General features: G+C 42.1%; 3 protein-coding genes and 2 long non-coding RNA genes across 9 annotated transcripts; 1 reads left to right on the plus strand and 4 right to left on the minus strand.

The window, feature by feature from the left end:
* Positions 1-6,640: 6,640 nt before the first annotated feature.
* PCYT1B (phosphate cytidylyltransferase 1, choline, beta) lies at positions 6,641-41,015 on the plus strand. Of its 4 annotated transcripts, none has more exons than XM_030474288.1 (8): positions 6,641-7,184; positions 19,323-19,422; positions 20,795-20,911; positions 24,068-24,219; positions 25,145-25,223; positions 27,851-27,993; positions 30,145-30,333; positions 35,868-41,015. In XM_030474288.1, the coding sequence occupies exons 1-8, from the start codon at positions 7,068-7,070 to the stop codon at positions 36,072-36,074; spliced, it is 1,104 nt and encodes a 367-aa protein (XP_030330148.1). In that variant the 5' UTR covers positions 6,641-7,067; the 3' UTR covers positions 36,075-41,015. The 4 variants fall into 4 exon arrangements, with proteins under 4 accessions (XP_030330148.1, XP_030330156.1, XP_030330163.1 ...); XM_030474296.1 differs by lacking the exon at positions 35,868-41,015 and adding an exon at positions 34,988-35,294 and having other exon boundaries at positions 6,911-7,184; XM_030474303.1 differs by having other exon boundaries at positions 6,912-7,104.
* LOC115602879 lies at positions 26,558-43,112 on the minus strand. The gene is made up of 3 exons (XR_003989726.1): positions 42,649-43,112; positions 35,822-35,826; positions 26,558-26,568 (listed from the first exon to the last, which is right to left on the minus strand). It is a non-coding gene; the product is annotated as an uncharacterized LOC115602879 (long non-coding RNA).
* A 3,754-nt stretch (positions 43,113-46,866) lies between these two features.
* PDK3 (pyruvate dehydrogenase kinase 3) lies at positions 46,867-101,678 on the minus strand. Its single transcript, XM_030474275.1, has 11 exons — positions 101,223-101,678; positions 83,744-83,885; positions 74,813-74,884; positions 66,773-66,957; positions 64,573-64,662; positions 61,033-61,110; positions 58,798-58,874; positions 57,503-57,604; positions 56,786-56,896; positions 51,757-51,870; positions 46,867-50,655 (listed from the first exon to the last, which is right to left on the minus strand). Exons 1-11 carry the CDS (start codon positions 101,326-101,328, stop codon positions 50,512-50,514), a joined length of 1,221 nt encoding a protein of 406 aa, XP_030330135.1. The 5' UTR covers positions 101,329-101,678; the 3' UTR covers positions 46,867-50,511.
* Positions 101,679-113,490: 11,812 nt separating this feature from the next.
* Positions 113,491-119,306, minus strand: LOC115602888. The gene is made up of 3 exons (XR_003989728.1): positions 118,286-119,306; positions 116,516-116,731; positions 113,491-115,339 (listed from the first exon to the last, which is right to left on the minus strand). It is a non-coding gene; the product is annotated as an uncharacterized LOC115602888 (long non-coding RNA).
* Positions 119,307-129,965: 10,659 nt separating this feature from the next.
* On the minus strand, positions 129,966-141,841 carry LOC115602895 (organic solute transporter subunit alpha-like). 2 transcript variants are annotated; one of them, XM_030474345.1, is made up of 8 exons: positions 141,599-141,841; positions 138,698-138,849; positions 138,520-138,593; positions 136,765-136,923; positions 133,800-133,911; positions 132,799-132,945; positions 131,301-131,379; positions 129,966-130,828 (listed from the first exon to the last, which is right to left on the minus strand). In XM_030474345.1, the coding sequence occupies exons 1-8, from the start codon at positions 141,675-141,677 to the stop codon at positions 130,641-130,643; spliced, it is 990 nt and encodes a 329-aa protein (XP_030330205.1). In that variant the 5' UTR covers positions 141,678-141,841; the 3' UTR covers positions 129,966-130,640. The 2 variants fall into 2 exon arrangements, with proteins under 2 accessions (XP_030330205.1, XP_030330196.1); XM_030474336.1 differs by having other exon boundaries at positions 131,301-131,406.
* Positions 141,842-144,179: the final 2,338 nt, after the last annotated feature.

Here is a 144,179-nt window from a genome sequence, read left to right on the forward strand (position 1 = left end):
AAGATCTGTTGAAACTAAGAGGGGTGGTATAAACCAAAATGTGAGTAAACCATGAATTATAGCGAGGTAGCAAATTCACCTGTACTACATCTAACTCAAAGTGCCTAAACATTATTATACTATTGTTAAGTATGGACTACCTTTGAGGAGGATTGTGTGGGTGTGTGCTCGTGCTCAGGATACGAGTGTATATGCTCTATGTGTACATTTCCTACAAACATGGAGTATTTAATTCTCTTAATCCTTGCATTGGTCTGAATTAATGTTATCACTCAACTTACAGTTTTTGTATCTAGTGTGATCCAGCTTTGACTACTGCATTTCAGCAGCTGCTTACTAAACTATGCTATTCACGTGACATTTCAACATGAATTACTTAACTGTATGGGGGACTAAATTCCCAAAGGAGCACAGATAACAAATCAAAACCAAAACATCTCAAATTATTACTTACCAAAAGGTCTTTGTTTTCAGAACTCTTCACAGGTAGTTAACTGATAGAAATATGAAGAAATAGATTCTTCACCATTTGTTTATCAATAAAGATAATGCAGACATTTATGTTCAGAGAGTAGGTTCCTTGCTTAACAGACCTGTAAATGCCTTTTGTTTACGGCACAGCTCTTTTTAATTTCCTGCCTGAGCTGCCTGCCAGCATCAGGATGAAGAGTATGAAGTCACTGTTAGGTTGTTAAGGTTCTTAAATGCAAACGTGAAATAGAAACTAGAACACTACGTTGGTTTTCCCCTCTTCTGACAGAAAAAAAGGTCTGTATAATGAAGATGCTTTAAAAAAAAACCAAAACCCACATGTAAAATTTTGATTAGGATTAAATTACAGCAAGTCCTAGTAACTCGACCAAAATTGGTGGAATTACACTAATCGGAACAGAGAGCACAATTTCATCACTTGCTTGCCTAATACAATGCTCCTATTCAAGCCTAGAAGAAAAGTACAAAATATTATAATGTAAATTAAATAGCGAAGACAAGTGAGAGCAAACTCACAGAGAATGAGCCCTCACATAATTATAATGCCTAGGAATTAAGCCTGATGCCAGTGGTATTCAAGAGCATACAGTTATTGCCACAGCATGAAAGTCTCTGTTTTAACTACTTTCATCACTCTCTCTTTACAATTGCACAAAAATGAACAATTAATGTATAAGCAGAACATTATTGCAGAGAGGCTGTTACATTTCAAGACCTGGCTGAAGATCAAGTGTGCTTCCAGGGGTGAATACTCTCAGCATTCACCATTTCACATCTCTTCAGTAGAGAGGAGGGCAGCATCGTGAGACACTGCAAAGTCTAGTTGTAATCCTGCCAACTCTCTGTTGCTGGATTGGTGCTGGTGAAGGCTCTGCTCACAGTGTGGAAAGCAGCAAGGGCCATCTGCTCCCTGTAGGAGGGGAGCTCATCATGGCAAGGCTGGCAAGACAGTTGGGCTTCATCCCCCAGCCCCTGCAGACTGTGAGCAGGGCAGCCCAGGGACAGGAGACAGGGTCAGCGCAGAACCCAGAGCAGACAAGTGCATGGCGATGAGACAAGTCTGATGTCGAACTAGGAATGCAACTCAGGGTCAGGTCCAGTGGTGGTAACCTGAGTCAGACACAGCCCAGTGATTGCCAGGCAAGTCCATGGTGATAAGACAGGTCTAAGGTCAAGCCACGAAGTCAGCCCATAGGTGGGATCCAGACCTGATGATGGTAACCAGCATCAGACACAACCCAGGGATCACCAGACAAGTCAATAGCGACAAAGAAGGTCCAACATCCAGCTAGGAAGCCAGGGGCATGACTGTGGCTGAGCTGGAGACCAGCACTTACACAGCTCAGCTCTGGCAAGGACCAATGACACAGGCTTGAACCCAAATGGCCCCTGAGCAGAGGGCAGTTGAGGCTGGTCAGTGCCCTGGCAGCAGCTCCCCTTCCCAAAGAGAAGGGGTTTGCTGTAGAGTGATTTAATTGGTGTGGGTCGACATTAGGCTACTTCATGGACACTGATCCAGGGGAGGGACAAGGGCCTGGGAAAGGGCCATGGCAGAGGGGACTTGCAGGTGGCAGGAGCCCTGGAGGCCAGCCCCCAGAAGCTGCTAGGGCTCACTCAGGAGCTGGGGCTGGGCAGGGGGGCATCATGGTGGGGATGCCAAAACCCAGGCTGGTGACTCAGGAGGCATCGCCAGAGAAGACCCCACACAGCCATGGGCCAGGCGCCACTGTGAAGTGACTTATATGCGAACCCAAATTTGCCCCATTTTCATGAAAAGAAAAGACAGCACACCACAATCACAAATGCCAAACCTCCGAACAAGTGCAGAATGATGTGAGGCTCTGTTTCTCTTCGTTATGATGCAGTTTTGAGTCAGAACACTTTTGCAGCTTCTCTCATGCAAAGACCATTTTAAATTTTGCTGTGCTATACAGGTGCTTGAGATCCACTGAAGCGCTTCAGACATTTGGTGATATTCTTTCCAAGGGCTGCAATGCATTCCAGTCCCTGCTTTTACAGAGGACATCAGAATGACAGAGTATCTTTGCTTTAATAAAGCAAATGTTACTGTCCTTAGCCTGGAGACTTCAGTGAGTATTTACAGACTTCTCTGTAGCAGTAAGGTCACTGGGCAAACTGTGAGAAACTAAGCCAAAATACCTTGTTCGCAAGTGGCTTGGATGTCAGTCATTATACTGTGCTGCAGGTATCAGGATTTATCACTGCCTTACTGTTACAAGGATCAGACAGCACTCCTTGTTAAGTAGTTGTGAAAGGCGTGTCATTTCCCTGCACAAGCAGATTGAGGTCTTTAATGGTTTATCCACAATTTCCAAGAAGAGGTTGCTCCTTCTAGGGGTTTTGCCGTAAGGTAAGGATGCAGTTAGTGTACACTAAACAGCATAGCTATGAACCCAGCTGTAGTACGTTTGTTGAAGTAAGCTTCTCGCTTATCTTACTGCATCAAATATAGAGAAGATAATCCCTCTGAGGGAAGGGGATACATTAATTCTTGTTCAGATTTCAGCCATGTTGGCCCACCAGTGCTAACCTGCTATGATCAGTTTAACATGGGTAATATGGTAAAAGCATGACAGAGGATTTATAGGTGCTAGTGTCTACAAGGAATTAAAGTTTGTTTAGTTACAGTTGTGATCACTGATCAGTGCTGCACTAAAATATTTAAAAAATATGGCTAAATAGAAAAAGAAAAAAAAAAGAAAAAAAGAAAAAAAAGGCAAGGAGATACTTAAAAATGAGGGCTTGAAGATATAGAAGAATACACACGGAATATTTGTCTCTGTAATGTTCAGCTGCCCGTGGAGGTCAGAGGAGGATTATACTTTCAGTCTGAGAAAGAAGAGGATTTAAATGTAACACCTAAACATACTGTATTTTTCACACTTTGGGAGTTAATTGTTCCAGTTTGCAAACTGAAATTCCTTGTAGAAAAAAAAAAAAGACAAAACACCACATATCAGACAGAACCTTCCTAAGAGCTAGGATTTTACCCTCTTTGCTGTCAGTTCAGACCCTGGAATTAGTGTTAAGGGGATTGGGATCATGGTTTCCTGGCTTGTTTGTATGTACTGTTAATTTGTGCACTCTGGGACAGGTTTTTTGTGCATCAGATGTCTATTCAAGCCCAAGCAGCTGTTGCCAAGAGCTCAGTCGTTAAAGGCAGTGGCTGTATGTCCCAATTACTTCTGAAGAAATGACAGGAGGGTGGCCAGGAGACCATGCTGAGCCTGGTGCAGGATATTTGGTTACATAAAAGAAATCAGATGCATGAACCTTCCCATCCATAACTCTTGCTCCACTGTTCTTTTAAAAGTTGGCTGACTTGTGAGGATTTACAGGATGCCATCTGCTGAGCTTCTCCAGTCAAACCTATTTTTTATTTATTTATTTGAGAGTAAAGAAGACGCACTCCAGACTTTTGAAAGCCCATTTTGCCCTCACAGCTAGAAGAAGATGCAATTTAGGATAGCTTACTCAAGATATCCAATACATTGACAAAGATCATCAAAGCCAAGGTGGCCTGTGACTAGTTCCAGTTGGTTAGACATGACAGACCCCACAACTTTTCCTCTGCCTCAGTACAAGAAAGACAAGGAGCTACTGGGGAGGGACCAGTAGAGGGCCACAAAGATGATTAGGGGTTTTGAGCATCTTTCTTATGAGGGGAGATTGTGGGAGCTGAGCCTGTTTAGTCTGGAGAAGACGGAGAGGGGATCTTGTTAATGCATATGAATATCTCAAAGGCAGATGCCATGGTGCCAGACTCTTTTCAGTGGTGCTCAGCGACAGGACGAGGAGCAATGGCCATAAACTAAAACAAGAGAAGTTTCCACCTCAGCATGAGAAAGAACTTTCAATGTTGAGGGTGGCAGAGCACTGGAACAGGCTGCCCAGGGGGGTTGTGGAGTCTTCCTCTCTGAAGATATTCAAAACTCACCTGGACACATTCGTGTGTAACCTGCTGTAGGTGGCCCTGCATTGGCAGGGGGGTTGGACTAGATGATCTCCAGAGGTCCCTCCCAACCCTAATGATTCTGTGATTCTGTTATTTCAACTCTCTCTATTGATGAAGTACACATAATTTCTTAATAATGCTGTTCAAACAGAAAGGAAAAATTATGTTTTTCCCAGAGGTAGAAATTAAATAAGCAGAAAGAAAAGTATCCCACTTCCACTTTGAAATTCTTGCACAGCTTAGGTAGGTGATAACACCACTGCAAGAGAGACATCATTCTTTAATGCTACATGTATATGGAAAAACTTGTCTCCATAAAAGGCAAATCAAAATGCAGCCAGAGTCAATAGCAAACTCTAAGCATGAAAGCAAGGACGAAATTCCCCCTTTCATGCTCAAAAGAAATAAAAGGCAAGGGAATTTGCATTCCCAGTTTATTGGCAATCATCCAGATGCAAGACGACCCATTTCCCTTTTGCCTCTATTCCCATGCACCCACCTGGTCAGGGAGGGCTGGACACTGACCCCAGATACATCCGTACTTAGTGCTGCTCCTTCAGCACACTGGCCCTGGTCTCTGCAGAGCTGGTGTACGTGGTTGGGCTTATAAAAGGGCTACCTGCTGTTGCCTCTGGCTGCTCTAGCCCTAACACTGCTAAGCCGTGCTGTCCAAATATTCTTCTAACAGCACAACACTCCTGCAAATATTTTTCCTAAGAAAATGAGCTACAAATTTTGGTCAGAGTGCTGCATTAATCATGGTTTAATCATTTCCATAATGTGTGAGTAGTCCTCACAGAATAACTGATAAGGAACTTGGTTATGACAAAAAGATTCAGCTGTGAGATAGCTCTTAGTATGACTACCTGTTTTCCTTGCTCAGTCACCTCTTCCATTTTACTTGACCGCTGTCTCATTTTTACTTTTCAGGTTCTCTTTCTACTTCTCATCTCCCCTTCTTTGCTTACCTACCCCTTTCCCTTTCACGTAGCTTATGTATCTTTTGTATTGTACTTGGCCTCCTTTGAAGATGTGCAAAAGATAAGACATTTGAAATTAAGTTTTCAAGTAATAGAATAACAGAATCATAGAATGGCTTGAGTTGGAAGGGACCTTAAAGGTCACCTAGTGCCAACCCCCCTGCCATGGGCTGGGACACCTTCAACTAGGCCAGGTTGTTCAAAGCCCCGTCCAACCTGGCCTTGAACACTGCCAGGGATGGGGCAGCCACAGCTTCTCTGGGCAACCTGTGCCAGCACCTCAACACCCTCACAGTGAAGAATTTCTTCCTAAAGACCTAGGGAATGACCCTGAGGCACAATTCTCTTGTAACTCCTCATGGCTTTGGGTGGCCTTAAATGTTTCTGTCCCTTGACGAAGTCTGATTTTTAAAAGCAATGCTCACAGTGCCCACTGCAGCCAAGTACTTCTGGAATCCACTTTCACAAAGCTAGGAAGGATAACAGTAGCCAATGGAGTCTCTCCATTCCAAAAATTTAGATTATCTCAGTCGTACTCTCCTGCTGTTCAAGAGTGAGCAGGTGGGTAGTTCACTTAAGCGGCATAGAAGACATGGCTGCGTAGGGTGAAGCAGCTGCACAGCATGGCTGAAGGTGTAGTTGTGACTCCTGAGCAGGCTTTAGCCAGGATCCTCATGAGGGCCTGGGAGCTCTGTTACAGGTTTGGCTGTGATCAGAACGTTTCGCTGCGTTTAGGCAGAGCTGCTACTGTTGCAACTGTGTCCTTTTATCCATCTCTTGGCAGCAGAGAACGACATTTTAATGGAAACTGTTGGAATTCCTCTTCCTAAACAGCAACTTCCTTTCCTTGCTACCACAGACCTGCAGAAGCATGGCCTAGAAACTCAACCCAAGTTGGAGTGACTATGTATTTCCGAGAGAATCGCACCCCTGCCCCGGGTTCTTTTGGCGCATGGCCATGCCCAGGTGTATCAGCCCTCCCCGGGCAGGCGAAGTGGGCGGCCTCTCCGGGCCCCCCCTCGGAGCCGGTGCCAGTGACCGGGCGGCGCGGGGAACGCTGCAACCGCTGCCCCTGCCGCGCAGCAGGGGGCGGTGCGGGGCGGGCGGCCGGTGGCGGCGGCGCTGCGGGCGGGAGCTGTCCTTTCAGCACCCCCTCCTCCAGCCACTCCTCGTTCCTGCGGGCGGCAGGTTACCATGAGAGAGCTACCGAGGGCGGGAGCGGCGCACGGGTTAGGGGAAGATGCTCCCCCGCGGCTCTCGGTGCCTCCTCACATGGCTCCGGTATCCGGCGTGGCGCTAAGCCGGGCGCACACGGTTCCAGGAGCCCGCAGCAGGCGCCCGGGGTGCTGCCGCCGCCCGGGGAAAGGCCGCCTGGGGGGGCGTCGGTGGCGCGGCGACGCGGCAGCCAACCAGGAGGCCGCATGCAAATGAGCGCGGCGTCCCTCGCGCGGAGGGGGCGGTGGCGCGGCGGCCGCCCGGTTGCCATGGCGACGCGCTGCGGCCGTGCCCCCGGGCGGCTGCCGGGGAGACCCCCCGCGGGGCGGTTCCACGCGTGACGGCGGAGCCCCGCGCCGGGCGGGCCCCGGCGGCGGCGGCGGGCGACGAGGCTGCCGCCGGCCATGCCAGTGCTCGCGGCCGATGCTGAGTCAGAAACAGGTATCCCGAAATCCCCCTCTGAGGCGCGGTGCTCGGAGGCCATGGAGGAGCTAGAGCACACCTGCCCCCAGCCTCGCCTGGTGAGTCGGGCCCGGCCCCGAGTGGGGGCTTGGCCCCACCTCGGCCCGCAGCGCTCGAGCCGCCGGGCGTTGCAGGGCCGCGGGGCGCGGGAGGGAGGGAGAGAGGCCGGTGCCGTGATACGGCCGGTCCCTTTGTGTAGCGCCGCGCCTCCGCGGGGGCAGGAACAGCAAAGGCTGCGGAAGGAGGGGGCTCTGCCCCGCACCGCCGGCTCCGGGCCCGTCCGGGCTGCCCTTGGTCGTGTGGGGAGCAGCGGCAGCCGGGCGGGACTCCTGGTCCCGTCTGGAAAAGCAAACAAGAACGTATCCCCCCTCCGAAGCCCGCGGCGAGCAAGGGTGCGTTCGGGAACCGGTGTGGCGAGCTCTGCCGCATTTGTGAGGGGCTGGCGAGAAACCAGCGGGGCACGGGGCCGCGGCTTCAGCCCGGGTGGCGGGGAGCGTGCAGCTCGCGGAGCCGTGTTACGGTAAAAAAGAAGCGGCATGTGGTTAATAGTGGGCCCCGGGGCGCAGCGCACGCTGGAAGAGGCAGCGGACGGTTCCCCCGCCCTCCCCTCCCGTGGCCCCCCGGCCGGTGTAGGGCACCCGGGAGCAGATCCCGCTTCCCGCAACTTGAGAGCGCGCTTCTGGAGCAGAGCAGCGTCCTATCCCGTTCCGGACGTGTAGGGGAGAGAGTCTTGGAGAGCTGCGGTGTTGGGGGTGCGGGAGGATGGGGAAGAGCCGGGAGTGACAGCCAGAATAAACTGCTTTGATGGTCTTTGGTTAAAGGTGAGGGAAGTTTCCTTCAGATCGTGCAGGTTACTTTACAAGGCTGCTGTACCCCCAGACTTACGGTTCTGAGAGCTGCCCTTTTCCCATGTGCTAATTTAAAATAATTGGAATGTTTACTTGCTTCTTATTTAAGCCTTTTACTATTCCCAAACTCCTTTTCCCGCCATAGTACACACCATTGGCAAGGCAGTAGAAAAATAATAACGATACATACATACACACACAGAAAGGCAGAGACGGTGTTGAGGTGTGAAAGTGCATGGGGGATGCCACACTTTAGTACTGGAAATTAGATCATTTAACACCAGAATTCAGTCCTAATTAAAACATATTTAAACATCAAACTTCGGTAATTAAATTCAACACTGTAGTTGAGACATTGTTCTGATATGACAAGAAATAGCAACAGTCGTTTGAGCTGACCTAAATTAATGTTTTCTACTTGCTAGTATTATAATTAGAATCAACTTTAAAGAAGACTGTTAATTTGTTCATGGGAGACTTTTGGAGCTCTTTTAACAGGGAAAGTTAGCTCACGTTGTTACTGCAGTGTGTTCGTTCAGGCTGTCTTAGATTTCTCTGTCAAAAGCTCAGAAATAACAACCCGTTTGAATATATTACTCCATGTAGTCTGACATTTTAAAAGATTTTAAAGAAAGAACTGACAATATGATGCCAGTATTTACAGTATCATGCATTCCAGTATAATTTCTGTGGAAATTAAGGTGACAGCGAGAGTACACGAATAAAACAGGAATTCATCATGATGTTGTAGAACTTCCTGAGTACCAATAATGGACAATGGAGACATTTTGAATAAATATTTATGGAAAGTGTGTCCTTATAAAGTAGTATCTTATCTGTCAGCAGCTCTAGGTTATCTTCAGGCAAAAAAAATAAATTGCCTGGTGAAGAATAATGCAATACACTGTACTTGCTGGGGCACAAGGAGTGATGCAAGCAAGAGCAGTCAAGTCATGTCTTAAGAGAGAATATTTCAGAGCTGATGACCTGAAGAGTTAAAGTGAATCACCCCTTGACAGATGATCTAGTAACACAGATACCAGCTTCTTACCAGATTTGTTGTAAGATCGTCAGTACTTTCTCTGATCCAACTGCTTTGAAGGCAGCATATGCAGTAGTGAGCCAGTAAACAAGTCACTTCATTAATGAAAGAGGGTGTCTCGGTTGACATTTTAGTATCATTTTATTATCCTGGACCTTAGGATGGCTTTGGGACCTCAGAATGTTGTACCTGGTGGCAAGTAAACTCTGTGATATTTACAGATGACTTCTAATGCTGTTCATTGGTTATTACATGTCCCCAAAATCAATCGTCTGGGTTTTCAAGTTCTTGATGTAAGCTCATTTTTAGGAAGCAATTTTTGTAAAGAAAAGAAATGTAACTTCAAATCAGCTCAAATTTTAGAAGGTGGAAAGAGGGTTAGATTTTTCTGGAACAGCTGTCATCCTTTTCATTGAAATAGTAATTATTTATTTAAAGTCTTAAAACTGTGAATATTTTTAATGGATACCTGCACTAGATTCTCTGGTTTTAGGCTATGGGCCCTGCTAACTTGGCAGTAAGTGTCACAGTAGGACTAAAGAAAACCCCTGTATCCTTCAAAGAGCAGGAAAACAGGGGACATTGAAGGCAATTCTCAGGTAAGTTTCAGTGTGTATTGAAACCTGATGTTTTCCAGTGCCTAATGCTGTTGTGATATAAATTGCCATCATTTTTTTCCCCAAGACACTCTTTGGGTTTTCTTAACCAACTAGAGCATTAATGAGCATTTGTCTTCAGTCAATTCCCCTGGTCCATCTCTCACTTAATCTTTGACTTTTTTACATTCTCAACTTCGACATATCTGAATGCCAGGCAAATCTCTCTCTGAGTGACACACGTACCTTAGTCTCAATGCACAACAGAGCAACAAACCAATTAGAGTCACAGTCTTTATCCATAGCAGTGATTTTAGCAGTTTTGTAGTCAAGTAAAAAAATAAACACAAATAATAGCATTTCTCCAATCCTGGTTTGTATAGTTTTGTGTTTATCCGAGCATTAGGGTTCGGCTGTGTGAGTCTGTACTAAAAAGGCCTGCAAACAAGGCAAGCTCTTAGTTTAACTGGATGGCAGATATACCATAGGAGGGAATACCAAAGAGTGAGTACAAAGCCTTGTGAAATTATTTGCTTATATTTTTGTAATTTATTTATGTCCGTTGGGATCAAGAGTTTGACTTTGGTCCCACATGTGGGTAGCTCCTTGAAGCAGTGGTATGCACATGGAGAATTACCCTGAGTCTTCACCCTGAAAGAAACAAACAGGCATTTCAACACACTTTGCTCAGGAAGACAATTCCAGAGTGTCTTTCATAAAAGGAAACAATGGCAATTTATACGGACAGTGCTGCAGATAAAACAGAACCAAATACACATTGAAACTTACTTAAACTTCAAAACCTATTGCTTGGTCTCATCTTTCCCTTGAACACACTGAGAGCTTCTTTTCCTTGTATTTCACGTCTCTGTCAGCCTACACAGGCGTCAGTGGGAACGTCTGGGGATGTACTGTTGGGACCTGGGTACCAATGTCTTGTTTTCAAAACTGGCTGAAGTCCTTACTAGGTTAGGTCAGCTAAGGGAATCCATGGCAATGAAACGTACATTTCCATCACAGTACTTACCTCGTTGTGCTTTGAGTCTAATGTGAGATTGAGGCCAAATCAACAATACAGGCTCTTCACAGGGAAAGTCAGGCACAACTTAAGGAGACTTAAGAAACCAAATAAGCAGAAATCCACCTGAATTAGCCAAGGTAAGCTACAGGGGACGAGAGGGAGTAGATAGGTAGGTGGTTGTTTTGCCTGTGGTTGCAGGGATGTTGATGGGTAGAGGGCCAGGCAGGAGTTAAGCAGCAGTTTTCATGAATTGAAAGTAAAGTGAATCTATCTGCAAGGTGATGTAAAGAAGCAGATAGGTGCTTTTTGCTGTGTCTGTCCTTGGCAATGTGATCCCAGGAATACTGGGCTGTTCTTCCTGAGATCACTGTTATGTGACATCTGTGCTATCACCAGACACCTTTTCTCAGGCAGCTTGAGCTGTGGCCGGATCCTATTTGCCTGTGCAGGAAATGGCATCAGGGGCCCGTGGGAAGTATAGAATCATAGAATCATAGAATGGTTTGGGTTGGAAAGGACCTTAAGATCATCTAGTTCCAACTTCCCTGCCATGGGCAGGGACACCTCGCACTAATCGATGCCACCCAAGACTCCATCCAACCTGGCCTTCAACACTGCCAAGGATGGAGCATTCACAACTTCCTTGGGCAACTTCCTTGCACCTATTTTTTTCTGCTTAGCATCACCACTGGAAGGACAGAGTAGCTGGAGACCTAGGGCCTATCCATATGGCAGATAAAACTTATTCTGCCAAGGCACTGTAAGCATCAGAGCCATTTGAGGTTCACCCTGGCAATCCCAGTGCTTGCTCCCAAGCCCGGCTTTACTTCTACTGCCTTGACTTGAGATTCAGAGGCTACAGACTTCTACAGTTCAATAGGAAGCAATTATCTTGGGGCCACTGAATCTACAGTACTTTGGAGAATGAGGCTCAGGTACAATTAAAAATCACAGTTCTCACAACATTTTAGGTATCAGCTGCTTTAGCCATTTTGTTTATTGATTCTTCAGAAGAAATGAGGGCACATGAATTAATTCTTTTCAAATTATTTGAGGACATTTGCAACACACTGGGGTTTTTTTCTTTTATTGGACGGTAGAGTTTAGTTTTAGTATTTTCACTTGCTGGAGCTGTATAATGGTTTAAAGGGGCACTAGACTCCTTTAGACAATTTCTTTGTTGCTGCTGTTAAGCAATGAAATGTTAAGCACAAAATTTGAAATAATTGCATGAAAAGTGTGCATGCCTTGGATTCCTATATTTTCATCCCTGAATGCCTTACTCCATATTTGAAAATGAGATTTTGAGAGGGTCTAATGCAACCTCTAGAGTGATTTCAGATATTTTATTTCCATGAGCTTCCACACATCTTCATATTTATCTCTCCTGTATCACTGAAAACTATATGCAATTTTAATCAGAGGAGCTAATGATGAATTTAGGAGGTTTTATTGTGGTTTAAAAGTGTCCCATGCATCTGTTTCTCTCTCACGTGATGTATGACTTAGGGGGTCTGCCATCTGCTTACTTCAACGTGGAACTAAGAATAACTATATATGTAAATAGCCTTACAATTAAGGAACTCCAAATGACTTTATTTGACCAAATATCTTTTTGTTCCTTTACAAGTTTGGGTTTTGCTCTGGGTTAATCTTAATTTCCATAAATGTTGGCTACACATACAAGCACAAACCCATAGAAACATGCCAGATGCAGTTTGCACGTGGGGACATGTAGCAATCTTGCTGCACTTAAAAGAAAAAAAGATAATTGCCCGTAGACACCAAAAATCTGCTGTGATTTCCCTTTACTACATGAAAGGACATGCAACTGGTTTATGTTCTGGAATGTCATAGTCTCTGAAAATACGTATTCATCAGATATGCAGAACTACAGATACTTTTGCAGGATTCACAAATGGCACACAAACACAGGGAGAAAACATTCCATTCTATGTATTGCATTCCTTGCTGGCAAATGCATCTATGAAGTGCTATTTTAGAAGCAGCTTTTATTAGGAGAATATTACCAATTTCTTAAACTGTGCTGTTGTCGTTACTATGAAGGTTTGTGTCATATCTTTAAAAAGGAGCAAGAAAATCAGTGTAAATAGATTCCCTCCACTCCCTCCTCAAAAACACGAACAACATTATAATGTAACGCAGCTATAAAATGTAAAAAGAAACTGAACACATACATGGATACGGAACAGAAGAAATAAAAAATTAGGAGCCAAATACTAACCATCCAGGCAAAAGGTATGTGTAGCACGTAACCACGCATCCAGGATTGTGCATAGACACTCATTGCAGCCAGAACTGTCTATCCCAATATGAGCTTCTACCTTTGTTTCCATGTAATCTGCTTTCCTTTCCTACACACACATAGACAGATGGCATAAGGTGAAAAGCTCCTGTGAAAGGCACTGGATGATTCAGGGATTTGGTAGAGAAGCCCAGTGCACTCCCTGTGGGAAAATACTTCTTCCCAGGGTGCTTCTGCCTGCCAGCTGGGGAACTGCAGAGTACGTGCCTCCTGTGCGCAAGGAAAAATGGTGGGGTTTTTAGCTTCAACACAGCTCTGTTTTGAGAAACAGTTTATACAAAATGCTGTCCTACATCTGACATGAAGTAACTGGTGATAGACGTTAAGTTTCTTTATGTAGAAGCACAAGTAGAGATTGAATACTGGGTCAGATACATGCAGTAGCTTAGCTGTAACTCAGTTGATTTCAGTAGATTAACCCTTGCCTACATTAAAGCTGAAGTTAGGTCCTTTCAACCATACATCAGGTGTGGACAGTAATGTACAAGTAAAAAGAAAAGGGTATTAGAAATCTAAATTGTATGAACTGACATTATCCCCTTTTTCTTGATTGATCAATAGAACACGGAGCAGCATTAGAGCAGTGGTTACGTTTTTGGTCTGTTGACTGTGGCAAGCCCTCAGCGTTGCCTGCGGGCCAGCAAGAACCTGCCGTTCAGCTTTGAATTGCAAATGCACCATGGCCATGCAAACCATGGCCAGTTTGGTTCTGCAGCCCCGCTACAATGTCCTTGTTTTGCCGTGGTGTCGGCAGGCTGCCATTTGGTAACCAGGGCCCTGCTGAAGGAGCCACGTACTTCTTTATCCTGAAATACTGCATATCCCTCCTCAGTGCCGGGACATCTGACAGCTTGGCTAAGTCTCTAGCCATCAGGACAAGAGGACGTCTAGGCTCACAGGCTGCATGCCGCTTTAACTGTAGTTTGTTCTTTCAGTGGGTCCTGCCTGGGTCACTGGTATGCAGCACATACAAGTGCTCCTCCTTCCAGCTGTGGAGGGAGCAGGCTCAGGTGGGTAAGCTGCCAAGGGTCACGGTTCTTTTCCAGCTGGTGTTCATGGAGATTGAGGTGCTTCATCAGCAGTTCTTTCACTTGAGTTCTGCCTGACTTGGGGGCCATCCTACCTCTAGGGTGGATTTTATTTCCAAAATAACACGTTCCAGTTCAGTCAAAAGTCATGGCTGTCACACAGGAATCTTGTCACGAAATTCTTTAGCCTTTTGCAAATATTAGACTAGATTATATAACAGTTGTTCTAGTTTCATAATCTATTAATCTGTACATATATACATCATTGTGCTTCTTGAGAAGGCAGTGGGAGCTGCTTTTCTTGTGTAATATCTTCAATTTGTAGTTGCATCTTGCAGTTAATCGTTACTGACAATACTAACAACAGGCAAAGTATATTTGATTGAAGACAAAGCCCAGAAAGAGCAACTGAGAATAAGGCAATTTGGAATGCTTGCAAACAGGTAATTTTTTTTTTTTTTTTAAGTTATTCTTCTTATTAGGTTAGTTTGCCCTGTTTTTAGTTTACATCCACTTCCCTGAGTCAGCAGAACTGTGGGAGAACAGGCTAGATTTTCTTTTGGTACATGCATTAGTATTGGAAGTGTTTGTGAAAAATTTAGCTGGAAGCACACAGCACTAACATTCAGTTACAACTTAACTGCTCATAAATTTAACTGTTTGGGTCAAGGTTACTAAAGGCAATATATGAGACACCCTGAGTTTCATTTTTCACAATGTTCAGTCCCTGAACCACTGAGAGAAGACCTTGGTAGTCCTTAACACGGTCTTTCCACTTGCAAAGAGTATTCATACTTAAGAAAGTCAGCATGTATTTTTAATTAATTCTCAAAAGTTTTGATAGTGTTTTTCTCTTAAACGTGCCTTAAAGCTGATGTCAGGGTTTCTTGCTCTGTAATTGTTGTTTGCCAACATCAGGAGCAGGTTCCCAAAATAATCTTTCCTTACATGAGTAGATCTTACCCACATGATTTGTTCCAGTAAAATGAGTTATCTGTTTTAAATACTGCCTCTGAGATAAAAGGACATTACAGCATCAGACCTCCCACAGAATTTGTCTGCCAGCTCAATTGTTTTAAAAGCACAGGCCCAGCCCGCTCTACCAAGTTTTGCCTGTGTAGCTGTAGTGGTTCAAGACCTGAAAATTTGTTAGACATTTGTTGATGGCAAAATCTTAGATGACAATTCAATTGTTCTCTATACAAAGAGGACAACTGTTTTGTCAGTGTCATGTGGTGAGGGAGGTAGTGTAGCTGTGTGAATTTAAAAAGAAAAAAAGAGGAGAGGAGAGAAAATAAAAGATTGGCACCTTCCATTAGCACATGGTGCACGCAATTACCCTGCAGGCAGAGTTACAATGGCAGATGGACTATGGCATAGATGGGTCTACATTTGCCCATTTAAAAAACTATTTCTGTCTTCCTTGCTGCTGTGTAAAAAACCCAACCACCAAACGTGGAAAACAAGCAAACAATAACCCAACTAATTATATCCTGTAAACAAAAGGCTGTAAACAAAAGAGAAGGTGTGGAGCTGCTTGTGCTTTTAACCTGTTATTTCAGTGGTATGACTCCGCCACAAATCGCCACTTTCCTTTTAGTTCACTGGAAACATAAGCTATGAATGTTTATTTGTTGACTAGCAGCTGAGTTAAATGGCTTCTATGAAGAATGATAATAACAAGGCAGCATCAAGATATACCTGAAAATAAGCTGCTTCTAGCTGTCATGTAGGGTTTCTTCACAAAGTATTCCACCGCAGAACCAGCTCAGGGCTGCTTACCACACTGTACTCTCCTCTCTGGGCTTCCATTAAATGTAGTGAGGGGTTACAAAGATGGTACTGGGTGCAAATGGAGCTGTGAGGCATTTGCTAGGAAGCCACCCTTTACCTACCTTCCATCTTTTAATGTCCTGAAGTTTATTGAGCATCATTCAGTTATTTTGCGAAGTTGTGAGAATGCAAGTAAGATACTATTTAAACTTGTCATAGAATGAATGGCTTCTGATATGCAAGGGTTATTGGACATGATGAAAGTGAACTAAATGATAATTGAATGCAGCATCTTCATTCCCAGGAAATAGTCCTTGCACTGCAAGAGTTTTTTAACATCTTCTGAAGTATCACTAACGTGTCCTAATATTACAGTGACTCTCCATTTATGACATGTAATAGGCTTTCTCTAGACACTGCATATTAATAATACAGTAATGATGTGGCGTTTGGACTACTTAAACAAAAGTAAGGTCTCCCTGCTGACACCAGGTGTAAGGTGCTTATGTTATCAAAGATAACCGCAAAGTGTGAGCACCATGTAAACGATTTTCTATTCCTATCTATTCAAAGTCTAGAAACCAGACAAATTATCAGTTCAAACACTGTAAAAACCACCTTGCAGTTAACAGAGAAGGGCAACAAAAATAATCAAAGTTGTGGACCAGCTTCCATACAAATAAATGTGGTAAAGCTCTTCAGCCTGGAAAATGTGCCTGAGGGGAGAAGAGATAGAGGTAGGGAATAGGTGACTATGGATGAATTTTCTGAAGCTTCCAGTACAAAAATATCGAATTATACAAGGAGGAGACAGGTGCTGAACAAACAAAATGAGATAATCCATCACTGAACTTGCACTTAGGCTGTAGAGCACCCTGCTACAGGATGATGCAGATCTCAGCAGCTCACCTTGGTCCAAAATACAAGGCTAATTTGACTTGCTTGACTAATTGCAAGATGTAAATGCTTAGAAAATAATGAAGGCACAGATGAAGGGAAAAATCTGCCGGGGAAAGAGAGTACATTTGCATGAAGCCTTTGTCTAACTATCTGATTATTGGCAAAACTACAGCAAACTTCTAAAAGTAATTTAATGGATTAACCAAAATGAAAAAGCTGCTATGTAAATTACTTGCTCTCTTCTCCCAATTCTAGTTAATACTGACAAGAAACTGGAAAGAATACAAGTAATCATATGCAAACTGAAAGAGGTTTGATAAATTATTTCTGGGGTTTAATAATTTCTTGAAATGTTTTGTCTTATGCTCAAATGGTCTCATCTTATTTTACTCATAAGATGTTTTTGTTAAGCTCAGCAACATATTTCCTAAGCCACATAAAATTAAATAGATACTCTTTGGGAAGCTATTGCTGTATTTCCCTTGATCTGTCAGCACATGGTATTTATGCCTTTCTCTATGTGGCTTTGATAAAATATTGCTGATTTTAATCTATTGTATTCAATGTATTTTCATATCCAGTGACTTAGAGGTCGCTGGGTAATGGGAATATTGACAGGTCTGGTTCTAAGCCGTTGGCCACAAAGTGAGCTTTAATGATGAGCGTTTGCAAAAGCTGGACCAATGGGAAGCTTATAGAGGTGGTTCTCCATTACGCAGAGACTGAGGGAAAAATCTTAGTGTGGCAAAGGCATTTACGTGGATTAAAAGCACCACTGTGTTCGCCTGGGGTAGGGGGGAAAGAGATCTTCCTGCCAACCTGGCCTATTTTCTTCAAATAATCTCCAAGGAAACAGCCTGTGCTGAGCTAGGATCTGATTACCAGTTGCAGGCCTCAGACCATAGCCATTATTGTTTTAACATTTCTGCCTTCATCTTTATCCCAGCAGGAACCAAGGCTGTATGGGCTGCTGTGTAACTTGACCTTGCTTGGAGATGAAAAGACAGGTTAGCACACAGCGATCACAAAGCCAGAAGCAAAAAGACAGTATTTAGAAAATAAACGAAGGAGCTGGTGTGGTATGATTATGTGCAATGTTCTACACTGTGCAGCATGGGTGGCCCGATGAACAGTGTCTGTCCATGAAACCCAGACAGAAACCTGGACTTGGTCATAGTTTCTCCATTTTTAACCTTGTCTGTGCAGAGATGCTGTGATTTTCATCATTGAGATAGTAATGATGATGATTTCCTGCAACACTGGAGATTAGAGGAAAAAAAAAGGAAAGAAAAATGGAGGAGGAAAAAAGAAATCTGCATAAAATTTTAGTGCTTTCAGTAAACAAAATTAATACTAAATCAGCACAAAGAGCTGGATATGAATCTTTAAGTCTTTGCTGTTGTTTTACTACTGTCCTCTGAGCTTTCCATGCAATACGCCAGTGAGCCCAGAGTCAGCAGCAATTAGGCATGACATATCTTAAAACATCTCAGGGATGCTAAAGAAAATAAAAGCTCAGTGTTAAGCATTCAGCATCTAAAAGCTGAAAAAAGTGTAAAGGGGAAGAGAGTTTCTGTTATGGTAGACCATGGATACTCAAACTGGTGTGACAATTGTACATCACACAAGTGGTCACTGTCAAAACCCAACCAAACCACAGCTGCAAGGCCACAAGGTCCCAGTTAAATCATGGTGGAGGCAAAGTGAGTGATAGATTTCCTTCAGCTTGTCTCAACCACCACCTCATCTCACAAAAACAAAGCAATCCAAAATTCAGCTATGATTTCGTAAAGATTTCAAGCCAAGAGCAGTAGAAGCACGTTTTTTCATATCAGACCATATGGCAGATAATAAATATCTGGTTCTGATCGCTGATAACGTCCTACATAGGCATGGGCAGAAAATACAGTTTCTGTAATCAAGTTTCCTGACAGATAATGCCACGTCATTCTTCACACGTCCTCACTCCCTCTCTTGTATCTTTAGGCTGTAAGCTCTTCAGAGAAATTACTCTTGTAGTGCTCTGATCACAGAGCATTACAGTATGTGTCAGACCAGAGAAAGGAGTCGCAGCCTGGTTTGCTTTAGTTAGGTGGGGCTTCTGGTTGCATTCTTGCATTTATTTTGAATGGCTCCTCAAAATTATACAAGATTCTGATTAAAATCACAACAAAACAACCTGCAGTCCCACTGATGTCAGTGGAAAGAACTGGTGCTTATGAAGAGGTGGCTCATTTGAAGCTTTCCAAATCCCAGTTATTTTTTCCAGCTGTTATTTACAGGTAGCAGAACAGATTTTGCATCTTGGGCCTTTGGAGTCATTGAGATCAAACCAAGGATTAAGCTGCTTGGACCATCAAACCTGACTTTGTCCTGCAAATAGAAAAAAAAGATGTACCTTCACCCACCTCAAAAATGCTTGCGCTTCTCAACAGAGACAAAGAATTAAGTTTCATGGTGTGTTTGGAAAGCTTTCTTTTCCTCATCGTTTTACCTTGTGTGTATTGTGTATGCTCCAAAAGACGTGACCAGAAAGCAAAAATTCTTAGAGAAGAAACCAGCATTAAGCCAGGTTACAGCATCCTGCCACAGCTAAATGGCTCCTTTTTAACTACTTGATGGAAAAATAAATTTATTTTCTTTGTGTTTTTTCCTCCTTCCAGACTCTGACAACACCTGCTCCATTTGCTGATGAAACAAGCTGCCAGTGCCAAGCCCCCCACGAGAAGCTAACCATCGCACAAGCCCGCCTCGGAACACCAGGTATGTGGAGAGAGCTACATCTGCAGGACCACAGGCACTCCGAAAACACAGGCTCTCCCTTATATTTGTCAATGGCTTCTTGTGCCTTCCACTTGGAAGCAGAAAGGCCAGCCTGGTATCTGGTGCGATCAGGTAATGGAGAAGAAACCAGCAACTACTGGGCCATTATCTTCTGTTAGAGAAAAAACAAGAGAAAACATTTCGAGTTTAATGTTTTCATGGATGTCCACGTGTTGGTCGGAAGGAAGGCTCGCCAGCCCACTCCAGCCAGCCTGAAAATTGTTTTGTGTAGTGGCTACCTCCTGGATTCTCTTCCCCTACTGCCCCTGTATGCTGGAAAACTTATTTCGCTGATGTTGTTGTTGTTCACATCAGACCTTCAGTGGCCTTAAAGGCCATTTGCTCTCTGCAAAGAAACCATGCCCAATTTCTTTATCTGGATATTTGTGATTGGGCTGCGAAAATGGGACAATTTCACATAAAGTCCCAAATACATACTTCAGCTCCCCCCAAATTCCAAGAGACTATTAAAAAAAGAAAAAAAGGCTTTGTTTATTTACTTATTTAAAACAAGTTTTCAAATTGTGTACACTTTCTAAGGGTAAGCCACAGCTTTCCAGTCAGCTCGGCAAGGAACAATGTTCTTCCTTGGATGTCCTGACAGCAGAGGCATCTCTCTGTAGCACTGAAGTACAGTCCATGGAGGTTTGAGCTCTGTTGCTCTCATCTCTACTGTCCTTTTGCTTGGAAATGGCACAGCTGTCAGGTGTGTCATTTGGTAAAGGAAGTCCTTTTTCTGTTTGGAGGCTGCTGCTGAAGATGTTGTACAGAAAGTAAGAGTTAGAAAGGTGATAGCAGGAGGATGGTACGAAAAAGAAATCATAGGCTTGGTGGAAGTATGAAAGAAGGGAAGTGAAAGTTTATGTGGAAGACATAAGCAATACATTTTTACAGCACTAAGCTGTGGAAAAAAGAAAGTCACAGGCAAGATAGGAGGAGAAGGGAGATGATAGGAAAAAATAAGGAAAAAATTGAAAAATCCAGAAGGTAGAACCAACTAGAAAGGCAGAGAGAGAAGAACAAGACATATGGTGGAACCCTGAATGAGGCAGGAAGATGACATTTTTGTTAAATTAGAATATAGGCATGATGGATGATAATAAATAGGCTAAGTCTGAGAGGAAACAGCAGAGAGCACAGAGAAGAACAAGTAATGAGCAGGATTAAACACTCCAAGTTCACTCATGGTGCCTTTGAGCATCAGAACTGGGGTAAATCTCCACAATCATCTGGGAACAAAAACCTGTCCAGTACAATTAAGTGCAACTTGTTCGGGGTCTGAAAAATTACTGTTGTGTTTCTTTCTCCACAGTTGACAGACCTGTCAGAGTGTATGCAGATGGGATATTTGACCTCTTCCACTCTGGCCATGCTAGAGCTCTTATGCAAGCCAAAACTCTATTTCCAAATAGCTACTTATTAGTAGGAGGTAAGATCAGAGTTATTTATTGTGCTGGATTTTTACTTTTGTGCTTCAGTATCAGAGAGTTATTGCCATATCCACACCCCCAGCTGTTTATACACTATGACTTTGAATGTTACTTTCACTCTGGGGGCTTTCTATAGGCCATTTGCCTTGAATTACATCTTACAATTGCATCAATTAAAGTAAAAGTCAAATTCTGCCCTCAGCAGTACAGGCACAATTCCCATTTAGTTAAAGCAGGTGCCTGCGTGACTCTGAGCTTAGAATAGCTCCATATGAATAATTTACCTTTTTCAGTTATTCACTCAAAATTGTTCAAAGATGGAGATGAGTGAATGACATCAACCACTCATTTATTTCTGGCTCCTCAGTCCCTCTGCCAGCCAGGCGCAGCCCACAGCCCCTGCCTGCCGGGTCAGTGTGTGTGCGCAGACCCAGCCTTCCATATCAGCAGGGAAGCTAAATCCGGCCTGTTATCATTGGAGACCCAAATGTAGGTCATGATTTGAATGTAGTTTTCAGCTCACAAGTGTCCCCGGGCAGGTTACTTTCTTATCAGTATTTCTGCTGTGAGTATCTCCTCTTCTTGCTGTGTGGCTGGCTAACAGCTGTTCAGCAGTCGGTACGTGCCCGAGTCATCACCGGAGGGTGGCTCTTTCCTGCCTAGCTCTACTCTCGTGAGGCCTCATAAACATGCATTTCGGTTCCAGTTTCCCTGCACCTTTGGGGCTCAGATATGCCTCGCATAAACATTTCACAGCAACCTTCAGCTGCTCAAATGCTTACAGCAGTGATGATAAAGCAAATGTGAATGCAGCCTTCAGACACTTTTTAAGATGCATTGTTTTGCATCTTTGTCCCAAGTCAGTCGAAAGGGGGGGAAAAAAGACCTAACAGAGAGGAAGAGCAAAATCTTGTAAACACACTTTTTGGGTTTACTCATAAATTTATGAAATGTGGTAATTCCCTCAGAGGGAAAGGAGACATCCCTTTATTATGAAGGAAACATTATGGCTCTTATTTTCTTGCTGAGCCAGATAATTTGCAGAAGAAGCAAGTGGGGGTGCAAGACTGTGAGGTTTAAAAAAAATCCAAGTTACGTAGGTCTTGTTGTTGCTTTTAAAGGAGTAACGGGTGTCCCAGATCAGTGAAGGAGCTCTGGGGCGAAAGCCTAGCTCCTTTGAAATTCATGGCATAGCTTCATTTTGCCCTTATTTTTGGAGTGAAGGACAAAGCAGCCAGCGCTTATCAGCACCTTTTCCCAGCAAGGCACCGTGTCTCAGCATGTTTGAAAAATGGGTGCCTTTCCACACCCACATACAATTTGTGCTGCAAAAGCACTGGTGTCATAAGTCTTTGTGGGCACCACAACCAACCCTTCCATTTCTCATTGTGAAGACAATTATTTGGAGCTACGGTTGTTATTTTTTTAATAGACATTTACGCCTTCCCAAATCAGTCATTAGAGCAGGATGACAGAATCAAAAGGAAATGAAGATATTGTGTCTACACTGTACATGAAAAAAAGTAATTAAAAAAAAATAAATAAAACCCAAACCTTTCTACAGAATTCAAGCAAAAATTACTGGTTTCCAATAATTCTAGTAGACCCTTTTTTCTAGGAGACGGTAGCTTTAAGGTGATGTAAAGTCTGTAAATAAATACAAATACAATCTCAGAAGGGATCTTTCTACTGAAAATGCTTTGATCTCCATTAAAGTTCTTGTCTGCAGGCATCAAAAATGACATAATAGGATAGAGTATCATTCTGCTAGCTGAAATTCATGTGTATTATTATCTGACATCAAATTTTGCATGCACTCCAGAGCCTTCCTGCATTTTTCCTACTTTAAAGGTCCTTAACGACCATCACAGCAAGAACATCCAGTTTAGATCTCAAAAAAAGACAGCATCTTTGACAGCGCCTTGCCTGATAGGTTGATGTTTTCAAATTAGAAAGAAGCAGCAGCTGTAGGGCTGCTCTCACACATCCCTGCAGCACTAATAACATTGCATTTATCATTTATCAAGTACATTTACTGTTTGTCCCAGTGTCACAGACAAGTGAGATCCAAAGGCACAGGTTTGACCTGTGGTGAAGGACCACCACTGTCAACCCAGCTCTAAATGGGTATCACATTATTCCATCTGGAGTGTCAAATGACAATTGTAGCTGTAATATTGGACAGAGTTACAATGGGGACAGTTTACTGTTTTATGCAACATTATGTGAAAGATAGTAAGATAATACCCAACTTTTACAGTCCTCTGGTAACACAGATGTTGCTTCTCCTCATTTTAAAAGCAATGTGACAAAGTATTGGTGCATTCACAGACTTAAGGACACAGGATTTCTGGGCTTTTAAATCTGCACATTCCACTAGGGCATAGGGCTTCTCCCTGTCCTTTCCACGGCGATTCCTTCTGTGATTTCCACAGAAGGCCTTACTTCTCTTTCTGTGAAACCTGCTGAACTCAAAGCTAAATTCAGAGGCAGATTCCTGTAAAATCTGCCATGGCTTGTTTTCCATCAGTGAGAAACTGTTCTGCTGTGATTTAAATCTTCGTTGGCAAATTCATCATTTAGAGTATCATTTACATAAGAACAAAAAGTGGGAATGGGAGGCCCAGAAAGGCTGCGGGGTTTCCATCTTTGGGCACTCAGCTGTATGAGGCCCTGAGCAATCTGCTGTGGTTGACCTTGCTGTAAGGAGGAGGGTTGCGTTAGGTGATGTCCAGTGGTGCTTTCCCACCTCCACCGTTTTGTGATACATGAAGTTTTCAAGCACTTTGTGATTGGCAAAACTGCACTTGTAAACTGTTTCTAAAGCACTGGCCATCGCCACCGAAATTTCACAGCCTGTGAAATCCCCAGTTACAGTGGAATTGAGTTGCCTTAACATGTGCATACTGTACCACCTGAGATGTTCAACAGTATCTCACTGGGGTTTGGCTGCAGCTGCAGAAGGGGAAGGCTCTCTCAGAACTCTATGGTTGTACCTGCCAACCCTGAGCAGAGCTCTTAAATGCCCTGGAGCACCCTAAAGTTAGCTAAGCTAATAACTAGGTGCGTAATGGAATTATCAAGAAATAATCAGCTGCTGGTCATGCTAATTCTACTGAGTGTGGAGCCATTTTGTTGATACTTCCATATTTTAGTTTGCAGTGATGATTTAACTCATAAATTCAAAGGCTTCACTGTGATGAATGAAACTGAGCGATATGAAGCCCTCCGACACTGTCGCTATGTGGATGAGGTCATCAGAGATGCACCCTGGACGCTGACACCTGAGTTCCTTGAAAAACATAAGGTACATTTCTCCCCTTATTCTTCCCTTCCCCTTGGTAGACTGACACTTGAGAAATAACAGCAAGTCTGTGAAATCCTATGAGCTGGAACAAATTATTTAATTCAGTTAATTCCAGTCACTAAAATGAGGTACATGGTGGTTTTTGCCTCCACCTTTGTCAGAAAACGTGTTTGTCTTGCCTTTTTTTTTTTCTCAATACACCAAGGTGATTCCTGTAGTGGGAGTTTTGAATGGCAAAGTAACACTGAAGACTTATTCACAAATTGAGTTTCAGGAAAGGAGATCATAAACCACGAAAGCTGTCATGTAGTGACTAAAGTCCCGAATTAAAGGCACATTTCTTATTAATGTCAACAGATGAAATAATTGGCCAGTATTACATAAAAATGTCATGTGTCCTCTAAAAGACAGGATAGAATTTCTTACATGCTATTGACTGTCTTGAAATGTATATGAATCTTAACGAAGCATAATTAACTGAGATGTATTTTAGTGCCCACATCATTGGGTGGCAAAAAGACAGTACTAGGTATAAACATATGTACACACAGCCCTAAGGAGGCAGAATCAATAATCTTGCCTCCATGGTTTTGAAAGCTTTGCCACTTGACTTTAGCCCTTCCAGTAGCAATAAAGGCAGGAACGGGCGTCTTAGGTTTTCTACAGAATATCACACAGAGCCAGTCAGAATGATGTGTTCATGGCAGTGCTTCTGGAGACAAGCTTTCTGTTCTTTCATACTGATCATATAACACAGCAGTTTTAGGCCTAAATCTAGTGCAATATTCTAGGTGATGGCTTTAGGATGAGAATGTCAAAAGCAAGTCAGCTGAAGTCAAGAAAAGAGATGATCCTCCACAACGACCCCTTACTGAAACAAAATTCAGTGATGGTGGCATGTGATTCTTCTTCTGTTCACTGGCAGATTGACTTTGTAGCCCACGATGACATCCCATACTCCTCCGCTGGCTCGGATGATGTATACAAACACATAAAGGAGGCAGGTAAGGGCAATTTTTCATTTTCAGCACCTTCATTTTCAGCCTCAGCTCAAACTACTTTACTGCCTTTTGACCACAGCTGCTGGGAGAGAAGCAGTAGAGATAATATCACATTCTCTTACACCCTAATAGTAGGTACTGCTGACTCCAGTGGAAAGATTCACTTTGTAAAACCACAGAGAATGTCCTTAGCTGAATTCCTGCCATAACCCCCAGGAAACCATTCAGATCTGTCATGAAACAGTCCCATCTGGGTTTTTAAAACAATTTAAGTGTCCCTGAGTAAAAGCTTTGAGTGGGTGAAAATGAGTTTAGTTCCCACAGCAGCCCAGCCAACTTCAGATGTTTGTTGATAACTGTGAACTGATGACTCCTTGACACAGCCCAGTCCTGAATATGGGCAAGCACAGGCAGCCTTCTGGAGTCATTAGGATCCACTTCTGCTTTGCACTGTGGGTTCTTTTCACTGTTCAAGGAAGCTGAATTAATTCTGAAGAGATAATGTTAACCCACTGTTTGCCAGTGGCAGCTATCCTAACCCAGTGAACAGTGCCAGGGGAGGAACTGATCATACCTTTCTTCTCCTGCTTCCTGGAGATGCGGCTTTGAACTTTGGCAAATCTATCCTTTTCCTGATCTACATGTATACATGTATATATAAAAACATGTATATTGGAGGCTTAAAAAAATTCCAGAGCAAATTTGCCTGATGGTAATTTGTCATGCAAAGTGACCTTCTCAAGCTATACAATGACAGCAGTAGACCACGTATTGACCTGAGCTGAAAGAATAAGCTTTTTATAGCAGCAGTTCTTGATCTTTTTCTACTTGCAAACCTCACTGTGCTGTCCGACTCACAACCCTCCTTTGGGAACTGCTGTCCTACAGTTTCAGAGCCAGCACCAGCTGACTTCTCTAGGCAATGATTACTCCCATTTTTCCACATCAGGTTGTTGGGGAGCACAGAAGCAGATGGGAACTGTGGAGCTCCTTGTGTAGAGTCCTATGGGCTCCCATTTCCCCACTCCCTTCAGTGGGTGGGAGGGCACAGGGATGGTGAGCTGGGTAACTGTGCGCTGACTAAACCTCTGCACATCTGTGAACAGTTAGTTTGGAAAACATGAATCAGTGCAACATGTGAAGCATATAAAAGCAAAATCAGTGACAAAAGGTAATGTTCTCATACATGGGTTTGTGCACCTACTTAAAGAGAATTCTGCTTTTGACTTAGCAAGAGTAGAGTTTGGATTTTGTTCATGTATTCTTGTAGCTCTTATCTATAAAGGCTTCTGGCTCAAAGTGGGTTTCACTGCTTCCAAAAATAGTTTTCTGAGTGACTGCTGCAAGCCTAAAAAGCACGATCAGGGAAACCTCTCTGCGCGTGATTAAAATAATCTATTTTTTAGCAGAGTATTAATTAGAGATCAGAAAGAAAAACTATCACATAGCAGTTAATCACAAGAGACTGCTAAGCTGCTTGATTCCTTCTCCAGATCTTTTTCTAACCCTATGAAATTAGATAGCAATGCCTGCCTACTTCAAGAACATGGGAGGATTAATTTGCCGGTAGCTATAGCACACTTTTAAGACAAAGCACTACTTTTTTTTGCAAAACCATTTCCAGTCTTATCTCACAGCTCCCTCTCATCAGCAGCTTGATGTTGCAATTACCTGTGAGAGAATTTTTTGTAGCCCTAAATAACTACAAAACCAAGGTGTGCTAGCACTCTGCTATTATTGCCTTTGTGACTTGCATTAACAGTTCAAGTGATCCTGTCTTGATGAGGAGCAATTAAAAAGCAATATATACCCCAGCTGTGTTGATGAAAATACAAGCACTATTAATAAGTGGCCATTTTTCTTAGGGACTGATCTGTTGGAGCAGGGAGAGAGGTTATGCAGCTACTGACATGGCCCAGTGGACATGAAATGGGGGCTATGGAGATTAATACCCCTAGTCCCTGTGGTATATCCATGTTTGTTCACACTACCATTATGCTTCACCTTTCTGTTACAAGCTACTGGCACCTCCAGGGTGTTTTCCAGTTCTTGTAAAGCGTCTTTTACCTGAAGGCACTTCCTGGCTTTGGCTAAGGCCAGAGGCTGGTCTGTTTTACTCAGCAGAACAAAGACTGTCAGATGCTGCAGTACAAGAGTGGAGGAGAAAGTGAAAATACGCAGGAGAGCAGCAAATGCCCTATTGACAGCGTGAGTGGAAGCCAACCCCCGGCTCCTTTATGTAACACTAAATAACATTAAATAATACACTTATGGAAAGAACTGCTCAGTGAATTGCCACAGCTGCGAGGTTTAGCCTTCCCAGCTCGGGAGCCCCTGCCAGTCTAATAACTTCCACATCACAGACGACACTGTGAAGAGGGCAAGTTGTAGCCTTTCTAAAGCTTCTCTCTGAAGACTTGAGGGAAAATGAACAGTATAGCAGTTCAGTATCTTCCAGTGCCTTCCCTAAGCTCACACAGGGAAACCAGGAAAGAACTAAGAATAAAACAGGTAGAATTGCAAGTCTCTTACCTTTGGTCAGGCATTTTTGTGTTCGTCCTCAGCCACCTGCCGCAGTGCCTGGTCCTAGCGTGCTTTCTCAGTGGGCTTTCTTTTCCCACTTTGCTCAGGAATGTTTGTACCAACACAGAGAACCGAAGGTATCTCCACGTCTGATATCATCACAAGGATCGTCCGGGACTACGACGTGTATGCCCGGCGCAACCTCCAACGAGGATACACCGCCAAAGAGCTCAATGTTAGTTTTATAAACGTAAGTACACGGACCTGTATTTGCTTCTGAGACACTCTTCCTAGGACCCTGAATGTAGAATAAAGCTTAAGAAAGAATATCTTCCTCCTGCTGCTTTTAAAATAGCTAGGAAGAACTTAATTTAAAAGAAACTGCTAAGCTGAGGGTTGCTTTAATTGCTCCTATTAATTAGCAGCTTCATTTCCATCTTACGCTTTTATGTTTGTAACAAAGCTGCTGCTCCCCCTTCCTCCTTCAGCTGTAGGTGGTTTAATGACAGACTAGGAAGGAGCCCACCCCACCACTGCAGGCTTCTCAACCACTCACCCAAGGCACAATTTCTTTCTTTATTCCCATTATGAGAAGACAGCACAGAAAGCAAATATTGTGATACCCAAACTTTCTCTACATTGCAACAAAAAAATACACCAAACCAACCACTGAGCAGTGTGATTACTAGAGAAAGCTAAAATAGTTTTTAAAGGACAAGGAAGTGTGTTAGGTAGCTGGTACATAAATAATGCTGAAGAAATCAGCAGCTGCAATTGTGGGGCAAGAGCACCATTTGAAAGGATGGCTCAAATTATTCAGCTTCCATATACAGAATTGCACCTTACACTCCAGTGAGGAGTAAACACTTGACAGAAATAAAAGTTTACTTTCCTTCATTTTCTGTTTCAAGTCTTAAGGCCTCGAGATAACCCACATAACTGAAATCTTCCTTGTAATTGGGCTGACTTGCAGCAGGACTTCCCACCTCCTTCCCTGGTCCTGGGAAACCCCTTGTGATGGACTGAATTGTGTCATTTCATAAGGGTTTTGTGTACTGGATTATTGTTTTGAAGTCTGACAGGTAAACAACAGATCACAGGGCACAAATTTTTTATTTCACTGGGCTTTTTTTTTTCAGCCTTCTACACCTCTACAAATCCTGCTTGTAAGTATTCCACCCAGAAGGATCACTATTGCAAATATCCATGAAATTCAGGCATGCTGCACCACTTGGGAGTTCTCAAATTCATCCTTTAGCAGCTCTAAGGTTAAGATACTGTCACATAGAGTATACTTCCCCAGCCTCAGACACTGATGTATCCTGAAGTCCCTCCTGGCAGTTGGTTATTTAGCTTATAGTAATTTAAACACAGAAATAGTAATTTGCACCACAGATTGTGTGCGTTTCAAAGTTAAAACCACAGGATTTCACAAAGGCAGAATAGTGCTGGTTTCCTCACTAAAGGAAGGGTTGATCACCTATTAGGTGTAAAATGAGTTTGATTTCTTTGGACTTTGAGGATTTTCTTTGGCCTTGTGGCCTGCAAAGACAGTTCTTCTAGCGGCTCATGAGCTAGAATAAAACCCACCTCAGCACTAGACATTACTTCTTTTAAAAGTAAATTCAAGGGCCCATTGAATTAAGTTCACAGGACATTAAAAGCTGATAGCGATCTGTGCTGCCACAGAGCCCATTACACCTTCAAGGGCACAGCATTAGCTGTGTATGTTTGTGGAGTACAGAAGCTTTCCGAAAAGACAAAAGCCCTTTAACCCTGAAGTATTTTAGAAGCTTGGCCTGATGAGAGCTCCCTAACATTATCTTCTCTGTCCCTCTCTTTTTCTGCATTACTTGTCAATTAGGAGTTTACTGTCTTTTTTTATGAAGTTTGCTGGCCACAGGGCACTCGCCTACACACATCTTTGTTGCAGCCAGAAGCTCTTGAAGCGAGTTTTCCTTCTGCTCTGCAGAAACCCAACCAAAGAGACATTTTGGTCTAAGTTAACATCCAGGCTGGCAAGTCAGCAGCAGGCTGCATTTGCTAGGAAACCCAGGGAGATTTGCCTTTTGCTTACTGCTAAGTTTGAGCTGTTAATTTCTCACTTGTATCCTTCACAAGATTCATAGAATTTCCAAAGTGCATTCAGTTTGAAAATATGGAAAGAGTCATGCAGTGGATTAAATTCAGTAATCACCCAGCACAGTCTTTTCAATATGTACCTTCTGCACTTCGTTCCACAAATGTTACATTTGCATTTATAAAAATAACATGGGAATAGTTAACCAAGGCCATATGTATTAGGATACATGAGTGCAATTTGTTTCTTCTTCTCAACTGGCAGTGGCTAATTAATTTCCAAGTCCCTATATATTAATCTCTGTCTGCACTTTTAAAACAGGAGAAGAAATACCGCTTTCAAAACCAAGTGGACAAAATGAAAGAAAAAGTCAAGAATGTGGAGGAAAAATCAAAAGAATTTGTTTACAAGGTGGAAGAGAAGAGCCATGACCTCATTCAGAAATGGGAAGAAAAGTCAAGGGAATTTATTGGCAACTTTTTAGAGCTGTTTGGACCCGATGGAGCCTTGGTAGGTATTCTGCCATTCTAGGAAGTCTGGGTGGCTTTTATTTCTCCTCCGTAACACAGATCAAGAGCAGATTCTTTTGCTGCAGTCTTTGTTTTGAAAGCCAACACAGTAGGATAACACCAAACCTGCTTGCTGAATCCAATAATGCGTGCCAATACTGCAGTGGGAGGATATGCCACTTCTGACTGTTGCTTCTTTGGGATAATTTCTATCTTTTGTCAAGGTGTGACGCTGAATGTGGTACTGCATTCAGTAGAGCTGTGTAACATCAACATACAAGCAAACAGACCAATACAGTCTGTTGTCCCCATTAGCACTAAATGGGACCACAGAGACATCAGAGAGGGATCATACACTGGAAGTGGTGAGGGAAACAAGACCATCAAAAGGTTTTTCAAAAGTTCTTTTCATGCTCTGTACTCAGCAGTAGAAAATGACACTTTTCTAACTCGAAAAACTACTGATTTAAATTTCCAAGAAATGATTTTACACATCAAGTGGCCAGGCTCATCTAACTGGCTGCAGGGAAGGCTTAGGAACTGAAGCTCTTTGAAAGCTCTCCTCAGTACATGCTGGCTCCACAGAGCCCATTTACCAAAGGCCCTCAGGTGCCTTGGAAAGGCAGTGGAGGGTCTGCAAGAGCATCCTTCTGGGGAGAAACCCTGGGGCTTCACCTGCTCAAACCAAAGTCATGCACTGAGTGAGCAGTGAGTTGGTGACACTTCAGAGCCCCAAAAGAGTCCTGGCCTCCATCTTTCAGTTCTGATAGCTTGCCAAACCTTGAGAAACTTTGTCTTTTTGTACTACTTCCCCTTACTACATTGAAACCAGTAGCAAAGCTTAATTTATATGTAGAATTTATTTGTTCTTAGGCCTTCCCAGACCTTCCTGTTGGGAGTCAGTCCTTTTCCTGCAAGCTCTCTCTGTGCATCTGTCTGTGTTCTGGTGAAAACCCAGGCCCCAACCAGACCCTCCAGTACAGGCATCATCTCAGATGTGCTGCTCTAGTTGCAAGCTCTAAGCAAAGCTATTGCTCTGTTTAAGGAAATGTGAGCGAGCACAGAGGAGAGCAGCAAGCACTGCAGGGTGAACTGAGGGGAGCAGAGTCAGAGCTAGACAAATAATCCTGCAGAACAGTAGGATGCTTCAGAGGTACATTTTCAGACCGTGGTGCGCAGACAGCCAGGCATCTGCCTCCTCACTTGAAAGCAAACCCTTTGCAGGAGGCTTGCGCAAAAGCTTTCACTGCTCATGGATTACAATCTGAGGCAAAATGTCAATAGCGGCAGCGAGCCAGAAAGAACAGTTTCAGACTAACGAAGCAGATACTATTGGAATATTTTTAAAGAGCAAACACACACATAATGTTCTCTCAAGTCACTCTTATCACTTCATACCTGAACAACTTCCCATCACAAAAGGTAGCTTGTGTTAAAAGGATCTCAGTAGAGGTTTTGTTTAATAACAAACCCTCATGAAGAGTCACAGAGCTCTGGTGAATTAAGTAGCCCACATCGCAGCCGTGTCACAACTCAGTGCCGCTAAAGCACGTAACATAGTACCTGCCTCTTACTGGAGTTCTCATCTTTTCTCTGCTACAACATGCCATATTGATTACCACTCAGTTGAGAAAAGCCTCAAATTAGGCTGTGAAGGCTTCAGAACAGAAACTGCATATCTATAATCTCTTTATAACATCTGTCCCATGCAAAGGCAGGTGCTCTCTGAATAACTTAAGTCCCAGCCATATAACCAAATAGCTTATTTTCCTTGGGGAGGGGAAGAGAGCAACTCTTCTGATGAAGAGCCCAGGTTTACCTGCATTGACCACATCTACTTGAAGCTTCTTCTCTAAGTTATTCTCCATAGAGCTCAGCGAGTGTTCCTCATGTGGGATGGTCCTGTGGCCATAGGTGCTGGATAAATAAAACTAATGCTGACAGAGCACATGAAACTCAGAGGAGGTGAGACAAGTTTGCCTGTGCAGAAAGAGGAAAAGAATTTTAAAGCCTTGATCCCATTCCCTGGCTCTACCCACTCAACTCTGCACGCTGGTGGCATTTTTAGAAACCCTTTGCTGATAAAACATTTTACCAAATTTGATTAGAGAAAAGCTGCTCTGCAACGGTCTCTTAAGAGCTGGGGCTGGCCTCCTGTTTCCCAAGTTAGCATTTGACCACGGAGCGGGAAATCTGTTGCAATCACAGAGACCTTTGCTAAGAACAAGAGGAGTGAAATCTCCTGACAGTGTTATAGGAAAAGCGTCAGTGACAGCGAGCTGAGAGGTGGTGTGGCTTTTTTAAAACCAGTTTGAGCCTCGGCAACAGGAAAGACTTTTAAAATAATGATAACTTGCTATTAGTGTCAAAACTGTTATTAACATTAATTTGCCTTATCACTGTTAGTTAGATGTTGCTTTTAATGTTGACATTAAAAGTACAGGAATCTTTGTGGGCATGCTGGATTCCTAGATCAGTAATTTGCATACCATTAATATGCTATTATTATTTCACAAATAATTATTATAATACACTTTATGCTAGCATCAATTTTCTAAAAGGGCCACGTAGCCCACAGAAAAATGCCCATTTGTGAAAAAGGTCAAAATGTCAGTTTTCAAATGTCAAGATCTCTATAATTCATTGGCAATTCTGCCCACCTGTGCAAGCCCCTGCATGTAGTTTTTCTGCAAGAGAGTCACAGAAGGGTCAGAAACAACAATTAATGTGGCACAAAACTTTCATTCTGGCATGAGAGAGGATGACCACACAGCACAGAGGACGTAATGGCAGAGACGTGGCTCCAGGGAAGTGGAAAGTAGTAGGGTTCATTCCAGCCCCCCTCAGACACACAGGAGCAGGCAGCTGCGCTTAGGTCAGCAGAGAGAAGCTAAGCTCACAGGGCAGGGTTTCCATGCCAGTCTCCCTCAGGAGTGTCCCTTCAAAGGGCCGGCTTCTCTCTATGCAGTGCACAGAGGGAGCTGGGGATGGTTGCAGACAGCTGCATCACCTCAGACATCAGCAAGGGCTCGCAAATCCTGCAGGTTGCAACTAGAACCCAGGGACGGTGTTTAGGCCACACTGTGCATCCACAGCCTGGACCTGAGCACGGCCTTGAAAGAATCGGCCGCTCAAAAGCATGAGTCATGGAACCATAGAATGGTTTGGGTTGGAAGGGACCTTAAGATCATCTAGTTCCAACTCCCTACCATGGGCAGGGACACCTCCAACTAGACCAGGTTGCTCCAAGCCCCATCCAGCCTGGCCTTGAACACTGCAGGGATGGGGCAGCCACAGCTTCTCTGGGCAACCTGTGCCAGGGCCTCATCACCCTCACAGGAAAGAATTTCTCTATAACGCCCAACTGGCACTTGTTCCGTAAACCAAAAGAATATCAACATCCAGGCAGTAAAATTCAGAAATAGGCAAAACATTTTTGCCCAGTAGCAAGTTTGCCAAAAGCAAAGCATTATCTTAGGACTGAGCGGGCACTTACCCTGCTGAAGGTGTGAGTGCACCAGCTTGTTCAAGCAACAAGCTCTTTGCTGAAGCAAGGACTGGGAAGCAGGTGTCCTACAGCCTGGCTGAGGGCCTTAGCAGGAAGGGGAGATTCTCCTTTCCATCCCTTGACCACGTAACCTGAGGTACAGTCAAGTTCCCCCTGCCACATGGCATACCGGCCAAGTTGGGACACCTCAGTCTCCTCCAGCACCGGTAGCACACCACCATGAAACATCACAATGTCACTGAGCTTCCTGAAGAGGCTGACTGATGAGGTGCCAGGGCAGGAGCGTCAAAGTGTTTTGCTTGTCCAGGAAGAAGATATTTCATATCAAACATCTTTTTTTTTGTTGGGGGTTATCTTCAGTGAGACAATGAAACAGACTAAATGAAGCAACAAAACCTCAGTTTCTGTGATCTAGAGAGCAACTTCGCAGTCCTACCACTGAATTTCAAATAGGCTCCAGGGCTTTGCCAGTCCTGGTGACATCCTCACAGCTCTCAGCAGCAGAAGCCCTCCCCCATCCAAATGCTTCCTGGCACCACTTCTCAGGAGCAACCACCATCTGCTAACTATTGAGATTGTAGCAAGCCTTGACTATTCTGGACCTAGCAGTAGCACAGGGGTAGGTTACGTGCCATGGGTCTATGTGTGAGAGCACTGCTAACTGTGGTTCCAGGCAGCAAGTGTCCTATCGTTCTGCACTGCAGCGACATCTAGGCTCTAAAACTTAAGTTAATAAAAGCCAATGTGATAAAGATAAAAACTGTATAAGGGAGCTCACAGAGGAACAGTTAAGTTTTGTAGCTGTGCTCAGTCATTAGCCCCCAGGATTAGCAACACCGGATGGGAAAACCTTGCATCCGCCCCTCTGCTGGCAGGGAATACTGCATTTCAAAGAGTGGGAGGAAGAGCAAGATGGGCAGCCACATGCTCCTTGGCTGGGAGGAAGGTCATCACGGAGCAGAGTCGCTGCAGGGGAAAGGGAGGAGGAACAAAATGGAAACTCAAGCTGAGCAAGCCTGTGGGCTGCAGCTGCCCAAGCAGGCAAAACCAGAGTACATCCTGCACAAGTATTTTGCTCTCAGACCTCAATTTATTTTGCCCTCAGAGCATCAGTTTAACTTTGTCTGGGCTGGCTCTTCCATTCCAGCCGAGCATCGCCTATGAGCCAACCTGCAGTACTGCAGCCGATGCTGAGGCTTCTTGTTCCCCACCCCCAGAAGAAGCAGCGGGGCACTCGCATTTTGCCCATGAAGCCTGCAGCAGCAGCAGCAGCACAGGCCAGACCTCCTGTAACCCAGCCCAGCAAGGCAACGTAGGTGCTACCAAGCAGCAGCCTTTGCCTTAGTGTGGCAGACTGCTTGACTGGAGAGGTGGTCTCCTCCACCCCACCAGCACTGGCAGACCTCCACTCAGCTCCGCAAAGCAAAAACGACAATAAAGAGCCCAAAGCAGAACACAGCCTGCACGTGTTTCTCTTCAACAGGCACCTGAATTCTGAACATTCCCACCCCCAGTTCAGGGTTTGGGTGGTGCCAGCTCCAGGTAGCTGGGAAGTGGCTGCCTCCCCTGCGCAGAGAAGGAGGAAAAAAGGCTGGGCCAGCCAGGAAGCTCAGCGGGAGATGGGTGGTATGTCCCAGCACACTAAAAGGAAAAGGTCCTGGAACAAGGAATGTTTGAAGCTCAGGTAGAAAACTGACTTTTTGAGCCAGTGTGACCAACACGTACAAAGAAATCCAAGGGGAGTTTTTCCTAGCTGGTTTAGGACAATACACACAGTGTTCTCACACTAGGGGTGTCCAGTCTAAAAACCTCTTGTCACATGAACATGGGCATTATCATGAGCACAGCAGAAGAGGCAAAGGCTAAGTGTGGGCTGGACTGGCCATGCTTCAGAGCAGAAGGCTATCCTCTGTCTCTCTGCTCTCCCCCAGGCAAGAGGCAGGGTGCGGCGCAGCCCTTGCCTGCCCCCAGACATAAATACCTTCTCTGCACTACTCAGAGAGCATCTGTTCACTTTGCTTTTGCAGAAGCAGATGTTCCAGGAACGAAGTGGCCGAATGCTCCAGGCTTTTTCTCCCCGGCAGAGCCCCAACAGCAGTCCCACACGAGGCCGCTCACCGTCCCGTTCTCCATCTCCACCCTGGGTCTTCAATAAAGCCTCTCCTCCATCTTCTCCAAAAGCTGCCTCTGCCTCCCTCAGCAGCATGAGCGAGGGAGACGAGGATGAAAAGTAAAATAAAGATATATTTTTTTAACCATGAGACAGAAGAACAAGCCACAAACTCAACCACTGGATGGGGAGAAGCACGAGGAACATCAGGGCTATCTCTGACAGCGGGAAACGTGCTCTGGAAGATGCCGAAAGCAGACTGGAGCACAGCAAGGGAGATCTCAGGAAGAGCTTATCCCATCCCCCCTCCCCCCGGTGCCTGGTGGCCCAGCCAGCAGTGCTTGCCAGACACGGAAGCAGGGTCTGACAGAAAACATACACCTTTGTGCAGGCTCCTGTCCACGTCTCGCTGCCTACAGCTGCTGCGGCCGGGCCAGGGAGCTCTGCACCGAGCAGGGCTGGCGGGGGAGCCCTGCTGGACCCAGCACATAGGCAAGCAACGGCTGCAGCGTGTGGATGGAGAAGATGCAGCCATACCGGACCCTGCTAACCCCGAGCTCTTCTGGCATGTGAAGAAGGAATGGCGCTGCTGCAGCGAGTACATTCAGAAATGGGATGAAACTTTACTTCTTTTTCAGCAAGATCGGGCCCAGACCTCAGACCACGCCAGTGAAATGGAGAGCCCTCCAGCTGAGTTGGTGGGAATCCATTTAGTACGTTGAAGCTACTGAATGCTGCTTGTTGACCAAGCCTCTGTACAGGGTGTATGTAGAGTTGGGCTGTATTTGCTTTATCAAATCGCTCTCCATGTTCCCAGTGCCTGAACAGCCACCTGATAACTTCTGGTTTGCTCCCTGGCTTTGCACTTCGGAGGCAGGAAAGTAAATGAAAACACAGCCCTAGCTGGAGTGTGTTGCAGGAATTACATAGTTTGAAGATGTTGGCAATCTTTACTAGTGAATTCTGAACAACACACAGGAGCCCAAGGCCTCAGGACACAGCCTCCTCGGAAACCCTGCTGCTCCCAGCTACGTGTCACCAAATGACGAGCACAACAGCGCTGCTGTCACCGCATGCTACTCAGATGGTTAAATTTCTTACCAAACTCCTGTTCACAGACACCCTGTCCTGGAGACGGTCCCAAGGCATCCACCCTCATGTGGAGAAAAAGTTAGGGACAAGGAAAGGACAGGTTAGGCATGGGGGTTTTCCTTCTCTGTCCACGACACCCGCACAGCCCCCGGCAGAACCACAGCAAGAGTAGCATGAGTGAAGCTTCCCCCCCCTCAATGCACTAGCCCGTCTCTTCAGCTGTGCAAAGCCAGACCTGCCTGATGCCCGGCTCCACCGTGCAGCCCCTCAGCTGGCGCCTGGCCCCAGAGGCTGCCCTGCCCCGCAGCTCAGAGCACCACAGAAGACATCGTGGTAGGACTGCAAATTATCGGTGCCAGTTTGCCCCTGGGCTTGCCTGGCAAAGCCTGCCTCAGTGCACGGGCACGCTGGAGGCTCTCCAGCCCCGTGCCAGGCCAGGTAAAGGCTGCCACCGCCTGCCTGTCCCACCTCGGGCAGGCTGGGCAGGGGGATGCACCACTGCTGCCTGGAGCTGCAAACCCGCCGGGCACACAGACTGCTGTGGGCAGCACCAGGCAGCACTCCGCTGGTTCCCCCCACAGGCAGCACAGGGAACACTGGGAGAGGGAGGGCTCTGAGCGACACTTGGAAAGAGCTGTAGGAACGAGAAGAAGATGCCTGAGCAGGTGGTAGGACCTGCTAGCAGCAGTTCCCCTTGCAGCCACCATCCTCACCTCCCCCAGTGACCGAGCAGGTAAACTCCTTTCACTCCTTCCCTTTCAGATGCTTTTCCAGGCAGGTAAATTACAGACCCCGGTACCAGGCACCAAATTATCCCCACCTTCTGTTCATTCCTACAGCTTTCATCCCTCCCACACTACAGGGTAACCAGTTTGTCTTTGGGAACATTTTGCCAGACACTTCTGGGACTACCGTAACACTAAGGATGTTCCATCTCATGGCGTGCTTTGTCCTCTGGCGTCCAGTTAGTTCCTTCTTCACAGAGCTGCGAAAAGAGAGGAGCAGGGAATAGGGTGGGAAGTGCAAAGGGAGAGCCAGGGCTAGTTCAGCTGCTGCCAGCTGTGTGCCCAATGGGGCGATGCAATTAAGATTCTCAGCCTTAGGCAACCTGTTACTGTAATTTCATACCTGGGATGCACTTGTTAGTTTTTCTGATCCTTTGCGAGTCCTAAGTCTTCCCATCACAATCCACTCCTCCACCACGGGAACTGTCTGCTCTCCACTGGTGCTGTTTATATGATGAGCCATGGCCAAACGCAATGGAGGTCGGCAGGTTTTTGTTGTTCTTGGCTTTTACCATTTTTATTTTGTTTTAGTTTCACAACTTACTGATTTCATAAACTTACTCCTCAGCAGCCTTTGTTCAGTGGTTTGAGTGGAAGACAGCACCATGACATGTAAATAGGGACAAGACAAAACCTCACCAGTGGCTTCTGCCAAACAGAAACTGTTTCTCAGAGTCACAGGTGGCCACCCAGCAACAAAGCCATACCCTGTACCAGGCGCTCGGTCGCATTTAGGATATCAACAAGCTGAAGCCTTTGCCCTGCTGGTACAGACACCAACCCCCTGTGCTGTCTCCAGCAAACCAGAACCTCATTGCCTCTGCACACACAGAGGGCAGTTTTGCACTTCTGAGTCACGGTTGAGTTTTATTTTTCATGGGTGTTGCTTTAATTCAGTCCTATTTACCAGCCAAGCTCCACAAGAAAAATAAACAGTGTACCACAGATACTGCTGCCTCTCACCCTCATTTTACAGCACCTCTGGCACAAACACACCCCCAGCACAAGCCCCACTGCCAGCACAGTGCTTGTTATCCCCATCCTTTGTACACCCAGGGCTTTACACCCTGCCCAAATGCCATTAGAGCAGCTTCACCAACTGCCCCAAACCCCGCTGCACAAGTTGCTGCTGCTCTCTGCTCTGATGGGATCACCTCACTGCCTTCAACCCCCGTTTCCTGGCTGCAAGGTCAAGGTGGGGAAATGCTGCCTCAGCTGGCACAGTGCAGCATTTAGTCACCAGCAGGTCTAAGACCCCCCTCACCCTCTGCCCCAGCACAGTGGGATCAGGAGCCACTATTCATAAATAGTGGAAGAAGGAGGCAGTGCTTCCACAGCCATCCCGGTTCTGCTTCGAGGACCACCCCCAGCAGCAGCAGTGATGTTCTTGCGTGTGCGAGGTGGTGTGCAGCTGTGCCAGCTTTATGCAAAACTGCTGCAACAAACATTAGCCACAGTGACAAATCCCAACACTGGCCTTTGGACTTGACTCTTCCTCCAGCTAAGTCAGGCTGATGCCTGAATGTTCCTGCTTGGAATGTTCCTGCTTCACTCCTTCCCTTTGTCCTTTCTGTAAGAAGGTAGCTACTGCCGCAGCAGGTCTAGAAAAGGTTGTTTATTTATTGATCAGCCCTGTCTCAGGCAGGGAGAAGCTGAACCAGCAGATGGGAGCTTAGGACTTCCCAGCAAAGATATTTTTAATTACAGAATAAGCAAATTTCAAAGTCACCGAGCATGGCAGAGAAGCTATTTAAAGGCAGAGCCTACACCAGAATGCTCCCTCGTAATAAAAGCTTTATCACTGACAGTGAATGTGGGGCTGGTTTGAGCAGTGTCTTGCATCACTTGGGAGATACACACGGGAGATGTCCTCGTATGCTCCCAGGAGCGGGAAGGGCAGTCCGGCTGCAGTCCTGCTCCTCTTCTGCCGAGCTGCCTCCACAGCGAGGAACCATGCCCGAGGCCTGTCCACCATCCCACCGCCTTGTAGGTGCCAGCTGTGCGTGCACACACACACCCCCACTGCTGCTGGCAGTGCCCTGGGAAGGGGCAACAGGGACCCGTGTTCACTCGGGCTGGATCTGAACCCTGGGACAACGAGAACCATCACTGGGTAAGGCCCTCCCAGGCAAGGTGACACAAAGCAAGAGCTACAGCTCCCTGGGGCAGCCTCTTCCTCTACTGCCAACAAGCACCGTGTTAGATCAGGAATTGACTTTAAATCCAGCAGTATGAACTGCAAAGCATTTCCGATTTTGTAATTGGCGTTTCATTGCACCACAGAAACCCTGAAAACAGCAGCAAAGAGCACAACTGGAGGCGGTCAGAAAGTCCCCCCTGTGAATTCATATGAGCGCATGTGAAACATGTAGGGGAATGTTTGAAATGAACTGTGGCTGAAGCAGCAGGGATGATTTCCTACAGTACAAGGCAGGGTTCTTGTGCCAGCGCTTGTGAAACAACTATAGTATTTCCTTGGTTTTAAATTCTTCCAGGATTTTTACTACTTACAACATTTTACTCCCACCATTTTGGTAGCTCAGCTTTCCATTTACATTTAGGAATCATATAAAAGTCTCATCTCCATAGGCAGGGGTATTCCTTTTGCTGCCCATCAAACTACATTAAATAATCACAGCACAGCAGTAAACACCTGGAAGAGCCCAGTCACACACCTGAGAGGGGAACACCTCAACCTCCTGCCCTGCCTGATACTCTGCCACTAACTGTGACCTCAGCCAGTGCACAGCAAAGAACCTGTCTCCTGTTTTAAAGCAGCCTGAAGCGCCCTGATCAACAGGAGCTCTTGCTTAGGAGCACATCTGCAGGGGCAGGTGAGCTGAGCTGCTTCAGGCCATGTACCACTGCCCTGGGCTGCTCCACCGCCACAGGGAGCCCACAGCCTCGCAGCAGCCCGGCAGCGTTGGCCTCAGCATATGGCTGCTGGTGAGCTTGGTCCTAAGGGAGCAAACGGTGCAGGAAACTAAACCCTGGTGATTGACTTCTCCGGTTTGCAGGAGAGGCGCAAACGAAACCTCTGGCACGGGAAAGCTGGGGACCCAGGAACCTGAACAGGTTTTGGCTTTTTTGTTTTTAGGTGACTGTGGTAAACAGAAGCAAACATACAGCTGCAAGGCACAGATTTCAGTTACAAGACCTAGCAATAAATTGATTTTTTAAATACTTAACTGGACTCATCTGGAAAAACGCCATTCACTATCTCAAAATAATCACTCCCATGCCTGAACAGATGAAGGCAGGAACATTCTAAGGGAAAATCCCACCTGGTGGCACTGACCAGGCTGCACGCGCACGTTGTGTCTCACACTTGAAATACTAGGAACAGCTTTGTTACAATAAATTACAATCTCTGCAACATACCATTATACTTTTCAACCCTATTCTACCATTCCCTAACCATATTTCCTGACAAACCAACCCTGGTTTTCCAAAAAATAAAGTAACTGTGAACCACAAAGCCATGACAGAATCATAGAACAGTTTGGGTTGGAAAGGACCCTAAAGTTCATCCAGTTCCAGCGCCCTGCCACAGGCAGGGACATCTTCCACTAGATCAGGTTGCTCCAAGCCCCCCATCCAACCTTGACCACTGCTAGGGATAGGGCAGCCACAGGTTCTCTGGGCAACCTGCTCCAGTGCCTCAGACCCTCATCAGCCACTTAGGAGAAGTAGATTAATTATAACCTGCTCTTTACAAGTGACTAGCTTTGAACACCAACAGGGTTGTGTTACCTTTATGTACTACATGCCACACAAGTCCCTCTTTTTTCCGTTTCAAAACTTATGCACAGAAACAGTAGGAACCCAGTTACTCTGCTACTGACCCTACTTAAGGTATTCTGTATCATTAATTTAAAAACTAGCTTAATTTTTAACAGTGTCCTGACCTTGAACTGCTACAATACATGGTTAAGGGCTAAATGGCAAGACTAAATATGAAACTATCCTTAAGAGAAAATTACTGTTGTGGTTTCTTTGCTTGGTTGGGGGTTTTTTTGCTGTGTGGGTCCTCCACAGCCCCAAGGACTGTATCAAGCATTCTCTCATCTACAAAGAGATTTACTGACACCAGAATAAAGAGCAAAGTGAAACAGGGAAGTAAGGTGCTTACAGAAAACACACAGGACAAGCCACGCACACCACTGACAGTTCCACATCCCCTGGGATGGCCCCTCCATTTGAACAACTAACACCTCACAACAGTGCAAGCTGGCCCCAGTTTCCATCCCCACAAGCAAATTTTAATGAAGCTGTCCTCTGAAAGCTTTCTAATGCCAAAACACAGCCAACATGTGACCTTGAGAACTGGCAGAACTAAAGCTTTCTTCTGGAAAAAGCCTTCTGAATCAGTTTATTTACCAACATCTGCTCATCTACTGTCTTCAAGAAAAGAATCCACAGTGGCAGATCAAGAAGGAAAATAATCTTACAACTTTCAGATCGTGTCTCCTAGTTGCACACTAGTAGAACCAAAGCAACATGCCTGTTGCCTTTGGATTAGGAGACACAAGAGGGGACATTCTGGGCCAAAGACAGGAAAAATTATCCAAGTCACTAGACTGAGAAGGGTTTTCAGATCGCTGTGACAAGTCTTCTGAATGGCTGATAGTCTTAGACAAAGTACAGCAGCCATTCTTTACTATACTCAGATGTACTAATAGAGGAAATGGTACAAAAGCTTAAAGTAAACACACCCTCAGTGGTAGAGGATGACTATAAACTGGTCTGACAGAAGAATATTTAATTTCTCCTATTGAGCACGCCTGACATGTCTTGTATGCCTGACTTCATCTAAGAAACGTCTACTGCAAGACCTTCCAAAGTAACAAATTTAAGTACTGAGTCTACAACAGCCTAAAAAAAGGCATGGGTTGCATAATGAGAAACTGGTCCCTTATTACCAACTGTTCTCCACATAAGCCTGTGTCCTGGAGCCATAAATCTTCATTATGCTGCTGCTGCTCCAACTAGCTGCTTCGTAATTTACAGGCAGCCGCTGTCAAATATTATGTGGTACATGCCAACAGATTTTGCAATTCTGAGCTGCTTAATGAACCCCTCTGCTCCTGTGAATACCCTGCCATGGCAAATGGCGAGCAGCAGGAAAGTGCAACGCACAGATTTCGTCTTATCTCAAGTTTTAAAATAAATTCTTCATCTGAAAGAAAATTATCTCAGTTCTCGCAAAATTCTGACCATCTGGAGCCTCCTTTATTACTCTGTAAGGAAGTTAATGAGTCAAGCAAGCTGGGTCTCCAGGCATCTCCCTGCTCTGGAATTGCTTGGTAAGAAACTTTGCTTTTTCATTTTCTTGAATAAGTTATTACCCATGTGAAACTATGGAAAGCTGAAGAAATTTCGAGATAGAAGCCTTGGGTATCTATTTTATATCAGATATTTCAGATGTCAAGAATGACCCAGGAAACTTTTAGCTTTAGGGAGATTTATACAGCAGGAAAAACCCAAACCTCAAAAGTGGTTATATGCTTCAAAGAAAATATGGTGACAAACCATGCTGACATGCTCAGAACAATCGGATAGCAGAGTTCCAGAAATCCCCAATAACTCAGTTTTGGCTCTACACCACTGTAGGAGCTTCCTGCTGCTTCCATGTCAGGAAATCAAAACCTGACAGCAGCAAGGATGAACTGCAGGCAGCCCTTAGTAATATTGACCATTAAAGGAAATGTCACACTCCACAGAAATATTAGGAAGTGGCTAAAACCAAAGGCTTCACCTCCATTCACTTCAGAGGAAGCGTCAGCACTGCCAGAAGAGGCAGCTCCATCCCCACCTTCAGCATCTCACCAAGTCCCATAGTTCTGCAAACCAGCAGCCTGAAGTGCTGTGAAGCCACGCGGCTGCTACCACTGCAACAATGGTGATACAAGGGAGTAAATACTCCCTTCTGTTACTTGCATTGATATATTAAACCTTATTGTTATTTATTAAAGGGCTATAAAACCGAAGGAAAAAAACTCCATGCACCTACAACAAAATTGTTAGTGAAACCACCATAGTCCACCTGCATTTTACCAGTTTGAAATTGATGGCACCAAAATTCCAATTCAGCTATATTAGCTATATTATTAGGAATATTACCTATAAAATTCTTAGCTAACACATTTTCTGCTTATAAACCTGTGTGTTACCTCAAAATCAAGACACTGGAGAACAGGAAACAAAGCTCTTTTTTAGATATATTACTTTTTATTTCCAAATGGTCAAGTTCTCACTCATCAAGTAAGTTTAACTTGTATTTGTTTCAACTTAATGCTCTAAAATGTTATAGTTTCTGGATTCTTCTAAGAAAGTGAGAAAAAGGGAATTTGGGGCTCTTGCTAGAGACTTTGTATTTTAGGCATTTATTCAGAAATGATAGTTTCTAGATTAAGAGGCCTGAACATTTCTTACCTCAATGTTCTGAGAAAGGAGCAACAAGCATTAGTTAAGAACAGAGTAAACCACGAGTCAAAGTTAACCCAATTTTCACAGACTACAAAAGAGAAAATTAAGTTTTATCCCAGAATACTTTGGGGTTCATGTTCCCACCTGCACCCCTTTACTTCCCGGCCTCAAGGTACAAGCCTTCAGAAACCAGGGAGCTTATTTGTATAAAGAACAGAGTAATGCAGAAAAAAATACCTGCAGAAGTGATGGACCTCAAGCAACTGCTGTAGCGACTAGTTTTCAGAAAGCCAGTCTCCCACAAATGCTTTTGCAGCTCCATTATTTTGTACAAAGAGATGTGATTAGATTTACAAGCAGCAAAAAAAGAATCTTGTGTTTCAATTCTCCTCTCAAACGAAGTACAATTTTGTTTTCTATATGACTGCTGTCTTGGGTGAATATTCTGAGATCAGGTCCTTGGCATAACACTAAAACCAAGAGTTGTGAAGTTCGCCCATGTTAACACTCAATTTTATCTTTTTTTTTCTTAAAAAAAAAAAAGAATCTTGTGCGACAAGAACCACTGAAAGGTAACTTCAGAGTAAAAACCAGAGCTTCTTGTGAAAATAAGCGTTTCATCTGACAGGAATAAAACATATTTACAGAAGACATTAAAAGTTTTAAAGTCTTAAAATCTACTGGGAAACCTGATACAAACCAGATCAGATTAAATGTACTTGAAAATTCAGAGCAATACAATACAGAAACAATTGCATTTATATACAGTTCTAGAAGCAACAAAAACTACATTATGCTTGAGATATTAATAATAAACCAGGGGGGAGGTGTGGACATGGAAACACTCAGATGTATGTTTCCACAGAAGGTTTGAAACTGCTTTGTGACAAAACAGGCAAGAAAAACACTTTTATCCAAAATTACTCTTGAGCTCCAACTGCAGCTCTCCGAGGGTGTCCCTCTACGGGCATGTGTGCAGTCAACCTCGGGCTGCCAGATCACGAACTAAGCTCCTTTGTGTATGAAACCCCATCAGTCCCTTAATATCATCATGCAGTTTTTATGTATTTTTATTTGTCAGCAATGGAATGAAAAAGGAAAATAAAAGAGTATATGCAAGTTATATAGATGAGTATTGCACTAGAAACAATTCCAGCACAAGTTACAGAAGATTCAAAATTAAATGTGAAACATCAAGTAATGCCATGAAAAATTAGCTTCCCACTCCTCCATTAGAGGTTCAGTTGATTCAAATAATGACACTTCAGAGGAAAGGAAACATGAGACCTCTTTCCCTCCTGGATGCCAGATGCAACACAGGAAGAGTTCTGTTCCATAACCAATGTTGGGAACAAACTGACTTGATTTCCACCTCCAGCAGAAACTCCTATCATCTAACCCAACACAAGTTTAGCACACTGTTAAAAGCTCATCAGAGATGGCAAGCGTGAAACAACTAGCAGGTCCCTCGCGTAAGGGACAACCCTTGCTTAACAGCCGAGAGCCCCGATAGCACATCACTTGGAAACATGCCCTGCCACTGCCTACAGGTCATGATCTACAAAGGGTATGAATTTCAAAGGACTGTCAATCTGACACCTTTTGGCAGTATTCAATTCACAGGAGACTTTAATAAAGCAAATAATACTAGTTTGACAATGTCAGAATTATCACAGGCATCAATCCTACTGATACTACATTAAAAAAAAAATCTCTAGATTTAAGAAACAAACAAGTTCTCTATGCAAATTTCTGAGATCTTTTAAGGCAACATAATGCTGCAATTAAAGCACATGGACTTTAAATTTTCTTATTTATTTTTAATTAGAAAGCCACTTCAGTTACACAAATCTTCACTGTTTCAAATTAATGTCTACAGCTTAAGTCCAGATCCTGAGAACAGATTCATTTAAGTGGGATGACTCTCATACACTGTTCACCTGTGCAAGTATTTGCAAGATTCAGACCTGAAGTCGCTACGTTACTTGTAACTGTGCTCCTCATTTGTGAATAAACTCACCTTTGAACCCAGTAACACGTCATTCTGCCATATGCCATCATATTCTCTTAAGTTCTGCAAAAACATGTTTATATACATTAATTCATAGGCAGGTGAGTTCATCAGGAAGAAGAGATGAAGAGCTATTAGAAACCACAGCATGTAAATGGCAGCCAAGGAAACACGCAAGAGAACATTGTACAGTCACGCATGGTTACCCTCGAGAGATAAACACTAAACATGGAAGCTGTTTTCTACAAAATTTATACCAATCAAGACTATTTTGCACTTTGCAGCACCTAACACATAAGGATCTAGAAGTGCTTATTGAAAGGTGAGGGAGGAAATATCTTCCATGTCAATGAGGTCAAAATTCCACCCTAAATACTAAGTTTGGGCAGAAGTGAACAGGAGATTGCACTACACTGCAAGATCACTCCTGCTCACTTCTTGGAGAAAGTGAACTGCTCTTTCAAAGCAAATTCTACATGCCACTGAAGACAAAGGAAAGTATGTTATCCAGTTGGAGCAGCAAGTGTTGCCTACATAGCCAAGAAGCAGCCTGAGTTTTCCAAGAACACTACAATTAATATCCATATTCTTTAAGCATGTGTCGAGGGACCTGCTTTAAACACTGCCCAAGAGGTAGCACAAACTGCAGCACGACAAAAACTTTCTCAGTACTATCCTAGGTCACCACAGTCAAGTACAGAGGCAAAGACTACATGTAAGTTGCAAAAGAAGCATTTCAGTATCTTCTGAATGTTTCTCATCAAGTGCAGATTCTGAAAGACCCCTTGTCAGCCTCAAAATAAAGCCTAGAAGAGCAGGGAGCACAAACAAGTATATGACTTGAAGATACTTCAGTATCTATTAATGTTAAACTAGGCAGGGGATTATTAAGATTACGCTCAAGACATAACACCAGAAAAATGCACACCGGACAAAAAAGTTGAGCTGTTTGTTACACTACGACATACAGAAGTTGTTTGTAAATTCCCAGGAAGAATCAAGGAGCAAACATCTGTTGCTCAGTTTGTTTCTTTCTATCACTAAACACAACAAATACAAAGCATTTTCACTGAAAACATTTTTTTCCTACTTATGTGTCCTGTAACTCAAGACAAGCAGGTTGCAACGTTAGCAAGTCATACATCTGAAGTCCATAAAAAGAAATATACTTTTATATCATCAGGAAGTTTGGTATTAACAGCCTCAAGATATTAAAACAAATAATTGGAACAAACTCCCATCAAAGATAAAAATAACTGAACAAAGATCAGTATCTGAAGTTAAACCAGCCATATTAAAACCCCATCTGCCTTCATTTTTCAGGAACTCCCACTGAAAAACTCTCTCCCAATCGAAGGTCTGCTGCTGTTGTTTCCCAAGACAGTTTTCAGACTAATACCCCTATGTAGAAACATGGCACAAGGATTATAAACGAAGAACAATTTATGGCATACCTGGGATCTCCACTAAAGCACCGGCTGCCTAAACAAGGTTAGAGAGAAAAGTGGCTTCTCATATTCACCATAATGCACACAAACAGACCTTGGGAAATGGAAAGAAAATGCATTCCTTGTGCTCTACCATCCTGCTTCAAGACGTTAGTACATACTCAGGGTTCTTGGAAATAAGTGCTGTTTTGGGGGACTTCAGTTTTCAAGTACTCGAGCACTTCAGTCCTGAAAGCCAGCCAGTTGTTTTTGTGAACAAAGTGGTGAAATGACTAATATATCGTAGTATCTTCCACAGCATCTTCAGCTTTCATTCACTGGCTTCCGTGGTTTATACTCACTTCATGAAAAGAAGTTCAATATACCTGCATCCTTTCTTTCTGTTCCCTCCCCTCTTCGTGCATAAGGAGACAGCCAAAAAGAAGCGCCAGGTCAGGATTTACTGCTTCAAAATACAACTTCTAACAAAAGTGAAAATTAGCTTTTTACAAAAACTTAGCATATTTTAGGAAATGTTCTAGGAAAAGCTGACCATACACAACTGGGAAAATACTAGTTTCATCACAAATTTCTATTTTTAAGCAAGCCCTCCTCTGTGGTCACTAGAAAACATACACAATTTGAAATTCATTTAAAAAACAGTAAGAAGTTATGGGTGAGGGCACAAGTCAAGTGACTAAATTTTAGTAGCTGTGACTTCCAACTGGTGTTTCGGTCAAACTATTACTCTGATTTCACCCAGCAGCATAGCTGTATCGCTTCAGTAGCAATTTGCCTTCTCTGCAGCAGTGGGAAATTATTGCTCCAGAAGCCACAGGCGTTACACCCTCTCCATGCCATGTAAAGATCCACCAGCCAGGGTCAAATGAGTCTGGTTCAGGAATAGGACAGCCCCATCGGCACGCTTCCTCTTCCCATCTGCTGGCAGAGGGGCCTCAGCAGGGCACAGCTTAGCAGGTAACGAACCTGACGGCCTTCAGCAGCTGTCCCAGTACTTCCACCTCCAAACAGTACGGCAGCACTTCAGAGATGTGTATGAGAGCACATTACAAACAACCTGGTGCTCCAATGTGACTCACCTATACAGTGTAGTGAAGCCCACAGAGCCTTGAGCCCTGCAAACTCACAAACTAATCACATACAAATTCTTCTAACTGACTGCAACAGATAGAAGTTAAGGGTTTGTAAGGTAGGGACTCCAGCTCTTCAGACATGGGGATACGTGAAGTTTATTGCTCAAACCGTGTTGTAATCCTTTGATGAAATGTGCTATTTAAGTGCAAAGTACTATCGTTGAGTCAAACTAAGATTTTCATTTTTACAAAATACCTAGGAATTCCTCAGTATTTCCCTGTTTAATAGATCAGTTCTTTATAAAAATAAATACTGGGAGGACAAAAGGGCCAGTTCCCCCACAGTTTTAGTAAACAAGTTTCATTTTTCCATGCTAAAATCTGCAATATCTTTCAAAAAAATATCAAAACACCTATGAGAAACTGAGGGTGCATCAGAGTTGCTCACAACTCACCTCCTTTATTCCCAACAGCTAGGAGATCACCAGAACTTCTAAACTTCACAAATTTTTCTAGTAGGCCATAGGATCAGAAACATTATTTGGAAAAGACTTGGTGAGGAACAGTTTCCTAATAGTCAGCAATAACCCTTACAATAAATTTAAGGGAAAATACTTAGGGTTTTTCTCTTTGATGTTTTTTGTTCCTTAAATCAGGTACAAGCTATGTTTTGTCCCTCTCATTTCTATGATATCTCCAGTTTCATGTATTTAGACCAATGACACTTTCCAAAAGCTGGTGTACAACATCTTTATATACACTACAAATTCAGGTTACCAGACTATAGTCAGACATTGAATATATAAATAACTTTGCAAACTATTTACAGGTTTTAAACTAATCTGGTTCCAAGCAACCAACACTCTTAAGGCAAATTCATTTGTATGACTGGCTGTCTGGCCTTTCAGCATTTCTTTCCCCTCCCCAACCGACCCAAAATGATAGGCAATAAACATGAAATTGAATTACGCCCTGCCCCTGGATTAACAGAATTTCTTATATGGAGAGATGATCCAACTACTTTCCACAAAACAGGGAAAAACGTATAGAAATGCTTTTCTGTGTTTGTGTGTCAAGAAAATCATGACGGTGCATACCAAGAAGTGGAAAACCCGATGTCTTACAACAACATAATTTTTGTATGCACTTGACAAATGGATTTGGAATTTGGGGAAAGCATCACTTTAAAGCTGCACAACCCTTTTTAGAACTATGCATTTAGAAGCTCATTTGATACAAGATCTGAAGAGCTCAAAGGGATGCTTTTGTAACAGGTGACACCGTGCAATATAAAATGCAGCAGAGTGGATTTTCAAAGCATATGTTTAACTACATTAGAACTTTTATATCATATTGCTGTGCAAGATACTATTCACCATTTAAAGGTATTATGCACATTTGGCCAATCCTTACCTTGGCTATTTCAAATAGTATCTTTTTGTTACAACATTGCATTCTTAAGTGCAATCAGTGCAATCCCTTTTGTCAATGCATGACTGAAGCAACCAAGCATATTCTGGTGAAGTAGACAGGATTCACATACCAAACATGCTTACTGCCTTCCTTTATGTCCCAATCATCACTTTGTTCTTAGTATTTTTCAATGCCCTGATTAGGTCTTTGTTTGGAAGTAATTAGCTACTGTGGTTTGAAGGATTCTGGAACAAAGCAGAGACTTTATACTGAATGCAGAGGTCATCTCTAAGAGACAAAAGGCGGCAAATTATCGATTTGCTTTATATTTAGAAGCATCCCTTGGTTCACTGCTAGGATTGCTCCAGTCATCTGCTTCAGGTGTGGTCTTGTAGTGTCGCCACGCTGACTTATTAAAAACGGGAAGTCTTTCAAATGATTCACTTGAAAGGGCCTATGGAAAAACAAAAGCAATGGTAAGACATCATCACAGACACCAAGAGCAAGATGATACTCTGGGGAGTTCTACAGTTACAAGTTCTGTATTGAACAAGCGTGTCAATTATCCAAGTGTTACATGTCACAACACTGTTTTGAAAATACTTTTAGCTGTGACTAATCGCTCTACTCACAGTCAAAGTACTAGTCATAGTAAAGTTAAAACAAAACAGTAACACTTTCAAATATATTGCTTTTTTCCAATGCGCGAGGTCTACAGAAATAGCAAGAAAAACGTTTTGGTCAAAAACATTTTAGGGAGATTTGTCATTGACATGGGGCAGACAACTACTCTAACATTTCACTTCTCCAGCAAACTTGGACTCTGTGAGCACACTGATCTGTGAGGACTGATCTAGTGCAGTCCATTGGCATGCCTTTTTCCACTGAGAAAGGCCATACCTTTTTTCCTCCACACATACATGCACAGGATTAATCCCATCAGAAACTAAGGTTAGCACAGGATTCCACAAGTCAGTGGCTACATACAGCAAGGCACAGCGACAACACTAAGTCAATAACCTGCATCTGAGCTATATGCTATATTCTTTTAAATTCCCTGATGAAATTCAAGCAGTTAGTTTCAACCTTAAGCCCCTAAGGAGCCTGGGATCTCCCAAAACATGACAACAGGATCAATACAGTCTATTGTACAAAGGTCAAGAACTGCACAGAAAAAGAATATGAACTAGTCAGAAGTTAGTCAACAGTCTTGTCAGTTTTATTGTGGTCAGACCTTTTAGAATCAAAGTATTCACCAAAATTATCTCCTATCACACAGTTCTTTGGAAATTCAGCACTTATAATGGATTAACAGAATGTAAAGATTCAAAACTGATGACTGAAAAATGAAAGCAAACTAGTATTAGTGCCAGGTTAATATTTATAACCTTGGGTTTTAGGACTCTGTGTAACTGATTTAGATAAGATATAACGAAGACAGCAATTACCAATTTGAAAACAAGTTGAAGAGTGAAAAGAGAGTAAGGTCACTTATTCAGCTTGCTATAAACAAATTGCATCACATTACTAGCTTATAAAAGGGTCAAATTCATACCTTCAAATAAATTACAGCATCTGAACCAACACCTTCCATGGAGTAGAGTTTAAGGTCACCTTGAAAGTACCTAGCGTACAGACGAGAAATTGGCAAGCCATAGCCAAATCCAGCCTACAAAAACAAGGAAATAAAAACATGATGGAAAGTTCAAAAAGCCACAGATCACTGAAAATAAATGATACCTAAATATTAGATTTGCATCAAAATCCTTTTCAAGCTTTATTACTCAGCCTACACTGTAAGTTGGCCTTCAGCCTTTTGATCTTCATAATCTTTTCTCCCCCCTTGGCATCATTTTTTATTTTAGGTACCAAAAAGAAAAAATATCAGAGTCCTTTCTTAGGACTAACTTGACCATTTTTATTTTCTCAGAGAGGCAGATAGGTGTAACATATAGTACATGCTGCCTCCAATCAAAGCAAACTGATGCTCTCTTCTGCTTCCTCCCTGATTACCATTGCTATGATACTCCATTCTTTCTTTGATACAAATCAGGGGTGTCAAACATGCTGTCAAAGCATGTTTGTTCTCCCCCAAGCCTAGGATTATTATTCTCAAATGCCTCAACACTTAGAAGACTACACAAAAAAGCCAGAGACAACTCTGTTTACTTCATCTAAGTCACACCATGAAGTGATTGCTGATGCCATACTGAAGTACAGATCAGAAGACCACTGCAGAAGACTACACACAAAACAATACGACGCAAATAATCCTCGCTGTTGTTTACTTATCTAGCAAAATTATGCCGTTAATCTTCAAAACAAAGACTTCAAATGATTAAAAAAAAAAAAAAAAAAAAAAAGGAGAAGGCCAAGAAAAGACTTGTGAGCATTATATAGAGCTAGTATGTAGTACCACTTTATAGGAAACCCCTTGAGGGAGGGATGAATATTAAAGAACTTTGTACTACAGTATCCATCTGTCCTGGGTTCAGCTACAGCAGTCATTTTTCTCCTCCTTAGTAGCTGGTGCAGTGCTGTGTTTTTTAACTTTCAGCCTGGGAACAACGCTGATAACAGCGATGTTTTCAGTTGTTGCTAAGTAATGTTTGCTCTGACCAAGGACTTTCTCAGTCTCATGCTCTGCCACGGAGGAGGGGAAAACGGGAGGAAGCAGAGACAGGACACCTGACCCAAACTGGCCAAAGGGATATTCCATACCACAGCATGCCATGCCCAGTATATAAACTGGGGGGAGTTACCTGGAAGGCCCAGATCACTGCTCGGGTCGGGCTGGGTATCGGTCGGTGGGTGGTGAGCAATTGTATCCTCTCCCCTTGTTATTTCACTAATCGTTATTATCACTGGTGGTAGCAGTAGTGGTTTTGTATTATACCTTAGTTACGGGACTGCTCTTATCTCAACCCATGGGAGTTACATTCTTCCGATTCTCCTCCCCATCCCTCCGGGAGCAGGGGGAGGAGAAAGGGGGGGAGTGAGCGAGCGGCTGCGTGGTTCCGAGTTACCGGCTGGGCTCAAACCACGACAGCATCACAAATTCTCTTGCTGTTATCTATTATCTCTACAGTATCTTTTGACCTCTTTGCCTTGTTTTTACAGAAGTCTAAATTTAGTAATCTTAAATTGGTTAGTTTCTTACTCAGCAGTTCTGAGCAACATGAAAAACAGAAATGCCAAAGATGCCCTTTCCCACTCACACTACTTGTCAGTGTCCATTTCCACAGTCAAAACAGTTGCTTAGCAGCACTTCTCCAAATAACAGTATGCTTTAAGCACATAATTCTCAGTCTCTCATTAGAGATACATGCATCACTTTCAAACATCCGGTCTTGAAAACCAGATGCAGTTCTTAACTTCTAAAAAAATGGAAGATATTTGACTATCTTAGAACTAAGAAAAAAAATTCCAAAAGCTGACTTGCATCTTTTCTGGAGACCAGATAATACATTATAGGAATTAAAAACCACAGCAACCAAAAGGCAAATTGTAGATAGTACATACCTCTAGGAACAGCTCAAGTAAAGGGAAGCATCTAGCAATCCTGAAAACACATTATACTTTCCTCTCCCCAGAATTACACCTCCCTAAAACCCATGCCCAACTTCTGTTTCCCTCCTGCCCCTTCCAGCAAAGTCTTTTTACGCTCTGTGCAAGCCCTCATCATTATTTCATACTGCTCTCTTCCAAAAATGTCCTGTCTGTCTTTTCTCTACATTGTCTTAAGGGTATTTTCCAAAACAGGTAACTTATAAGAAATACGAAGACAACAGATCCCAGATGAATACCTTGTTAAGGCAAGATCCTGCAAAGGGTCTATTTTGTAAAAGACATTAAGAAGCCATTACTAAGTAGGTCTGTGCTTAACCTAGAGGACAGAATATAGTCATTGATGGCACATCTGCTTTGAGAGGGAAAATCTTTTTAGAGCCAATTTCTCATTAAATATTACAGTATGCATTATACAAACAGAAAATTATTACATTTCTGTGTTACAGTGTCTACAGGTTTAATTAAGCCTAAGCTACATTTCTCCCACTACAAACAAATGCTGCCGGAGAGAATAATTCTTTAAGAAAACCTAATTCTCATTACACATTACCATGCGTTTCTAACATTTTCACTATGTGTATAGCAGTACAGATGAACACAAGACCTAAGATCTGAATGCTTCCATGCTCACAAGGTTTCTTGGCAGTTTTTAACAATATCTGCAATGACACTGTGAAAGAATTTCCACCGACCGACAAAAAGATCCCTCTCTTCTGCTCCCCAAGTCCATGAATGTTTCATAAACTAGACAGGGGATGATATAGCAAGGGGAGAGTGTGCTAGAACAGAAGAATATGACTATTTACACTGCACTGCAATTTAGTATATTATCTAAGTCAGAACAACACAAGCACATACCTACCTACCTTCTGGAGCACCATAATTCTTAACTGGTTTGGTCTTTGGCACTAAGCAATTAAAAACCTCTCCTTCTCTATGAACTTTAAAGGGCATTTATGCAGAACCTTTCTGCTGAAGCATTATTTCCAGACTAACACACAAATAATAGTTGGATCTGGGCCATAATACATAACATAGCAAGCTTCACTGTTGAGTCCTTTTTTCTCTTAGTGAAAAGATATGCCACAGACTCCTAGTTCTTGATTTTTGTCTTTCTGCACACACATGTAAATAATGGAGCTTAACAACTGTTCTTGACATTCAGTAATGTACAGGCATCGGGTCAGACTCACAGGGCAAAAGCTGCCAGGTTCACAGGAGAGGGGAGTACCTTGCAGGTCTGACTACAGTGACATAGAGACTGAAAAAGAAAGCAAGGCCTGAAAATAGGGTACGGCAAAAGAATATTAAGCACAAATGCCACAGAATCAAAGTAAGCGGTCTTGAAGATGAGGAAATAAACACAGGAATGCACTGCTAAAGATGCACAGGGGAAAAAAAAAAAAGAAAGAAAAAATAGTGTCAATCCTAAAATGAACACATTTTACAATCAGAGAGCCATAAAGGAAGAGATATTTTAAGAGTGAATACAACTGGTAATCAAGGTGTAAGTTTATAGTGAGAACAAGTTTCAGGAAATCCTTGTAGGCTGATATAGTAAATTGCTGATCAAAAGTGAGACAGAACAAAGGCAGATTATGAATCAAGATTCTACCATTTGTGACAAAGCAAAAAGGCTGTATTTGAATTAAGGCCTGTCCCCTATCACACATCCCGTTCAGGAAAATTTCCTATGAAAAAGCATAAGTTTGAAATATATTACTAACATGTGTTGTAGAAGTAGGAGCTGTGAAGTATTAATATCAACTCAATGCAGATACAGAACTGAGATTCACACCTACCGTGGTGGCATCAAACACTGGTGAAAACAAAGCAATACACTTATATGCCACAATGTTATGAACTGTGGACTAATAGTACCAAAGACTTTCTGCTAAAAACCTAAAAAGCAATTCATTATCTCTGAACACTCTGAACTGGTTTCATCCTCAGCTCACTGTTAATTATTTTAGATCCGAAATAGCACATTCTCTCTGTGCCATATTTTAATAGCTGCCTGAGGGCACTTCACACACAGAAGTATCAGCAGGGGAAGGACGAAACCCAACACAAATAAAACAAAAACCTTAAGATTATGCTACATGAGTGTTCTTAAATAGGGAAAGGAAATTTCTCAAAAGCATCAACTCTTTTTCGACATGTCTAAAGATAAAGGATTGCATCAGAAGCTATAGAGAACAAAGATGAGAAGAGGCAATAGAGTGTAAGTATTAATCCACTTATTTGAAAACCAGTCAAATGGAACAGTAGCTGTATCATTTCTATCATTATGAGTCAATATGTAATTTAACAACATAATTTAGAAATAATAATTTAATTTTAATACTAATTTAGAAAATCATACTTGCTAAAAGTATCTAACATGTTCAACACTGAAATAACTTTCTGCTTAGAAGAAACTACGGGGAAATTTGGTTGAAATCTGACCCTGATACATTGCAGAAGGGAATATCACATGAGATATTTCCAGCTGAACAGAAACATACCAACTGTTCATACATGCAGGTTTGGGAAACTCTTAATTTTTAAATGTGTTTTTACAGTCCATAGCTTATATAAAAATAATTTTCGAAGTTCAAATACATGCTTGTGCACTACCAGGAGGTGCTTCTCAAGTGTTAGAATTCAGACAGTGTGGGCTCACCTTTTCAATACATTTATTATAGGAAACTTAGATCAACAGTAATTTACACACCAAAGAAGAGCTCATTAGGTTAACCACCTTCTCACTAATGCAGCACTAAAAATCCTGTCCATTAACCTGTGAAAATATTGTGCTTATGCAGGCATGCTTGTTTCCAAGAATATAATGTTAAGACAAAGAAAAGCTATTTTCTATTCCACAGATTAAGTCATGATAACAGAACACATTTTCTCTTGTTAAACATAAAAATTTCTTCACTGGAAAACCTGATCCAGTAAATTGTAGTGAAAGGAAACATACAAACAGAGCAGTTCGATGGGACATTTAAACACATATTGCAATTTCTTACCAAAGGCACAGCTCTCGAGGGCTCCAAACTAGGCCTGGGTGCTGTTGAGTACATGTAGTTAAACAATCTGTCTATTTTTCTTAAAGGTACACCTCCACCTTGATCACTTATCTAAGGAATGAAAAGTTCAGAGTTTTAAGCATTATGTTCTGAAAAAACCCTGCGAAAGGCCAGTAGCATTATGTAAATGACTTCAGAAATATCAAAGGAGCAGCTAAGGGCTTTGGGTTTGTCTAGTTTGCGAAAAAAAGGAGTCTGGGGGGTGACCTCATTGCTCTCTACAGCTTCCTGAAGGTGGGAAGTGGAGAGGGAGGTGCTGATCTCTTCTCCCCGAGATCCAGTGACAGGATGCATGGGAACAGTTCAAAGCTGCATCAGTCAGGGGAGGTTTAGACTGGACATGAGGAAGCATTTCTTTACCAAGAGGGTGGTCAAACACTGGAACAGGATTCCTACAGAGGTGGTCAATACTCTGCCTGTCAGTGTTTAAGAGGCATTGGACAATGCCCTTAGCAACATGCTTTAACTTTTGGTCAGCCCTCAAGTTGTCAGGCAGTTGGACCAGATGATCCTTGTAGGTCCCTTCCAACTGAAAATATTCCAATGTATATGAAGTGTCAGAACCGATACAGTAATTAATTTGCTTTTTCAAATTACAAGTCATACTATTCTAAACCTAGCAGGTTTATATGCTGCATATTATTTTTAGACATTTACCTTAATAGACAGATCTTCTTTTCCCAAAGTGACTAAGGTTTTGATCGATGGATAGCCTTCTTTTTTACCTTCATGCAATTCCACTGTAGCTCTCATTGAATTCTACAGATAACAGAAATAAGTGGTCTTGATTCTAACTTTACCACATATGCTTTCTGTGACAACTTAGAATTTGCATTTATTTTGTTGAATCTAGATACTTTTTCCTACATTTGTATACAAGAAAGAAAAGGCCGTATTTAAAACAAATTCAAGAAGTGCTTTCAAGTCAATGAATTGTCTACTTTTACATCAGAACTCCATTATACATTTACCTATTTAATATAGAGTCAGAGAACATAAAGCAGTAATTTCCACCCACCCAACCCCTCCCCCCCACTGTGTGAAATCAAGTAATTATATATAATGGATGACAACATCCTTCACCTTGCAGAACACCAACAGTGATGTTCGCCACAGAGAGCAAGATTAGATTTTCTCAGCCTGGGTCACACAGTTGTTAAGTTACCATCTACCAATCTGACTTTATCGTAACTATTAGCAGGGTTTCCTCTGCCAGCCCATCACAGATTACCATTACTTACAGCTACAACTTACTGATTTCACACCGTTTCATGACTTCTACAAAACATACCTAGAAGTAATGTAGAAATTCTCACCTGCTCTGCCCTAGAACTAATGTTACAAATGGCGAAGCAGGGGAAAATTTAAATGAACATACATGACATGTCAGAAATCAAACCCAAAATACCATTATTCAAGAAGTTTCTCTCTGACCAAATGCATTTTTTCCCCCGAATTTCTGGTGTTCAATTGCACCACCTAGAGACCACCTGTCTTACTCAAACGCATACAATAGCTCTCATGTTCCATTTTCACTGTTGTTCCAATTATTCAGAAAACACAAACCAAACCAAAACATCCTTTTTACACTATTCAAAGACATATAAGTTGTTTTCACAATAAAGACACTGATCCTAAGCAGTCCTCAAATATGCAATAAAAAAGCAAGCTTATGAAAATTGCAAGGTAATGAGCATATATCAAAAAAGACCATCATGAGTGTTGAAAGCTGCAAAAGTGCTTAAGTGGGAAACCAGATTTTTTTTCTTAAGTACCCAAGGGCATAAGAGAGGGCTCTAAGCTTCTAACAGCTTCAAACCCTTTTCGCTTGTTTAAGATAAGCTTAAAAAGCAAACTGAAATGACATTTAAGAGCTGTAACTGAGCAGAAACTCAATTTCAACAGTAGCGTAAGTTCATAAAACCTTCCAAATAATAACAAGTGCAACCTACCTTGAATAATTCAAATAACATATGAAATAAATGAGAAGGTACATAGACTACTTGAATAGGCTTGTTTGGAGCTTTAGCTAAAAAACAAAACAAAAAAAAAAAAAGGAAAAAAAGGAAATTTTTTTTTAAACCAGTATTTTGTAGCATTTCTATCTACAGAACTAACATGAACCTGTAGTCAAAAACAAGTATGTAAGCAGGTTCTAATTTTCCACATGCAACATTAGCCCCATGAAGTAAAAACATAAAACTCAGTTACTCCTATCACCTGAAGTAACACATTATAATGATGATTTTCAAAGACATCTATGTCAACAGACTGTTAGATATGAAACTTCACTGAACAATGGTTCAGTTGGCATACATACTCACAATGCATGCCAAGAGAACTTTCCCACTAGAATGGGAAACATTTTTTTCTTCACACACACAATATTCAAGCATGATATCTGCTGCACAGAAAGATTATTAAACTAAAAAAACCCTAAATCCACAACATTGTTTAAATAGTCTAAAAACAACTACATATTTTTCCTTAATTAAAACACGAAGTGTAAAGTACTCAAAAATTTTCAAAATCTATTTCAAACACTATCACAGTTTTCTTGTCCCAAATCATAACTGAATTATTTGTCCACTACTGCCCTGCTGTTAGTGTTTCCGCAGAGGTGTATGGTTTGGCACAGCTCTGAATACTAGAACGCCGATTGATTTGGCAGGAAGTACTACAGCTCCATTTAATACATTCCAGGACACTCTTGGTGCTGAAGATGCAGCTGTCTCTGAATATCTACTGGCATTCAATTATACAGTCCCAGCTTGTCAGACTCAGCAGAAGTTCAGGTTGAAGAAAAGTCTCTGAATGTCTGCTTCATAAACTGCAGGGAAAACCAAACATGCACACAGACTGATGTGTGCAGACAGATGTGACTGGAGTCAACTTCTTCATTTTTGGCACTGAGGGCTGATAATAATACCACTTATTACTTCAAGAGACACAGTAGTGAAAACTCCTAGGAAAAGGAGAAGACCAAAACAATGCTCTGCATAATTAGTTGCAAGGCAACTTGCTGTTTTATTACGTTAATTTTGTTAGAGTCCATACTCCAGTTCTCTTATACATCACCAAAATGGAGGCAGACTGATTCGCACTGCTTTAAGGCATAGAGTATACACAGAAAACATATTACTGCTGCTCTTGTGAGCTCATCTGCAAAGTCACTTTCGTCATCTTGATAATAAGCTAGTTTAAAGGAAATAAGTAATTCTTTCCTCACTTCTTTTTTTTCAGATTCACCAACTTGTTTTCTCTACTGTGGATATTTTTAATTAGCCCTTCAAATGAATTTTTGCATTGATTCCTCTGCTGCACCACTCAGTACTTTTAGCTCAAAAATCACTCAGTTTTGGAGAGGGAAAGGTTGGGTCCTTTGGTTTTGGGAGAGGGGGCTGGTAGTAATGCATCCAACTTGATAATATCGCTTTGTGCAGAGAAGTATTTCTACAATATTAAATAGCACTTTAAGCAACATACATTCCCATTTATCACTCCACTGAGTGTTACCCATTTCTGAGACTTTTGCAATTCTACTGCTGAAGTTTGGAAGCATCTTAGTCTTATGTTTGGATAGCTGTCCAAAATTTGCGAGAGGATCACTCAGGATGATTTATTTTTCAACTTAGAAAAAATAATCTACCTTTTGTCAATAGAAATTATGAACAAAAATCTATTCTCATCAATTTTGTAGCACTGAATTTTCACCTTTGCAATCAACTTGAAACAGACTTTCATCTAAGAAGTTTAAGGACTTACAGCATAGGCTATGCAAAAAAAGTAATCTAATTTTGCCACCTTACATAGAAGAGCTCACCACTAGTGCAGAGACTGACAGTGGAATTTATAGACACATTCAAAATTAAACAAATTTCAGCTCTATTAAAACATTAATTAGAAGGCAGGCGTGTTTGCTTCCCAGTTATGAAGATTCCTGACCACTTTATTTTCGTTGAAGTGACAGCAAATTTAGCAGCTAGCACTCCACATTCAGCATCAAGAGGTAAACATATCATGATGAGAAGCTGTAATTCAGGTGCCCATGTAGACACATTAGAAGAAAAGTAACGGCAATACAGGACTGCAGAGTTCAAATTGTAACTTACAATTAATTAACAAAACTAGAAATCAAAGCATTAGAAATGCTTTTTCCTACATGCATCACTTAATTTCATAATTACCATTGAATTCTTCAACTTCCAGCTCAGGTGCCACCAGATAGTACTGTTCACATAACATCTTAGCTGTTTCATAAGCGTCTACAAAACAACAGAACACTGATTAAAAATCACCTAGAGAGGATTAGCAAAGTTCCTCCTGTATGAGAAAGATGACAAGCAGAACGCTCACTTTAGTAACTAGTTTACAAGTGTGAAACTGGTATCCACTCTAATCCTTTTTTCTCTGTATGATTACAGCCCATTTGTCAAGAAAGGGCAACTTCTATTTAAAGCTCTGCAAACAAAAGCATATTAGTAAAGACAAGCTATTTTTTATCTTTGTTCAATGCTTGAAAACCAGAAGGGTATAATCTTAGGCTGACCATAATATCTACTTATTTGTCATGTGCTGATCACAATTTAATGCTTGTTCTTTCAATCTCAAACAAAAAAGGGATGACATTGCAACCACAAATTCATTTTTTCCAACCACAACGCTGTTTACAATACTTGATTTTCAAGGTCTTTTGGGGGGAAAGCTGGAATCTAAGATTCTTCATTCTTTCCTACTGAACAAAAAAAAAAAAAGCCTCCTCAGAATCCAAATCAGGCTTTATGGATTGTCAAAATACAGCAAGAACGTTTAAGTCATCTTTCATTTGACAGCTTTCTTACTGGTTCTAAATATTCACTGGTATGTGTCATTTGCAGAAATATTTTAGAAACAAGCAGCAAGTGTTAGGTTAAAGAAACCACAAACTCGAGCATGTTCTAGCTGCATTGCTTAAGCTACCTTAACAGAAGTGGCTTCCTTGTAATAAGTACGGGCTATGAGCAAGCACACAAAAAGACAGGCAGTTCTGCAGACAAAGAACTCTGCTAAGATACCATAACAACTGCATTTGACCTCACCCTACATGTATCTTCTTCCTCCTGTCCAAAGTGACACTACAAAAGAAAACAGTCACTGCCAAGACTCAGAGCTATGTGACAAGCACAAAGAAAGAGAAATCACTAGTCCAGAGAAAGGGCTGGTTACCTGCAAAAGCTCTCCTTTACAATGTCTACAGAAATCACCACTAGCACGCCCTCTTATCTGAAAACCATTTCTATCAGTTGTTCTCACACCTGCAGGGCTGCACATATCACACAAGGCTGACACAAATGCTGCTGGAGGTCTAGTAAAATGGGGCTAATCAACACTGGAACTTTTCTTGATCAAGTCCTGGGAATGTCTCACAAAAATCAGCTATCCAGTAGGAATCTTTTGTGTCAAGATGGTCAGCTCCAGAGACTTTCTAAAAGGGTCCTGTCATTAACACAATAAAATGTGTCCTAGTAAAAAAGATCAAGATCCCATTTAACATCCAAGCAGCACAGAGAACCACCGCCTGGGATGTGCATAATTTAGGAAAAAAATATGCAGGAAGAGCTACACTTACATGACATTCTAAGATTATCTCAGAACTTCTATGGCCTTAGGAGCAATCCTGTGCTTTAGAAAAAGGGGAATAAGACGCACAGCCACAATCTCTACTCAGTCATCAAAAGCTGAAGATAGCAATAAGCTAGTATAACCATAAGGCCGTCTACATGGAGAAAGAAATGTTAGCACTTTTCAAAGAGTTTCTACATCATAGAAGTAAAAATTATATGGATCCTGGGGGCAGGAGTTGGATTTCTATTGTGGAAAAAAACTTTAAGGCCTCTATAAAGCAAACTGATAACTGTAGGAGAATAAATTAAAAACCCTTAATCCACAGATGGGGATGCAGACACAGCCACTATACAAACCTTGAGAGAATCAAAAGGCTCTGAATAATCCATTTAGCCTCCCCAAATTCAGTGCCAAACTCTCATCCATTTTCAAGGAGTAGACATGTTACCACTCTTGAGATGAACAGGAAGGAGCCATCGCTTCATGATCCAGTAAAATACCCAGCCCAGAGCAAAACTCTGTCAGAGTCTGAATGCAGTCTTACATTCTACCTTCCTCTCAAAGCCAACTCTTTGGCAAAGTTCTAAGAAAGAAAGAAAGAAAGAAAGAAAGAAGGAAACTGCAAAGTTCAAAGCGTGCTTCACGTTGTGGCTGGAGGTAAGTAGCAACAAGAGTGAAGGACCTATCAGTACCTCTAAAATCCTGGCTCCAGGAACAAGATTTGATTTGCTATCAGCTCAAAAATCTTATTGTAGGAGAGTCAGTGAGACAGAGACCCACCTCAGGCAGTTACAACACTCAATGGAGCTGCTTGAAATAAGGAGTAACTGCTTAAATCATTTCTTCAGTGTTTCCAGGGCATACAGAGCTTGTAGCAACCACATACAGTGCCAAAAATTAACATCTTAACTCTGACAAATTGCTCAGAATGCTGTCTGTGAACCAGAACATTTTGGAGCTAGCACAGTATACAGAATATAAATTAAACCCTCACTCATTCTGTTAGGAAATGGCCTCAATCACCTTGACAATAAACAGGCTGTTTTTAAGGACTTCTTGCTTCTTTGAAAGACAACACTGCATACTGTTTATGATACCCTTGTTTTGTGGAAGATCTATTTCAGCCTCTGGCTTGAAAACTGGACTGAGCACCTTCTGACACTATGCATTCCTCTGTTCAAGGCAGCAGCTATGAACTTGATGATCAAAATGGATTCAAACACATGGACTAACATATGCAATGCTAAGGTCAAACTGGAGTAAGATCAATCAAAAGAAAAGAACGCTGCTGAAAAAAAGGCCACCTTAGAGACGAAAGAGAGTTAGAAGCCAAGAAGCCTTCGTAACAGCAAAAGTCATCTACATTACAAAGCAAGCTATCATGCAGGTCAAAGTCTGACATAAGAAAGATTTCCCTCTTACTTCACCAAAGGCTGAGAGAAAGCGAAGAGGAGAAACACATTCTTCCCCTCTTGCAGCTGCACAAACAGCAGTGAAGGATAGAGGGTAGAAGTCACTCCTATGTAATTACCTGTATTTGTAAATAGATACACCCAGAGTGTGAACAGGATTTAAGCAAAGAGCATTTCTAATGCGACTGCCATTCAGGTCACATACGTGTCTTCTGCATAAAGAGAGAACAGGCTGTGGTATGATCAGATGCATGTAGCAAAGAGGAGTTTCCCTGGAATATTTGTACACCTGAGGATGTTTTACTGAAAGGCCTAACTAAACCAACTGGAAAACATCAGTTACTCTCAAATTTTCTTTAGTATCAGCAGCAGATAAAAAAAGCAGTACATGAGAACCTCCTTCTAAGTATTTTAGGGAAGAAAACATCTAAAGTTTAACAAAACACTTAAGACACTTCATCTGATATTTAAAAGGACAGATTAAGGTAATTAAAACATTGTTTACTTAGTTCCATTAAAATACCTAAACTTTCTCCATTCTCAATAATGAAGACATGAGAAAGTCTAAATCTGCAAGCAACTGCAGAACTTCCATCTCTTCTTTTATTAAATGAATTTAAATCGCTTTCAGTCTCTTGTATCTCAAAAACATACTTCTGCATATTCTAAGTTGTGAGGTTGTTTTTAATCAACACATTAACATCATCTTACCTTTAACCACCTCTGCTACATTACAATTAGGATCAATACTTCCAATATGTTTGGGATGAGCAGGATTAATATCTCCACCAAAAAGAAGTGCTAAAAGGAAAAAAAAAAAGGGGGGGGCAGTAAATTATCTATCACACTTGAGGCAGCCCAGAGAGTTTAAATCTGATGGTATCTGAAACTTAGTGGATAGTGCATTGTTTTGTAAAAAGATACTCTAGCAAATTGTCAGAATCCTTGTTTAGGAAGACTACGTGCCTCCCTCCTCTGTTTTCTTTTTTCTTTTTCATATTTATAGCTAAGACTAGCTAAAAACAGAAATAGTGGTGTGGGAGGGCTAAAGTGGAAAACTTACATTTCAAAGTGGGCTATCAAAAATTAGATTACACTAAAATGTAAAATGCTTCACTCATACCATTACATCAGAACAGAAGCACTCACCACAATGGAAGTGTTACAGTAAAAAGGACTGACGAACTGTAAGACAGCGTTAAAAGCCTTTTACACTCACCTAAGCTGCAATTTCACAGCTGGCACACGGGTGTCTCTCACTCGACCTTCCCCCTGACTCTCAGCAGTATGCTCCCTACTCCCTCCTTGCAAAAGGATCTAGCACTCACCAGATCCTTCAGGGAGAGCAGCTCTCGAAGTAGTAGAAAGGTTTTACACTTCTTTTGCAGAAGTGATTTTCTCCTATTTTAGCAAGTTAGTCATCTCTGATATGAAACAGATGCAGTATGAGGTGAGCAAATGACAAGATCTGAAAGCTTTTCCTATTCTGGTCATGGTGAGCTAATGCAATGGCACACTGTGCCTTGCAGAACTGCACTGTAAGAAACAGCCTGTCAATAACGTATGAAAGAAATGGAAACTACATAAAAACTCATTTCTGCATCCTGCTTTCCAATTATCATCATCATCAGTGCTTCAAGATTAATATCTGCCATCACGGATGGATCACTAACATTGTTTACCATAGAAAAATTCTACAAGATTAACTAAACTTGAAGCATCTGTAAGTGGTTTTAAGTTTCAAGCAATTAAATAAGAGTGCCCACAAGAAAAGCCATTTCAGTTCAATTAAATAAGCTTAATGTTTCAGAACTAGTGCCAATTATGCTACCACTTGACCCAAGAATTCTATTAGGAGAATGTTTTTACTTATTGCTAGAACTCTTCTATGGGAGCCTTTTAACTTAACTTGGGTTTATGCCCGTTACTTGTCTACCCAGGTAGAAGAATAAGCTGCACATTTATCTCATTTTGTGTGCTTTGCCACACTGAAGTTATTTGTACACACACAACAAGGCATTTGTTAGTCACGTTAAAAGTTACTGGAATGACACACATCTTGTAGTAAAGTACTTTGCACTACAGTATCTAGTGTCTGCATTATCTGTAGCGCACTACAGCTTCTAAGAGCTCACAAAAGCAGAACACTGGGCAGACAATGAAGCTCTAAAGCTAAAAGACACAAGATACGCTAAAGAGATCACAAGACTGTCCTTAACTTTATACAGATCACTTTCTGCATGGTTGCACATATTGGTTACTAGGAGCTGTGCAAGTAACTCCTTTCACTCTGTAATACGAATATAACAAAGTTTATTAGTAACAACAAATTAAACAGAACCTAATGACAACAGACAACTAATTCTAGCATTTATTCATAAAGAGTGAATAGGAAGTATGAGAAAACAAGGGATATAACTTAAGTTTTAAGTTAGAAATACTCAACCTTTTCAAAAGGTAAGAAAGTCTAGATAGCTTGCTGGAAAAAAAACAGCAGTAAAAATTCATATAGTGCATAACCTATTCAAAATTTATGGCATCACTGCATTTCATTATGGAATAAATGTCAGCTCTACAAACTATGTTGACACATTTGTGAGCAGAAAGACACAGCTACTCTACTATCATCTAAAAATAGTTTACGCATCACTACGCAAGCTGTCTCTGCCAACAAAGTTAAAAAGCGACAGCCACACTGACAAAGCCTGACAGTTGCAGAAGAAACCGCACTGCTGGCTTGGATTCATTCCTGATAACTGCAAAGAACAAAATTAACAGGTTGCCAGAATATCTTTTACTGTAATTTGCACAAAATATTAAGAATTAGTCATGAGTATAAAAACAAGCTACGGCTTCAGGCTTACAAGCAATAACTAATGAGTTCTCAAAGATGAGAAAGGCAATTACTTACTGTGTTGGTTAATAAGCATACGGAAAGAGATGCGGTTCGTGTAGAATCTATCTAGAAAATACTGGATGTTACTGCTAACAAATGGATCAAAGCCATATTTTTCCTTGTATTCAATCACCCCTTGCGCCATGGTTGGAACCACATCATTGTGTCTGTTCCTGACTTTAATTAAAACATCTAAAAAGCTGGAGGAAACAAAATCAGAAACAGATTGTTAAGAAGTATAATTAAACTCCATCTCTCACTTCTGCTTTCAACTCCTCCCCAAAGCATCCCTTCAAATTAAATCTCTCTTCACCATTAGCAGAGAACAAAAGGAACAAAAGATTCTTTTATTGCTATCATACGCACCATGGTAACTCATTCTCTAACAGTAGCTGGGAGATTGGAAAAGAAGCTTGGGGAAAACCAACCTGACTGCCCTTCATAATTTGATAAGTTTTACACTACTTCCCAACACCTCAACCTGTGCAGTGTAACTTTCGAATGCATTTCCTTTACCTTGCATCTGTTCTGTAAGTTTGAATAACAGGATGGGTAATTATTATCAGTGTGACTTCTGTTCAGTTTCCTTTTAGACCACTGGATGGCAGAGCGCATACAATGGTGCTCTGATGGGCTCTTTGTGGTATCGGGAAGTTTTAGGAGATCACATAGCTTTTAACAAGCGGCTGTTTACAAGCACACACTGACTTTGAAACAGCTTGGAGGACTTTTGTTTCTCCTACCAAGGCAGTTCAACACCTATGATCTTAAAGGTGCTCATCCTTTTTGCCCCACACATGCAAACTCTTACATACTTGGAATATTAATTATTAATAGCTTTATAAAGCTTAGACATGGAAAATCAGTTACTAGTCAACTGTGTTACATGCTCCAATATTAAATTAACACCAGAATGATTACATGATCTTGTTTTAAAAAAAGCACACAGTGAAGCACAACTTTAAAAAGAAAGTACAGCTGGGAGACTTGTTCAGCTATGCATGTGTCTACAATTCTACAGATCCTTTTCAAAGAAACAATGGCAGAACATTCTCAGTAGATTTATAACGAATACTAAAATTAAATGTATTATTAGAATCATAGAATAGTTAGGGTTGGAAGGGATCTTTAACGGTTATCTAGTCCAATGAGCAGGATGAAAACCACCAAAAAGTAAAAGATTACCAGTTAGTCACATTTAAAGCATCTGCTTCCTTCCTTTCCATAACCCCTTACCCAAGACAATCTTCTGACAGTACACCGTACCATTCTTAACAAGTGATACACTTCTAAAATTATTTCTCCCACTCTACACTGCTAGCTCTAAAGGAATGTAGGTTTCGGTTTCTATAATTTTTCATCATCCTCAATTTAACCACCAGTTTTTGTCTCTGTGTTAACTGCTCAATAGTCTTTCAACACTATGTTGTGCATAGAAAAGGGGAAGTTTTAACTGCCTAATTCTCTAATCTAAATACTATCACAGTACAGAATGGCTGCTCTCTTACTTACCAATCTTGCTGACTTGACAGCTCAAAATCTTTTAATGTTTAAAAGGTTTCTAGACTCTTTTTATGGTTATGTCTTGATTCTGTGTGATCTATAACCACTGAGATTTGATGTTAGTTTCCAAGACAAGACTAGTGCCTGGCTGTACTCATGCTACTTCTCTGTTTCAGAGCCACAGGACACTAGCTAAGAACACAGCAGAGAAGCAACGCTTACAATCACATCTGAAAGACAACTCGCAACACTCCCTACTGCCTGCTACTTGCTGACAGCTTTGCTATTTGTTTTTAAATACTTCCACTATCCACAATATATACCACATGATGCTAATGTGCTCCATGAGGGCAAACCATTCACTGATATCCCACTACCAAAGCGCTTAAATGCACAGAGCGTGCTGAAGGGCAAACACAGGATTAGGAGGTTCATCTGTTACAGACCAGCATCAAATTATAGCTGAAGCTTAGTGTGCAAATACACACAATAAAGGAATTCTTCATTATTGCAGTGATATGCCAAACCTCCAGTTCCATCTTTGAAGATAAGTAGTTCACTCAAGTGCTTACATCAAGCAGATGCTTTTGAAGGACCAAACACATGAAGTACATATACGCACATTTCAAAGCCGCAAGGCAGAAATCAAAACAATTTCCTTAATCTTACCACTTACTCCTTACCACACCCCAACCCCACATACCCCTGAAAGACACAGAGTTTCTACTGTACTCAAACTGTGGAAGACCATATCAAGGATTTCTTAAAATGCTCATGGGATTAGCTGGGGGGAAGGGGGGAGAAGGCAATACTCCAGAATAGCTCTGAAAATTTTATTAAGCAATTACTGGTTGTTTTGTTTTTTTCAGAAGTCAGTGTACCGTATTCTGAAAACCACAATGAACAAAAAATGCAGTTGGTTTGACAGATGAGAAATTACTAATATGAAGCTATTTTAGTCAAGTGAGCTTCAGTGGTTTCTATATTAACAAAAGAATATTTAAGGCATTACAACTGCTGTTAAATAAGCTAAGCCTACAGACTTCAGCAAAGACAATTAATGTCACAAACCAAGTTATTATTTAACTCCTTAATGACTGTATATATTATTCTGTTTTGATCTATCATCAAAGTGCAAGAAGTCATAACAGAGTCAATGTAATGACAAAGGGAATTTTGCTATGTCTCTTTTATGGCTAGCATTATCTGAAAGATGAAAGACAAGAAAGTGATGAATAGACTGAAAAATAATCCTTTTAAATGGAACAGATATGCAATGGGGTTTTTTTGATTGGCTGCCCTTTTTTAAAGAAGTGCTAGCTGGAAGCTGAAAGTCATCAGAAAGACCGGGACAAATTCACATGAAGATTTCTCTACTAGAAAGTGTAGCTACTTTCGAAGTGCAAAACTAACTGAAGTGGTATTTCACATTACTTGAAAAGTTAAAAAAATGGCACCCTCAATCAAATCTATTCAAATATTTACTTATTTCAAATAGCTAACAGAAGCACTATTTTAATCTTAGTGCTGCTAAAAGGAAAGTTATTTCTTGTTTACTAAGTTCCATGTCTATGTGTTATCTCTAGACATACTGCCAGCTTACTGCTTAAGTCACTCTCAGTTCCAGGACACTCCCACACACACCCTCCCACAAAAAGAAAAACCAGCAACGAAACTCCACCGCCCATACCCATAAGTGTTCTGTGAAAGTACATGTGAACAGCGCGTTTTACAAGCACTTCAATTCTTTAAAACAACTTCTGCCTCTGCGTGCTTTATTGATACCACAGGAAGTTTCCAAGACTTCTGCCAGCTTACCACCTCTACCGAGCGTGGACACCTTATCTCAACACTCCTCAATCACACTGTTCGACAGAACTGTGGACAGACTTTCACCTGACCGCTCTGCAGCTTGAGGAAAGATATTTGTTATCAAAAAAGCAAAAGTAACCTGACCGTTTGGCATATGCCTATACTACCAGCAGTGACAGTAATGTGGTGACATTGTAGTAAGTCTTCATAAGGTCTGCTAATCAACAGAATGTAATAAAGAAACTGAAGCACCTCTGAACCTTCATCACAGAAATGCCAAGACAAAAAAATCCCTTTAAAGTATTTTGTCCCATGTTCATTAAGGCAACACTCATGAACATAGTATCTGTCCTCAAATTCATACACTGAGAGCAGAGGTAAGTTGGGCCACCCTGAAAAACATCAGCTTTAGTTAGTCTCTGCACTTACTCCTAACCATTCACCCTCTCTGCTGCCTTGTCTGTCTTTGTAGGCCAGAGAGCGTAACAGTTTAGGGACCACAGGACTGAAAGTAGGCTATTTTTCAACTAGATTGATTTCCCATTTCACTTCACTGCATGGCTTCAAAGTCAGCTGTGCCAGTACATGGATAATACCTGTAATCCTCAGAAAGAGTGCCCAAATTCTGAGAATACCAGAGCAGACTCCCCAGACAAGCAGAGAGATAACACAAGTAGTGCTGAATTGATCAAGTAATTCCACTGTTTTAGACGGCATTAATTGAAGAAGTACTGCCAACACTGATAGAGCACATCTGTGGATATCAAACGTCTTTAAAAGAGCATTTTAGCTCCCCTTCTCTCCTGTGCCACTGTTACCTTGATTAGCTGTAACAGAAACTGAGGTCCATCTCAGCTGACAAGACCACCACCAAGACACTCATTTGATTTCCAAAACTTAACTGCTCTGTAAAGCCTTTGTGGTTGAGTGCTTGGGGTAGACACTACATTCAGCTCCAAAGAAAACCTGAAGTACTTACATCCATCCCTGGTAGTGTTCAAGGCCAGGCTGGACAAAGCCTTGGGCAACATGGTTTAGTGTGACATGTCCCTGCCCATGGCAGGGGGGTTGGAACTAGATGATCTTAAGGTCCTTTCCAACCCAAACTATTCTATGATTTTATGACTCAGGCAAGTCTCACAGTTGGAGACACTAATTAAGCTAAAGGAAGAAGAGACAGGCTGAGAAAGTCAGGGCTGTTCAGCCAGGAGAAGAGAAGCTGCATGGAGACCTCATAGCAGTTTCCAGTATCTGAAGGGGGCCTACAAGGATGCTGGATGTCTATTCATCAATAGGCAATGTAGCAATAGGACAAGGGTTAATGGGTTTAAACTGAAACAGGGGAAGTTCAGGTTAGATATAAGGAAGAAGTTCTTCCTTGTGAGGGTGATGAGGCACTGGAACAGGTTGCCCAAAGAAGTAGTAAATGCTCCATCCCTGGCACTGTTCAAGGCCAGGCTGGACAGAGCATTGGGCAACCTGGTCTAGTGCGAGGTGTCTCTGCCCATGGCAGGGGGGTTGGAACTAGATGATCATAAGGTCCTTTCCAACCCTTACTATTCTATGATTCTGTGTGACAAGGGCCATTATGAAACGTCCAAGTCATGTGACTCTTACAAAAGATGCAAGAGTGGGCTTCTGTAATATGAAGTATATAATACATAGTATTAGTATGTAATAAGCACAATCCTACATCATGCTCAATGCAGGAATAAGACAGCTGAGAGGAACCAAGAGATGAATGCTCCAACCCTTTTTCACATGCTGCTATATGCAAGGTACTCAGAGATACATCACAGATACTGCTAGGACAAGAAAGTCTCTGCTTCAGAAGACCAAGCATACATTAAGAGTGAACTTCCTCATGTCTTTTTCTAAGAAAACCAATCTGGTTGAAGAAAAATACTATTCCTAGTCATGCATCCCTAAAGACGCTACCCACAAAGTCCCAGATAATGACTCAAATTCTGTATTAAATGATACATGCAATTACAAATATTAGAAGAGTGTTATGTAAACATAAATGAACTCAGATTAGTGGTTTGGTTTGGTCCCCTCTCCATCCCCTCCCACTGCCAAGTAGTTCATTAACTAGTACAGTTCCCTATATTTCTCTGCTGACTGCAAAGTATAAAAGTAGGATAGAGCTAGACAGCAGCAACATGGAATACTGGTACAGGAGTTGAGAAATTTTTAGATTTATTTATCTGTGGGTTATTACAAGATAAATATGGACATAATTAAGAGTATTTTTAAATAAATAGTTTGCAAAGAATATTAAAATGATAATTAATTATGGCTCAATATCCAGTTAAATAGCACAGCCTTCAAAAAGCTAGGAATAGATGACACGCAAAGAGCAGGAAAGTAAATCTGACTTTCTAATCTAGGTAGCCTATCCAATATTGACAAGAAGACAAATGTGCTCTTTAAATCAGTCTTTCATCTCTTTTCCCCACAGGCCAAACTCAGTATAAAGGCAACTCTCACTGTCCCAATCCCTACCTGGACTACCTTAGAACACAGAAAAAAAAATTCCCCAACGTCCTTATGATATGTACTTAATTACAGAAATGCAATAACCACAAGATTTCAAATATGTTAACAGGTATACTGAATGAGTAAATATTTGGTTCACCATCAAATATTTGGTGTATCATACTAATATAGATCCTCTCAAACAACATTTCCAGTTGCCATGAAACAATATCAAGAATGTGTGTTATTCATATGCCAGATTGAGATAATTCATTTTTATAATTACGAACACACTTGAAAACAGATCTCCAAGAAAACTGGTCATCAACGTTTTAAAACGTATCGCGATCTACCTCTTGCTTACAGGTCTAGGACAGCTTATGCCATCTCAAAAAGCAACAGACACCTAAATTTTGGCAACTTAATCCCACTCAAAATGTTCTTTTAAGGAAAACTTACTACTGAACTAGCCAAAAGCAGAAATTCTTGTGCCAACAGCAAAGAGGATGTAAATACAGAATAACAAAATGTAACAGTTAGAGGTAACTGAAAAGTTCATCTAATTTATCCACTACAGAAGTAGCCTGCCTATAAAAATCAATAAAAACTAATCTATTCTTAAAAGCTTTTAAAATTGAATGCTCTACTGAGAATACTTCAATTTTTATTATTTATTAAATAAAATGGAATTATTTATTTCCATTCTGAAAAGCATTCTGCTTTTTCAGAACAGACTGAAATGGTCTTTTTCAGTCTGTTCTTGCTAATATTAGAATTGGTATTTTTTGCCCTGTGTACAATCTCAACTACAATAAAAATCAGGCATTTTTTTAATTCTCTACTTCTTCACTTTGAGCAACCAATCATCCTTTATTATGGTGACTTTTTTTTTGGCACACTCGGACTTGCAGTGTCTCACACTTCAATCACTCTCTTTTCCAGTCTAAACAAATGCCTTCAACATTATTCAGAATTGGAACTATCCATGTCTCCAACTGTTGCTCCTTTCATATCAGTACTGTCCATGTGTGTTTTAACTGCTTAATAGGTAAGTACCCAGAACTGAAGACAGTATTCCAGATTAGGACTCGCACTGAGAAAATAGTTACTTTCCCCTTGTTCAACACTACAATTCACTCAGTCTATAAACCTCACAGCTCCTTCTGCAGTTCTGCCATACAGGGAAACGGGTACTCATGCAATTCAGTTTCTCCTGTATGTATTGCTTGACACTTAAAGTGTAAAGACCTTGGATAACATGACCACAACCAAAAAAGCATAACATCTAAAATACATTATCTAATAAAACCCTTACTTAGCCTAACGTAACATACCAGTTAATGTGTCTGCAACTACCTGAAGGCAAAACATCATTTCTGCACAGCACAGGCCACATCTTGTACAACCAGAGCATTTGTTGGACTGCAAGATGCTTTATAGAATGCTTCCTGTAAAGCACTCTAAGATTTCCAGAGCTTAAAAAGATAAGCTACCCTAAGAAAACTAATTAATGGAACAAAAACCCTGGAAGAAGTAATCACCTGAAATAAAGCTGGCTGCTATACAGTACAGGGTAACCATACACCTCAGTGCTGGAGGGGGCTGTTCTGCTTTTTTGTTTTTAAATCTCTAATTCGTTTGTTGTACCTGTTCTCACTTACATGTGGTTGGGGGTTTTCTTATGCATACGAATTTCAAGGAAACATTCTAATGACAATTTTAATATGACTTTGTTGATAAAGAAAATTGGCTAAGCTTTCCTTCCTTCTCAAAACATAAGCAATATTATTCAATGAGGTAGGTGAACATCAGTTATTGAAGCCCATTAAAAAAGCTTTTAGACAAAAACAACAACTGACACACTGAATGTTTTCAAATTGGGAAAAAAAAAATAAAAATCAAAGTATTAATGTGTTGATACACATTATATGCAACAGTACTAAGCTCAATGTATCCAAAAATTATATTTTAATCCTAAACATTTTATATGCAAGTATATTCTCACATGCATGTTGTCTTCTCCATACAGCCTTGGAGGAAGTATTTCACACTATTTCTTAAACTATCAGACTGTGCAAATGCAAAATATATTGTTCAAAAGCATAAGATTCCTATATCCTGCTCCAGATTACAATTTTGGGCTTTCCTGCACAAATTCTACCTTACAAATAAGATTACTGTTATTCTGTCGTATAAAAACACTTGATTGTTTTGAGACAGATTATTTTAAAATGAACCATCACAAGAAAACAGATTACTCACTCATCCAGAACATGAGGATCCTCAGGACTTTTATTTTCATATTCTAAAAGCTCAAGGAAACTCTGCATGTACCTGAAATAAACAAAAATGATAAAGAAAGAGTTAAAATACTTGAATTAATTTTAATTTTTTTTTTTTAATCATCTTAAGACTATAACCTCATCTGAAACAACAGTAGTACACAGTCCTGTGTAAAGGCTTAAATGAAGTGGGATACTACAACCAAGGGAAAGAAGCAACTCCAATATATTATATTGAGTTGTAAGTATTACTTTTGACCCTACAGACCACAATTCAGGGAACCTGCTATATAAATCAAGCTGAAGTTAACAGGAGCAAACCCCCTTTTCACGTAGGTCTGTAATTTCGCATATCTTAGTTTGTACCTGGATCTTCATTTCCTGGTCATCCACTTACTACAGATACTAGTTTGCTCCCACGTTCCTCAGACAGCGATCCAACCTTCCTTCCAAAATAAAGCTCCAGGGAACACTCCCCAAAAGCCACACTAACAAGACTGCACCAAGCTGTACGCCAGAGGAGTACACCCCATCCCACACTCCCACATCTCCTCACATTGTACCTCAGGCCACGTGACACAACCCTCCGTTTCATAAAAACACCACTCTTACAAAACATAGCTCTCTCCACTTCAGACATTTGCACACATGATGTATTATTACACTTAGAGCCACAGATGTACCACACAGGACCCAAAAAAAGATTTAAGGCAAAGTACAAATCAACATCAACATGGCCAGCCTGTTCCATAGGAAACTAGCCCAGCACCACTTTAAATGTCACCACCTCACACCGCTAGGCCTGAGGACCAGGCATCAATCCCTGAAGCAGGTGTATCAGCAGTCCAGATGTAGCTTTAAAGATTACAGAAATGGGACCTATTTCTTGAAGTAAATCACACAAGGTATCAGTCACACATAAAAGGTAGGGTGGTTTCAACATTATCAGAAGCAGCTGTCATTCCTCTCCCTTTTGCCCTCCCTTCACTCCTGGTTAAGCACTATGAAAACATCAATGCTAATCAGATGTGTGTCTCAACAGCCATAACTCCCTGCAATGGTGAAACAGCGAGCCAGACAGGTTTGAGTTTTCTAATCATTCTCTTCTATGAAAACAACTCACAGAAATGTCTAACCAGCTAAAGCTAGCACAAGAAAGAAAAGATGACCATAAAGCCTACATAAAGAAAAAGCAAACAAGTGACCCTTTTCAGTAGACAGCAACCCATGAGACCAGCTCAACAGAATGGCCTATGCAGAAGCTCAGTGCCTACGAGACTGACTCCAGTCACTGAAGCTTGGACAACTTTACATTACAACAAAATCTCTGTTGGTGGCAGTTCTATGTTAGGATCAGGCTGTGAAACTTCACCCTCCATCTTCAAGCTACAGCAAAGCTTAACACAGCACTGCTGTCTACATGACTCCCTCCAGCACCACAGGGTGCTACTCCAACCCCCATTTCAGCTGCATGATGTGGAGGATAGAGGGGTAGGAGAAGAATCACCAGGACCATCAGCAGGAGGAGGGACTGAGTTTCTAAGAGTGAATCAGAACCAATTTCCCTTGAGAATGTGCCCTTGCATGTACTCCGCTTTTATGAATTCTCACTGGAAAAGGCTGCTTTAATCTCTGAACTCAGCTGCCTCACCTGCAAGACTTCACATGTAACAAATTATGGTCATCCACTCCTTTGTTTCGGACAGGTACGTATTCTTCAACATTACCTGTCTCATATGAATCAAGGTCAATCAAGTTAATCATGGGTACAGGATGGGAAAAAAGGTACCATTATTACAGTAAGCAAAACACAGTAATAAACAATCAGCAAAGAAACTCCAAAATGAAAGATGAGAAAGTGGCAGGCAAGGCACTGAGTAATTCAGGGTGTCATCAGCTTGACTCCATACAGACAGTAAGATGAGTTTTTTACTTCTCGCCAAACCAGGCAATGTCATGCAGAAGCAATGCTTAAGACCCATTCCTGTGCCCAATTTTGCTCTGCTTCTAATGAACACATGACACTCCACAACAAGTCTTTGCTACCTACTTCACCTTTTCCTTGATGGGTGATGAGAACATATCTAAATAATTCAATCTGTAATTGTCTCCAAGAGGAAACTGACTTTTTGGACTTCTTCTGTGGAAAGGGAAAAGGGTATCACTTGTGTGACATCCTTGCAAATACGTTTAGTAATTGAAAAAAAAGAAAAAGCCGTGTAACTGAAGACCACCAGCATTGTCAGACTGGACTGGTTCCCTCATGCTGTGGGTTGTAATATAACAAAAAAGCTAAGATCTTCCTTTATTATTCTATAATAAATAAATATTTGCTGTCTTATATTTGCTTGTGTGGCAAAAGGAAATTGCACTAAATATTTGATTCTACAGAGAAAAGCAATCTACCCAAAAAAATACCTGCATGATTTCCATGAAGAAGTCTTACTCCATTCCTCCAGTATAGGTTAATCTCATCACTCAATGACTGTGTCTACATTAACATTTTTATTTTCAAACTAAACCTGCGGTATGGTTTTGAAATGACCCCCCAATAACCTTCACTTAATCCAGACCACTTATATCTGCAAAGTGGTTTTGGCACTTCTCACAAGAAACTAAAGAGGAAGCTGCTGAAGCTGCCCATCAAATGTGTGAAACCCAAGGCAGCCATCATGACCTGAACCAATGAGTGAGCCAAAATGTTACAATTTCTCCAGCACAGGCACAATACATGCCAGGAAGTGGACTATGGACTGTCACAGGTACCCTCCACACTATAAAGCGTTTCTCACTTTCACATAAAAGACCAAATGCCGCAGGTGTCAGCAAGGTTGCCACCACCCACCCCTCTACTCCTTATGCTCCCCTCTCCCATCCTTTCAAACCTTCCTTCTGGTTTGAAGTCCTTTCCCTTCCTACTTCAGTTTCTGTTACCATCCTCCCTGTTTTGTGGAGGCCTTTATTTGTTTTCCCCTGTCCTCTCCTTGTGTTTCCCCACACCCTCAGTCCACTCTTCTACACCCATTTTCATAAAGGCAACAATAACCCTTTCTGCCTCCCGCAACACCCCGAGCTGCAAGCCAGCTTTCCAAGGAAATTCAGAATCACAGAATTGTTTAATTTGGAAGAGATCTCTTGAAATTATCTAGTCCAAACTCCCTACTCAAGCAGGGTCAGCTAAAACAGGCTGTCCAGGATTGTGTCCAGTTGGGTATTGATTATTGCCACAGGAGGAGACCCCACAGCCACCCTGGACAACCTCCTTGCGGTGTTTGATAACCCTCACTGTAAAAAAAGTTTTTCTTATGTTCAGACAGAATTTCATGTGCTTTAATTTATATTCAATGCCTCTTGTCCTGTCACTGAGCCCCACTGAAGAGTCTGGCTCCCTCATCTTCATTCTCTCCCATTAGCTACTTATACACACTCATATAACATCCACCTCCCCACCCACCCAAGTCTCCTCCGCGGGTTGAAGAGTCCAGACTCTCAGCTTCTTCCCATATGAAAGATGCTTCAATAAATCTGTGCCATGAGAGAAGGGACAGCTTCCCTTGTGGCAAAGCCAGAGAAGATTATTAGGAAGCTGCTTGCCCCCGTGTGTCATTATATAATATTATGGAAGCTCTGTTTCTGACAATTCAGTACAACCACCACACTTGAGAAGCAACACAGCAGGTGCTTTTTACTACACACTTCCTACCAGAAATCTCAAACATCAGCAATGCTGTGCTGATGCTGAGGATAAAACATCAATGAGTATTTTTGGTACTGAAGGTAACTGATACCCAATTTTTGTGCTGTGTGGATTCCGTTGGTTGTCTGCCATTACTGGTATGCTGTACTGAGATTCATAATCTGTTATGGCCCTAAGACTACAGCCCCTGGAATAATCAAATATCACTATTCCCATGTTGAAGAATCAGCACTTTTACTAGAGTATCAGTCAGGGGCAAGCCAAGTGTTTCTCTCATCTACTGCAGGAGGCAATCGTGCAGAAAACTCTCTCAGTCAGAAAAAGACCAAAGCATTTCTCAACCAGAAAAAAGGGTGCCAAACATGGCCACCAGTCTTCAGCACAACCAGCAAGTGGAATAGCTTCTGAGGTCATTATGCTGCAGGCTCAACATAGCACCAATGAGGTACTGAGAGTTTCTGAAACAAAGGAAAATTATACAAACTAAATGCTCTAAGGAAATTTCTAAATGTGCTGAAGTAACTACTCTCTAATCTCCGTGGTGACACACTATGGAAACAGGCAATGCTTTTCCTTTAGTTACCAACAATATTTAGATGTCCATACCCTGTATAGATATACCAAGTCCCTAAACAGAAGACCTCAGAGCTGCAAATGCTGCACATCTTTTATCTAGTTGTGACTTCGAGTTCTTACACAAAATTAATTCTCTACCCCCCACCCCCAAAATTAAAAAACCTTAGAACTCAGGTTAGCTGCACTAAATAATTCACAACACTGTCTTATCCAACAACCACATTACAATCTGTGTAATTGTCAGCAGTGCAGTTCACTCCTGTAATAAGCTAGGGTGTGTAAAAACAATCATTCATACAGTCAATTTCCTTAAACTGTCTTCTGATTTGAGCTGTGTGTGCAGATATGGATAAATGAAGGTGGCAACTACAGAGTTTAATCAAGCACTGAAAAGACCTTGTGATGTTTTAAACACAATCTACCAGCCAGCTAGAATAAAGCAGAAAAGTACCAGAATAATGGATTACTTGCTATATTACCAGTAAATGAGCACAACTATACAGGACATATCTTAGAAAAAAAGAAACCAAAATCACCCAAAAATGAAACAAAATATTTTGCTATCTTTGGTGAGGGTGAGTCATCAAAAGCAGGAATCAAAACCTATGCCCTTCAGATCTGTTGTCCTGCTGGTGTTTAATTTTTTATTACAAAACACTACAATTCATTGGGCAAGCTCTTCGGTTTCAAGCAGCCTTTAGCCTTGTTCCTGTGTTAATTACTGCCAGGTAGATTGAATTCTTGTTAGTCTGCCAAATGCAATAATTCTAAAATGGCACATTTCACGTATAAAATCACTGCAAATGCTCAGAATGTCAACTCCAAGTTTGGTTGGTTGTTGGTTTTTTTTGTTTTTGTTTTTTTTTCTAGAAGTCATGCAAGATACTTTTGCTTTTTGTGTATGTGTATTTCAGCAAGATTTTCCTTTAGAATCTAACAGCAAAGCACTGGAAAGGTAAAACATATCTCCATAGTAACACAATCTTGTTAGCATAGTCTGAATGTAAAAAATTATTAATCCCCAAGCTGTATTGATTTCTCTAATGGGTCCTTCCAAGGAGGCAAATGGAAATCCATAGCCTTTTCCAGGTACAAGTACTAAAGAAGAGACATTTAGTCAGCGTCAATTAAAATACGAGTTTTTGATACGACTGAGTAGCATATTGTGCAAACATCACACGCACTTTAGATATTTTACAAGCTCTGACCTAATCCATTATAAGGTTTTATTGTAACTATTTTCCCTCGCCACATCACATTAGTGATGATATCCTTTATTATGCAGTTCTGCCACATGTTCAATATCCTACCTGCAGTGCACTATAGCTAAAGCGCCCTCTGAAAGCTGGCCTAAAAAAGGCCCGTTTCTTCAGAACTAGGATGCTGCCCATTAATCTTGAAAAACTGAAAATAAGTTGCTGATCCCTAGCACACTGGTTGCTGATCTGTCTGTTATTTGGAGTCACCACAGCTCACAGTCAGAACACATTAACTGTGCTATTATTTTTATTCACTTCATTCCTTCCCATGCTATTCCATACAAAACATACACATAAAATACGCGACAAACTCCAACTGGGACAGTTAATATTTTACCTTTGCACAGACTGAAATGCAAAACTATTTTTGTTGTTCATAGTTCACTCTCTGGGTAATGCCAGCTTTATTCAGAAAAGCACAGCAAAGCAGCACAAATGAAGGACAGCTGTCTTGCCTATGCTCATTGCTGCACACATCAGGCTAAAGGAACCCAGAAAGAAGGAGAGAAAAAAACCATACCTTTCCTGAGAGCAATCAAGCAATCGGCTGTAAAATTTGTTAGGCAGCGCAGTGCAGTCAAGAAGCATGATTCAGGAAGCAAAGTGCCTATAGCATGACCATGAAGACAGATTAGAGAACTGAGAGGAAAACAGGGCTTCCCTGCAGCAGGGACCATATTCTCAGAAGTGGTAAATTGAGGTTGCTTCCCAAGGGACCTATAAGGGACTGGGAAATGCATTTAATCCAGAATGTCACTGCCTGGCTGCACAGAAGATCGATGGGAAAGGAAGGATCCATACTGTAGAGTATGCAGGGTCAGTTTGTTTTCTTACTCCACCAAACCTAAGTTCTATTCACAGAGCCACCATATTCTAAATAAAACCTACTTTAAAGATAGAAGCTTTTTGTATTTTTTGGCATGCTGACATGAAAGCGTAGACTGGGAATTCAAAAGTTTAAAGCTTCAGCTAATTTGGAGTCTCACCAAAAGCACATAAAACCAGGCTTCGTGGAAAGTGGTAGCATAAATAAATCATAAATATGCTGGTGACTACATAAATTACCGAAAATTAGCAGATAAACAGATTAAGGTGAATAATGCGTTAAACTATGCCAGCTCACTTGTGGCAAATGTACATCGGATTTTTTTGTTTGCATTTTAATACATTACCATTTTACTATGGCAGAGTAAACTATCGTGAAATCTGATCTAAAAGACATTTTTTCTTGAAGCAAACAAGTGTGTCAAGAAGATGTTTCTTAATTTTACAAGTACACAAGACAGCTATATTTATCTATTCTGCTGCCTAAAATTCAGGCATCTCTCTCTAGATATGCCTGAACTTCACACTAAGAAATTATAAATATGTTTCAAAATCTATTATCAGCATGGCTGCATAATACGCAAGGGCATTCGCACTGAAGTTCAGAAAACTGTTTTCTTTTGGTCTTTTCAGAAGCCGATAGAGTAAATTTCGCCTAGGGTTCATTACCAGTATACCACTAGGACTTATAATCTACAGGTAAATGTTTAAAAAAAGCAATTAAAAACCTCTAAACAGAAAGATAAGAAATAAGCTCTTTCAAGTCCACATCTACAATCAGGAAAACAACATGCTAGATTTATGGTTGTCACTTCTGACATAACAAAAATATTCTTACACAATCTCAGTGAAGATACTCTTTTCCACAAAAACTGCTACTTAACTGAAAACCAAAATTAGAAGAACACCGCAACAAACATTCTGATTTCAAACTTCCATGTCTGGGTTGAATGTCCACTTGAACTTCTTCATCACATTAAAGTCTGATATTTTGGTCCATTTATCAGAAAACTATCAGTCTACAGCTGTGACAGTGCAAATCACATTATCATATAAAGTACATTATTTGGACAAGTCACTATACATTCTAACACAATTGAGACATTTTTGGGTTTTAATTTTTTAGTTTTTCTCTCTTTTAAAATCAGTAGTACCTCTTGTAGCCATAAAAGCCACCCCTTGAGTCCTCAAACTTCTAAGCAAAAACTCTGAAGGGGGCGTCCACTCTAAACACCCCTTCAGTTCCTCTGCCTGAAGTGATCCAAACGTTACTTCACTCTGTATTACCAGAGCAGAAGCCTATCCACAGAATGTATATTTGGACTACAATTATGCTGTAGAGTCACTACGGAAATATTCTTTTCTTTTCTTCATTCACCCCTGTGTCCACATTTCACTAAAGACAGCTTCACAAGTCATCTGGATTAAAAAAGCCTAAAAGACCTGCATATTATCCACTTTTTCCTATTTGGCATAACAGCTTCTGATAACATCAGACAGATGATACAAGCCTTCAAACCTCCCAAGCTGCCACTTAAACACAAAGGGATTGTTATTGTGTGGCTGCACAGCATTTTCATTTATGTGAAGCACTTAATCACTATGTTTGAAGTGGTCATCAAGACGGCTAGTGTTACCCTTCATAGACAAACATATTTAAACCAAAGTACACAACATCACATATACTAATTTATATTTCTTAAGTATGAAGCTTGATAAATGAGATCAAATCCAGCAGCAAATGTACAGTCAACGTGGAATTTCTTAGTTCAAGGGCTATGACTGAACAGAAGCCTACAACATAGCTGCTGTTACACTTAGATAAGCTGTTATTCACAAAGGGAAGTTTGTTGTATACTGCAAAGATATTTTTACATAAATTCTTTGAATCAAGTATTTGTAGGTAGAAACACACCGAACACCCCATGAATGACAATTTTTTTAGAACTTAATACACATAAGGCAGTACTCTCCAAACCACACTGAACATGCAGGTAACCTAGAAAATAATTACTGTGGAAAAGATGACAGGACTTTAAATAATTTTGGGTATACTAGTTATTATAATGCAGAATGTTAATTACTGGATGACACCAGATTTTTGCCTCATTCCATAACTTCCACTGAATAACAGGTCATTTTATAGATTTAGCAATGAAAAGTACAGATAAGGTTTAAATTTTCTTTTGGTATTTTTGACAAAGGAAAAATAAGGAGAAAGAACAGCTATTTCAAGAAGTCATGGGTGCAATACCGGAAGGACTATTTTAACAAGCTTGCTCTTAGAAGTTATCGACTGATTCTAGTTATCTGGGAGACAACAGTATTCTTTTACTAACTTCAAAGACTAACTTATAAATTCTTATCTCTAAGATCCATTTTAGAGTATTTACTAATGTTAGACAGAAGAAAATTAAACTTCAATTTGACAAGAAACATGCACTATAAACAATTCAAGGCAGAAAGAGAGACTTCAGTTCAAAACAGTTCAAGCCAAGTTGAAAGTAAAGCAATACAGTTTTACACTAATTCTTCAGTCTACTTTTAAACTTACCAACTCTGTACTAGCCCAACTGAAGGCCTGTTAAGTAAGTTATCAGGCAACAAATTGACCTCTCTCATGGTGTTAGCTAGTCGCACTGGAAGTTCTTTCCGCAGAAACATGTATGAAGTCTTCTCACATGCATTGTCACGACCTGTTAGAAGGAAGGAAAAAAAAAAAAAAATCCAGATGTCCACTGAATCAGATCAAATTTTAGACTTTCCAGGCTTGTGGAATTGAAAACATTTTAAATATGATTTCTTTAAGTACCCACCTTTACTTCCTTCACCCCCAAAATGCATATTATAGTTTTACCTTCTTTGAGCTTAACCCCTTTTACCTGACATTCTTCCCCATTTCATATCATCTCATCCTCTCTCCTATGAATAAAAATCTCTCATCCTACAAATAAAAATCATCCAATATCAAATACTTAATATCAGCTGGAAATAAGACCCCAAAACACCAGCTTTTATCAGTATGATTTTTCTACTAAAGTAAGCTTTTAAAAAGTGCATGCCACACATGTAATGGAGAGAAGAAAACAAACAGACAAAACAGAATGGCAACAGCTGGCTGATGTTTCATGCCACAAGCTCTTCAAAACTACTGAACATATCAGCAGCACCTGGAAAGACCAGCAAAGGTCATCATCCCTCCTAAGACTAGCCTACAAAGCGCTCACTAGCCACTTCGAAGAAAAGTGCAGCGCTTGTCACCACACTCCCATTTGGAAAAGCTGCAGCTGAGATTACCAGTCAGAAAGCAAATGAAGGGGATCCAGCAAAATAACAATACTTTGTTGCAGACCTGGTTGGAAAGGTGGTAATTCTCTGGAGCCACCCTATAGGACCTACAAGACTGACATAATTAATGGCATTCTTAAACTAAACTAGTTGCTGATGATACCCATAAAACTCTAACTACAAGTATCTGAAAGTGTAAGATGTGAAGACTCTTGCTCAAATAGTTCAGACGCGAGATCAGACCTGACATACTTTTTTGTATTTTGCAGCATTTCACAAGCGGGGAACTCCCCACCATAACTAATTTCTAAAGAGCCCAAGTAAATTTAAAAAATAAATAATAAAAAAATCCCTTTTACTTGTAATGAACAGTCAGTATTCTGCTTAAATCCCGAAAGACAGCGAATGTCTTTTGTGATGATAACCAGTAAAACTGCCTGCAAAATTTGCGAGTGAAGGCATAATACAGGAGCTATAAATTATGTTCAAGCAAACCAGAGTGTTAAAAGCACTGCCAGGCACATAATCACTGAGATTTGCAATTTGAAAGACTCAAGTACAATGCAACCAGCACAATCAAGGTGATCCTTTAAGACAGTCCCATTATAATCAGCTGAACAGCAGAGTTTTCACCTTCTTTGCATAGGTAACATGCATTGATGGATTAGTTCCCAAACTGTAACAAGCTTGGGGGAATATGCAGGAAGGATTAGGATTTCCCTTTCTTCTTGCTCATTTAGATATCATCAGTCAGTGGATCATTAAATTCTATTAGTGTCAGCAATTCTATTATTATTCTTCCAGCAAACATTTGGATCTATTTCACTTACTTGCATTTTCACATCTTCAATTACAAATACACACATCCTGTCAAAATTAGACAAAGGAAACAGACATTACATTGTTGTTTTCTGTGAAGCACAGTTATGATTTCAGAGTTCAATCCTTCAATTAATTTAGATACCAATTCACCTCCAACAGAGGACAGATACCTGTTTGTTCACAGGTCACTGTATAATAGCTCTTTAGGAAGACTGTGGCTGGACAGCAAGACTCTCAGACTAGCTCACGCTACAGCTTCTGAGCTGGAAAACCCTCGGGAACAAAGACTATGACTGCTTCTTCCCCAAGAGTGACTGAGAGCAAGTTTAGTTATTTTGTAGGCAATAAAAAGCAAAAGGAATGAAAGACAGCCCAGACAGAGGAGGAAGAAACGACAAACAAGAACCCACGGCCTGCAGGAGTCTGTGAAAAGGCATGGGAGCCCTTCATGGACACAGTCCCCCGGGCTTGTGGCAAGGCAGAAAAAAGCTGCAGGACTGGCAGAAGCAGCCCACTTCCTCTCTCCCCATGAGTAAGGGCACATCTCTATTCAACCTGTCTCACCCCAGCAGTTCTAAACTGTCTCTTTTCGAAGGAGCTGCCTTGCTCTAACGTACAGCTACGTTTGAGGTACAGAACCTTTTGGGATCCCTTTGCATGCTCAGTGCAGGAGAAGGAAAGGAAGTTCTGTTTAAGGTTGCCTAACCGGAAGACTTGCTTCACCGTAACTTCAGAACATGTTTTTGGTTTGGGGTACGCAGTCAGAATACCAGCTGCTTAGCTGTATACAATTTACCTGAGAGCCTTCACAGAGCTGCTTCAGCTTCTACTGTAAGGTCAGTTATCTGCTTGCTGAATAGCATACACAAGGGAAGAGAGAATGGCTATTCACAAGGATCAGCAACAAGTAGATATTCTCCAGCTTCAAAGCAAAAAACATACCTAACGTATCCTAACAGTTGCTCCTTGGCTGCTGTACCTCACAGCGAGGTCATTAGTGAAAATGAGGGACATCCTACTAAGTACAAAAACAAAATCTGAGTCTGTATATTAGGTGTTATCTTCATTAGAAGTTACTTCAACAGAAAAATGGCAATAAAAAGCAAGATATTAGAAGAAAGTAATCTTCAAGTTATTTCAAATTATTACTACTGCATGCACACCTAGGGCAAAATCTGAGAGAAATGTCAAGTGTTACCACAAGTCTTTAAAAAGGTTTAAAAAAAAAAGGGGTTCACAAATGCTCAACCATCTTCAACCTTCTCTGTCTAGGCTAATCAGTCACTCTATACAAGTGATACAGAAAAGCAAATTCACGGCTGCCTCTCTGCCACCTTCAAATCTTCAGTTCAAAACTAGCACCAAAGAGAGACTGTGATGCCAATCCTGAGATTCTTAAGTACAAGTCTACGTAATAGACTGACAATAGATACAGCCTTCAACAAGAAAACAGATTAGTCAAACAAGGATCTAAGCAGTGATCTCCTGGATTTCAGGGTTATACATCATTATCATCACTGGTGGACCTTCAATCCAAAGAAAATTCAGGAAGCAGTTTTACCTCCAGACAGTCTTCTCTACTAATCTGTTTTCCCCCTCTCTGGGATTCAACTCTGCTCTAAACATTTACTCCTATCTTCCCTGTTTTTCTCTTTCACCTTTTACCCCTAGTGCTAAGAAATGGAGAACAAATCTAACATTGATTAAAAGGCCCATTCAGGCCCTAGGGATCATATGCCTGTAGCATGTAGGGGAAACAAAAAAAAACCTCAACACATTTTCAATTGGAAGGAGTGAACGTTCATCACAATGTTCCCTCTTTTCAGTTCCTCCTATTGCAGTGACAGAATTAGACAACTGTTGCAAAGCTGGACCTAAACTGTTGTTCTGGGTCCTGCAACAAGAGGCACTAACAATGTAGAGGCTATTCACGCACATGCAGCAGACCCTGATTCAATTCTGGCAAATTCTACAAATTGCCAGAGCAATATGCTGTCCAAGATTCAGATTACAGAAGGATTAGTTCCATACAGAAGGCTGTACATAAACCTCGATTTTGCTGCAGAAAAGGGCAGAAACTCAACATGCCACCATGAACTCTTCTTCCTCTAGAACATCATCAAATGCTCTCAGTTCAGCTGCCAGATTCCCACATTCATGAAATACCCCTTTGAGAACAGACTACAGTAGCAGTCCTTCACAGACGATGATCAAAGTCATCTGCTTCAAAAACCTAACGTGGTTGTCACATCCCTAGCAGGTACTGGACTGCCAGGGTCACATCATAAAAGCATCAGTAGTTTCTGAGTATTAACACTTACCTGTCAGAGGAGACAGGAAAATAAGAATCTAAGTGATTATTTTAGTCTTTTCACTGCACCCAGAGGTCTAGTTCTCTCTGTTAACTATGTAGTTAACACTGAGCTGAGACATTAGATACCACACTACTTTAAGACTCAAAAGCAGCAAAGTTCTACCTGTTGTAGAGAAGAGGGACTCCATTCAAAATCCATAAAGAAAAAAAAACCCCAAACAAAAAAACCCACACAACAAGATGATCAGAAGCCTTTCACCTCCTATCTCTGTGCAACTACTACTACTACCTAGGGCAAAATAAAGAAAGACAGAGAGGAAGGCAGGAGTGACGGACTGTATCTACTCTCTTCTCTTGAGCTTCCAGAATACTTGTTATCTCCCATGCAAGCAAATAAAACAAGGGGGGGGGGGGGAGGGGCGGAAGGAGGGAAGCTGGAGCAGGAGGATAGGGTGCTATTCAAAAGAATACACAAAAAGATGAAGGTGTTGGAGCAAACTGAGCAAAGGCTAAAACTAATAACTTGCTGCTGAAGCTAGGAAAACAAAACTCAAGGATCAATTAATTCCATTGACTATACACCATTTCAGGAGCATAGGCTATATATTAAAAGGCAAACAAGCTATGCTTGCACAGCCCCAATAAATGTGGCTACAAAAAACAAAACACCCCCCAAAACACCAAGCTAACCTCAACTCCAAAAGCATTCCTATTCCCAAAAGAAATAAAGACATTTTCAGCATACTCTCTAGGTATTTATCTCACCAACCACTAAAAACACCAATCTCACAAAAACAATACAGGGTTGGTTTGTTTGGTAAAAGAGAGGGCTTTGTAAAACCCAGTGAAAGGAAAAGGAACACACACACAATGTAACTGGAGATGCCAACTCTTGCTGACCCTCACCCTCTACCGCAGGCTGCCTCTAAGCAAGCTGCACACTGAAACTGGTTTCCCTTTTCCAACCTACCACGTTGTGCTACAGGATAGCAACCACAGCCTGCACGGCTGTTGCAACACAAGTAGCCAGCAGATGGCCATATCATGGCCCACACCAACCTGCGGCACTCAACCTTGTTTTTAGACATCACAGAACTAAGCTTCAGCCCAAGTTCCATCATTGCTCTCAAAGGCCGCTTCCACCAACAACTGCATTTTTTCCATTGCGCCCTGTTTTAAGGACATGCTTTCACTTGGCACATACCATTGACATATTAAGAGACTGACTTTATGTCATTAAATAAACTCGAGAAACTCTGACGTTTCAAGAAAATTAAACTTGAAGAATTAATGACAGGAAAATGTTTCTGCATCTTACTGAACTAAAATAAACATGCCACTTATGAAGTCTGAACAATTAAGTTTTGTTCAACAACTACTGCCAGAAAAGCAGCTAAAGCCAGAGGAATTCATGTCTGCAAGTAAGCTTTCCCACATAACTTGCTTCTGTTGTTCAGTCCAGTTCCCATTACTAGTTGCACCTTTGCAGTCCAAGGGAAAGCACACTGATAGAAGTGCTCAAGTCTTCTCAATCTAAACTATTTATGTTCATAATTGAGAATTTAGTTAACACTGTACAACCATTGATTTCTACTCTGTGCCATTTCATTGCTAACCACAATCCAAACTAGGAAGCTCACATGCTAATTCACCTTCCAGTTAAAGTTTCCAACAGTCACGTTGGAGACATCATACAGGTAAGTTACCAGAGCTGAAGGACAGGAAGAGTTGATCTTAGTAAACCACTTCCGATTTGTGCAATTCAGCTAACGGATTTAAGCTCTGTCTGCCAGGCCAACTGCAGCACTTTCTATTCCAAAGGAAAATTTTAGGATACTATTCACTAATGAGAAGGCATTAGCCTCTATTTTGTCCTCTAAAAAAAAGGTCCAGACTTCAGCTTAAGAGGTTCAAAATAAGTAAGTATAACTACTCTTCAATTTGCATACAGAAAAACTATACTTAGCCCCAGTTATTTCCAAAATCTCTGAAAGAGTCAGCTTGTATCTTCTGTGTATTAATTACTATAGCCATATAGATGAATACTAGTGCCAAGAGAAAGTCAGTTCACATCTTATGTAAATGCAGGTTAAGGGCAAAATGTCAAATAGTTGCCATTAGCTCAACATAGACAAAATCATTACATTTATTATTACATTAGCTGTACACTAATGTAATAATAAATAATGTAGAAATAATAATATAATAAGTTATGACATGTAACTTGTGAACTCCAGTAAACATGTTTCAAGTAAATGGTCCTCCAAACGAAACAGACTTGTGCTGGGAAGCAGCTTAATTTACTGCTGAACTGGAAGAGACAAATAGAAGGAATTAACAGACGCACAATCCATTGCAGATCTATGAAAGTCTTAGTCAAACTGCAATCATTAATTTTAACTCTTAAAGTCACAATTTTCCTGTCATATTAAAAAGACTCAAAGGAAGACATATATCTGTCTCAAGAGGAATGGATTATGAAGCAACCACTTGTAAAAGCTGTAAACCAGTACCACACATTATGTAGAACTCAGAGCACGCATTTTTAAAATAAGCTTCCCTGATCTTAAACTAATGTTTAGCTGCTTACCACTGTTCTAATGAAATAAAATTTTGACTTATTTTATAGCATTTGCCAAGTACAGTAGTCAAAAGGATCCATAAAGCTTAATGCAGAGATGCTCAAGCAATTACCCACAGGCTGTATTATTTTTCAGACACATCGGCCAAAGGTTGTCTTTCCCTGGGGCAATTTTGGAGTAGGCTGAAAGTCAGACGAATCATTTTAGCAGCTGAGCCTTATCTTGCTGTATCGCAGGCACTCCTCACAGTACATGACAGGCAAAGACCCAAATTGTTCTTAGAAGAAACCACAGCCTGGATCATGGATCCTAGAGCTATATGTAGATCCCAAAAACTTCCTCCCTTACCAAGTGCAAGGAGCCTCTAAAAAAAGTGGCTCTTCAGAGTACCTCAGCTCCCCTTCTGCTAATGCTCCTGAGACCTAAGCAGGGAATAGTCCAAGAGCAGTGAAAAGGTGCACACACTGTACACACATCAAGCCTGGCCACACTGCAAAGGGGCTCTATTGCTTTCAGGAGATCCTGCACAAATTAACTGGTTTGTTCCACCGAGACCAAAATTTTAAAACAAAATTTTAAGGGTTTGAGTTGGTTTTTTTAAATGTAGATAAGGCTTAAAACATCGAGCCAAAGAAACTTATTCCCGGTTTACTGCTCTCTGATCAGATTCTGTTACAATAAACTGACCAGAGAAAGATAAATTTGGCTCCTGTGAGCTTATAATCACCTTTTCCTCCCATAAAAGGTGACGACCTATTTTACACTGAAGGTTATAGTTAGATATTCCAAATTTTTAACACTCTTCCTAAGTTCTCACAGCTTTGCCAACTTACATCCTAACCTTTATGGAAAATTTCCATAATTCCCACTAACTGTTCCAGAAAAATACAAATCTCTGGTTTATCCTGTAGTTCCTGTCAACGTGCCAAAATTATTCCAAACGTCCATGATAAATAAAATTAATGTTTATGAGCAAACACTCATACAGTTAATACCCATTACATAAAATACTGCCAATGCCACATGGTTCAGTTTCCCTTCAGTCTCAGTGAAGTGAAAGGTATTAGACTGTTAAAACATCCTGCTACAAAATGCTTCTGATGATTAACAAACCACATTACAAAAAAAAAAAAAGATGAGAGGATTCCTCTATGCCACTGCCAGTTACCAGGGTCCAGATGTATTTATGCAGTCTATACAAATTTTTAAGCATAAAAAAGGACAAACTAAAATTTGAATTATTTTTTAGCAGGAAGTAATTTTTAACTTTGCCTCTTTCTCTTTTTACAGAGTCTTCAACCTAATTCTGAAAAATACTGACTAAAATTTACACAAGTGTACTATTTGAAGGCATTAAGTCGGTGAAAGTATTATAAATATCGCATTACTCATTTTACATTGACTACAAACTAACGTGCCCTTTTTTTTTTTTACATGCACACACATATACACATACACACAGAGTAAGAGTAGCCTCTTCCCAGGCAAAGAAAATTATTTAAACAGGGCAAAGACACAACGTCACATTCGCTTAGAAAGGACCAGAGGAAAAAAGGCTCAATATAATAGTCTCTAACAACACACAACCCATCAGAAAAAGGAGAATTGTGTATCTCAGTCACAGTTCAGTGCTCTAATCTGTCCTTTCAACCTACTATTCCAAGAAGAAAAATTATATTTAACTGACTCCAGGAACACACACAAAATCATAAACATATTTTAAGGAGGATAAGGAGCAGCCTGTAAAATATTTAAGCAATTTTGGGGGGAAAATTGCCTTTAAAAACTCTAATATATTAAGGAGAACTGGCATCAAGAAAAACTGCTTTAATATAGTAACACTGGAATGAGATAATACAATTCCTAAATCTATGCCTAATTCTCCTACGGATTACATTGTGTTGGGCCTTGGAGAACTGGAGAAATACTACTCACCCTCCACAGAATAGTTCTGTGAAGATCAAAGAGTGCTGGCAAAACACGGAGTATATATGAAGTGCTTTTCATAAGTGTGGCTACCAAGTCTGGCTGGGATGAAGTCAGCTTTCCTCACAGCAACCGATAAGGTTGTGCTGCGAGGGTGCTGTGCTTTGGATTTGTGACTGAAAGTGTTGATGACATATCCCTGGTTTTGGCTATTGCTGGACAGTACTTGCATAGCACAAATGCCTGCTCTTTCTCTTGCACTCAGCCCCTACCCCAGCAAATAGGTTTGGGGGTGGGTAAGAGGCTGGAAGGGGACAGAGCCAAGACAGCCGACCTACGCTGGACAAAGGGATGTTCCACATAACATGATGTCATGCCCAGCAATAAAAAAGGGGGGTCTGTCTCCCAAGACAGCCACTGCACTCAGACGGGCTGGGTGAGAGGAGGCAAGTGACTTCCTTTGCATGACTTGTTTCTCTTCCTCTTTCCTTCCTTATTAAACTGTCTTTATCTCGACCTATGAGTTTTCTCTCTTTTGCCCTTCCTATTCTCTCCCCTGGCCAATGTGGGTGCTCAGCAGCTGGATGGGGTCAACCCACCAGAACACTGTACATCTACTGTACAGCAACCTCATACCTCATCTTCAAGTTATTCCATAGCTTTTTGCATTTTGTTTTTTTGAGGTTTGTTTGGGTGAGGAGTTTTTTGTGGGGTTTTTTTTGTTTGTTTGGTTTTGGGGAGGGCTTTTTGGTGGTTTGTTTTAATTAAGAATTTCACATGGGCTGTGCCAAACTTCAAAAAAAGCCAGGTAGAGCATCTACTGCTACAGCCTTCGCAAACACCAAATTAACTTGGAAATCAGAGTGTCTCAACACAACTTATTGTTTCTTTACCACCTTATTATCCCTTGATGCTTACCTATGTATTACTTCATTATTAGTTCTATAATTTTTCAGCTACTTCAGTCAACCCCACTTACTCTACTGTCTTCCTCTTCCTTTTCTTTTTAACACAAGTAGCGCATTTTCCCACTTCCACAACCTTGAAGCCACCACCACAGGCTATTTTCATGAAGCTTGTAAGCAACAGCTGAGCTGTACCAGGCTGCTCACATTTGCAGAAGAGTGTTCAGCTACTCACAAAACACATCATTGGCTTATTTCTACTGAAACCCACTAAGTCAAGAGGATCTAGACATATTTCAGCTTATCTAAAATCAGGGGCAAGGGAGAGCTGTGATTTCCTTTAAGTTTCTGGATACAAGTTATCTTTCTCTGAACATCAAAGCAAAGATGAATTCAGCAGCCTTTACCATTACGTAATTACTTTAATCAACTAAATGCTGCACTTCCGCATTCTCCCCAATTACTATAAATTATCTCGGCATCTTTTTCTCTGCTTTTCTATCCCATGACTTTTCACCTTAGCTGTTATTTGTACTGCAACCCGACATGCACGTCCTTGCTTCCAGTTTTCACATGATTCTTTTAATGAACAGTATTTCCGGAATTCCTAACACTGGTCTACTACTCTCTTTTGCCTGCATCAGAAAGTGACAGGTCATCTTATATTCCTTATGTCTTAGGAGAGACCCTATCTACCTATTGTCTTAGCTTGTGGAAGTTATGGTACTTTAAAATCACTAGTTATTATTTCTTCCATTCCTGAGAGGAAGGAATATCACCAATTCATGATTATCCTCACCAAAATTTAATTAAGTTTCAGAATTTCAAGCACCTCCTTTTCTGTCCAAATCTAGTCTAAAGGAGGCACTGCAATTATTTCTACCAGTTTCTGGAAGAAAAAGGTGTCCAAAACATCCTTAGATCTTCAAGAACTACAAAACTTATCTTTTTGTCTTTCCAGAAAGCAGTTTTGCCATCAATCTATTTCTGTCAAGCTGTATTCTCTAGCAGTTCTGTCACCTGATTAAAGGGGGGGCGGGGAGGAATAAAAAAAAAAATACCATTGTTTACTGCCTCATGCAGACTTGGTGTTCTTGTCCTCTTTCACCAACAGACATTCAACTGTCTGCTTCAACACCATATACAGCTTCAGGAAAATATGCACTCCTGTACGTATGCAGCGTAACATCATCTCCCCTTCTGAGCACCTGAAGGCAGAGGGCTGCAGCAGCACCTTTGGTCAGTCCAAAGATAAACAAAACACAGACTACAGAATTTTCTGCTGTTCAGGGAAACAAAACACAACCATCAGTCAGAAGATGCTCCCTTGCAGGCTACCAGCCTACTCTTACAGGCAAGAAATGGCCAGCCAAATCACCTACTGAAGGCAGAATTTCCAATGCTTAGGACTGATCCTGTTCAACATCTTTGTCAGCAACATGGACAGTGGGATTGAGTGCACCCTCAGCAAGTTTGCCGACGACACCAAGCTGTGTGGTTCGGTTGATACGCTGGAGGGAAGGGATGCCATCCAGAGGGACCTTGACACGCTTGTGAGGTGGGCCAATGCCAACCTTATGAAGTTTAACCAAGCCAAGTGTAAGGTCCTACACCTGGGTCTGGGCAATCCCAGGCACTGCTACAGGTTGGGCGGAGAAGAGATTCAGAGCAGCCCTGCAGAGAAGGACTTGGGGGTGTTGGTCAACAAGAAGCTTAACATGAGCCGGCTTCAGTGTGCACTTGCAGCCCAGAAAGCCAACCGTATCCTGGGCTGCACCAAAAGAAGCGTGACCAGCAGGTTGAAGAAGGTGATCCTGCCCTTCCACTCTGCTCTCGTGAGACCCCACTTGGAGTACTGTGTGATACTCACTGATACAGATAATTCTGTACATGAAATACACCATCATCTAATATTACACAGTATTAAACACACACAAATATCTACCTTATCATAGTTCAATAGTGAGTTATGAAGAAAGTCATTTAAACTTTATGACCCTTCCAGACATCCACAATAATCAATATTAGGCTTTATAAAAATATTCAATATTACATACAGTATTGGAATACCACTGCCTGCCAAACTGGCAGAGTTGTCACTCTTGTTATTTATAACCTGTTAAAATGCACATCAAACAGAGGCTTCCACCTACTTGCTGTGCTACAGCCCATTCAAAGAAACCCCTTTTTTATATTATGAAATGCAAACTTTATCCATGCTCAGATCTAGAGAATGAAGGGCTGAATACAGAAAAGCAATAACCCCAAAATAATTCAAGAACACAACGAGGCAGACAACCCTGCTTGCACATCTAGCCTTCACTGTGGCAAAAGGCTAGCCTTTCAAGGTAAAAACTGAGTAGTAAAATGCTTCTATTCCAATGTTAGGCAAAACTCTATTGGGATTCTATTTAAAGCTCTAACAGACATTTTTTAAGAATAATATTGAGAATCCTGGAAAAGCCAAAAAAGATAATTCCATGGTATTTTCATAAGGCTTAAAATAACTCATGTAAGGAATGTATTTAGCCTTACAAAATCAAAACAAAATACTCCATCACAATGTACAAATACCCCACAGTGAAAAAAATTCCAGGCATTAAAGGATCCCAACCTACCAATGAAAACTTTAACAAAATTGCTGGTTAGAAGCTGAAGCCAGTCAGATGAAAATAAAAGACAGTAAAATCTGACCAGCATCCATCTTTCTGATCTGATTCAGTGCTCAGCACACTATTGGTTAACATTCATGTTAAGAGGACACTTATTTTGAAGGTGCATTGAAATCAAGCATAACATTTAAGGTCAATGCACAGATAGCAGTACAAAAAAAACCCAACACAACTGCAGGGAATAAATGGCAGGTAATTATTTAATAGTATCTTTTAGCCCTAAACTGTGCAAGTGCCTTAGATGCACATTCTGTTTAAAAAATAAAATTAAAAAAAAAAGGGGGGGGGGGGGGGAGCAAACCCCACACATAACTGTCAATATCTTTTTGAGTAAAAAAAAAAGTCTTATAATAGTAATCTTCCATCAGAAAAATAATAATTATGCCAGAAAAATAATAATAAAACTGCCTTCAATCTCTACTTTCCTACCCCCACATCTTGCTGTTCATATTGTACCTGCTACCTTTTCAATGGCACGTCTTCAGTTCCAGTGCTGACATGTGCCTGCTGCCAACAAGACAACACTAAGCGCAAACACTCCTGCAGAAACCTGATCTAATACTGCACATACAACTGGCAGCAGTCAACAGCAATGTCAGCACTTGGTTTATTCTTTGAATTGGTTTTGGAAGAGGCCTACAAGTCCTCAAGACAGGTACCACAAACTAAACCATTTAATAACGGAACTCTTAAATATACGTGGGGTGGATCCATTGCTCATCTTTTCCTCCAGCTATGCCTCAGGACACAAGAGCTCCCAAACTGCATGCACTCACTGTGATTATCTGCTGCATGCTCAGCTGTTCACAGTACAGTAAAATTACTAAATTACAACCTTTGTGATATTTTTCAATGCCAGTTGCTGTAGCAGTTACCACAGATATTTTGATTATAACCTATGAAATCAGGATCTCCTAAGCCACATTTCACAACAAAAATTCACTATGATTCACCATTTTCTATCTTAAGTATATACAAGTCTTTTTTGTCCAAACTCATACTATGTGGCACACGAACACTAACATATGACAAATAAGGAAAGGTAAGTGCCATTTTGTTAAGTTTTATCTATATGTGCAAAGAGCAAAGAAAAGCAAAGTTTAACCCCACAGGCACAAAATTCACCCAAAACATTTAGTTTGAGACTTAAAACAGAAAAGGCTAGAATATGGTTAAGTACAACTGGCCAAGATAGCTTCAGTACTAACCAAGCTCCAAAAGCACATGGTACATGTTTTTCACATAACAAACCTCAGACTCGAAGTCTCAGGTACTTCATCAGCTAAGTAGCAGCAATGAGGGTAATACATGAGAATAGTATACTGGCAAAAATTCACAATACAGCACTAGTGCAACTTCAAATGACTCTTGCATGCATGATCAAACGATTACACAACTTATATTTCACCTGCATCTTTATTTGTACTTAGTTATATGTAACCTTTTCGGTATAGCCATTTGTTTCATGAAACATTCATTAATACCTTCACTGTCATTTGAGGTACCCCAACAGGATCCAAACTGAGCAGTTGCATGGAGTTTGCCGACTCGGGCAGGGTTCAGCATTAGCATCACTGTAAGGGTTTTGGCTCACACCTAGCCCTTATCAAGCCAGGCTGCACTGTGGGCAGAATGAGCTTATGTCTCCTTTTTTTTTTCTAAATGCTAGGACACTCCTAGACATAGAAACTCCACTCTCCTCAAATAGACCTGTCTGATGGGTTATTTACTTTCCCCACGCATACAAGACCAACTGGTTACCCATGTATGTAGTTGCTGTTAGCGACTATTGGGTACTTTGCATTTTCCTGTGACCCGTGAAACAAAATCTAAACTGAGATGCCGTACCAATACATATCCCCAGCATAGGCATTTTTTTTTCCTCAAACAGCCTGGTCCCCAAAGCATACAAAGATTTATGTACCTGAATGTTAAACTACACCTCTACTTACAAGTGCCTTTCAGAAAAGATATTTCAGTAATTATATCAGATTGGGTCACTTAGGAATGCCTGCACTTGGAAATCTACCAAAATAACTTCCAGAGTGACTAGTCTGGACATACACAGCTGAATCCAGTTGGTTGGTTTTGGTTTTTTCCACACTAGAATAACTATGGAGGCCTGGAAAAACATGGAGCGAACACGCTAGCATTAAACAAGGTCAAAACTTGCTTATATTAAAACAGACTTACATAAGAAGGTCATTTTTTTGCAAAGGAATGAGACTGCACAAGAATCTTGGGAAATGCACTTTGTAAGAAAGAAACTAGACAAACAGTATTCAAGAGGAGTGTGCAAAGAGAAAATGAACACATGGAAAAAAGTAGCACATAATCCGAGCACTCATACTTTGTGACAGACATCATAAACGCATGACAGTGTAACCTCTTTCATAGTTATGGCAGCTACAAAGATAGCTGCAAGCTCAACAAAGTAAATCGCATATGGCAGAACATGATATGTAGACACAAATAGGTCTGAGCTATAAAAACCAACTAAGAATCACTCCTTTAGGCATTACTTTCTAGTTTGTTTCACAGGTTTTCAGTACTAGGGAGTTAGCTTAGACAGTCAAACTGTCTTTTACAGTGGTTTAATTAATTGAATTAAGGTACCTGAGAAAGTTTTAAAACAAACATCATTAATTTCTCACTAAAAAGGAATAGAGACTCTACAGCCACACTATGCACAAAACTGTATTCCATACAACCTTATTTAGTGATTAAAAAAAAGTTTAAGCTGTATGTCAATACACACTGCCACCATCTTTGAAAAAACTCTTCAGCCCACAAGAAACAAAGTTTTTCTCCCATTGCTCACCAGGATTTTGCAAAGGGACAAATTTAGAAGCCAGCTTTGTCTACAATATAATAAATACAAAAAGGACATAAAGACCATATTATAGTTACATTATGGTCAGAAATGAAGTAAAAAAATCTCTCTCCAAATAAATTTTGAATTAGAATAAGTGCAAATTCCTCTTTACTTTGACTTTTTTTTTTTTAATACAAGAAACATACATCAGACAAAATCAGACTTCTATGAGACAGTTATTCACGTATTTCCTTTGGGCTTATACTTCTTTTACATTTGTTGAAAATTTAGTTGTTTTTGTAACACAAGCAGTACATTTAGGTAGCTCTTTCTAAGTGAGGTATTAGGTAGCCTGTATAAGCTGACTACAGAGTCTTCCTCCCATCAAGCATTCAGGCTAGGTAAACACAACTGAACTGCACCCTGAGTATCATGCTCCTTATGCTTGGTGCATTTGCTCTCTTGAATACACAGGTCCTGTGCCACTAGCGAATTGTTTTTTGGGTAATTCAGGTAAAAGTAATGTAGCTCCCTGATACTGTGCAGATAGTCCAGGCTTTCTAAGCCTCAACTGGTAAAACTCTTGCACCAACATCTTACGTTTTATTGCCAATCTCTCCTCTAGGCCTCTGAAGCCTCCAGCAGAACCTGAAACTACCCAAAGCTGTCAATGCCCAGGATCACACAAGTTAAGTTAACTGCATTGGTTTTAATCTATTTGATTAAACTGCTGTAATCTCCCTACTTGAGTTTTCCAAAGGAGATGCTAAGAGGCCCATAAGGCTCATTAAGATCAAGCTGATAGTTTTAGCAAGGCTGATACAGCATAAAGCTACTAATCTTAGAAACTCCTGGTGATCTTAGATGCCTAGATCATAGGCATTTTCTTCTTCAGAAGTTTTAAATGTCAACAACTATATAGTTTTCTAGCAGTCTTAAGACATGACTACACTTAAAAACATAGCCTTCGCATGCAGGGTATGTAAGAATATGTAAGATTCCATAGCACATCCAGTGACAACAGACTGGAGCACATCCAAAGAACAGGGCTGCCAGCGTGTAACGTACCATTCTTACAATGTTCGTTCCCACTAACATAAACCAGGCTTAAAACCATAAAATAAGACTACTTTTTGCTGGAGAATCACGAGACATGTTCCAAACCACAAAACAAAACAGATACTACAATGTTTAAACAAACAGCGTTATTAAAAGGCTGCCACACAAGAGATGTCCACAAGCAAGTAGTAATGCAGAGGCAACTTGGAATGGTAGAAATCCTTACCAAAAAGCAGAGTTTTGCCAGAACCCCCAAGTCATTAAAGCAAAGACTGAAATCTTTACACCCTTCACGTCACAACCAAAAAGCTACACACACATCTACTACTTCCCAGCAAAAATTTACAAACCCAACTTTCAAATAGAAAATGGTGACATTATTTGTTTACTGCCAGGACTAAAATATAGATTAGGCCATTGCTCTTGCCAGTACAGACAGACATGGTGTAAGGAGTACAAATGCTAGAGTAGGGGAAGCACAGCAGCAAATGGGGGGGTGATGAAGAGAGAACAAACTCACTCATGTGAGCGGAGATGAGAGAAGGAAAACGTGGGTTCTCGTCGGGTTCTCCTTTTAATGTAACACAGGACAAGGTATGACATGTTTTTAAAATGGTAGAAAACCCTGTCTCACTGAGACATGGTAGCAAGCCCAGCGCTGGCTCTCTACACTTACAGCATTCTTTAACTAATACCATTGCCATAAATGTGCAATTGCTCCCACTTTTAACAACTTTCTGGCTTAACACCACTGGCTCATTTTTGTCTTCCTGTACCTTTAGTGTAATAGCGGAAGGAACACTGTTCAGCTTCATGGTGTACACACAGCCTTTATATTTACCCTATAAGCAACACTCACAGGCTACTAAAATCTAAACGACTCGTGTGTCACAGGGCAGGAGCCAAATAACCTCTGACACAGATATGGGTCTACTGTTATTTAGATCAAGATGTCAGTTTTCTAAGAGCAACACAAGCCATTCCTGGTTTCACTCCAGTGTTTCTGACATGAAAAATGCTATTTATTCATCAGCAAGGCTTCCTAAGACACATGAATCTTCCTTGAACGGGTCTCCCACACAAGTACTATTAGAGTTCACTCCCGAGGTTTAAGTAAAAACCTGCATGGTGGATTAAAATTTTCACATTCAGGATCTGCAGCTTACTCTCTCCTTCAGCCGCTAAGCTCCACAGAACTTCAGGTCAGAAGCCTTTATCGCGACCCTCTTGCCCACGATACCCCCCGTCCGGGAATAACGCAAGGAAGGAGAGGCAAGCCTCCGGCGCCTCACCTCAGGACGCCGAGGCAGCGCAGCGGCGGTGTTTACCAGGAGGTGCCGAGGACGAGGCACAGCTGGCTGCCACCGCAGCCCCGCACACCACGGCCCCACCGGCCGCCGGGGCCTCTCGGGCGGGGGACACGCGGCAAGGCCGCCCCCCGCCGTGACTGCGCACCCAGCGGCCGCCGCAGGAGCGGGCCCCGCCGCCCAGGTGCGGGGCGAGGAGACGAGGCCTACCCGCCGGCCTCCACCACCGCCCGGACGGGCCCTCGCCACCCCTGCGCGGCGGGAGGGAGTGAGGGAGGCAGGCCCGGACGACCCCCATCTCCCTCGCCCCGCTCCCGCCGCGGCTGCCGGCCCCACCACTCACCGAAGTCGAGGAACTGCTTGATGGAGAGAGGCGAGGGGGAGAAGCGGGAGTAGTACTCGATCTGCTTGGGGATGGGGCTCTTCAGCAGCGCCCCGCACAGCCGCATGGCGCGGCGCTGCCCGCCCGGCTCCTCTGCTCCGCCGCCGCTCCTCGCCTGCCCTCTCCCTGCCCGGCAGCGGCACCAGGGCGCTGAGGCGGCGGCGCAGCCACCCCCGCTCCAGCCAGGGAAGCGGCCACCCCGGCGGCGCACGTCGCGCTCTGCGGCCCGGCCCGGTGGGAGGGGCGAGCGGAGGAGGACGCCCCGCCCGCCACCGCCTGCGCGCGCTCCCGCACGCACGCAGTCCCCGGCGCACGCGCACGCCCGCGGAGGAGCTGAGCCGGAGGGGGGCGAGGGTAGGCAGCTGCCGCGTGCCGCCCCGTCCCAACGGCCGCGGCGCCTCCAGCGCGCAGGCGCACCGCCCCGGGGGGTGGGGGGCTGGGGGGGGTGGGGAGCAGGGGTGCGCTTGGGCGGGGCGAGAGGGAGCGGGCGGGCGCCGGGTTGTGCAGAAGGGGCGGGAGCTGTGCCCCGCGTGGAGCCAAACAGGTCGGAAAAGAGCTTTGAGGTCATCAAGTCCAACCATTACCCCAGGACTGCCAAGACCACCACTAAACCATGTCACTGAGGGTTTTGGGTTTTGAACTTTTGAAAGTGATTCCAGCACTGCCCTGGGCAGCCGGTTCCAATACCTGACCAGAGCACGGCAGGGTGCCGTCAGCATCTTCTCAGTACAGCCCATGTCCACCCTGTGACATTCGTCCAGTTGCGGGCACTGGGCTCGCGCTTGGAATTGATCAGTTAATATATATTGTATCAGCCGGCCCATGAAATGTGTGCACGATTGGCTTCGACCTGAAATTCAGCCTTAATGGCATCAGTATCAGTACTCAAAGGGATTCACATTTTATGTGAGACTGGCAGAAGAAAGGCCGCCCTGATTTTATGTTACAAAGCAAGTTTTCAGCAGTGGAGAAACCAAGGTTTAAAAGTGGAAGGCTCCACCACACCATAACGTGAGGCCTACCAATGCCCAGCTCCATCTCATCCAATGCTGTACTCCCTATGAAGACAGTCCATCAGTCCATGTCCAGTGTCTGTCAATACTTAGGTCCTGATATTACTTAAAATTTCCTGAAAAGTCCGTTTTTATCTGAGAAAGTGCCTGAATACAGTAAAAATTAATTTTCATTGCTAAAATCAAAAGTGAAGCTGGGTATTTGAGAGCTAAAATATACCACTGAATGAAATCATCATCTATTTTTTCCTGTTTTGCTATGATGTGGTTTAGGTACATTTATGACAAACGCACCTGATGACAACTGATCACAAATTCCTTTATTTATTCTGTGATGAATTCCATGTAAACTTCAGCATATACAAGATAGTATTCTTCTAATTTTATAACTGGCTCACAGAAGAAGCAGATGCTCTTCAGTTACTGGAAGCCTTTCTCCATCCTTCCTATCGTGATTGTCCTTACAGAATTTGAGATTGTGAAATCCTGACCTAGTGTACAGAATAACTTCTAATAGCTGGAAAACGTTTTAAAATCACTTCAATTGCAGGTTATAGAAATGACCACCTTGAAGAGGCATGTCATGTAATCAAGGCTGACAAAATGAAACATCTCCTGTAATTCTGAAGCTTTTTTGGCAGATGAGGAGAAGTGTTCTAAAACTTCTGTTATATACTCTTACGGGTTTTATTTTGATTTCTCTATAGCATAACTCTGAACTGAGTTGCAGAGTTTTCTGGCAGGAAATAATATTGGTTTGTGTTGCAGACAGAACAGTGTTTCCCCAAACTAAGATGAAATTAGCAACTTCAAAGGATGATACATTGTCGTAATTTAAGCCACTTGATTTTATATATCTTTCCTATTTTTAAGTAATCCAAATGTGATTTCACTTCGGCCTCAAAAAACAGCAGGACAACAGTTAACTACCGAGTTGACTTTCTAAACACAGAATATTTTTGCAATATAAACAGGGTCACAACATCGCTTTGTTGGGAATTTTTTAAACCTGTATTATTAGCCCAGGTGGAAATTGGAGTTGGTTTTTTCTGTGCTGGACTAAAACCATAATGAAGAGATGGGCAAAGTCACTGGAAAAGAGAGGTGTGCTCTTCCCATCAAATGGGCTCTCGCTAGCTTCTCTTGACACTATAGGAATTGGTGAAGTAACCAATAGATCGAATTATCTGACCACTGTTCATACACACACTTAAGAAAAATTCAAATCCCAGACTCACCCAACTACTCTACCTAACCTTGTGTGTAAGAAGACTGCAAGACTTGCTTGAGAGAGCATAAAATGCACATAGGTAGTTCCATGGTTATTTTACCAATGCAAGACAGCAACAAACATACACGTAAACCTAGTTCTTAATCAATCTGTCTAAATAAAAAGAAGTTAGTGGCACAACCCGTGCTAAATAGAAAATGTCACTGGGGTCAGTAGACTTAAAATATAAGCTGAGTTTTGCTAAAAGCAGGATTTTTTGACCATTTGGATTTCTCATACCTAGCTCCTTTCTGCATTTCAGCACACATCTGGTGTAGAAACTCTTCCTGCAGCTCATTCAGTGAGTGCCTCCCTGAATTTTTGTTTGGATGATAAAGAGCCTTTAGAGATGTGCAGGGAAGGAAGGATTTCCCACTCTGGAAGGATGCCCCATCCCTGGCAGTGTTCAAGGCTAGGCTGGGTAGGGCTTTGAGCAGCCTCGTCCAGTGGAAGGTGTCCCTGCCCGTGGCAGGGAGGTTGGAACCAGATGAGCTTTAATGTCCCTTCTAACCCAAACCATTCTATGATTCTGTCATCCTGTGATTTGCCTCTTAGGAAAAGTTAATTTTAACATTGATAACACAGCTAACACTGCTGAATTTCTTGGGTGCTTAGCATGTCCCTTTTATCAAGGGTATTATTTTCATATTTTCTGCTTAAATTCAAAGCTGGAATAACTAGAAGTAGGGTAGGGGTCAAAGATGCCCCAGTTTTACATGTCCCTTTAGTAGCCAGAACATCTTAGTCCACATTCAGGTAAAAAAATGTTGGGCATGCAGGCAGTCGGAAACCTCAGCCCTTGGAGGTGAATTAGGATTTTGCTATGGACACTGGCTAGAACCCTGAGCTGAGAACGAGCACCACAAGGGAGCCCCCAGGGAGCCTCAGCCTTCACAGCACACCTGCTCATCACATCAGTTTTTGTTGGGTCATTGCTGTGACAAAGGAGATGGATTTTTTATTATGACTAGCTAACCTTGCCCTAATGATTGCTCTTGGGTTTCTGTATTGGAGTTGATGTAAAATCAATGCTTCTGACTCACAAACCACAGAAACTCGGAAAGGGAAAAGTAGCAATACTAGGTTTCACTGCAGAGTGATTCCCTAAAACGGGGGATCTGATGTAGAGCATATTTATGTAACCAAAAGCTTTTTGGTGTTTCCTACCCTCAGAAATTTTAAGCACTGACTGCTTCCCACTGAATTCAATGTTGATACTTAAAAACTGGCTTCCCCTAGTTTTGTGCTTTGGCTGTGATGGGGAGTGTACCCTAGTGACAGAGTATATGTGGAAGGGCTTTTGCTGCTGTAAGTACGGGGTTAGTCTTTACACATTAATTCAGTGGAGCCACAGGGATAAATGGGGAACGCTTGTATGACTAGTAGTCAGAAAATTAAGATACTGGAAAAGAAAGGTCTTGCTAAATTTGAGTTTTCTTAGCACTTACTTATGGTTAGAGATTCACTCCTGTAGAAATTTGTAGCGAAACTTTGTCTAGACAATTTAGAAGACACATTTTTGTTCCATCTTCAGATCTTGTTCTTTCTTGACATTTATGTTACATGCACTTCTATTTTCAGGGATCAAAGCTTTTGCGTGTAATGTTTCATCCAATTAAGATTTATTTGCAGCAAAAATTTCAGATTGTTAAAACACCAGAGCCATAATCTCCTTAACAAAGCTTGTTTTTCTTCACTGCAGAATATTCAGTAGGTCTATAAACTAGCTTCAGGGAATTCAGCATAATGAACTTCTTTGTATGGATGTCAGAGGAGGGGAAAAGGAATGTTAAACTGTAAACCAACAAAACATGGTTGTTAGTGTTTTCCAGACACACTGACTTCATGGAATTCATAGTATATTTTTTTTTTCTTTTTTTTTACCAAGAAACCTCTACGTTGAAGTTATTGTAACCCCTCTATCTTAAAGTTCCAAAGCACTCATTGAGAATGGGTGTAATACAATTGAAACGCTAACAATGATAGGAACCAAATAACAGTTATTTGGAGGGAATTCACACAGAGAATTATAGTCCTGAAGTACCTTTTACAAGATGAAGAAAAAAAACTGCATAGAACAGGAAAAACTATTATAGGGTATTGTGATGCTTCATACAAATTCCTTCTGTTCATAGCACTAATTTTTCTCAATAACACCATTGTATTTTCCCACCTGCCATTATATGCTTTCAAGGGTAGATTCAAGTAGTGGATCATGTAAAGCCACGTTGAGAACACATGGAGTTAGAAAGGGATGAAGTTTCTTAATGAGGCTTTCTTAAACTTAAAAAAAGATCTGGTTTTATTTTTAATAATTTATCTTTTCCTAGTATTTATGAACTCGGGTACGTTTGGATGGACTGTTACTCATAATGATCAGAAGACTGATAGTGCTCAAAGGCATAAGTTTAAAGTAAATATGGTCATTACTTTCAGGAATGCACATATTGTATTAGATTCTGTTACTATCACAGTCTACATTTTCAGCCGTTCTTGTCTATTACCCGAGAAAATAAAGTTTCTTTACCAAGTTTTTTTTTGCCAGCGAAAGCTGGTAGTCATTGCATTTAGTGTTCCTCAGCCTAGTGAGGTGACCAGTAACCTTCATCAGTCTTTCTACAGGATCCAACAGGGATTTTCAGAAAATATGTTCAGCAAATCTTAAAGTTAGGAAGTTAAAGGAATTCTTGACTCTCTTTATAAATTAAAATACCATGGTTTGTCAGTGCTTCTGATTAGCTGGCTCAGGTGTGACAGGGTTTTTCAGAGTATGCCTTCTACAGCTCCTTCAATTAAAAAACTATCCTCAAGGATTTGCTTTAGAGTAAATAGAACTCTTACTCTACTTGGTGGTGATGTTGCTTTCTATCTGATGACACCATCTGTGTGTCCAATATTGGTGGCCAGAGCTACAAGATTCTTTAATAGCCCGTAAAAATTTCTTCTCTAAGGGAAAAGAAATAGGTGTTTTTCTTCTGAAATTGTTAAGGCACACAGGAGAGAAAACCCTTGCTGTTGAGATAACTGAGAGTGAATGCAGAGAAGAAGAGTTTACCCACTTCTCTTGGCAGTGAGGAAAGCTCACTGTATGAATTCACGGACTTATTTAACACTACACCACACTTTTTCCTTTTGTTTCATATGTGTTCCTCTCTCTTTCCCCAACAAAGTTTCACACATGCCCCTTTCTCAAATGCGTTTGAGGGGAAGGAGGGCAAGTCTTTGTGGGCTCTGGACGGGAGCCAGTCTTTGTGGTTGTCCAAGTGCCCCGCCAGCATCCTAAAGGCATGAGCAGAATTCTCAACCCAATGCTCCTGAGGCAGGAGGTATTCTCCCAGCAGGCAGGTAAAAATGTTAGTGAGTTGGAAAGTCTCATTTTAACCTAACAAACAGGGTAAAGCAAAGTAATGGTAATCAGAAAGGAACAGGGAAACGGTCTAAGAGGAGTATCCTTAGTGCCATGATATTTTGTTCTTCCTGTGCCATAAGAGTGACCATTGAAACAAGTCATGTAGAGCTACGATTGGGAGGCACAGAACCATACCTGAACCATGCCTTCCACACAGCACTATGTCTTGGTGCTCACTTTGCCATTCAAATGTACACAAAACCCACAGCCAGGTCCTAACTCGCATCTAAAATGTGCACAACTGAATCTAACCAGCAGTAAGTACATGTCTGCCAAGAATTTACACTCAATCTTCTCTTCCAGAAACAGCTTGCAAGAACACTAGCTGAGGAAGAGTCACTAGATATACGCAAGAAATACATCTCTGGGTTTTGTACCAGATCCTTTAAAATGGGATTGATGATCTGCTTGGAGGAGGAGGACGACAGCACTAAATTTGCATTAGTAGGAGGGAAGTGCCCCTGACAGAAGTTCCATCTCTTGATTATGTTTTAATTCCCTTGCTAGGGAGTCTCCTAAGGGAAAGTCCAAAGCTTTCTTTCAGTTTGAGTTGCTGTAACCACACCCTGGCATACCTTTATCTTTGGGGAAAATCATCTTAGCACCTTTTTGTTTGCAGAAATTGAAGCCTGCAGGGGCCTTGCAAGGAAGAAGCTGAAAAGGGGTTAGACCTTGCTACGTGGAATTCACCATGCAGCAGAAGTGCTTGTATACTTAGATAAATAGAAAAACCTCTGCCATTTAGGGGAATAGATTTGAGTCATCTTGGGTCTGAAAATCCTCAGCTGGAGCAAAATGGACTTTTTGTTCAGTTTACATAGAACATTTGTTTTCCGTGCACTCAAACCTTCAAGAAGAAGCTGCCGGTCTTGTCTGAAAATCACCATAATGTCACAGGAAGTTGTTCCCATTTATGCTGGTATTTGATGTCCTATTGAGCAGGCTGGAGGACTGGAGAAAGATGTTTCCCAAGGCTTTCATGCCCCACAGCTCTGCCCTATTGGCTGTCCTGAAACTGGGGCTTTCTGGTTTCACTGCAACCCATGAGGTGAGAACAGGAAGCGTCATAGTTTTTTATAGAAACAATAAAATATTCTTCTTTGAAAATCATGGGATTCTTTAAGAAAAAAAAAATGTGTATATATATATATAAGTTCAGCTCCAGAGACAACTGGGAAGAACAGTCATGCTTGTCATTGTGGAACTTTCTGGATGTGAAAAATATTTCAGAGTATAATTCCTGCTCCTAGGCTGCACTTTCCAGAAGTATCTGTGTGCCAAGAGGCAAACAAAGTAAGAAAAAATTCTGATTCCAAATACACTCTTTGTAATTAATTATCAGCCATTTTCCTGTCAAACAAAAAGGAGACATTTTTGAGGAAGCACAAGTGCATTTTCTGATTGCCTCCTCTCCCAGATCTTGGGAGTAGAAAATGGGTTGAGAGAAGTGCCTCTGTTCCAATAGCAGCTCTGCCCTCTGGGGATGCAGTGGTACATTACTTTGTTCCTCCTCATCGATCAGTCTCCTTTTCACCCCGTTATGGTATTTCCTTGTATCTCATGCACCAAATGCCAGAAATTTTTTAATTCAGTGTCATGTCAAATGCTTTTCTAAAATCAATAAGCATTACATGCACTAGAATGCCTTTATATAACACACATGCAATTACAGTGGGTTTGGGTATCAGGTTTGTCTGACCTGGTAGGTTTTATTAGCCCATGGTTCTTACTGATCATTGGGCTTTTTCACTCTATAGATTTACACATGAGTTGGTGGGGCTTTTAGGCTTAACTTGAGCCCATGGGAAGTTTAAATTAATGACCGTAGTTTCTCCAATTTCTTTGTTAAAACTACTTTTCTGCATTTATTCAACCAGTAAGCTTTTATTATTCCCATTGTCATATATTTATTCAGTTTATTTATGACTGATTTGGAAGTGCACAGTAAAGAAATTGAACTGTTTTACATAGCACAGGTTAAACATCATCTTTGTCCTTTTTCTGACGTCTTGGACTTCAAATACACTTTTGCACCTTCTGCTGATGCTGCTTTTTGCCAGATTCAGGAGTTCCTCTTCACTGTAAACAGCAAGATATATTTTACTTGATTTTCTGCAGTAGTTTGCCAACTGTAGCTTATAGAATGGTCTAGGTGAGAAAATTGGTTTTAGAGGAGAAAACAGGCAAACATAGTGGTTATATCTGTGTACAGTGACCTAACAAAGTAGCCCTAAGTATAACTTCCAGCAGGTGAAGTTCTGCAAGGAGAAAGAAAAAACCATTAAAGGAAGTTTGTATCTCCTCACTAGTACAGGAAACCTTTGTCATGGTTATAGTAGCGCTAGGTTTTGGTTAGAGATAAGCTTTTCTGGTAGGTATTGTACGGCCATTCTTTCATCATGGTGGTAGTTTCCTGTTCTTCTTAACAGTGGGAAGTCACATCAGGATGCAAGTGTGGTTGCTCAGATCCATGCCTACAGTGGGGCTCGAGACCAATGCCAAATAAGAATCCCATGACATTTTAATTTGTTTTTATATACATAGTCCAAGGGAGAAGTAAATGCATCGTGTTCATTTGGCATATGCATGCACCTGATCCTGGTAAATTTATTAGGCCTCAATTCAGACTTGAAGGCCGGCTGCCAACAGCTGGTGGCTTTTCTAGGAGTACCATATCCTGGACCTCTATACAGGGCCTGCTTGAAGAATGTGACTGGAAAATACTGTAATTTAGCAAGAGAAATAAACAAATGTTCTACCTACTAAACATAATATGCAGCTTGCTTTGCAGATTATTCTGATAAGCAGTGGGAAAGCATAGCCGGAGAGCTTCATGGGTGGGGAGAAAACTTTTGCTTCAGCGTTTGCTTGTGGATGTGTGCTTTGGGATAACAGGAGTCATAAAATGCCATTCTTCAGGTGAGAAATGGATTCTCTACAGAGATCTGACTACCTGGAAGTGTTACTTTCTCCAAGTTGCATCATCACTCAGGTCTGCGCATTTGTTGTAGGTGGATTAGCTTTGAGAGATTAGATAAATATATGAATGTGGACATAGCTAAGAATGGAATTACAGATGGTCCAAAGTCATCTTTACACTTCATTAAGCAATTGAATAATAAATATGAGGGTGTCAGACTGAAATGATTAACAACATTTCCACATCTGTGTAGTTTTAATGCTTTTCTTCTCAGCTGAAGCTGGGAGTGGTGTGGGATGGGCACACTGAAAAGCAGAATGAAGAGCACAGACCGTCTTTATTGTTACGGTTGCTACATGCTTGCCTTTAGAGGCCATTTTCAGTTGTGTTCAGCAGACATTCACCAGCCCTTAATCACTTGACCAGTATTGACTTCTGCTATTTTGATATTACACATGCATAATGAATAAGATAAGATTACAAGATGACTTTTTCTAAGTGGGGGGAAAGGAAAAAAAAGGTTCATCAGGTGCACCCATGACTGAAGCTAGCATAAGCAGGCCTAGGTATCTATACCCTATAGCTCAGAGGGACTGTGTCTTGTTTGTGCTACAGCTGTTACCCTCAGGGGAGCAAAACTCGCATTTCCAGATAAAATTCAGTGTAAAATATAAGCTGGACCTCTCTACAGAAAGCATCCAGGCAGCCATGGGATCAGCAATCAACTGAGATAAAGCAGCACTGGAGGGAGTTGCTCTCAGAAATTGTCCTTTTCTTGATACTTTCACATCACTCTGAGGGAGACATAAGGGGACTAGTGTCACCCCTCACTGTCTTTCTTAATGTACATAATTGAAAGCTAGAGTCCAGTTCTGTTGACACAAAAAGTAATCTTTCTGAGCCAGGCACAGTGAGGGGAAGGATAACTACACTTAGGTGTAAGGCTGCATTTTTCAGGTGGTTTATTTGTCTCCTAGCTCACTGGTTATAATGGTATGGTATTCACCAGCTTGCTAGGACTATTGTTTAATTTTTCACCGGTTGAGATCAGATTTTGATTAATTTATTGTAGTTTGTATTTTTGCATGAATAGTGCTTTCATTGCTCTTCAGTATTGGCTGAAAATTTAATGCCATAAGAATATTAAATATTGTTCCTCCCCCAAAAATGCCTCGCTATAGAAGTGAAACTGAGCCCCTTTCCCTCTCACAGATATGTTGTAAGTCACATAAATTGATTAAGTGACTATTGTGTGTGTGAAATGGTTTAGATGTGCTGCAGTGATGGTCAGCAGGGTATTAGATTCTGACTGCCAAAACATTAGGAAATGCACACCATTTCTGTCCGTTTCATTCAAACTACATCTCCCTTCCAAATCACATCTCATGTATTCATGAGTATCATAGTTGCAATTCTGATTTTACAGGTTTGAGTTTACTAAGTTATCAGAAAACCTAAATGCAAAATGTTTTTCTTCTACAAAATCATTTTGTATCGTCCTTCAAAATAATTTTAGTTGTGAAAACAAGTGAAATATTTCAGTTGTTATGATTATTGCCAGCACTGTCAGCAAGTGAAAGGAAATGATCCTTCCCCTCTACTCAGCACTGGTGAGGCCACACCTGAAGTGCTGAGTCTATCTCTGGGCTCCACAGTATGAGAGACATGGTCATACTGGAGAGAGTCCAATGAAGGGCCACAAATGTGATGGAGGGACTTCAGCACCTCTCCTGTGAGAAAAGGCTGAGAGAGCTTGGACTGTGTCCTGGCACAGATTGACCAGGGAGGCTGTGGAGTCTCCACCCTTGGAAATATCCAAAGATGTCTGAGCAGAGACGTGGGCAGTCAGCTCTCAGTGGCCCGCGTGAGCAGGGAAATTGTACCAGGGAGGTTCTCCTCTTCTTAGAGGTGCCTTGCAACCTCAACCAGTCTGTAATCCTGTGATTATAGGATAGGAATTATAAAGATGATTTTCATATTTATTGTTACTCAACATTAACATTTAGAATTGCTTTGTAAATACTTCCGTATTTGTTTATTGTCTCAGCCCATTCTTGCCACCAAGGAATTTGTTTAAAATGAGTATATTTATCATAGAATCATAGAATAGTTAGGGTTGGAAAGGACCTTAAGATCGTCTAGTTCCAACCCCCCTGCCGTGGGCAGGGGCACCACATGCTAAACCATGTTGCCCAAGGCTCTGTCCAGCCTGGCCTTGAACACCGCCAGGGATGGAGCATTCACAACATCCTTGGGTAACCCATTCCAGTGCCTCACCAACCTCATGGTAAAGAACTTCTTCCTTATACCTAACCTGAACTTCCCTTGTTTAAGTTTAAACCCATTCCCCCTTGTCCTGTCACTACAGTCCCTAATGAAGAGTCCAACATCTCAATTTTTTACAATACTTTTTAATAAAATGCTTTGCCAAAAAGTCTCCTGACCACATATACTGATACCACGGAGGTTTCTTTTTCTTTTCAGTAAAATATAGACATACCACTCAATCTTTATGATTTGTTGTAGGTTCACATAGAGACAAAGACAAATGTGAGGCACATCTGTATAAGCATGTACATTTGCAGGATGTGGGAGAAAAGTCGACTTAAAACACTCAGCTCAATACAGCACAGTATTCTGTCTTGAATAAACCAAAAGGGGCTCCTATGAATAATATTAATGGTACAGAAAAATAGCTTACTACATCTCTTGGTAAATAGTTTGAAGGAAGGTAGGAAGCTGAGGCAGGTCAGGGGAAGAATCTGCACCCTGGCCCTAGCCTAAAGTCACTTGGCTGCCTTGCTAATGCTCAGGCTCAGGAATCAAAGGGTGCCCAGCAGCTGATGGCTCTAGATAAGCCAGTCCTGAGTTGTCACGGAATGCTGTCTGCAAATGGCTGGACTTGGCAGTGCCATTTAATTTTGAGCCTCTTGGCCTAACAAGTGAAAAATACAGATGATGGCTGTGGCTGTATCAGGCTCCTCAGCCGCCGTGAGGGACTGTCCCACCTCACCTTTCCTGGAATGCCACCTTACTCCGCTGAAGGCAAACCCAACCTCAGGCTATGCCAGTTTAGGGAGTCGATCCGCAGGAGCAGAGAAGTGCTCCTACTTCCCTGCTCCTTACCAAAACAGTGAAGAGAAGAGGTTACAGATCCTCTCCAGAGCTGTGAAGAAACCAGGGTAATAGCAGAGCCACTTCTTTCATCATGAGATTTGTTCAGCCATATTATAGTATCTCATCTTTAAGCACAGCCTAACTACAGGGGTAGTTTTCTGATTCTGGCACAGATGGGAGTTCATTGAAATTAGCAAACTATAAAGCAGATTTAGGAATGTGACACCAGTTACTGCTTTCAAAGGACAGTTAGGGTTACTTGAACGGAAAAATGGTGCATTCTCTTCCCCCAGCTACCACCTAAATTGCCTCTTCTTGAGAAGATCACGGGTGCTCTATGATTAAATCCTTTTGGGAGACGCTGCATCTCATTGCAAGGCAGCACTAACACTGGTTTTGTGCCAATCAAGATTTTCACTGAACTGATAAAAAAACTTTTCTTGCCCAGTAGGGCAATCAAGACAAATACATACCCATTTTAAAAACAAACAAACACAAACAACCTTTGTAATCTTACCACTGTAAACACTTGTTTTATTGAGTGACTTTACATTCCCCCTAGGAGCAAAGCAGCTATTGCATCAAAGAGTCAGTCACTTAGTCAGAAAGGCAAATACTGGCATTGTCAGGAGACAGAGGAGCTTTATAACCTTTAAAGCAGCATAATGTAGCTGCACCTCCTGCTACCCTTCCAACTGGCAGTGCAGCACAAGTGGATTTTAGCCACCGTTCTTTTGTACTGCAGTGGGAACACCCAGTTGGTGCAGAGCTCAGATTAGTGTTGCTTCATAAGAAGACTACTGTGGTTACCCCGAACAAATAAGAGGAATAAACCTGAAAAATCTCCATTTTATTGTCAATTAAAATGTTGTTTTCAAAATCATGTGAATGTATTTGCAGATAAAAGGAGGCTGGGTGGGGCAGAGAGCATCATACCAAGTCATATTTGCAGGACTCAGCTTGAGAGCAGCCCAGGTCTGGTGCTGGCAGAGGCAGGAGTGTCATGCTCCTAGATCAGACTTACTGCAAGCTCTGTTCTTTGCTAAGGAGGCACTTACCTGCTACAATGGTTTTGTTTTGCTTTAATCATTAAACAAAGGCAAATAAAATGCAATGAAGGAAAGCAAACAGGCACGCCATCGCACAAATGCAAGCAGGTGTTTGAAATGCAGAGCAGGTTACTGTGGCTAATTCAGGGGAATGGAGGTGGGGGAGAGGGAGGAGAAGAGCTTGGAAGGCAAAAATTTGCTTTCATTGGAGAATTGCAGTCACAGCAGAGACTCATGAATTTTTACTTCACATGAGCAAAGAATGTGAACATAGTCTCTGCTGAAGGTGGCTTGACACGTTGCAGTATGGGACCAAGTTGTTTGAGCTGTGCAGCTTTAGACATGTGGATGGCTGCTTGTGCTGGAAACATTCCTGAAACTATCTCCACAAGTCGTCTCCCTTCAGTAGGCACTAATTCTCCCGTGTCACTGCAATCTAGCTTATTCAGCAACATGCTGCTGCAAGCTTGTTTTGTTTGCAAGGAATACATCAGCACCAGAGACAAACCTCTCTGGTGAGGGTGACAATGCAGTCCTCTGAAAAACAGGATTTGATGAGGAAGGAGGGAGTCCAGGCTGGTCTCCCAGTCAGCTTCTTTCTCTGCAAGTATTTTTATAACTGTCAGTCCTGAAAACTGAAACTGAGATCCAAAAGTAGAATTAGGAAGGGGGAGAGAAAACAGGTTGGTTCATTGATTGTTAGATTTGTAGATTATAGCTATTAGTTAAAATGACAGCACCTGTAGCCCAATGGGGTACAGGCTCAAAGGCTGTTAATGCACTGCAAGTAACATGATTTGGGGATATGAAAAGAGAAAAATCAGTGTGAGATTTAAATCCCAGTTTCTACTTTGAAAGCTGCCTTTTCAAGAGGGAGAAGTCCAATACTCCCCATTCACATGCTAATTCCCTTGTTTCTACAAACTGGTATTCTCCTTCACCTATTCACATTAGCATAAAATGCGGAGCTTGAATCTACATTTTTCATAGGATTCAAAAGACAACCAGGTTTCAAAATTTCCAAAATGCAGGCACTCGGGGTTGGTTCATACATGCTAAATGCCAAAGTATTGTAAATGCAATACTCATTTGCCTCCTGCATCCAGAATGTAATTTCCATTTTTATTTTAATCACTAGTGATCCATTGTTCCAAATTTCTTTAAATAAATGTCCCCCACTGCTGCCCATAGCTTCTGCAGAAACAATTTTGAATATTTTGCAGGCAAAAATAGCAGAAGTGTTGAAATTCATGCCGTTCCTCTCCAGAGTAGATGACTGATGAAAAGCATATTTCCAAGCCTGTGAAAATATGAGCCAGAAATAAATAGCAAATGAGATTATCCTTATATTGATTTCTCTGCAGTACATTCTGATTAACCAGCAAATCAAAGAGGTTTTTTCCAGCTGCCCCACCAAGATCATATTCTTCATTCTCCTTATGTGTGACTTCTGATAAGTAAGTGCTTCTTTTAGTTATCAGTTACCTGGGGGCTTTTCTGCTCCGCTATTCAAAAAGCTTGGTCTTCTTCCTGTATGTCTGAACTTTCACAAGGTGGATTCGAATTTTCTCTTTGTTCTCTATAAAAGACTCCACCACAAAACCTGTTGTTCAGATCCTTTACAGTCTATTCCAAACCCATCTTGCTAAAAACATTCTGGTGCACTTGGTCCTTCTTAAGGGGTTAAAGCAACTACTGGTACAACCTATTTGAGCCTGTGGGACAGTTTCTATCACTAGCAGATTTTTTCAGAAATCAAAACCAGTGTGTTTATCAGAAAGACTTTCAGTGATACAGTCAATGGTTAATTCAAGGACCCTGTTGCTGGTGTTACAATGAGCTGTCTGGCATGAACTTCATGACGATACCAAAATATCCAAAGAGCTAGTAGTCTAACCTGCCCTAATCATAATTGAAAAACCCCACTGTTAATGATCAGTATGACACCAGTCTAGGTGTCACGACAGAGAGCAATATGATGTCTCTGTTCTGGTGGAAATGTGCAGCTAACTTTCAAACACCAAACAGCAGCCCAGATGTTCAGCTGCCTGTGATGACCCAAAGCTTGCTTTTGTGGGGGCACAGCTGTGATGCCTTGCTGAGTTTTGCTTAGAAAGTTGTTGTCCAGCTGCACAGAAGAGTGTAAGCTAAAGCCGTGTGAAAGTAAACACCGAGGGAGAAGTGAAATTGTGGAGGCAGTAACAGTTAGAAAATACTGGGGAGGGGGGAAAGATGAAGCACCCTCAGAAAGAAGGCAGAGATTCATCAGGCAGCAGCTTGACTGGGCGAGGGGGCACGATCCACTTCAAAGAGCCATGGAAATGAAAACTTCCTCTCTTGACCAACAGCTGCCTGCCTGATAATACTAATAATACTCAGCTGAGTAGCCTGAACTAAAGTACTTGAGTAATAGTTAATACTTAAGTAATACTTAGCTGAGTAGCCTGTTAGTTGTACCTATGTACTATGTACCTACTGTATGCATTAGTTGATACAAAATAGTTGCTGTATGTTTTTAAATCTTGCAGTCTTTTGGCATAGTAGAAGGTGCCCAAGGAAAAATGACCCATGGAGAAAAGTTGCAGGTGTGAGCACTAGTCCTGGTTCTCTTCTTCTTCTTCCTCTGCTCCTGCTTTATTTCTTCTTGCCACACGGTAAGACTTCAGGACCTTAAGTTATCAGATACCACCAACTAAAATGGAGATGGATAACATGCGTCACTAGATAGTATTGCTGTCTAACAGGAGAGGTTGCTGTGAAGACTTTTTTTCCACTAGTAAGTGGTATCAACAGTCTCTGTAGCCATATTTAGAGGGAGAAAAAACTAGGACATTAAATTCTGATAGCACTTTTTTAACCAGAAGAAGGAAGGAATACGCTTTCACTAGAGGGCACACTGAGCCTGGATTTTATACATCCTACTCCAAACCGGAACTATAAGGAGAAAAACAGTAAGGTTGAACACAGTAACTCTGTATGACTGAATCCTCCTAGATGGCAAATTGCAACATGCCTTTAAAATGCTCCAACCCCTCGGCACCACAGACTGTGGGGTAGGGCAGTGAATTATGTTACTTCTCTGTATGAAATAGAATCTTTTCCTCTGTCTGGCACAATGTCCATCAACACTGCAGAAGAACAAATCCCTGGGACAGCCATGACTGCTGCTTCATACAGGGGCAAGGAGAAAAGAGGAAATGTAGGCATGTTCTCTCTGACTGATGGCAAAATTCTCTAAAAGCTTTAATTTGAAGGAAACAACCCACAGTATAGAGATCACCGATGGCCATATTTAAGGACTGTTCCCAAATGAAGACTGGGGTAGATTTCACATTAATCATCAGGAACAGTATCTCCACATACATTTGGCAGGTATCGTGGTGCCATAGGGTATATCTGTACCGTGCAACGGTTGGGGGTTTTTTTGAGGACTTGATATCTCCATTATTCCCATTTTGACCTAGCTCTAGGCTGGTCCCAGGGGCTGAAAGCCTGCTGGCAGCTGAGAAACGTTAGGTGTACTCCTGAAGTACATCATGCCCTTGAGCTTCCCCACCAGAGTGCTCAGAGATCAGCCCCCTGGGCAGCCCAAGGCGTCATTAGAAACACCATTAGGAGATTTGCCTTACAAATGCTGATCCAATTTAAAACATGACTCGAGGCTGGCAAGCTGTAAAAATGCATCCCCGAGGAGCTGTTTGCTTTGTGCCAGGCAGGGGGTGGACTTCGACACAAGCTGGAGAACCAGCCCAAGGTTCTGGCACCAGTGCCTCCACTTGAAGGGCAGAGTTCAAGTATGTGTATATGGTTTCATGTCCCATAAACAGTCTTGTGTTGGCAAGGCTGAAAGTCAGAGCAAAAGGTGCTGTAGGAGTAACTTCATTGAATTTGTGGGGTTTTTGCAACATAAAGGTAGGCTGTACAGTAAAGGAGATATAATGCCCACCTGGCAGGACTAACAACAGTAGGATCTGAGCAAGAACAACTGAAACTTCTGCCCATCACCTGGTTTGATATACGTTTTTTCTCTACAGGGATGTTAAAAGGTAAACCACTTTGATTCTTACTGCTTATGCTATTGGTAGCAGTGATAACAACAGTAAGTTCTACTAAATAATTGGAGAGTGTAAATAAAATGATGGAAGGGATACAAATGTTCTGTAAAAATTGCTCTTTCAAAACAGTAGCCAAGAGCAGCTGCACGATGCATTATTTCCCCCCCAAATAAATTAGACATCCCCCTAACCTTGCAGCTGCGTGACCACTGCTGGAGTGATAAGCCAGGTTCATAGCGCTTTTTGCAGACGTTCCTCGAGGCAGCTGAAACAAGCCATTCTCCCAGATTCAAGATGGCAAGACTAATTTAACTGTAACTGAAGGCAGAGAATCGTAGAATTACAGAACAGTTTGGCTTGGAAGGGACCTTAAAGCTCATCTAGGTCCAACTCCCCGCCACGGGCAGGGACACCTTCCGCTAGACCAGGTTGCTCCAAGCCCCGTCCAGCCTGGCCTTGAACACTGCCAGGGATGGGACAGCCACAGGTTCTCTGGGCGACGTGTGCTAGGGCATCACCACCTTCTTAGTGAAGAATTTTTTCCTAATATCTAATCTGAATCTACCCGTTTCAGCTTAAAGCCGTGCTAACAATAAATTGCAAGCTTACCAATGAAGGCAGGAAACTGCAATAAAAATACAAGGTACACAGCGGGACACTGCGCATCAAAGAATCCCTTGTCTCCCGTGGGAAAAGCTCTTCGCGGCAGCCCAGCATCTGTAGAGCAAGGTAAGGAAGCGCAGTGCGTTGTGTAAGTGTGCCATCTAGTGACTGACGTGGGCTCGACTGAGGACTGCCTGTGGATAAGTCACGACTTGCGGCGCCTACGTGTAGGAATTCCTCGCGTTTCTGTTTTTCAGAACGTCTGCATGTCCCAGATGTTACGCTGAATGCCTCAAACTGCTGTTGCTGGTAATCTGGTTATTGGAAAGGTAAGAGGGAGGGGGTTCAACCTTCAGAGGCTACTTAGGTGGAGTCACTCAGCATTCGACAGTGATAGTCACTAACTTCTGAAATAACTGCCTTACCCTGTGGGCACTACATTCCATTCCTCATCTGTGAAGAAATGTGAAACGGCAGGGGAGGAAGGGGAGTGACACACAATTATTTGATCATATTCTTTTCATTTCTACCTTTCTAACCAGAGTGGGGAGTTACCTCAAATACAGTGATTTTGACTTCATGAGCAGAATGAAGTTCCATCTCAAGGTATAGTACTGAAGCCCCTGTAAAAACTTTAGAATAAAATAAAATTAAAGTAATTACATTAAATAAATTTAAAAATAAATTAAATAAAAAGAAAATAGACTGTAGAATAAAAATAAATATTAATAGAAATAGATTAAATGAGGTTGAGACTTGCTGGGAAATTATAGCTGTTACCCCTGGTGACTGGCCCTCCTTCATCAACATCTCTCTGATAGCTCCCTTTCCCTTGCTCTGTCAGCCACTTCTGCACATTGAAAACCGCACTTCTGCAGTTGAAAACTGCATGTTAGCTTCAAAAAATAATCAAGTTAACTTGAGTTAGCTCTTACTGATGTACAGAACCACCAAAGACTAGATGAAACAGGCCTTTCTTGGGGATACGCAGGATGCAGATGTTATGTATCAGGAATAAAAATGAGGCATTTTGCTCATTGAGATCACAATGGGGGATGCTTAACATTTTTTTCCATGAAAAATATTTTACTTTTCTGATAATTATTTTCACAATTTAAAAAATTCACATCTGTCATAATATGTCCTAGAAAAGCAAAATGGGTATCAGTTCTCTGCTAAATAATATTTGAAACACAGGACAGTGTAGAATACAAACCCAGGTGTTCTTCTACCTGCAATATAGGATAAACAGAAGGAGATGCAAGAGGCAGGGGGAACACCACATTGCACATGCTTGCCATTATCAACTGTTACCAGTAGCTGCAAAAGAGGGAAAACCCTGCAAGTGGCTCAGGGATGGGGACAGCTGTTTTATGGTCAGCCTGTAGCTTCCCAGGGACACAGGAATTCAGAAAGGGGAGAAGGTGGTAGGCCAAATTTTATTAATCATCTCTCAATGCAAATTTTGTGACACAATTACAGGGGTTCTTCATCCGCTTTTGGGTGGAAGAAGAATACAAAGAGAAGATAAGAAAATCTGGATATAATTAGTCACATGATTTAATGGAAAACCAAGCAGGTAGCTGGCACTTAGTCACGCTTGCTTCACCTCTCCTTAGGAGAGGGTTTCTACATGGAATGCTTACTCATGTGGAGGGAAAGCACCGGTAGAAAGGCTTGTCTCAGGCAGCTACAATTGTTTACAGAGAGGATTTGCCTTAGTGTCAGGGAAATCTGTTTAGACTGTTGGTGGAAATCCAGCTTGAGAATTGGATAAGGGCAGTAATATTAGCCAAATCCTATTAAACTAATAAAGGATTCAGATAATTTTGTCATAAAGAACCATTCAAAGGGTGGGTTTAAGTCTAGAAAATTAAGAAAGATAAATCCAAATTAAATCCTTTTAATCTCTCTCCATTTGTCAGCATTCTTTTCCTTCAGGGAGAGACAGGCTAAAAATGATGATGGGGGTGTTGGTACGATAGTAGCATTGTCTCTTCTTTAACAGTACAAAAGTAATTAAAACTCCCATTACAATCATTTCAGGAAAAATCTGAATTCACTCCTTTGCAAGGGATTGTAAACACAGTTTTGCTGAAGAAGCTGTAGCCAAGGGCACCGTATGGCAGAGGCAAGGCTAACCTGGGAGCTGTTTCTTGTGCTAGTTGCTGCCTTCTAGTGTGAAGAGCCGTATTGGCTGTTCAGGAGTTGGAGGATCTGAGCAAAGCACATGCCTGCCCGTTCCCTTCAAAGGGATGCTATCTGCTGGGCCAATGCTTAACAACAGGTCAATTTATGTTAAAAACAGAGAATGGCTTGATAGCCCCAATGGTGATTTGAAAATATTGGTGTAAAAATTACAGTCAAATAGTTTTTATGTTGGATCAGACATAAATAACTCCCCAAAACCTTCATTTGGCATGCTCAGCTTAGCGTTCATATGTAACTTCATGTGTCTTTGACACCTGTTTTGCATGTCACTCAGTTAAATCTGTACAAGTGGTTAAAAGTAGAGGAATTATAGGAGGCACTTGTGTGTGTGCGCGCGCACATTTGACATCCACAATTTGCTGGTAAAAGAGCAACTAAAATTTAACTCATTATGATTTTTAAGAAACTACTACTAGCTTCCAGAAGCTGACTGATTTTCTGATGCATAATTATACTGACAGCAAAGACTATTGTAACCTCACAGCCACTTACCTGAGGGCTAGGATCTGCCTTGGGTCCTCAGCAGGCAGCCAAACAAGGTGGCATCTCACCAGAGGACTTTGTCAGACATATCCAGTTTCAGTGAAGGGGCCATTCTTGCCAGGCTGTCTGCAGGTGGGACACTGCAATCTTTAGGCCTCCAAGAAGAGAATTTCAAAGGGAGGAGGGAGCATGAAAGAAGAGGTTGCCTAGTAGAAAGCAGCACGTAACCAAAAAGGATGAGACAGGAAGAAAGAAACAGTTGGTTGAGCTTTATCTCCTTAATGTTATCCACAGGCAGACAACAGGCAGGACTCTGTCTGGCAGATAACCTAGCAGCTTTGATCTTCCTTGCTTGTGCATTGTGGGTTCTTCAGCAACTTCCAAGGCAGCTGGCACAGCAGAAAAAATGAGCCCCCAGTTGCCAGGTGTGTCTTTTGTAACACAATAGCTGCTCCGTCAGAACCGGAGTGAAACGGCCAATGTGTTTTCTTGTGAAATAAGGGTTATTTGACCAGAGCCTGAAATTTGATCCTTTTGGAAGTAAAAGATAAGGTACACAGAGAAAATAAATAGCCTCAGAAAAACAAGCAATCATCTCCAATCAAAACCATGATTGTTAATGTATTAGCCCCTCAGACTCACTTGCTAACGCTCTTTTTCACATTACATATGAGCAGGGACAAGGGGATGCTCTATACGAGAGAGAGACAAGAAGATGCCCTCACAGCTCTGGGAATCTGACATAGGAAATATTGTCTATAACCAAAGCAACCGATTCAGATGTGAGCAATTTCTCCTGAAGCACAGAAGCAGCAGCAGATGATGTCATGAACAAAAGTAGGCAGGTGATCAGAAATAGAGCAAGAGAAAAACAGATATGAGAATCGCAGCCCAGAATTTCAGAAGCAACAGTAATTCATAAGCAATGAACTATAAAAAGCAGAACTGACTGAGAAGGGGAGTCGTCATCAGCTCACAGGAAAATGCAAATCCCTACCACCTGTGTGTAGCATTTCTGGCAGCGTGAATGCTACTTGATGGGCATGGACACAAATCACGAATGCTTCTTCTATGAAAGAAGAAATGCAAGCTCTATTTACGTTCATCCAAAAATGCTTTGAGAAGAGAATGCTCTGAGCAACTAAGATACTGGAAGTGTTTAAAACAGGTTACCTAAGTCAGAGATATTAATCCAGTAAGAGAATTCCCAAATGCTGACTCACATGTACCTGAAACACAATTCCTATCTCAGTGCAAACAGTTGCCATAGATATCGATGGACATGGGAGAAGACAGGGCAGAAAAAGCCACATTTTCCTCCTAGGGCTTTGCAGGGCAGCCTTCTTGCCTAAAGGATGCTGCTTGATGAAGTCTTGGTAGATCAGATACCATTTAAAGCTACCCTACCTTTGTTGGCTTGGTTTTTTGTGGGAGGTTCTGCTTGGAGGTCTTAGGGATTTAAAGGTGACGCTAACTGTGGGCCAGCAGAGCTCATGTACCACACTCTGTGGCCAAGCAGGCCAAAACTGGACTGCTTCTAGACTAGACACGACTCCAGGTTATACACCTGTGCTCTGCTGCATACTGCCTGCTCACATGGAACGGGCTCTTCTCCTCTGTAGCTGTCAAGTCACACCCATCTTGTCAATAAGCCACAATATACTCACACCAGCAGGACTAAGGACACCCTTGGGTGTGGCTGACTCAACTACCAGAGATTAAATCCCTCCTCTCCCTTGCAAGCTTCATGGTGACAGGTCACTAATGCTCTGAGATGTACTAGTGGCATGGTCTAAGCTGTAAAGGTAACATCATTTACCAGAAATAATAACTGGTTTAGACCAGCTAATATTATCTGATAATACATAGAAGTGGTGATGATCAGGTTATATCAATAGCTAAAACTTTAAGGTAGAAAATTTGTGTTTTCCAACTACATTTGTTTCTCCCATGTACATATCTGCTTTCTTAATTAATTGTCCTACCTGGATACCCTTTCTTTCTAAATACTATAGGGCATTCACAGTCCCAGGAATGCCCTTGAGGATTTCCATGGCTTTCCTGGGAACGTACATTTTAAAGTTTGCAGAATCCAGGCTAAAGCCCTAGTCTAAAATGATGGTTTATGATGGCCTTTTAGAGATAACAGAAGCAAGTAATTGTGGGGAAGTTTGCATTGACAGGAAGAAAAAGCAATAAACACTTCCAAAAAGCACCTTTCCAAATGAAAATATTACTCATAGCCCTGGAACATAATGGTTCAATTTTTCAAAATTAACATTAGAAAGTACAACTCTACAGAGAATCAATCTAAATATATATTAGAACACCCTACACAGCAGATACCAATACTGACAGGATAGTAATAGAGCTCTGGGGAAAACCGAGCACGCCATTTTCATGCCAAGGAAATTAGTCCTTCTACCATTAGCCTTTACACAGGTTTTGATGTTATACCATGTGTTAATTATTTCCAAATCACAAGTGCAAACACTCACCCTGATTGGAAAATTAGCAGATTTCAAACTCAGGTAATTTCCCCCTAATGAGGAACTTGTTGAACTGAATTTAACAATTAGCTCACACCCTTTACTGGCTGGGTATGGCAAGGCTAGAAGGAAACAAGGAAACTCACCTTCTTCAGCAATTTACAATAAAGGATGAATATAAATGCAGAAGTTGTTTTCATGCTGTTTCTAACTCCTCCTTTGGTTTGTAAGGCAGTGGTTCTCAAAGGGTGATAGAGGAGGAGGTGCTGCCCAGGCTGAATAGTTGTCCCTTGTTCTGTAACCTTCCCCCTCTGGGTTGGTTCATTTGGGTGCCTTTTGCTACATACGAAACCTCTGCAGCATGGATTTCACAGCTTGAAAGAGTAAAACTTATGATTTATTTGTCAATATACACAACGTGTAGGTAGAGCTAACAAGCTAATGTGCTGGCCACCCTGCTAAGGCACCCGAGGAGCCACTGCTGGTTGGGCAGCCTTCAGTGAAGAGGGGAAGAGTTGGCTTCTACTGCTGCTTAGATCATTGACATTGCTTAACTGCCATCCTCAGGCTACTAGGTCTTGTTTCTGTAGGATTTCGTATGTTTTTCATGTTGTTTTTTCTCTTGAAGAACCCTTGAGCTACTAATTATCCCTGTGTCAACACTCTCCCCTTCGCCAGCAATGTTAACCTTTCTTCTCATGGCTCTGCTCTGCACAATGTCTTGCAGCACTTTCTCACAGCTTAGCAGTTCTGTAAGATGTCTGAACCAATTTCAGCCTGTATCAAAACTATGCCTTAGATCCCAGAAGGCATCTGTGATCTGCTGCCTGAATCTCTAGAGGGGAAACTGACACTTTTCAGCTGCTAAATTGTGTTAAAGGAAACAAAAGTAATTTTATCCTACCATTAGTTTTCTACATATGCTGTGACCCTACCTGCATAATGGATGCCGGGCAGTCAGGTCTTAAAGGAGGTGGCCTATTTGTAGTTGCGAAGGAAAGAGACATCTGCAACTGAAAGGGAAATTGCCTTCGGACAATTCTTCTCTTTCCCTAGAACTGACCAAAGCCACCCAAAATATTGCCAAAAGGTAAGTCTGATTTCTTCCACAAAAATGTAAAAATTATTCAATAACATCTTTTTCCTGGTTTTCAATGTACTTTCTACAGTAGGGTTTGCTTTTCTTTCCTTGAAGAACAATAAAGAATATTCTGAGACTTCAAGCAAGGCAGCTTGGGGTATGTCACGAAGCACCTGTGCCTTCAAGTGCTATGCTGGCACACCGACTGCTTGATCATTTGGCAGGAAGTGGCCTCGGTATATGTGTAACAAGCGTTTTCTGAATGTAAAGAAAGGGTAGTGAGTTGAGAGATGGCAAAAAAGAATATTCTGCAGAAACAGAGTTCTGAGCTCTTTAAATGCACTGCTTTGATTGTCTTTATGTAGAGACATTTTAATAGGAACCAGGATTTTGAAGTAAAGAAGGGTTTGTAAATATCTAATACAGCTGCACAATGATCTGTGGGGAGTTATACTAAGGTGTGACTTAGCAGAGAAAAACAGCTTAAGATATGCTGCTGACTTTGTCTTGCAAGTCAACACCACAAAGGTCTGCTGTTCATACCAATTCCACAACCCGCAAAGGGGTGCTCTAGCCTGTAGCTCTCACTCAAATGAGGTTATGAAAGCTGAGAGCAACTAATTTTATTGTGCTGGTGGAACACCTTATCTAACCATGATCTATCTCACCTAACCATTACTTAGAAACTCTTACCTTAATTTGTGATCTTACCACACTTAAAAAGCAATATTTTTTAGAGTGGAAAGGTGAGACTGGGTAACTTCTGCAGCCTGATCCTAGCTGATACAAAGTTCCCCTGTGTGGCTTTGGGTAAGTAAGTACTCTAGATTTCTCTACCACAGTTCCCCTTTGCTAAAAGATGATCATGCTGAGTTCAGACAACTGTTAGAATTACCTAGTTAACACATTTAAAGGGATCTAAAGCAGTAGTAGTAAATCTAGCCCACTAGATTTGCTAGCAGTAAATCTAGCCCTCTTCCCTCACAAATTGTGTCTTAAAAATAGCAATCCCTTTTACCTAGGAGCTACGGAGATGCAAGCAGATTCATGATCTGTCCTGAAGGAACATGTGAATGGCCGTCAGTCAAAGCAGTAGCATTCAAACTGTCAGCAGCAGACACACTTTGTTTAAAAGGGTAAGGAAGCCAAATGTCAATGGCTTGGATAGGTGGGGTTGTTGCAACAGACCTGTTCTAGTATTTGCATTAGCTACGTAGCAAATGGCTGCTACCTTCCTTTCTGTTATCCGTAAGTCTTCTTCTGAGCTTCTCTACTGCTCATACTAAATCTACCTATTCCCTGACTTGTTCTATTGACTGCTGTAAATATCTAGGCACTGCACCTCAACTGGGCAGGCTACAGCTATTGGTCTGAGACAGAGGTGGGCAAGAATTTCTTAATTAAAAAAGCTCCAAAAAAACCCAAAAAGATAAAATAAATTTGCAGCCATAAGACCCATACATTCTTCTGCTTCACATAAGCAGTAACTCAGGAAAGCTCTTAGGCACATGTTTAAGATAAAGTATGTCCAATTTTCCTCTGAAAAGTGTTCTGTGTAAGCAAGTGATTTTCGGAATGAGACCTCCATGATTGTATGTCATAGAAAGAAACGTCTTTCCTGCCAAATTCGAAGTCTGCTTGACAATCAACACGGTACATTTTATTGCTGAAACATGTCAGATGAAAATCACAATGCATATTAAATATCTATCCAAAAGCGTAACAGCTCATGATACCTGTGGCTAAATCAGGCCCACGGTGGTGTTAACAAGATATATTTAACAGGCATTTCAGAGACAGGACAGATATGAGACCAACAGCAATGATTCCTGCTGCACCCCAGTAGCTGCCTTCGCTGGACCTACAGAGACCACCACTTCTCTGTACACTCCATCTGGTTTTGAATGCACTGTCCATGCTATAGTACATGGATGGACTTTTCCATGCCACAGATCCCATCCACCAAGGCATACCCCTTGCAGAACCACTACAGAAAACACTTCCCAGTAATGCTCATTGGTCTCATTTGCTCTAGTAATTGAAGCCTTTTCCACAGCATTTCACAAAGATCCCTTACAAACTCAAAATATTTTATGTTCCAATTTCGAAGCTGCTTGAATTCATAGCCAACCATTCCCAATGCCATTATGAAATTAAGTACTGCTCTGCAAGTCTACGTAGCTACCTGTGGCCTAGACTACACTGACAGAAAGCAACATCAGGAATATGCTAATAGCCATAATGTGAAAATACATTATGAAGATTTCTCGTCTTAAACATATGTTAGCTGATCCCAGTTAATTCTACTGACGCACTGTAATGCAGAGTGAAAATTTTCACCTAAATTATTTTTCAAGGGAAAAGCACAGATTCTCTCACATTAATGCAGTTCAATAATCTGTATGAATTTCCCAGACTGCCTACTTAGAAAAAAGATTCAACATAAAAATTGTTGCAACCACTTCAAAACAAAAATAGTTAATTTTTTCTACTATAATAGAATCCTTCAATTGTTAAAGAAAGTATTTTTTCTGACCTCAATCAGAAAGAAGAGAACATTTTTCTAATTTGGCCCCTTTTTTACTTCCAGAGGGTTCACAAGTTGTTTTCAGATTTTCACTAACTCCCAAACTGAAAGCATTTTTTAAATTCAATATGTAAACTAAAAATAAATCCCCTCTATCTGCTGGAGCAAGTCCAGAGGAGTACCACAGAAATGATCCAAAGGCTGGAGCACCTCTCCTATGAAGACAGGCTGAGAGAGTTGGGTTTGAGAGCCTGGAAAGGAGAAGGCTCCGAGGACACCTTATAACAGCCTTCCAGTACCTAACGGGGGCCTATAAGAAAGATGGGGATGGACGTTTTGGCAGGGCCTGTAGCAACAGTACAAGGGGTAATGGTTTTAAACTAAGAGAGGGCAGACTCAGACTAGATACAAGGAAGAAATCTTTTATGATGAGGGTGGTGAGACACTGGAAACAGGTTGCCCAGGGAGGTGCTTCCAATCCCTGGAAACATTCAAGGTCAGGCTGGGGACTCTGAGCAACCTGGTCCAGTTGAACACGTTCCTGCTCATTGCAGGGGGGTTGGACTAGATGACCTTTGAAGGTCCCTTCCAATCCAGCTATTCTATGATTCTATTTATCTGCCTAGCTTTGCTCTGATGATAAGTTAGGTTTGCTACGATACAGGTAAAAGATGATACTAACATCTTTCCAACATGAAACATTTTCCCAGCCACCATGTGGAATAAGCACTTTTGCTGCATGGATTGGGTATTTACTTCTAGAGATCATACTAGAAGAGGATAGACAAGTGCACTGCACCTTGCATCCGACAAACAAAATATCCAAATGCTTACTAAACACAGTATCATTTTATAAGTTAGAGTGAGCTAATCCAAAGCAATTAGGTTCATCCAAGAACATCAGGATCATTTGCAAAAATTAAAAATGGTTTATGCAAAACAGAGCAATGGGTGTGAATTGAAAAGCTCCCATAATACCTGGAGTCCTACTGAATGCCTGGGTACATCAGACTGGGGGTGAAGAAGCTGGGGAGGTAAGAATTTCTTGAAGGAGATTCCACAGAATCATTTCAGTTGGAAAAGACCTTTAAGATCATCAAGTCCAATCATAAACCTAACACTGCCAAAGACCACCACTAAACCATGTTCCTAAGTGCCATATCTACATGTCTTTTAGATACCTCCAGGGATTATGACTCAAGCACTTCCCTGGGCAGCCTGTTCCAATGCCCGACAACTCTTTCAGTGAAGAAATTTTTCCCAATATCCAATCTAAACCTCCCCAAGCACAATCTGAGGCCATTTCGTCTCATTCTATTGCTTGTTACTTGGGAGAAGAGACTGATACTCACCTTGCTGCAACCTCCTTTCAGGTAGTTGTAGAAAGTAATAAGGTCTCCCCTGATCCTTCCCTTCTCCAGACTAAACAACCCCTGTTCCCTCAGCTGCTCCTCATAAGACTTGTGCTCCAGACCCTTCACCAGCTTCATTGGCCTTTTCTGGACCTGCTCCAGCACCTCCATGTCTCTCTTGCAGTGAGGGGCCCAGAGCTGAACACAGGATTCGAGGTGCAGCCCCACCAGTGCCCAGTACAGAGGGATGATCACTGCCCTGGCCCTGCTGGCCACAGTAGTTCTGATACAGGCCAGGATGCTGTTGGCCTTCATGACCACCTGGGCACAAGCTGGCTCATGTTCAGCTGGCTGTCAACCAATATCCTCAATATTCCTTTCAATCGCACTAATCTCCGCAACCATTAGTGCAAGGATTCTGAGAATCATTAGTCCCATTTTCCATGCAGAGAACCAAAGCAGCAGGTAAGATCACAGACCAGTGGCAGAAGACATCTCAGACTCTAGCTCCTACTTTCTTTTTCCAGGCCAGTGACAGAGAGCCTGCCGTCCCAGGAAGATGTCGTGGTTTGAGCCCAGCCGGTAACTCAGAACCACGCAGCCGCTCGCTCACTCCCCGCCTTCTTGCTCCCCCCGCTCCTGGAGGGATGGGGAGGAGAATCGAAAGAATGTAAATCCCACAGGTTGAGGTAAGAGCAGTCCAGTAACTAAGGTATAATACAAAACCACTACTGCTACCACCAATGATAAGGGAAATAACAAGGGGAAAGGATATAAAATTAAAAAGGGGAAAGGAAAAGAAAACAATAAACACAAGTGATGCACAATACAATTGCTCACCACCCACCGACCGATACCCAGCCCGACCCCAGCAGCGATCTGGGCCTTCCGGGTAGCTCCCCCCAGTTTATATACTGGGCATGACGTGCTGTGGTATGGAATACCCCTTTGGCCAGTTTGGGTCAGGTGTCCTGTATCTGCTTCCTCCCGGCTTCTTGTGCCCCTCCTCGCTGGCAGAGCATGAGAGACTGAAAAGCCCTTGATCAGGGTAAGCGCTACTGAGCAACAACTAAAAACATCGGTGTGTTATCAGCATTATTCTCAGACTAAAGTCGAAAACACAGCACTGCACCAGCTACTAGGAAGGGAAAAAATAACCGTTACAGCTGAACCCAGGACAGAAGAACATCTGCCAGGGACATATTTACAAACGGCAACTGTGTATTTATCAAGTTAGGAGGTGAATTGCCAAGGAATGTAAAAAGTCTTGCCCTAAAGAGATCATTTCTGTAGGTGGAGAGCCCAGACAGGTCTGGGGATTTCAGAACAAACATATGCAGATATATTTACTGATCAGAGTGAGAGCTGACAAATGTTAATGGAGGAAGGATGGGGAAATGCTGTGTTGGACACAGGGTGAAGTAAGATTTTTAAAAGTCAAAAGAGATGAACAGGAATGACCCTGGATTAACTCTAAATCATAGCCATTATAATAGCAAAAGAATAAAAATAAAATAAAACCACATTGTGAGACAGTTTGGCTACCATTGAGTGCTCCAGCATAAAAATAGATGGTACAAAATCTTACTAAATTACATGGTATGAAAACACTCACACCATGTATGTATCACCAGAGAATAAAGGGGTTATCTTTCCACTAGTGGCCCTTTCAGTACCATAGCTCACAGGCATTTATGTCAGAAGTTGTTCCAACATGGACAGTGGCTATTGGTGGTGCAAGAATATACAAGCTCCTGAAGCTGAGCTTCTGGCACCACAGAACAGGAGCACAGACGGCTTCTAAACCCTTGGCAATCCATCTTCACTAACTGTGCCATTCAGGATAACCTTTGGAGTCTGCTTGTTGTCCCCAGCTTCTTCAGCCTTACACTCCGGAGGCTCTAGGTCATCGTATTTTCTCCGATAGACCACCCTTGAGATGAGGGTTATCAGAAACATTTCCATTATGAGGAGCTGCTGGGTCATATCTGCCAAAAAAAGGGAGGCAAAAAAAGCCCCCCAAAGGGGGAAATGACTATCAGACACAAAATGAATACCTGGCTTATTCATTTTCATCTGTGCAAAAGGAACAAGCTTTACCACCCTGTCCCCATAACAGAATGTCTCACACTTGGCAATAAGATCAGTTAGAGAACTGCCCATCAATGAGCATGCAGTAAGTTATGTATCCAAACCCCCAGGGATTTAACAGTAGTTATGCATGTTGGGTTTTTTCCCTCTCATATCTGATTCCAAATCTTCTCATTATCAAGTTTTCCTCTGCAACTATGACACCTGTGAAAATTTTGTTATTGTTTTTTAAGTAAAAGCTGAGGTTCTCCAAAAGCTACATGATCCCAGGAAATAAGTATTTTGGGAAAACACCAGATATTGCAGTTAGCAACACTGAACTGGCACCTTTCTAAGTAAATGAAGAACATACTTCCCAAAAGAACTTACATGCTCCTCTTGCTGAAGAGGAGAGTGGTGGAGCGCAGGGAATGATTCTTCGTATGGCCAAGATGTTGATAACGGATGCCTGCAGGTGGTTTAGAATGACAATAAACTGGACAGAAAGAGAAAACAGATGCCTCAGCTACAAGATAAAGGTTTGCAGTTCACACAATTCTGCTTTCATAACAGATCCTCTTCTGCTTTATTCCTCCTTTCTGGCCTTTCCTCTCCTCCCATCTACCAGCAGGCTGCCTGCCAATCTGCAGAATTCATCTTTAGGTCAAGATGAGCTTGCTCTGAATGTGAGTATTAAATTAAACCTCTGCTTGTAAAGTGTTTCTTCTCAGCCCTCCATTTATGAGGTGCAATATACACAGACCTCCCAGCTGGGATTTTAAACAATATTGAGCTCTGAATGATAGGGAACAATGCTTTAAGATCTTCCTGTTAATGTGACATATGAGTTTATGTTCTTCCTTAGTGGAGGAAGGACCAAAGAACAGTTTCTCTGTTATCTCCACTTTTTGTCACAGCAGGGAGATGCGGTGCTCCCCAAGTTATATAAGACTGGCTGCTTTGCCAGAAGGGATGAAGAACTCTTCACAGCTTGAGTTCAGCAACAATCACGCATCATATTACCAGCTATTTGCTGAGCTAGGCCTTCGCTCCCTTGGAGATACCAAAGTGTGTTTCTACCTGCTGGGTGTAACTGCCTGAGTATAAACCCTCTCATTAACAGCATTTGCCATCCTAAAACTGGATTCATCCTAATGCAGCTTTGTGGGTGGGACTATCCTGTTTACTGCATTTATGAGTGCTTACTCATTTACTTCACAGAGACCTTAGTGCACCAGCCTTTATATATGTCCTGTTCAAGAAGGATGCATACCCAAGGATTCCACTGTGCTCTCTTCAGGGTGATGTGGAAGATGGTGGCCCTGTCCCTGGGCTAGTCCCAATCTAACCTATCTGGCTCTGTTTCTTACTATTTAATGATTGCCAGTCAGTGTTTTCATTTTTATCTAACTCAGAAGCACAGAATAACCAAGCAAAATATTGTCAAAACAAAACACTGTGACATGCTGAAACAGTCCAAACAACAGCCACCCGCACAATGCGCTACATCCTCTCCTAGTTTAAAAGTACACACCAGCATTTTAACATTGTGTTTTGGGATACTGCATCTACAAAACTTCCTTCGAGTCCCACAGAAGGTGCTGTTTTGATTTCAGGTGCCTAAAGATAAATGGGTTTTAATGTGGCTTTCACATCTTCAGCAATCCTGAGAGACTAGAGATAAATCAGTTCAAGCTGAAATTCAACAGCAACCAAGGACAGTGCTTCAAAGGGATGCAGCTTTAATTAGGTAAAAATATGCCTTTGCATAGCATATTTAATGGGGAAAAAGAAATTACTATAACTGCCAACAAAGGACCAAGAACAGAGAGACAATGTTATATCAGCAGTTAAGAGAAATTCTTATCAAAAATATTAAACTTCTCACCTGATAAAGAGCAAACTTTGGGATGATCTTCTTACAGATAAGAAGAGTCCTAACTTGCTGAAACATGATTGCAACTGGCCACAGAGCAATAATGGTAAGGACACCAACCACACAGCTAATCCATATTGCAGCTCCTTTGGTTGATACCTGAGAAGCAAATCAAACAACTGTACCTATAAAACTTTACGGTGCATTTCACTATTTCCAGGAAGAAGCTGTGAACAACTGGATGATGCAAATGTTAAAATGCTTTTTGCTGTCTCCATGAAAGCTGCTGGTGGCAGCAGTTGCTGGGGTTGCATGGGGAAACTGCACAGTACCTGGAGTGTACTCTCACCTAGCTGGCACAGACCTGTGAATCTGCTCAGCCTGGGAAGGCAACAAGTGACACAACCCCTCAATCTTACCCTAGCAGCACCTCAGTAGTTCATGAAAGCAAATGTAGCATGACATCTCAGAGGGGTCATCTATTTTTTACCAACAACAAGAAAAAAAAGTGTTAATTTTAATCTGAGTTATCCATGAGGTGGAAAATTATTAGCAGATACAGACTACTGCATCATCTTGCAGCTTACATGGTACGAAACAGAAAAACAGTAGTAACTTTTCTACTTTGCACAGAAAAACATAGAATTAGGCTTCTTGTTTACATGCCAGTACCCACACTTGTTTCTTAAGGCTATACTTTACAGAACACATAGCAGGAACATCCCCCAGGGCAACTTGCAGTCCTACTATTCTATCCATACAAGCTGGGAAACACGTTGGAGCACAGTCTGATGCCCAACCCACCCTGATGCCGAGTTTCCTTCCAAGAGAAGCCAGGAAACGGAGCCTGGGGGAACAAAGAAATTATATGCTTCAGGGTCTCAAAAGAAGAATACAGTAAGGACTCACTTGGAAGTGCTCACAGATTTCACAGTTTAGTTGTCCAGGATACTAACAGCAATCCTAAAACCTACAGATTTTGTGGACCATCTCCTATTAAAATATTTACTTACATTGTAAAGGGTGTAATTGCCATTAGTCCAAAGCACTATTGATAAAAACATGAGCACAGGTCGAAGGAAAGCAAACTGAAGAGTGCCCAGCTTCAGCCAAAAGAGGCTTCGCCTGACCAGGAAAAACAAAGGAAAAAATCACATAGGCCAAGATCTTACTAGCAACCTTAATAACATTTTTTTGGGTACTGTCAACTGTAGCATGTGGCAAAAATCTGGGGAGGAACAGCTTCAAGATTAGAAAACCCTTCCAAGAATTAGCCAGTGTTTATTTAATAGTCTCTACAAAAATAGTACTTTTCTGTTCTGCAGCAATTACGCACTAACCAGAGCTGGGCAAAACGTGGTGTCTTTCCCTGCCCTGAAGCTGACCAGAGAGCCAGTAGCAGCATAACCGGTTCTGAACAATAATGCCAATTGCTCTTGCCTTGGTGCCTTACTTATTTCAGTTCTCCAGTGAAATTGGGCAGTTCAGCCTTCCTGTTCAGACACTTCCTAGCCCTGTAGTAGATCAATAAAGGGAATCATACCAACCTAGGTGAGAGGTTTTCAATGCATTGTAAATACTGCCATGTAAGCACCTGGTTTTGCTCCTCTGTACTCTAACACTGTACTCCTCTGTACTCCAACTCTTTACTACGTTTCACTTAGCAAACTGCACAAGGCCAGCAGGATGGCTCAGGATTTCCTTACTTCTGTCAGGATAAACTGGGTCCAGGACACAGCCCAGACACAGTAACCTGGCCGGCCAGCCAGCATTAAAGGCCACCAGGAAAGGGACAGATGCACTTTCTAACAGAGAGCATGAAAGCTGGCTGACCTGAACTCTACTGTTTTCACAGGACAAGCTGTGGCTGCTATGGCTGGCTCACTTTTTAGTCTACTATTGCATATTATTTCCCATACTGACAAGGTTGTCTTCACTATAGCTCCTTGGGCCATTAAGATTGCCAATCAGAGCTGCCTCTGCAGACAACAGGCTGCCATTCAGTATGCTACAGGATATAGCCATGAACCCAGAATTAGAGGAATTGCTCAATGAATATAGGTAATAACCACAGAATTATGAACAGCACAAACACATGTGGAAAGGCCTGCAACTGGCCAGCCACTATTCAAAGATCTATTATTCCCAAAGGGCTTTAAAGAACAGTATGACAAACGGTGTAGCCACTGCAACGTCACAAGTTGTTTCCCTTGTCAACACAGGTCTATCTTTCTTGACCATCAGACCTATTCTGCCACATCTCTCCCTATTGTATGGCTTGTTATTTTGACACATCTGTCTACTGCACCTTGTTAGCTTTCCCAGGACTGCTTGGTAGTATATGTTTTTTTTAAAAGAATGAATCCCTCCCTTGGAGTAGCTCCCTGTTTCCCCTGAAGGTACCTACACGAGGAACATGAGATTGACCTTTGTCTGCCATAGCCTGCTCAGATTTCAAAAACATCGTACCCTGCCAGGCGAAAAGGTGAGAAGTTAGAAGCAGAGACAACAGATGGGTTCCCCAGTGCTGCAGAAGCTGGAGGAGCCCCAAGCCCTCTGCAGAACAAAACCCTTTCTTTTTTAAACAGACAGCTGTCCTTCCTCCCAGCAGTAGTAGGCACTACCTAGCTCCTGAAAGGAGTTAATATTAGCTAATGTTATCCTGAGTAAATTGCCACTGGACTGACCAACAGGAGGGCATAGTAAAGGAACTGCTCGCAAGCTCCCAGATACTACAACAGAGGGTGACAGACACATAAAGAAAACCAAATATACTTGTGACACATTAGGTCTATAGCACAGCTATATATTTTTCAATTGGTTTACTACCTATTCTTCTCAGTGCCTCCAGCATGTAAATAATTAGTGTTATTCCATTAAAATAAAACGATGGAAACAATAATTTAAATTCTAATACCAAATGAGGCAGTTTAAAGAAGAATTATTACAATAGAAAATAAGAATTTTTGCAAAGGCATCATAGGCAAACTGCTATGCTGCGTTCTGTTTGCTGCTTTCATTTAACCAGACCATGAATTCCCTAGAGTCCCTCTGACACTCATGTCCAGGCCCTCATGGGAAAGTCTCTGTCTTGCAGTCCTTCAGCTTTTGCTTTTCGTGAGAGAAACATTCTCATACTCCGTGCCAGTAGGAAAGCCCTGGGAAATACATGAGGCTTCCACGCTGTGATGTGGTGTGTAAATGACAGTGACACTAGCCAGAGAAAGAACCCCACCAGGCAGTGGGTTTAACCAGAGACAAGGTTTATGTTATACTATATTGGCTCCTGTAAGCGCAGCTCTCCGACCTTACCCCACTCCTCAAAGATGCTTTAATACTAAGTTTAGTAGAAGAAAATATTTGCTTTTGCCACACCAGACAATGCCACTTCTTAGAGATCAAATCTTTCCAGGAATCACATCCATTTTTTGCTCTAAAATTATTTTAATCTGAAGTAGTTTTAAAGTCAAAATCAGAATAAAACATTTCCATTTTATCAAAGTAAGAGAAATTTTCTTTCAAGGCAGCCTCAATTTGACAATTTGTGAAAAATATCCGATTTGGAGACATTCGTTCCCTTCTGGAATAAAAAGAAACTGGAAACCTCTATTATTAGGTTTTCTGAAGTAGAAATTCCTTCTCCCACACACCACTGCTTACTACAGAAATGGTTTCTTGGAAAATAATGGGATTAGTTGGGGAGATACCACAGTGCTCAACATCCCTATGAGTGGGAACACTGCACTGGGTTAAATAGAGAGAGCTCATCCTCTCAACTCTTATGCAAAATCCTGCAATATAAAACTGAAATAAATTACCGGTGGTGTACAGCCCCAAAGTGATGGCACTGTTTAAAAGAGCCGGCTTGCCACTGACTTTCAGGAAGCAGGGAGGCCCTTTGCTGTAAGCCTGGCCTTGCCAAGTGGGCTGAATTCCAGCAGCCATTTTCCAGCTGGGAAATCTTAAAGGGCAACTCACCTAGTGATGCGCACGCGAGGGAGGCAAAGGCAGCAGCAGCAGCAGGGACCGGTGCTGATCTTGAAGTGACCATTTTCAAACCGCTCGAGGAGCAGCTTTTGACCTCCACAATCTTTAATCATCATCACCAGGAACTTGTGGATAACTATGGCAAAAAACCTAGGAGAGGAAGAAAACGCCAGCTTGAGCTTGCCTGTGTGCTCCTCGTGTGCCTGCACAGGTCAGTGCTGCCTTCTGTCCATGGTTTTTACAGCCTGTGCTTTGCAATCAACAAAAATTCCACTGCTATCTTTGAAAAACCTTCCACTTCCCATCACCTCAGAGTTAGGAGCTGCCCCAACCTAACAAAAACTAAAAGATGAATAAACAGAAGTGGAGAGCAGCTATGGAATTTCCCAAAGCCACACTGGTGGCTGGTGGCAGAGTCAGTACTGAAGTAGAGGCTTTTCTGGCCCAAGCCATTATGGCCATATTTTTCCATCAGTTATCTAGTCCTGATTGGTCCAAACTTTTTAGAACAAGTCCTCTCTCTCCTCTAAAAAAAACCCCCAAACCACCACCCAACAACAAACATGGCTACATTCATCTATATATACATACATACATACACACACATATATATACACACGTAATTGAATGTGCTGGCCCAGTCAGGGTGTGGTTCCTCTCCAGCCAAAGCGGATCCAAGCACTGACTGCCACAGCCCCACCTCTCCCTCCTTCAGCAGCTGCACATTCTCAACCCTTCCCAGGAACTACAGATTGTGCAACCACCCTTTCCTCCCTGTCCCAGGCTGATTTAGGGAATTGATTCACTGAATCCAAACTTGCCAAATAAAAGAGGTCTCTTCAGCTGCACTGCCTCCTTAAAGGAGTTGGTTGTGCAGCTGAAGACTGAGTGGTAGTGGATGTAAGTGAGGGGATGCTAACCTGCAGCTTGGGCTGGGGAGGTGCTACACAAACTTGAAGTGCCATAGCACTGGATCCTTGGAAGTTCCTGGCAGTCTGCACTACCTGCACAAATTGCTGCAGGCTAACAGTGTTCCCTGATGCTGTTTTCCCTACTTTTTTACTCTACTCTCTTAGTAAATGCAGTGTGACATGGGGTGTGGGGTGAGATTATTCATGGCAGTCTGTGATACTGTCCTGTGGTAGGTTCCACCATCAACCCAAAATCAACTGTGGAGTGCCCAAGGCCACGGCGTCCCCCCATTGGCTCTGCCTACCAGGGCTATGCCATCACCTCCAGAAACCAAGGACCACATTTCTCCCTGCTTCTCTGTGTGTGTCAGAGCTGTCATGCTTGTACATAGAGTGCTTTTATCAGGACAAGTATGGAACATTTTTACATTGATACACTTATCAGAGGTTCACTTGCCACCACTAATAATAGACCTCCATGGCTCATCATTAGTAAAAGTGCAGAGAAGAAGTCACAGGTCAGAATCTCATTCCACATGACACACAGAGAGGAAAGAAAGAGTACTGCTTCAAAGCTACTGTCAATCTGAGGGATCAATTACATGCGAGTCACAGATCTCTCATACTGAGGCTTCCACGCTAGGGGCCTGTAGCACTGGAACTGCTTCAGCATTTTCCACCTCCCAGAAAAGAGCTGCCAAGAGATATCAGCTCAAACCAAAAATTACTCAATTGTTAAATTTACAAAATGACTGTGTTTACCATGAGCAGCAGATCTTTAAAGGGAAGAAATGCAGAGTTAGGGGCAATGTCTGGAAAGAAGGAGAATACTCACACTGCTGCTGTGAAATCTGTAAACATTGTTGAGCGAGGAATCCACATGCCAGTGCATGAAGTAGTAGCAATCACCTACAAGGAAAGGGAGAAGGGCAGAGATAAAGCAGGTTCATGTGGGTTTTCAGGGAAACCCCATTTTCAACATTCAGTTTTCTCTCTATTCCATGATAACTCACTGGAGCTGCAGCATTAACCCAAATGATGATTGATCTTTTGGAGGAGGGCATTTTCCTGTAGATGTAGACCGCTTCCTCTATAAACACCAGATTGGCAATTAGCGTCATCAGAGTCAAGATTGCAAAGAGAAATCTCCCTGGTAGGTCAAGGCCTGCAGAGAGAGGAAAGAAAACAGAATGTTCTGATTTATTTCATAAGCATTCCAAACATTTAATGTAAAGACACCATCTCGGAGGGGCCTCTTAGCCCTACTCCTGCAAGCACTTGCACTCATCCTTAGACCATTGACTTGCACCATCCTTAGACTCATCCATTGACTTCACAGGATGATTAAAATACTTAAACTTAAGTTCATGACTACATCTTTCCAGGATCCACAGACAATATATGGGAAGAGTATGCCTCCATGTCCTCAAAGTCCCCTTCATGTTCTTAGATTAATGTAAACATGTAACAAAACATAAATAAATACATAATACATAAATAAATAAATACAGTAAATATGTGTTCTGGGAACTTTTCCAATCAGAATACAACCAAAAAACATATTTACTCAATATTGGTTCTTTGCTTCCATTGTATATAGAATCATAGAATCATAGAATCATAGAATCGTAAGGGTTGGAAAGGACCTTAAGATCATCTAGTTCCAACCCCCCTGCCATGGGCAGGGACACCTTGCCCTAAACCATGTGGCTCAAGGCTCTGTCCAACCTGGCCTTGAACACCGCCAGGGATGGAGCATCCACAACCTCCCTGGGCAACCCATTCCAGTGCTTCACCACCCTCACTGTAAAGAACTTCTTCCTTGTATCTAATCTAAACTTCCCCTGTTTAAGTTTGAACCCATTACCCCTTGTCCTACCACTACAGTCCCTAAGGAAGAGTCCCTCCCCAGCATCCTTGTAGACCCCCTTCAGATACTGGAAGGCTGCTATGAGGTCACCACGCAGCCTTCTCTTCTCCAGGCTGAACAGCCCCAACTCTCTCAGCCTGTCTTCATATGGGAGGTGCTCCAGCCCTCTTATCATCCTCGTGGCCCTCCTCTGGACTCGCTCCAACAGCTCCATGTCCTTTTTATGTTGAGGACACCAGAACTGTACACAGTACTCCAAGTGGGGTCTCACAAGAGCAGAGTAGAGGGGCAGGATCACCTCCTTCGACCTGCTGGTCACGCTTCTTTTGATGCAGCCCAGGATACAGCTGGCTTTCTGGGCTGCAAGCACACACTGCCAGCTCATGTTAAGCTTCTCGTCAACCAACACCCCCAAGTCCTTTTCTGCAGGGCTGCTCTGAATCTCTTCTCTGCCCAGCCTGTAGCAGTGCCTGGGGTTGCCCCGACCCAGATGTAGGACCTTGCACTTGGCTTGGTTAAACTTCATAAGGTTGGCATCGGCCCACCTCACAAGCGTGTCAAGGTCCCTCTGGATGGCATCCCTTCCCTCCAGCGTATCAACCGAACCACACAGCTTGGTGTCGTCGGCAAACTTGCTGAGGGCGCACTCAATCCCACTGTCCATGTCACCGACAAAGATGTTGAACAGGACCGGTCCCAACACCAATCCCTGAGGGACACCACTCGTTACAGGTTTCCAACTGGACATCGAGCCATTTACCACAACTCTTTGCGTGCGGCCATCGAGCCAGTTTTTTATCCACCGAGTGGTCCATCTATCAAATTGATGTCTCTCCAATTTAGAGACAAGGATGTCATGTGGGACAGTGTCGAATGCTTTGCACAAGTCCAGGTAGATGACATCAACTGCTCTGCCGCTGTCCATCAGTTCCGTGGCTCCATCATAGAAGGCCACCAAATTGGTCAGGCAGGATTTCCCCTTAGTGAAGCCATGTTGGCTGTCACCAACCACCTCGTTGTTTTTCATGTGCCTTAGCATGTTTTCCAGGAGAAACTGTTCCAAGATTTTGCCAGGCACAGAGGTGAGGCTGACTGGTCTGTAGTTCCCCGGGTCTTCCACCTTCCCCTTCTTGAAAATGGGGGTTATATTACCCTTCTTCCAGTCATCGGGAACTTCACCTGACTGCCAGGATTTTTCGAATATTCATATTCATAGGCATGTTTGTGCATAACTTCATTTGACATGTAAACTCTTTTAGAGGCTCAGTGGAAGTTTGTGGGGCACACAAACAATGTAAGGATAAGCCCCTGATACACCTAGCCTGAGATAAAACTTGATACCTTCACCAATTTCTTTTTCACTTCTCCCTTAAAGCTGGACATGGGTATCAACATTTATGCAGGGCTGATGGTTGAGGTGTATTTTCTCACAGGAAAGGTGTTTCTGGAGACAAAGCACTGCAGTGGAGTCGTGTTTAATTTAGAAGGTGATGCTCATACCTGGTACTAACTCCCACTGTGTCCGTAGCCTATCTAAAGGCACACCGAGCAGTGCTTGCACAGGTGAGCCTCTGCCCCAGCCTCTTTAACCTAGCCTGCTTCAAAACCACTTCTGGACCTGGCTGTAGGCGGAGCAGCTCACACCTCAGCGGACATCTCCGCACCTCACCTCGGGGAAGCCTGAGCCCTGGCACGGGGTATGGGCTGGCGCAGCGCTCGGTTCGGCAGGTACCGGAGCGCCCGCCGCCCCCCGCCGGTCACCCTGTTCTCTCACACCCGCGCCCGCGGGTGGGGGCCGCGCTGTCCTCTGCCCCTTCCCTGAACCCAGCGGCAGCTCGGCCCGCTGCCAGGCAGGAGCGGCCGCCGGCCTCCGCCCGGGGAATTTCCTCGCCGTGGCAGAACGGCGGCGGGGCAGGGAGTGGGGCAGGACCGGCACCGCGGCATCCATCCGCCGCGGGTTGCCCGGCTTGTTAGCGGCTGGCCGGCAAGCAGACCCCGTTTCCCCCACGCTGCCCCCTCGCCCCGGGCCGGCGGCGGCACTTACTCTGGAGAAGCTCCTGCGAGTAGGGCGGCTCGCTGGCGCCGCAGGACGGGTGCAGGGTCCCGTTCTCCTCGCCCTCCATGGCGGCGCGGCCGCCGGCCCCGCTGCGGTGCGCCCGCGGTGCTGAGGGGACGCGGGTCGGTGCGCGCCCGCTGGTCCCCGGCGACGGCGGGAGCCGCGATGCGCTGCTCGGGGCCGCCGAGGGGCGGTTAATGATTAGCCCGGGGCCCGGCGGGCAGGGCCCGGCCTCCGCGCTGCCGCCTGGCGCCCGGCGTCCCTGGGCACTGGCGGGTGGCAGCCGCGGAGCGATGGGGGCTCAGCCGAGGAGCGGGCTGGGTTCTCCAGTGCCATGTCCGCCTGCACAGAGCCCGGCCAGCGCAGCCACTGTGCCCTCTGCCTGCGGAGGCAGATGGTTGCTTGGTCCATGTAGCAGACATTCAAAGGGCTTTCCACGGAGCGCTTCTCCAAACACTTGCCGACAATATTGGCTGCATGAGGTGAAAAGCTGCACCACTTTCTGCTGAAGGAGAGCACGCTGAGGGTAGGAACGCGCTGCGGGATTCTCCGCTTTCCTACATGTTTCACCTGCTGGAAGGATCCTTTCTGCTGCCTGAGCCTTTTCAGGCTGTTTCCTGGAAAAGGGAACGAGTAACAAAGTGATGGAGTTTGGTGACCCACCGAGTTGTTCCGGATAGTCAGACTGAAAACTGCCTGCAAGAAGCCGCGGAGGGATGGTTACAGCACAGGGTGGCAAAGCAGCAGGTGACACACTGTATCAATAAATACAAAGTAGTGTTTAGGGCAGGGAGGACAGCCCTAACTACCCATGCAATGATGAGCTGTTGCCACTCGGGAAAAACATCTTGGGGCCACAGTGAATTGTCCTCAAAAATAATAACTGAAGAATCAGCATGGGAGAAAATGCAAAGGAACACCAGGAATTAGTGGATAAAGAAGGGAAGACACAAACCAGCTAAAAGATATGGAGAGGCCTCCCTTCATCAAGGTGGTGTTCCAGGAACTTGAACAAATTTAGGAGAGATGGAGAATTTAGGGACTGTGGGACATTTGTAGGCACCACAGGCCCTTGTGGTAAAAGCTGCCATCTTGCAGTTTTCACAGGAATCCCAAAGGTTTTACGGGAAGGACAGGATGGACACTGCAGTGCTGTCAGCAAGAACACAGGGATGCAGAGGAGAACTGAACTGGTCAGTGGCTAACATCAGCAGGTACTTGACTGAGAAAAGGGAGATCCCTTCCAGTGCAGCAGGATTTCGGAGCAAGACAGATGAAGCTACTGACAGCTGTTCTGTTACTGACAGGAGGGCTCAGTTGCAGACCAAAGCCATTTATCTTGAGACTTCTTTGGCATCGCTGTCATTGCTTTCACTGCATTGAAAGGTGAAGAGGAAAGCTTTACAGCTTCACTGGGAGGGATGTGGCAATAACCGGCTGTTAGAATGTGGTATCTGCCCAGTCTTCACAGGCTGCTGGGAGCATCCTGCATCCAGCACATCTTCTGCTGCCCAGCTGCAGAAAGATGCAGGCAAAATTCCCAAAACATCATTCCAGCTTATTTTCTATTTGGAAGTCTGTTTACTCACCCTGAAGAAACAGTCACTACATTTTCTACTCTGTTAGCTTGATTTTTTTATCTAACTTTTTGAGGGCGATCACACATTCCAAAACGTGACCGAAAGCTCAAGTTAGGATTTGCTGAAATGGAAAGATGGCCCAAGGCCCTTGAAGTTTCTTCCTGAACAGAGACAACAGGATTCCCATCTGCTGCTATTTTGGCTGCCAGCTTCTTGTATTCCCTGAAAGGTAAAAATAAAAATCCCTTTCCTGTGAAACCTTTTTTAAAATGAGGCACATTTGGCAATTGTTAAACACATTTGTCTTTTGTTAAAGAAATTCACACGTCAAGTATAGGAGTGATAAAACTCATGGCTATTTTACCATATTTCAAAGAAATCCAGACTCTGCTTTGACTTAAGAATCCCTTGAAGAATCTATACAGCAACAATTTTGGTTTTGGCAGTTGTATTTTAGTCATTCAGCAATACCAGTGTGGAGCAAATACTGCAGCATATACTGGACGTGGTGTTAGAGAACGTCCTGTCTCAAACCTATGGAAAACAAACAGCTTGAAGTTTAGAGGTTAAGGATTAATTCTCAGATGCTGTTGTAGAGATCCATCCTATTCTCTTTTCTACAGGAGTCTCTTGCACAGAATAAAGTCTGAAAACAAAACCACAAACCTACTGTGATTCATTTTTTTTAGAAACACCATTTGCCATCTTTGGGTCAAACATGAGATCCACTTCCTTAAATGCTGCTGTACATCTGGGGGGAGCGTGCATTGCCTCTTCCTCATATTCTGGGCTATTTCTTGGCAGCAATATTTGCCCAGCTGTCCTTAAATGTAATTAATAAAATTGAAGAACATGCCATGACCCCTCAGCTACCACAGTTAGAGGTCTGCTACTCTGTGCCTGCTTTCTTAGCACAGGCTCTTCATCAGTGCCCTCTTCACACTGGCCTCTAAGCCAGATGCCAGGCCTCTACAGCAACAGCAAACCAT

Source organism: Strigops habroptila, chromosome 2, assembly GCF_004027225.2.
Source record: "Strigops habroptila isolate Jane chromosome 2, bStrHab1.2.pri, whole genome shotgun sequence".
Lineage (NCBI taxonomy): Eukaryota > Metazoa > Chordata > Aves > Psittaciformes > Psittacidae > Strigops > Strigops habroptila.

Excerpts from the sequence above, each read along its gene's own strand:
- PCYT1B (XM_030474288.1), top strand. The coding sequence starts at position 7,068 with ATGCCAGTGCTCGCGGCCGATGCTGAGTCAGAAACAGGTATCCCGAAA. Across the intron at positions 7,185-19,322 it reads CCTGCCCCCAGCCTCGCCTG|ACTCTGACAACACCTGCTCC; the intron begins GTGAGTCGGGCC and ends TCCTCCTTCCAG. Across the intron at positions 24,220-25,144 it reads AGTTCCTTGAAAAACATAAG|ATTGACTTTGTAGCCCACGA; the intron begins GTACATTTCTCC and ends GTTCACTGGCAG.
- LOC115602895 (XM_030474336.1), bottom strand. The coding sequence starts at position 141,677 with ATGGAGGGCGAGGAGAACGGGACCCTGCACCCGTCCTGCGGCGCCAGC. Across the intron at positions 138,594-138,697 it reads GGGTTAATGCTGCAGCTCCA|GTGATTGCTACTACTTCATG; the intron begins GTGAGTTATCAT and ends CTTTCCTTGTAG. Across the intron at positions 131,407-132,798 it reads CAAAGTTTGCTCTTTATCAG|TTTATTGTCATTCTAAACCA; the intron begins GTGAGAAGTTTA and ends CTTTCTGTCCAG.
- PDK3 (XM_030474275.1), bottom strand. The coding sequence starts at position 101,328 with ATGCGGCTGTGCGGGGCGCTGCTGAAGAGCCCCATCCCCAAGCAGATC. Across the intron at positions 74,885-83,743 it reads GTTGGGCTAGTACAGAGTTG|GTACATGCAGAGTTTCCTTG; the intron begins GTAAGTTTAAAA and ends TGTTTATTTCAG. Across the intron at positions 56,897-57,502 it reads AAGAAGATCTGTCTATTAAG|ATAAGTGATCAAGGTGGAGG; the intron begins GTAAATGTCTAA and ends TTCATTCCTTAG.